Source organism: Phyllostomus discolor, chromosome 3 (genome assembly GCF_004126475.2).
Source record: "Phyllostomus discolor isolate MPI-MPIP mPhyDis1 chromosome 3, mPhyDis1.pri.v3, whole genome shotgun sequence".
NCBI lineage: Eukaryota > Metazoa > Chordata > Mammalia > Chiroptera > Phyllostomidae > Phyllostomus > Phyllostomus discolor.
Window position 1 is genome coordinate 56972424 of NC_040905.2, and position 144179 is coordinate 57116602.

At 35.7% G+C, this 144179-nt stretch overlaps 1 pseudogene; it reads right to left on the reverse strand.

Moving 5' to 3' along the window:
* Nucleotides 1-40807: 40807 nt before the first annotated feature.
* LOC114493778 lies at nt 40808-41810 on the reverse strand (annotated as a pseudogene).
* Nucleotides 41811-144179: the final 102369 nt, after the last annotated feature.

Below are 144179 nucleotides of genomic sequence, written 5' to 3' on the forward strand. Positions count from 1 at the left end.
AGAAATTCCCACTTTGAAACTCTTCCAGGGTAGAAGAGAATCATTTGATTGGGATAAGACAAACAATTTACTTTAAGAAAACAAAAAGCTGTTTCCTTTACTTGCTTTCTGTATCAAGAATAAGAAATTATGATTTTTAAAAAAACAGCAAGAGCTTGTTCTTATTGCATTTTATGCTATTTCTGAGTTTGTGAGCTCTCAGCAGCCTTCCATGGTGTCAACCCATTATATACTTAAAAAAAAAACTGCTTCCATTAAACTTTAAGCTGTCAAGGATTACAACGAAAAGATGCAATTTTTTTCACTGCAGGAAAGGTCTGATTTAGTAACAAGCTATAAGCTAACAGAGCAGCAGAATCCACATATAGTGTTTCACTGAAAGGGAAAAAAAACATGCTGCTTTTTTGTATGCTCCAATCTTGTTTTTTTCTCTTTTTATTATTTTAAAAAATGTATAGTCCACTTAGCTTTCACATACAATAAAGAATAGGAAGCATGTTCCTCTTACATTTGCAGCTACAAATCTTGGTGTTCAAGCACATACTGAGATGTGTTTGGTTTATGCACCTTTTATAGTTGAAGGGGCACCATTGAAGAAAAAAAATAAAACAAAAAAAAAAAACCTTAGTCTGGATTGCCATTTAGCTTACACGTTTAATATTGATTTAATTAGTTGTTGAATTCCAAGTACCCTTATTACCTATACTTTGAAAAGGCTATTTGCTTTTACCACAATGCATACATTAAAAGAAGTGACCGAGTAGAAAGCCTGGTTTTGTGGCCTGGTGCTTTCTTAGTGCAGAAATGATCTCCTCCTCCCCCACTTTCACTAGAGCATCACAATGTCAAATGCTGCACACATATTCCCCAAGGAATCTGCAAGGCTAATTAGGGTGAGCTTCACCATAAAGAATAGAGTTGTTAAAACAGCTTCTGTATGCACTAGAGGAATGAGCATTCTTTACACACGCTGTGATTTGTTACTGCAATTTACAGTCATATATCTCTTAGGAAATAGCTCATGTGTTATTATTTATTGCATGTATGATTATTAATGATATATTAACAACTGTTGAAAGCAACTTGTTTCACCTAAATTATTCATGTATTTAGCTCAATGTTTAAAGATCTAAGAAGACATCAATTTTTCCAGAGAAACAATACCATTTTGAAAATGTTTTCTGATTTTCTCCAAAATAGTAAAGAAAATGTCTAAAGTTGAATAAATAAAAGAAACATTATTTCACTTTCTTTAAGAAAGATTTTTATCATGCTTATAGGAGAGTATGTTTTTAAGTCTGAATTATTTACAAATTTTTTGAATTTTTCAATAATTCAGACCACTCTACAAACCAATGTCTGGTATCAAAAATAAAATGTAAATATGTGCCAATTTTTATTAGTAACTGAATAGTGATAATATCATGTACATAGTTATTTTTTTTAAATTAACTTTACTAGAAGAAATATGTTGCTGCTCATTCAAAATCTAAATATAGTTACCTAAATACTTCACAATGCTGTGTTGGTGGTTTATCTTGCATTAAATATACAGGGGGGTTAAGCTACTGACAAATATTATGTGTGAGACATCACACCATTGATGAAAACTGAGCTCCTTACTGCTTCACCTTCAGCACTGACAGATTTTACCAATTAACTAATACTCAAATGTCTTCTGATAATTGGAACATAGAAGAAGAATGCTTTTGTTTCAGAAATTAGAAATACAGTATCAGATCTAAACTTTCATGACTTTTCGAGCCACTTCATGGGATGATTTCAGGGTTTCAAGACCCATTTTGGCTTACCTGAAATCCTGGGTGCTGTGTGCTCGCATTCCAGCAGACAGCTATTCTAAAGATATCAATTGCATTACAAGGGTGGCACATTTCCAGAGAAACAAAAGATTCTGCCTTTTGAAATATTCAGAGATCTGAAGAAAGCACTGCACTATACTCGGGTTCATTACCAAGCACTCAGATAATGTTGTAGATCTACATGATATTAGAGACAAATAAATGATTAATTCAGCTTTGGTGATCAGAAAGGACGACTGTTGACACAAAGTAATGCCATGTGATGAGACAGCACCATAGGTTACTAATTACTTAAGTTTATAAAATAATTTCTAACAAGTGTTCATTTTATGAAGATTTTCAAGTCTCATGAAACAGTTTTGCAATGAATGTTGTCACAGCTATTACAAGCTGATATTAAATACTACCTTCTTTGAAGTACTACCCATTGCACAGCATGTGCAAGTGTGTGTGTATTTTTAAATGGATTGCATTAAAAAGTCAATCGAGGGCATTTGGTTCTTAAGAGCATGAAGCTAGAGGTCTGAGGGAGAAAGCAGTATAATAATAAATAAGCAAACAAATCAACAAGAAATGAGAGTGGGTCTTTATAACAATTTTTCTAGCAAGATTGAAGGGACAGGACTTGAAGAAAAGCAAGACATCTGCATATCTAAGGAGAATTATAACAACATCAGATGAAACAAGTGAATATCAGGATTGAAAAGGCTGCAGGAGTTTGCAAGCAGATGTCACAAAGCATACAAGAAAATGTCAAAAAAAGTATAACAAGCAGCTAAAACTGGTTGCAGAGATTAGGGTGCTAAATATATGCATGATGAGAACACTACTCTATGGCTTACAGACCCAAGAGCTGCTTCACAAACAAGAAGGGGAAAAGAGCTTCATAAATAATTTCTTAAAATAAAACTGGGGTCAGAATGTAAACAAAGGTAAAATGCAAGTAAAGCTCTGCCTAGAATTTGTTTTCAGAGTCTCTTTGCCATGCTACTTTACCAGATAATGAGAGAATGACTTTCATTAAATAGAAATCATAAAATGCCATAAGTCTAGAAGGGAAACAGAGAGAGAGATCCAGAGATGATTATTATAATCTCTACCTTTCAGAAGCCAGCTTTGTGAAATATTACAAATTGGAATTAGAATCACAGAATTGCAGATGTCTTCATTGCAAAACCTTACAGTAGAATTAAGTTTCCTGAGCCCAACTTAAGGGATTCTTGTTTAATGTAATTTTTGACATGACTCAGTTCTAATTCCAAAAAGATTCACAAATTTACTCTAATCAGGTATGAATAATTTAGAGCTGACAAGTTACCTGATCTACTATGCAAAATCAATAAACTTTATAGGCAAACTGCCATGGAGACATTAGCTTAATTTTTAACTTAAACTTTTACCCTTCTGTGATAGCACAAAATCTCCCCTCTTTAAAACATGACTAAGAGTTCATTATTCCCCAAGATTAAGCATTACTATACCAAGATGTCTGACCAAACTCAGTGAGAGTAGGAAACAATACCTATTTAAAAAAAGAAGAAACCTTACAAAGTGATGACACAACCAACTCTTGGTTTCTCTTTCAAGGACAAACTACATCTGAAGAAACCAGAAACTCTTAACAAAATAGTCTTAAAGATTTTATATCTGTTATGCAAGTTTCTCTTAAAGACATGTCAGTCTTGCTCACCAAAACTAGAACAAAATTAATTCTGAATAAATATTTGTTAACTTAAATTTGTTCTGTATTCAAACCTTTTGAGCCTTTCCTGGTGGTATAGTTACTCTTGGTCTTATCAGTTTCATAGATAGTTAATAAATGTGGTCCTTAATCAAGCACATCTAAACAATTCCTATTCTCAGTTGCTTTTATGTGTTTTGAAAGATATAGCATCTTCTCATCATGGAAGTATCACTTATGTGGTCACGACCAGGGCAGTGATTACCTGCCCATCTCATTTCTTCTGAATCTAGCTTATCCACAACATTGCCTTTTGTATTTTCTGTATGCAGACCAGAACCACATGAGAAATTCAATTTTTTAAGGCTGAAAACAGACTTTCTAGGAATTAGTAAGTCCTATAATTTAAATAATTCAACTGCATTAGAAAATTATAAAGCTTTATTAGTAACAATATGATAGGTGATAGATAATGAGAAAGAGGTAGCATATCATATGACATTTTATCAGTTAAAAAAATTGAGCCATTATGTTACATTGCATCCCATAGGACTGCTCTGAACTGCCATCCCATGCTTAAGTCAACTCCAATACTACCCATCTCTCAGAGCTCGATTATAGACATTCCTATCCACCTTCCTGCAAGGACACTTCAACTATGAAGTTATTTTCAAAACTCCTACAGAATTGATCATTGGTACAATTAGTTTTGACACGTGTCAGCATTAACATTTGCCTACTAAAAACCTAGTTTCCTCATTCTATAATAACAGATACTAATTTTATTCCAAGAGGAAATATGCCCAGCTAAAGAATTATGTTTCCTAGCCTCCTTGCATGTGGTGGCAACCAATGAAAAATAGGAGTAAAGAATGGAGTGAGACTTTCGGGGAAAACTTTTAAAGCTGCTGAATCAGGTGGGCATTGCTTTGTTTCACCCTCTCTTCACTTTTTCTTTTGCCTAGAATGCAGACAAGATGGCTGGAAATCCAACAATCATCATGGATCATGAACGACTTTAAGCATGAAAACCATTGAGGGTAAAACTGAAGGTTCTAGAACCATTGTGGGGCTACCATACCAACTCTTGCTGAATACCTATGCAATTCTTTTACATGAAAGGAAAGAAAACACTCATTAATCTAATCCACCTGAGTTTTCTTGGTGGTGGGAAAAAGAAAAAGTCCTTACTCTTACCCACATGTAATTCCTAACAGATTTAGCACTATTTAGCTTTGAATACAGTCATTAACAAAATATTTGTTGTGCACTGGACATTTGTTATGTGCCAGAGATTTTGCTCTGTATTGGTGACACAAAGACAAATGAGAAATGGTTTTTGCCTTCCAAGAGCTCCCAAAAGCAGTAGGAAATTAAAAAAAAAAAAACAATTAGTACAATGTAATAGCCTAAAGCACTACAGTAGAGAGAACTCCTAGGTGTTGAAAGAACGTGAAGGAAGAACCAGAAAAAAGTGATACCTGAGCCATGTCCTAGAAGCATTCTGAGCTACCTGCGAAAGGAGTGAAAAGGAGAGTTGAGATAAGGGGCTGGGTAGCTGGAGATCGGGCAGGTTATACAAGGCTCTTTATGCCATGCTCTGGAATTTGGGGTTTTGTCTGTAGGTGATTAGAAGAAATTGAAAGATTTTCGAAAGGGTGGACAAAAATCAGACATATTTTGGATTCATTTATCCATCTGGGAATTATTTAGAGAGAAATTTGAAAAAAGGAAGATGAGCTACAGTGTTGTCTGTTAGAAAAATCAGGGGTTCTGATAAAGTAAGAGATTCTGATCAAGAAAAAATAATTCAATTAAAAATTATTTGGGATTTATTACTGAGATTACTTCATGAGTAGTCATTATAGGGAATGACAGGGTAATAGGTAGAGTCAGGTATGATTAGAGAGGGAAGACAGGAAGAGGAGCAAATATTTTTAAAGCAGTGGAAAATTATAAATTTAATGTAGACATGATGATCTTGAAGTGGTATAAAATAGCCAAGTGGATATTTATTGTAGGTAGTTATACAGGGTGGGGCAAAAGTAGGTTTACAGCTGTGAGTACATCAAACACAGTGTCTATTCTTATATTATTATTTATTAACTTTTATATTGCTTCCTATACAAACAACTGTAAACAAGCACCTGAGTTTAGGGTAGAGGTATATGCTGGATTTCAGAATCATCCATGTCTATGTAATGATAAACCTGTGTACACAGGTGAAATCATCCAGAGGATAAAGACTTACAAGAATAGACTTTTGGAGAGCATCACCTTTTAACAGACCAGCAAAGGACAAAAAGGCCTTTGAGAAGATTGAGGATGTCCAGACAAATAAAGGAAATCAAGAGAGAATGGTAAATGGGATGCTAGGAAAGTTTCAGATGAGTGAATGTTGCTGATCAGTTAAATGTTAAAACAAAACTGGAAGTTTTAAAGGGAACTTTTTTTTAATGTCATGTTTTCTTTTTTAATCATTTTTTAATTTTTTAATTAGAGTTTACATGCAATATTATATTAGTTTCAGGTGTACAGCTAAGTGATTAGACATTATATACCATATTTTTCAGACTATAAGATGCACTTTTTTCCCCAAATTTGAGAAAAAAAGGGGGATGCGGTTCATAGTTCGAATGTAGCTTTACATTTACATTGGTGAAATATTATGTTATTTATGTTATTAAGTATTTTACCACATTTTTTGCTTCAACTCTTTTTCTATTTTCCTCCTCTAAAACCTGGGTGCATCTTATGTGGTAACTTACTAAGTGATCATTCCCATAAATTTCATATCCATCTGAAGTCATACATAGTTATAAGAATATCATTGACTATATTCCCTATGCAATATTTTACATCCCCATGAATATTCTTTAATAACCAATTTGTACTTCTCAATCCCTTCAGCTTTTTTAGCTCCCCAGCCCCTTCTGATCTGGCAACTGTCAAAATCTTCTATCTGTGAGTCCATTTCTAGTATGTTGTTTGTTTTTTAGATTCAACTGTTGATATGTATTTGCTGACATTTTATTGTTTGTATTTTAAATCTTTTTTTCTTAAAGAAGACCCTTTGACATTTCATGTAATAGTGGTTTGGTGGTGATGAACTCCTCTACCTTTTTCTTATCTGGGAAGTTCTTTCTGTGTCCTTTGATTCTAAATGATAGCATTTCTGGGTAAAGTAGTCTTGGCTGAAGGTCCTTTCTTTTCATCACTGAATATTTCTTGCCAATTCCTTCTGGCCTGCAAAGTTTCTATTTGTTGAAAAATTAGCTGACAATCTATGAAAGCTCCTTTGTAACTGATTTTCTCCTATAGCTTTAAGATTCTCTCTGTCTTTAATCTTTGACATTTACATATGGTGTGTCTTGTGGTGGGCCTCTTCAGGTTTATGTTGTTTGGGACTCTGCTTCCTTGACTTGCATGTCTATTTTCTTCAGGTTAGGAAAATTTCTGTCATTATTTTTTCAAATGGATTTTCAATTCCTTGCTCTCTCTCTTCTCCTTAGGCCTCCCCTGCCCGATGATGCAAATACTGGTACACTTGAAGTTGTTCCAGGCTCCTCATACTGCCCTCATTTTGGGGATTCTTTTTTCTTTTTCCTCTTCTGATTGGGTGTTTTCTGTTTCCTTATCTTCCAAATTACTGATTTGATTCTCTGCTTTATCTATTCCACTTTTGATTCCCTGTAATGTATTCTTCATTTCAATTAATGTATGCCTCATTTGTGACTGGCTCTTTTTTACTTTCTACGTCCATTTTTATGCTTCTTATCTCTTTGTTCTCACTAAGTTCATCTACTCTGACCCTGAGTTCACTGAGTATCCTTATAACCAGTGTTTTGAACTATGCATCTAATAGATTGTTTGTCTCTGTTTTGTTTAGTTTCTTTTCTGAAGCTTTGTTCTGTTCTTTTATTTGGGATATGTTTCTTTGTATCCTCATTTTGGCAGCTTCCTTGCATTTGTTTCTATGTATTAGGTAGAGCTGCTACATCTCCTGGGCTTGGCAGAGTGGCTTTATGTAGTAGGTGTCCTGTACAGATTCAATAGCACAGCCTCCTGGACCCTCCAGGTGCCCCTCTCATATGAGCTGTGCACAAGCTCTTGTTGTAGTTGAGCCTTGCTGTTGGCATATCAGTGGGAGGTATTTACTTCCAGGCCAATTGGCTGTAAAGACTGGCTATAACCACCTTGGAGGATCAGCTGTGCAAAGAGGTCCACCCTACATGCATGGAGCAGGACTTACTTCAGCAAGACTCACTTCAGTAGGACTCTGGTGACCACTGAGTCTTCCCCTTGAATGTATCACTTGCAGAAGTGGTTGGGTAGTACTTCAACTTGATCTAAAGTTGTCCACTGGATGCACTGGCTCTGGGGCCTTCCAAGAGGTGCTGGCCAAGTTCAGCGTCCACTGTGTTCTGCTTGGTGGCACCTAGCATGAGCTACAAAGCAATCTAAAGATGGCTGCTACTTGTGCTGGGCTTGGAGGTGCTCAGGAGAGGCCAAGCTACAGACCAAGGCTGACTGCCACTTGCTCTGGGTCTGGGACACTTAGTGAGAAGTATGGGGCAAGATGCTGCTGGTCTGAGAGATTTTAGGAAAGTCTAAAGCATAAACCAACCTAGGACACTCATATGAAAAAGCCATTGGAAACAGCTTGAATGGGCTTGAAAGTAGAGTGAGGCAGGGTTTCAGAGACATGCAAGCATGTGAACCAGATGGATGGAGACTCAGATATGGCACCCTCCTACTAGCTCTCTATAGGGAGGGCTCAGAAAGGAACAATGGTCTCTGATAGACACTTCCGTCTGGGAGAAAGCTGACTCTCCAACTCTTGTACTGATACTAGATACTTCAGTTCTTCCCCATATGTCCCTGGTGCCTTTCATGCTTCTGTCCCAGCTCTAAAGCTCAGGGAGAGTGAGTTTTAGTAGGTCAATGTGTGGACCCTTTAAAAAGAACTGCCTGGGACTCCAGAAACCATCTTTCTCCCTCAGCCAGAATTCCACTAGATTTTACAGCCAGAGGTTACGAGGACTTTTTCTTGCCACTGAAACCTTGGTCTGGGGGAATCTGGTGTGAGGTTGGGACCCCTTACTTCTCAGGGGGACTCCCCACAGCTGAGATATCCCTCTGATTTTTCTCCACCACTCTTGGGTATAAGAACAGCGTGTCCTGAATTTCTATCTCTCCTACGAGTCTTCTGGCTTCTTGTTTATATGGCTTCTTCTTTATATCCTTAGTTGTAGGACTTCCATTCAGCTAGATTTTAAAAGGTTCCAAATGATGATTGTTCTTTAGTTTAGTTGTAATTCTGATGTGGTAGTGGGAGGATGAAAGTACCACATTTGCTTATGCCATCATCACTAGAACCCTCTAAAGAGAACTTTTTAAAGTATGTACTATTTGGTTACAAATGCAGATAGAGCAGTTGCAATGACATGTTGGGGGAAGGACCTAAACTGAAATGGGTTTAATAACAAGTGAAAGATCAAAATACTACATAAGGCAATTATTCTATGTACCATATCTGGAATCTTCAACTCTAGAAAGTAGGTTTTACATTTCTTTTCTATTCTACCTGTCCCATTATATAAGTAAGTAAATAAATAAATAAGATGTATATCCATACATATATACACACGTATTCATACACATATATTTATATATGCATGTGTAAATGTGCATCCATTGTCTACATATATTTATGCATAAATGTTTGAGATATGTATAGATGTGTGTTCATTCTATATATCTAACAGTGGCACAAAAGCACCAATGACTAATGTTGACTTCATTATACAAATTAAGTCCCTGGGCCTCCAAGCCAACTTTGGCAGCAGGGACACTTTCAATCATTTTTATTATTTTTCCCCACATTTCTTAAACAATATCCAATTTGGTTATGCCATAGTCTTTTGCATAACCCAAGTATGTAGCCTGATGTTTTCTTTGCTTCCACTTATTTTCCTCTTTCATGTTTACATTTTCTTTCCTCTTCCATTCAGATCATTCAGATCATGAGCAGCCTGCTTTCAACAGCTGGCATTTATAGGGCTCTAAGTTTCCATAACTTCTCTAGGAGCTCTGCATGCATGAGCATGCCAAATCAAGCCCTTAAGCAATTCTGCAAATAATTTCTACAGTAAATTTCATTTGTAATGACCTGAAGTTGAGTTTGTATCCCTTAGGAAAAGCTGTATCTTCTCACAGAACTCACAAGCTCTCTCCATGAAATGTTAAACTCCAATTTTACTAGTATAATTAGTAGACAGATGGAATTTATAGCACAAAAAGTATAACTGATTAAAAAAACCAAACCACTTTAAAGCAGCACTAAAGCACAAATATACTTTTGTTTTGAAAACCGCCTATTTTTCTTACTGTGTCTTTGGGTTTAGAGTTCCCTCTAACCACAATATAGTATTTTGGGGGTTTCTGATATGTTTTGGCATTTCACACATGGAACACCTGCATGAGATAAGTTCCTTGACTCTACAAACAGCTTGCAGGATAAGAATTTATTTTTGAATGAGTTTTATTCATGCTGTTTAAATGAAAGGAGGAGCTTCAGTAATGGTTTCTTCACTTTAGTAACTGGAATATTTTATAGTTTATCTAACTTTTATTTTCCTCCATCTGCTTAAGTGGCTTTATTCTTCTCTAGTTGAAAATTTCGAGACTCTTTACTAATAGCATGTTAAAAGGTATTGGTGGACTTTTTTTCCCTACCACCTTTTTTTTCCCAACAATCTACTTTTGTTCTTCTCAGAAGCCTTTTATAAACCTTTCTTTTATCCCTAATATTCTCTAGTCTAAAACAGTTCCAAAAACTAAATGAAGTCACAAGCAGGAAAAAGTGTTGGAAGAATGAAAATTCAAGTGAACAGTGAGAAGCAACTACTTCCAAAGGACATGTAGTCTATATCACCTCAGCCACTGTTGTTTTACAAAAGCACTGAATCAGTAGTACTTCTGAAAGTTTAACTTTCTAAATCTGTTCCCATTGGTCTCCCACAGTACCACCAATCACCCTCGTTTCTTTCTCTGCATTGTACACTCTTCACTCTTGTGAATTACAAGCTCCTGGTACCTTGTGTTCTTAGAAAAGCAGGAAACTAAAATGAAAATCCTGGCTGTTTGTGCCTCCTTATGTGATCGATTCCAAGGAATGACGGGGAGTGCATTCTTTCTTCACCTTCCCAGAGCAGTTTTAATTCCTCCTTCCACAGTGAAAAGATGGACTCTGGGCCCATGGCAGGGTGGTTAAACCTCATATCTTGAAACTTTTCTTCCTTAGTTTTCAATCCCACTGTGTGTGTTTTGGGGTGAATGGGTTTGGGGCCAGGAGCAGGCTAGGAGAGACAGGGTGGTGAGTAGCTTGATTTGTAATATTTGACAATTTTCTTAGTGTAAATTTACACCATGGTAAACTTTAATCTAGCAACACTATGAACACCCACAATTTTTTAAAAATTTAACAACTGGCTCTCATAAACTGTTACCAGTTCGCTTCTGCATAACACTGCAAAAGGATCTCACATAAAAGTTTTGAGGAGTAACACACTCCTTTCACTTTCTATCCTACTAATTATTTGCATTACTCAAAGATCTGCCTGCATTTCTTTCTCGGGGCCACCTCTCGGCAAACTTGCCAAATTAGTGGGGTTTACCCTCAGAGCCTTTTGCTTTGCCTTTCAATTTCCCTGACTTTTCATCACTTTGCTGTTCCCGCTGCCTAGCTAGTGTCCTGAGATTTAGCAATCTGGCAGTGTGCTCTCACCTCCATTAAAATCACTTGCCCTGCTTAGCATTCTGTCACTGATCTAATAACTTAAGTGAGCCAATAAACTCACAAATGAGTTAATGGGCACTAAGTGTTAATGGAGATAACAGTTCGAGTCTGTATTCTTTCTTGTGTTATCTGCAATATTAAGAGTGATGGTCTGAAAAGAATGCCTAGCTCTGAATAGTAGCTCTGTAGCACTAGCCGCATTAGGAAAACAGGAGTTTTACTTGTGTCATGTCAGTTCACTGGTGTTCACTGGAAATTCAGTCCAAGTTTCTCCAAAGGCATCGGGGACTACTACTGGGCAGCAGAGCTTATCTTACTTGGTTTATTTTACTGGGCATTGCTCTCTGACGTATGAGAGGCCTTTCATTCACGATTCCTCCAAAAGTTTGACCAGAAGTAAGTCTTGTGCCCCCTTCCTCCTAAAACTTTCACTTTCTATACCCGTGTTTTTTCTCTATAAATCAATTCTTGACCTCCCTCACACCTAAAAGTCCCCATTCCTTTGAAACTGTGCTAAAAATTTAGGTTTTTCAGAAAGATTTTCCAAATTCTTATACTACTACAACTTACCTCCACTCTGATTTCATTAGGCCTCTCTAGACTGTCTGTCTTACTAGTTAGAGGAGCTGCAGCAAGTTACTTAACCTTCTGTGCCTCAGTTTCCTCATTTTAAAGTGAGGATGACAGTAATGGAATCAATAGAGTTATTGTGAGAATTATATGATTTAGTGTGTGAAATGCACATAATAGAGTAACTGCATATACTAGTAACTTTGAAATAAACATCAACTTTCATTAGTAGTAGTATTAGTAATATTTTATTCCTCATCAATCTCTTAGTTCTTTAAAATCTAAGAGGCGATGTCATAATCATGTCTCTGAGCCTCTTTTTTTCACTCAGCAGAGGCTCAATGCATATTATTGACGAACACAGGGTACCTGACATTTTTGTCTAGGTATATTATGAGCATATGTTTGGTCTTCCAAACTAAATTATAAATTTTTCCATGAAAGTGATATGCCCTTTATTTTTCATGTTCCTCAAGGAATTTAATGCAGTGTAAGAGAGAGAATCAGAAATAACATTAATGAATGAATCTAGTATGAAATGATGTTAACCTTGGATTACCTAAATACATTGTTCTCATACTATTTTTTTTTCTTTTCCTGTAGTATCAGTTGTAGCTTCCAGGATAGGAACTGCCAGGAAAGAAACTACACTTGATCTATGTATTTAAAAGTGTTGAGTAGGTTTTCAGCACTCAGTGAACTACAATGACGACAATAATAAAGATAATAATGCAGTAAACTGATTAGAAGGAATTATGCAGAGAGACTGGCTATTCTATTGCAGCAGGGAAACAAAGCATGGCTACTGCTTGGAGATGGAAAGTCACCTTTCCATTAAACCAAGGCTGCAAACAAATAAATATGAATCAAATATATTAAGTGAAAAATATGAAACTGAAGGTCCTCCTTATCAACTTAATTTTAAAATTAAACATGTGAACTATCTACTGCACTTAGATGGGCTATAACGAAGACAATTCTCAACATATTAAAGCTGAATGACAAGTTTGATAATATGAGATAATAATAATTTTTATATTGAATTTCAAAAGACTTCAAATTCCTATTAATCCATGCTATGTTCCTATAGATAACTGGTACCGTTAGAATATAAATAGAAAGAAAAGAAGTTATTGAAAACAGAGATGACAAAAGTAGAATAAATAAGTCAAGACCATTAAAAAGGAAACTTTGAAAAATTGCACTCAATATATTTTCTACAATAAAAAATGAGAGGGAACTTGGTACCAATGTCACATCACTTCTATCAATAAATGTATTCATTCTATAATGATTTACTAAAAATTACAGTACTGAATACTGAGGTAAATACTCACAAGTTGTAACTACCTTGAGGTACATATGATCAGGCACTATTTTAATGCTCATGAATGGATCAAGATTAAAATATATTTTGGCCTATGCCAATTAAGCTTCCCTATGAGTCAAAGTGTTATGATTAACAATAATGCTATTGGGCCCTACTATATGTTATATACTGTTCTAATGCCTTCCTAACACACTGTGAAGTAAGTATTAATATAATCTTCTTGTACACAAAGAAACAGAGGCCTAGAAAAGTTAAATAAATTGTACAACACCACACAGCTAGTAAGTGGCAGAGCTGGTGTGTGAACCCAAGCCACCTGCCCCCAGAGTCTACAGTAGTTGTCCTTATGTACATTGTGTCTCAATAACAGTGTTAGTAAAACCTGATTGAGTGATTACTCTGTCCTGAGTACTTTAAACACATTGTGTCACTGACCGTCATTACATTGCTGTGAGAGATACAAGTGAGCAGCTCAGGGAGGAAAGACTACTTATTCAATAGCACGTAGCTGTAAGTGATGAAGTGAAGGGTTTCACCTAGGAAGGCTACCAGGTTCTAACATCCATGCCTGTAACCATCACACCATGCTGCCTCCATCTGAGATTAATCATTCTCATAGGAACAGACACACTACTATTAAAATACTCTGTATTATGCACCAATAAGATTCAGGCAGATATTCTTTTCCAACACAAAACAAAACAAAAAAAACTGGCTCCCACTGTACATTTATTCCAACAATGCAGAGGTCACAGCAGAGCTTATAATAAAATGTCCAAATCAAATCAGCATATACCCTAGTTCAAAGCATCCTTCCCTTTTATTTATGCTTTGTGCTTAAAAAGTTGGACCATGGAACACTGCCCCTTCGACAGGGAATAATAATCAGAAGCAGACCGACATGGGATTAGGCATCAGTTTACCCATGCAATGGAAGAGAGCAGAGGGCCTTGAACAAATCTTCCTCTATCATGGCTTAAAGACAAAAAACTGGCTTTTGTTGTTCTGTTTGTTTGTTTGCATAATCAAAGAGGATAGAAAAAGGCACCAGAAAAAAATTAAAACTGAATCAGCAATGCTAAAAATAGAAATCAAAGTTAAAGGTAAAACCGTTGTATACATGGAAGCATATTGAAAGAAACATAAAGTAGTAGAGATGATATGGAAAACTCAGCTGGAGACAGGAAAGACCACCTTGAGTAAGTAGAAAATTATTAAATAGAAAAATTATGTTTCGACATAAAGTCGGAGCTGTATTTCTTTTAAGAAATAAAGTTCTATAAATATATGAAGGTATACATGTGCATATATGTGTATTTCATATTTCTTAAGAAAAGAACAAGTTTCTTAACACTGCAATAATACAGATCTAAATTTGTATATTATATCTTTAAAAAAATGAAAAAGAACAACTAACACCACAACATATCCAGAACCATTACTGGACTTCAAGTGTAAAGAACTATTCCTAGACAAACAAAACAAAATAAACAACCAATTAGAGAAAAACAGTAGACCATAGATTGCTGAGATAAAGAAAATATGGCCTAAAATTTTTATTGTCCAACAAACTATCTTTTAATAATTTAAGCAACAGATATTTATTTCATAGAGCTCAAACTATACAATCCTCAGGAGCACATTGAAGAACAACATGATCACAAAATCCAACCTAACGGAGATGAATCAAAATGAAAACTAAGGCTGAAAACTTCAGATAGAATATAATGATGATGAGCAATGATTCCATTTACAGAGAAGAACTAATAATAACAAAATGTGAGTTTTTTCAGTATTAATTCTCAGTTACATAATGATATAACCAACAAAACTGGGAGAAGGAGTGAGTGAAGGAAAAGTTTGGTGAAAGGAATGTACAATCATTTCCGAGGTGAGAATTCAACAGACACGAATTCTGTGAAATACATTGTACAGATAAAAGTTAAAAATAATCACAAACTCAACCAAAATTAATATAATATATATTGATAGAGTAACAAAATTGTAAGGAGCTAATTTTTTTACCTTCTGATAAAATATTCAGTGGATTTTCTGCAGTTAATAAATTAAGAAGTTTTAAGTTTAGTTAGATATATAAGAGCTTAAAAGTCAGTAGACATTCCAAGTAGCCACAAGAAAATAAAAAGCACACAAAAAGAAGAAAGCACAATAAAATATAAACTGTTTAGCAAAAAACTGAAAACAAGAAAGCATGAAGTACAAATAAGATTGTAGTACTAAGATCAATCATATTTCTCGCCTCAGTGATGGTAAATACAGTAACATTAGGAATAAAGAATTATCTAATATTATGAACAAGAAAGCTTAATTCCATAATGACTTAAACTGAACTTTTAAAATAAAGTGGCTTTAAAGTAATACAAGGAATGGATAGACAAAGGTATAGAAAAATGCTAACAAAAATAAAAGAAAATGTGTAATAATAGTATTAGAGTTGAAATCAGAAGAGAAAGAGCATTAAAGGAGTTAACATAGGTGCCTCAATGAGGATAGAAGATAAACTATAGCAGCAGAGAACTTTTTAAACTTACATATTTGAGCTCATTTTTTCAAATAGACCAAATAAATGTGTATAGATATACCTAATAAGCTATATCAATCTCCAGTGCAAAACAGCATGCAAATTAGCTTACAAGGAAAACTTAAAATTTTAGGGATTAATTTAGAGAAATTCTCTACTTACAATGCACTATAATTAATAACATAAAAAGAAAAACTAATATACCAACAGTATAAATATTCAAAAGTTCAGTAATTCATGAGTTAAAAAAAGCAAAAGTGTAGAATAGAGACTACAACAATAACAAGTAATTATGCATTAGAACCTGTGAGAACTGGCTGATTACACTCAAAAGGAATTTTATGGGCTTAAGTAATCACCTCTTTAAACAACCAAAGGTGAAATAAATTAAACTTCTACAAAAGAAATTAGAAAAGTAACAATAACATGAAACTAAGAAAAGCAAAAAGAAAGAATTATTAGTGATAGAAGCAAAATTAGGAAATTAGAAAATAGAAAAAGAGTAAAAGAGCAAATTCACTAATTGGTTGTTGTGAGTGCACATAAATATACATCATATATAAATGAATATATGCTTTGCATACTAATAAATGCATATATGTATGTGAGTACTATTGAAAAATAATATTAGTGAGAGAGCACATAATAAAAAACCTGAAGGTTAATAACTACATATTATATGTGCATAATATGTATTATACATATATATTATATATACTATATGAATACATAAAAGCAAATAACTGTGTGTGCCTGTGTGTATGTGTGTGCATATATATATGTATATGTGTGTATATATAGACTGACCTTAGAAAAATAAGATAAGGAAGAAGCACATATAAAAATAAATTAAGGAGAAAATAGAATTTGTTAGTAAATACAGATGCAGGAAAATGAATCTAATTATGAAAAAATACATAGCTCATACACTGAAGGTGCATCTGAAAGTCTGAATAAAATGAATGCTGTGTTAGAACAGAAATGACCAAACTAATCCTAAAGGACAACAAAAATCAAATCAGAAAAGGAAAATTTTCTGTCTTGAGAAAAAAAATTTTTGTAAATATTTATTTATCCCTACTCCTAAATAAACTGAACATTTTCTAAACCAGCTTCAGTGATGAATTCTAACCTAAGGAAGAGATAATTGCCCTTGGAAGGAATAGTTAATTCCCTAAGGAATAGATAATTTAGAAAGCTATGTGAAATCTTCTAGAAAGCATAGAAACATGTAACTTCCAAAGTCATTTTTTATAAAGCCAACTTAAAACTAATGTTCTAAATCTCAAAAATTATCTTTCCAAATTTAAAAAGGGAAACCATAATCCCATACTATTTTTTCTATTGGAAACAGAACAACAGAAAAAAAATACTCAGAATACTAAAAGGATAAGACACAATTAAGATTATAAAAGAAATATAAATACATACAAACATTTTCATATATAATCTATCAATGTATTTTAAAGTAGTAGTAGGTTAGGAAATAAACACAGTATTATCTTTGTAGATAGCAAAGAATTATTTAGTAAATATTAATATATAACCTTGATTTTTATAATTCTTAATGAAGTAATTGGCATTTTATATAACTTTATAATCTGTTGATATGTACATCTGAAAGCAAATTCCATGATAATAGTGTAATATTAGAAACATCATCATAAATTCAGTAGCAACAAACCAGGATGCTTATTATTATCAATATTATTTAAAATTAATATTGGTCTAGAAGTACCAGATATTTTTAAATATTTTTAGAAACTTAAAGTAGTTTCTAATAGAGATAAAATACTGAAAAGAATAAATCATTTTTCATATGATTCTACAACTGGAAACGGAAATAATTAAAATTAAAAACAATATAAATATTTACTTAGGGTGCCAAATACAAATGACAAATATATAAAAATTCATTGTTTTACTGTAAATAAACATTCCCAGCTATAAAATATAGAGAAACAAAATCTAATCTTTAAAATAAGAGGAATAAATATCTAGGCATGAAGTTAATTACAAATATGAAAGGTCTCTATGAAGATAAACTTTTAAATTCTACCAAAGGATATTTGTATTTTTTAAAGGCTTCCAAAGCGAAAAAGATTAAAACATTGTCAAAATGTAAGTTCAAACTAAATTAATCTACAGATTTCACATGATCCAAATAAAATAGCAACAGCCTTATTTTTGGAACTCAAGCTAGCTGATTCTAAATTTCTTATGTAAAAATAAACATGGAAAAATTGGCAGTAAGTTTTTGAAAAAAATAAAAAGTAGTAAGAGAGAAAACCTCGGCAAGATAGTAAGATATATTTTAATACTACTGTAATTGGTGCTGGTGTCGGAATAGGCAGACTGATCAGTTGGACAGAAGAAAAACCCCCCAAAACAGAAATATATATGAAAATTTATTGTGCAATAAAGTGGCATTTCACATAAATTAAAAAAATAGCTTTCTCAATAAATGATGTTGGAACAATAAGCTACCCATTTAGAAAGCAGCTGGTTAGTGCCTTAAGAGTAGATACCAATGAATTTCAGATTTATCAGAGATATAAATGTAAAAATAGAACCTTCAAAGCACCAAAAATATTATAATCATAAAAACTGTTTTGATCAGGAAATATTTTTCTAAATGAGATAAACCATCCAATAGCAGCATTAGAAAACATTGATAAACTTGACTATATAAAAATAAAAAACTGTGTGTCCCACACCTCACAATATGAAGAATTTTAAAAAATATTTTATACAGCTATTAAATAGGACAATATTCTTTACTAATAATAAATATATAATAATTTTTAACTATCATAACTGAATTGCAAGTAGGCAGATATAGAAGGAAAATTTAATTTTACATATTTAATTAAAAACTTATCTTAGCCTTTGACTGACTAATGCCACTTCTTAGCGTATATCCAGCATTTATACATGCATCCATCTGTAAGTGAAGATGTAAGAACAAGGATGTTCACTGTACATACATAGCAAGAACAAAAGTCTGCAAAATCTTTAAATGTCAAGTAGTAATAACTGATTAAATTAATTTCAGTCTACCTGTAAGTGAAATATACTGCAGCTGTGAAAAACAAGGGACAACACAGAGCTGATAATAAAAATATCACCAAAATATAATGCTAAAAAAGAGAGAAATATTTTGTGTCTCCGTGCATATTTAAAAAGTTTTGGAAACACATATACAAGACTTAAACCTGAATTGGAACTGGAGAGCAAAGATGGGAAGAAGAGTTGCTTTTCATTTTACAACTTCTTTACTGCTGGAAACATTTGCACATACATTTATTGCCTTTTAAATTAAAAAAATAAGAAAAAATAAGGTTAAAAACCTGGAAGTTGAAGTATTACTTAACCTCTTTATAAACTTCATATTTTTATGATTTGACAATGACCAGTAAATTTTACAAAAGTATTAAAAATTTGATTACAAAATTTTATGTTATAATTTCTCACCTTAGTATTACCTATTTACAAGTGAAAAATAATGCTGGGAATCGCGGAAAGGCAAAGAAATGTGCAATGATCAATGTAGTCTTTCAAAATCCTAATAATGCAACTGCAAAAGGATTCATATATTTCATAGAAGATATAGAAAATTACTAACATGTATATGATCTAAAAAAAGAATATAGAATTATATTGAGATAACCTGGGCTTGAAGCTGGCTGCATGACTTCCTTGGGTGAGTTATTTAATCCTTAAAAGCCTCAGTTTATTTAATGAAAAAAATAGAGATATAGTTAACAACTTTATAAGTGTAGTTGTGAGGATTAAGTTATGACATTAATGTTGAATAAAGATTCCAAGACTTTTAGTGTGATAAATTGGCTATACAAAAGCGATGATAGTTTTTGGTATCGTCTATGATAGCATCTTTAGGCCAGATAATGGTTAGAGGTCCCAATAGATCCAAAGCAAATTCCAAAAACTATAAAAACAGAAGAATGGAAACCACATGCTATTTAATAGAGTCTCAATTCACTAAGCAACTCCTGACCAATGTGAAAAGCTCAGAGGCATGTGGGTTATATTCAGCTGGATGGGATTTGAATGCTTTTTAAATACTCTTTAATTTGCTGTCGTTGTTGTTAATGACCTGATTGAGAATTTTTAGGGTCTATTAAAGAGCATTTTATTTGTTCCTTAGCACATCTCTTTTCTTCCAATTTCTTCTCTCCCTCTGTTTTTTTGCCTCTTCGTTCATTACATAAATAGATAAACCCGTGCCATATGTGTAATTTGCTTCCATTTCACTCTTTCTCCCCTTATAGAAAGCTGTTTTAAATGGACTATACCAACAGAGCTGGAGGTGCTAACTAGATCAAACAGTTAATTCTGAAAATTTTGAAGGCTTTCTGTAACATTTGTTTATGTTGGCTTTTTCATTTAGTTTCTAGGAAAATTTTATCGTTGTGACAGTTAATTCAAATCCCAGCAAGACCTGGTAAGCAAATAACTCTCCAAGTTTTAACTAGAAGTACTTCTTAGCCTTTACCAAAAGAAGAACCAATTTGAGGTGTATTTCTATAATGGATGAGCCTTCTGTCTGAGTATTCCATTACCTCATTCATTTTAAAGTCAATTTAGAACTTATGGACAGTGCCAAATTTACAGCCCTGAGTCCAGACTCCCTTTTTTAGTCTACAGAGAAGGCATTGCTTAAGTTGTCATGCTGTGAGTCTTCTGAGCTAGCCCCATTCCATCACAGCCTTATTCCTGAGAGGACACAATGTTTCAGACTCTTATCTATCCAGTAATGTAAGAGTACCATTAAAGATCAGCAAATGTAGCAGAAACCTCAAATCCTCATCTTATGGGACGTTATCACATCACTAACAGAATAGGTTGGCAAAAGCAACAAAGCTCTTAAACACCCAAGAGTCAAGCCATTACGTGTCTTTGTATTCACTGTACAATTACAAATTCATAATCTTTAAGTTTATAAAACACTTCATTTTTACAGAGGTTTTTAAGAGCCATCCCCTGAAAGACTTGGACCCCTAAATATGAAAAATCTAGGTTCAAGAAATGACAGATAAGACCATCTTCTCTAAGAAGAAATGATGTCATGGTTGTTTAGGAACTTAAGCCTATTTGCGTGCATACCCCATCTAAAATTAGCATTTTCTGAGGGATGGGCTGAAACATTGCTGGGATAGGATTACCTTTGCTATTTCTCAGTATCACTGCTATTGTGAGCTTGGTTACATCATTTTGTTAAATGTCTTGATGCATAAGGGAACAGAGAGCTCTGGCCCCACCAGACAGCTTGCTTTTTGTCACATATGTCCTGATCTTTGCTGTCTAAGTCTTCTCCCTATAGTTTTGTCTGCTTAAAAATGTTCAAGTTTCCTCCAGATGGCCCATGTGAACTTTGCAGGACATCAAGTGACCTCTAGGGGTCTGCACTTTGGTGTATAGGTGAAAGCTGTGTTCAAAATTAAGAAAGACATGTTTTCAAGGGTAGAGGTAAGTAACAGAAAACGAGGTCAAGAGAGGTGGAGTTTGAGAGGGCAGTGAAATCCAAGAGCTAAGAAGAAAATTTTCAAAAATGTGAAGAGTGTCCAAGGCTCATTTTTTAACAAGACAGCATAATACAAGGAAGCATCAGTCTGCTTGAAAGTATAAAGTCAGGACAGCCAACAGTGCCTTCTCTCCCTTTTCCACCTACCAAGGATGTTTTCATCCCTCGCAGTCTAATTCAAATATCATCCATCTGAAGCCTTCTGAAACTCTTTCCAGACTCTCAACAGAATGAATTATTCCCTCTTCTGCACTCTCTCAAGACTTGTTCAAATTGCCTAGTTTGGAACTTATCATCTTAATGTAGTTAGTTATAGATTTATCTTCTTGAGTTGAGGCTAGGTATGGTATTTTATTCCTCTTTATATCCCTAAAACATAACCAATTCATAAGGTAGATGCATAATTTAGATTAGATGAATTGAATTCAAATATTACTTGCATCCTCCTTGAGATCAGATTATGCTTATAATAGTTCATGAACCAGAGTTTATTTCCTACTTGATTAATTATACCACCACCATAAAAAATTGTCTCAATATACCTTTGGATTAGATGAGAAATTTGCCAACAAATTAGACATAAGAAAACAAAACAAAACAAAAATGTTACTGGAATTATGGGTATATGGATCAAGTGAGGTGAGTTTCAGAGAGAAGATAAATTTACTTTCTGCAGCTGATGTGAGGATGAGCTAGTGGGCTGTTGGGGGAAGAAATAATTCCACTGAGCCCCCTACCGTGGGAGAATATTAAATATCTACGATAATTGTGGTACCAATAAGTATTTCAAAGGCAAGAAATGATATTTATATTCCTACAGTGGCATCAGTGAAACATTTAGATATTTTAATTCAAGGTTTTAATCTTCTGATTTTCAGAGCTTTCACAGTTGCACTCTGCCCTGTCATGTTCCGAAGGAGTGCTTATTCGCAAAAAGCTGCATCTCTATTCTTTAGTCATTAGTGAAAATGGGTCATAGATCGTGTCATGTTTCTGTAACCTAGTTATAATTCTAGCAGGAGGGAAGTTTCAAAATCATGATTTCACATAGGAACCTTTAAAAACTCATTAGCTTTTGATAATTATACTAATATCTAAAGCATTAAAATCATGGAGCTAATTTCTGCAAAAGATCAGCTGTGAACGTGTTCTGGGGAAATTTTCAACTTTCTGGGAACAAAAGAAAAGGCAGTTCAGTGCTCTAATATGTCACTATTCAGATGCAGAAGAGTTAGGATTTCTCAGAAGCATCGTGAGTTAGCGGATTCTAAAATGAAAAGCAAGAATATTAGAGCAACATCTCAAAATGTGACTATGGGCACTAGAGAAACCTCTCCACTTGTGATTGATTTGCATTTCTGCCTATGTCTGAATTCATATTCTATAAGCACAGATGGAGGTGTGATAGATTTTTTTTGAGCACATCTATTTATTCAGATACCGGATTCAGTCTCTGAGTGGAGAGATGGTAAAGGCTGCTGTGAGCAGATGGCACATAGGCACTATGACTTCAGAAACAACATTCTCTAAAGATAAGTGGCACAGTAATAATAATAATACTTAGCACATATATTGCACCTTTGGTCTGCCAACATTAACTAATTAATCTTCAGTAGACCCCTGTGAGAAAAGTAAGTGCTTATAATTATCTCTATTATGCAGTCAAGTCAACTAAGAATGTATCTGCATATAGTGTGGAAGAATTGGCCCAAGTTAAAGACTGGGTGGAACCAATTTGCATGGCTCTTTAAGATTTCTGCTCTAGCAGCCGAGACTAGTATTTCCTGACATCCTGCTGTTTGAGGCACCAAGGAGGTTTGAAGCAGGATCTCACAACAAGACATATTTCATTCATAAGGTTTCTGTTGCAGGGATCCAAAATAGGGCTGCAAAAAGTTGAGTCATTTTTCTAAAGTCCAAGAGGCCTAAAGCCCAATGGCTATTCGAAGTAGGTATGCAATTAGAGTCTCTGCCCATTTCTTTTCTTTAAACCAGGCAAATAGAGTACACATATTTTTCAAGAATATTCTTTAAATTATTGAACAAAATGAAGGGTCTAAAGAAGTCTTAAGTTTCAGTATTTGTTGTACCTGAGGTTTTTCCACCATATGTTGGTTGAATGTACCCTATGCCTTTGACTAAAGATACTAGTAATCTACATCGGAGTGAAGAGTTGGTGAACTTCTTTTGACATTGAATTCATTAGATTCTGAGGTTTTTATGCTGTTGGCATGGAGGCACAAAAATGTCTGCTTCAGGGGCTTAAATTTGGGATTGTTCGAGTGGGCCATGATAGCAAGAGGTCCCAGCCTCAATTTGAAATGTGTAGCAAAAAAAATCTTTGCAAAAGCGCGAGTTTTAATACTACATAGACAAACTTATTATAAAGATTTAAGAAGGAAAATGTATGGGAAGATATCTCTCAGTACCTGCCTTATGATAGATGAACAAGTAATATTTCAATCCCAAAGCCACCTTTTATTAATGGTAAGACTTTGGAAAAGTCACAATCACCTAGACTCAGTTTGCTCATCTATGAAATAAAGACTAATTTCATCAACCATAAATAGCTATAAAGATGTTTCTATTCCTCTCAAAAGGGTCAAGGACATTGTATGGCCTCATGATTTCACATTTTAAAATCCTTTTGTTTTCTATTACAATATGTATTACTCTTTGTATGTGAAGTCACCAACTCTTGACTTGTAAACCTTGGGAGGTGATGACCTTTGATCTTTGACTTTGCTCTTGTAAATTTTAAACCTGCTCTTGTTTTATGAAAGGGGACTCAAACGCAAATGCTTTGAAAGGTAGGGGAGATAACATTAAAATGTGCAGTTGCTCAGGATAAAACAATAGCCAGTAATGATACCTAGAGACATGCTAGCAAGTGCATGCCCTGATTTCAAGCACTCGAATTGAAAGTCATTTTTAACACACATCACATCTGGACACAGGTCTATTGCTTGAGTCATGAAAAACATTTCCTTTTCTGATACCACCCATGCATGCTATGTATGCTCTTCTGTTCCCTTGGATTAGAATACTCTCTTCATTCTTCTCAGTTATCAAAGCCCTTCCCATCTTTAAAAGTTCAGATTATATCTAAGCCTTCCCATAAAGTCATTCCTGATTTTTATAGTTCATAATGACCTCTTCTTACTCAGAATTCACAAGTTTCATCTTCTGAACACAACATTTAGCATTAATGAATGGCACATGGTACCTATTTTTAATACTATACTTATTTGTATTGTCTTTTTAGGATACACACACACACACACACACACTATATCTATCTATCTATCTGTCTATCTAGCTGCAGTGTACTTTAATAATTAAATGAGCTAAAACATATTGCACTGAGTATTATGCCTGGCACATAAAAACCGTTAAAACTATAAAGTTTTACCATTATAATATCATGATTTTTCCCTTGTGGATTTTTCAACTAGATTCTTCCCTACTCTGCATGGCACAAAGAAATTATCATAAAGCTATCTTACATGGTATAACAATTTAGTTTACCAAGCAGTTGGTCAACCATTTAATTCTCAAAAAGCACTTAGAGGTAAGTAGTATTAGCTGTCTCTGATATAGGAAAAATTTAAGGGTCAGAAAAAGTTTGCAAATTAAATAAGAGAATTCAGCTAGAATGTGAACAAACAGGAGACTCCGGGCTCTTGACTCCAAGACCAGTCCAGGGGAAGAATTCATCAAGGGTGGCAAGTGTGCTGATTCGGCAGCCCTCTCTAATATAATCCCTAATTCTCCTTTGTTTTCCTTTCTGAGTCATATAATTTTCATTTCTTCTGAATTGGTCTGTAAATTATTAATGAGGTATGTGTCTTCTATTTAGATTATAATTTCCTTGAGGGCGGGTCCTGCACCAAGTATTTTTAAGTGCACCACTGCTTTGTGATAACACTTGGTATCCTTTGAATGTTGAATAAATATTTTAACAACATATGCCACTTAGGACTTTAATGTCAGTTTGACTACTGATTTTTCAAGTGATCAGTAAGAAAACCAGCAAATATTATTGCAAACAAATTATCCCTGTATATTTTAAAAAGCAATTGCCAACAAAATGATAAGCTAATATACCTAATCTCTTGGGTTTTCACTAAATCTACTTCACTTAATCAGATTGTTTTATTTAGATGAAAAATTATTAAAAATGTAAATGAAGCACATTGAATAGTAGTTTCCAGGCTTCCTGAGATAGCACAATGTTCAGAAATTGTGATGTCATTAGTGAAAGTCCACAAAATAATATTCAGTCCCATGTCATTCACCATAATTGCATATCCATGTTAGTGTGTACTGTTTGATATTTTACTTTGCCTATTAATTTTAAGTTTAAATTTTAAACTTAAAATTAAATGCTTAGCATTAAATGCTTAGCTTTAGCATTTAAAATTAAATGCTTAGAATGCAATGTAACAACCAAGAGCACTCATGTCCATTCATCAAAAGCTGGTATTTATGCAGGCACTGGTGTGTTTATATTTTAATATTCCTCCCCAACTTGTTTATTCACTTTGCTCACTAGAATATCAGTGATGCTAGACAGCAGATCTTGAAAGTATAATCATGAGATTCACACTCATATGGAGGGAAATAATAGAGGGCAATTTGGCAATTTGATTATTTCCCCAGAAATTGGAAGAAAACAACTACTGCTTGATTGTGGTAATGAAGCACAAATGTATTCCAATTTTAATGTTTAAAGTTTGAAAACTTCTGCATTAGAAATCAAGGTGAATCTTAATTGTCCCTCTAGTCTGCCCTTTACTTAAAAATAATCAGTACGCTCATTTTTTTTATTTACCTGTCATGTTTTCCTCTTTCTTTAACAGTTCAAACCATGCACATTTTACAGAAGCATATTCTTTAAGACCATCTCCTTTCCCAACAAAGGAAATATAGGTGTGGAGGTTACAATAACACTGTAGGCAGTGACAATCATGTGAAGGCCATGGCCAATTCAATTTGCCATTATAACATCCTCAATTGTTTGTAAAATTTCCATGTTTGCTTGGTGTTCAAAACAGAAATCAATATAAACCTACAGACTGAGTCCCAAGAAAATAATAATTGTGAAGTTAAGGGCTCAGATATATGAATATCTATATATATATCTATTTACCTAAAAAGAGAAGTGGAGTGAAAGGAGAATCAACAAGGACATTTTCCTTATCAGCCGTGAAATGTGTGTATGAACATTCCATTGTTATTCTGATGGTGATAGAAGGAAGATTAGAGAACTAATGCTTACCCTGAAACTAGAGGACTAAATTTGGTCTTCTTTCCTTTTAATAAATATCACTCATTCATTTTATCTATCAGTTCCAGGAAAGCTTCTTTTTCAAGACTTTGTTGCCTGCTCCATGAAACTACCTGGAGCTGAGGTGGTGCTGCCTCAGCCGGAAATAGCCTTCTTGCTGAGGGCCCACCAATTATTTGTAGTGAAACAAAAACAGAAAAATAAATATTATATGTTGATGGATGCTTGTCAGGAAAGGGAATGAGGGGCTTTCAATGGGGCTTGTCAGACACAAAAACCTTCAGCAAATCTGCATTTTCAATGGCAAAGTGGCTAGAATTCTATAGCTGCTCCACTGGTGAACCTCAAGATTTATCTCATAAATTTAAATTATAGATGACATAGCACTGGAATGGAAATAAATGACACCTTTAAAAATAAATCTAGTGCAACATTTGGGAAAAGGAATCACACATTTAAAAGGGGAAAAAAAGAAAGTTCCAATGTGCCAAAACAGAGCTTTTATTTATTGTCCTATTTACTATTCTCTGTCTAAAATTAGCATCTCTCTTACTTTTCCTTTTAGTTCTCTTTATAATACATGCTGTGGAAGAGCTCTGGGGTTTTGTGCAACTCAAGTAGTAAGCCTGGTTGCAGCTCTAACAAAAGCTTGCCAAGGTTGAGAGCCAAACTGGCAAGGTTTTCTGTTGTGTCAGCGTTTAAGTATTATTGCAATGTTATCATATTGCTGAAGAAAAGGGAGCATGGAAACAGCAGAGCTCAATGGTAAGGAACGTTTGAAGGAAAGTGTGCACCTAGCTTCAACAGAGAGTTTGACTGTATTGAACAGGGCTTAACTTTTATAGAAACCAGTCAACTCAACTTTAATTCAATCATATAAAACTGTGCTTTTAAAATTTAGTCCAGGAGACCTTGATTCCAGCAGTCTTTCTGAATCGGATAGTGGTGAAGGGTAATGAAGAGTGCAGGTCTAAAAGCCTGCAACATCAGATGAAGACTTACTTGCATTATAAGGAGATTTCCACTGGCCAGCACTGGGAGAATAATTTTTTTCTCAAAGGGAAATTTGAGAGCAAAAACAATCTGAGAGATTTTTTTCCCCTTTCTTGTATTTGTTCACATGTCCAGATAAAAGTCAATGAAAATTTGGACATTTGTCTTGAGAAACCACAATAGAATTCACAATTTGAGCGAAGTTACTACCAATATCAGAAGAGTCAATTGAGGAAAACTCAAAAAATAAAAGCAAGAGCTAGAAGCAAAATAAGTTAAACCAAAGCCATAGCTTATCAACATTAAAATGTCTTCTGAAGGGGGAAACATATAGTATCATTTATGCAAGCTATTATGATAGTTGGATGGCTACATTGGAAACTTCTTTTTTGAGGGGGTGGGAACTAAGGAAAAACCAGAGCAGACAGAGCACAGAGAGAAACAGGAGTTCTTCCAGAGGGAAATTTCCCCCCACGTATTGGTGGTTTCTGTCCTCAGGCCAGTCATGAAAGTATACGTATATTATTTAGAGGATTTAAAGATTGAAGTTGTGAGATTAAGAGCTTTACCCTCATTCACTATTTGCCTCATTTGCTTTCCAATTCCCTGTAGTTACATAGAGTCAAATATATTCTCACCCTGTGATCAGTGTTGGTTTTCAACTGACACTCTGCATGTGGAGCTCAGGAAAACCAAACACCTACAGGAATGTGTTGAAGAAACCAGATAGCAAGGCCGCCAAGTGACTCAGTCTCTGCTTCCATTCCCTGGGGTTTATCAACTTTGTTAATGGGCATATGTGCTGAGAATTATGTAACATTAAACATGGGAAACATTCCTGTAAAAATGTTTCATTCTTTCTCAAAGTCAATGCATTGGTAGGTCTAGTGTCCAGGTAAAACACCACCCTCTAGTGTACATCTCTAAATAATGCTGTTATGACTCCTTTGATGGTAACAGTTAATGACAGTGGAGAATATTAAAATAAGTATTACAATAATGGTCATTTCCTATTAGTATCCATAGGGTAATACACGCAAGGAATAAATATACTGTGGGTGACATATACATCACTGATGTGGTCAAAGCACTGTTGATTTTCATTGAACATGAAGCAAATGGTTGGCTAGATGAAAAGAATCCAAAAAACCCATTAATTTAGCAACTATTAGTGAGTATTTATTACAGAATAGATGTTGTTCTATGACACAACAAGGATCATAAACATAAACTATAAAATGAAAGAAAATTATTCCAATAGGTGAATATTAGCTGAGAAGTACCCTTGATGCCAGCTTTTCAGAAAAATAACATAAATTGCTAAGATTAGGGTGGCATTCAATTACCTAAAGAAAGCTGAAAATGTATTAACATAAACACAAAAATGTTTCTCAGAAATGCTCAAAACAATTGAAGAATAAAATGCAAATTATGCAAATACATAAGGAAAAAACTATAAAAGTCTAGATTAGAAGCTCTCTTGATGTTATACAGCCTAATTCCATGTGAATAGAAAGAAGGAGTAGATGGGGCAATTAAAAGTATTCTGCAATCCTCTGGCATAAAAGATAGAAAATCTGTGAAAACATTTCACATCACTTTCTTCTCTCTCATACAGGGCTCAAAGAAACTGAACTCTTGTTGAAAATGTCTGTATATCCTTTCTACACTGGTGACTACCTTAGAAGACTTTTTGTCTTAATTAAATCTAGTCCAAACTGTTGAAAGTGGATTTGGCCTGGTGCATGAAAGCATGATGACTTGAGAGTGTTAAAAATTCTTCCCTCAAGACATAGGAGGCATCAAGTTCATATACATTTTCCCAGATAGTATCTTCAAAATGCCCTATTAAAATTCCCTCAGTGGTATTTTCTAATGGAATCAGGAAACATCTAGTAGTTCCATCTAACAGAAACATCATTGCTCAGCAATATTCTCTCCAGCTACAAGCAAAATATTTAGAGTTTTGCTACTAGCAAATCTTTTCTCACATATCCCTGGTCACTTAACTGCCTCGAAACATTTTGGAAGTAGTTGGAACTTAATAAAAGACCTGCATATGTACACATGTGTACATTCTGCCCAAGTTTTCAAGTATGTGTACAGTGAGCATCAGCTGAACACAATGTGCTCAGGTAGAAAATGTCCCCTTATAAGAAGAGAGTGAATTTGCCCTAGAATTTGTCTTCTTCTGTTGCTAAGGAAGAAACACAACTAGCCAGCACTCTAGGAGCCAGAGGATTCAAATCCTTACCCAGGCTCTAATCCTAACCAGGTATATGAGTTGAGAAAAATATCTTTCTTAAAACTTTATTTTTATTGTCAACACTATTACAGATGTCCCCCCACCTTTGCCCACCTCCACCCAGCCCCCACCTTTCCATCTGGCCATCACCACATTGTTGTCTGTGTCTATGAGTTATGCATATATGTTCTTTGGCTAATCCATTCACCTTCTTTTTCCAGTTCTCCCTCCCCTTTTCTCTCATATAGCTATAAGTCTGTTCCATGTATCCATGACTCGGTTTCTATTTTGTTCATCAAGTCACTCTGTTCATTAGATTCTGCACACAAATAAGATCATATGGTACCTTTCATTGACTGGCTTATTTCCCTTAGCATAATAATCTCTAGGTCCATCCATGCTGTTGCAAAGGGTAAGATTTCCTTCTTTTTTATGGCCAAGTAGTAGTCCACTTTGTAAATATATCACACCTTTTTTATCCACTCATTTACTGATGGGCACTTAGACTGTTTCCACATCTTGTCTATTATAAATAATGCAGCCATGAAAATAGGGGTGCATATATTCTTTTGAATTGGTATTTCACTATTCTTAGGATATATTTCCAGAAGTGGGATCACTGGGTCAAAAGGCAGTTCCATTTTTAATTTTTTGAGAAAACCCCATTGTGTTTTCCACAGTGGTTGTACCAGTCTGCGTTCCCACCAACAGTGCACTAGGGTTCCCTTTACCACACATCCTCACCAGCACTTGTTGTTTATTCATTTATTTATGGCAGCCATTCTGGGAGGTGTAAGGTGATATCACACTGTGGTTTTAATTTGCATCTCTCTGATGACTAGTGACATTGAGTATTTTTTATTAGGTATATTAGCCATCTATACGCCCTCTCTGGAAAAGTGTCTATTCAGGTCCTTTGCCCATTTTATATTGGATTGTATGTCTTCCTTGTGTTGAGTTGTGTAAGTTCTTTATACATTTTGGAAATTAGCCCGTATCAGATGTATCATTGGCAAATATGTTCTCCCATAATTGTAGCGATGTTTTTTTTGCCAATATATCTCCTGGGGCAAAGGGAAAAAAGTGAACAAACAGGACTGCATCAAAATAAAAAGCTTCTGCACAGCAAAAGAAACCATCAACAAAATCAAAAGGGACTTGAGAAAAATAACTTTCTTCTCATAGCTCAGATTCTCAATTTATATCAGGTGTGGATAAGACTGAATGATTGCAAAAGACACTTCACATGGTTATAGTCTGTGACTTATAAGGTTAGTAGTTTGGCTCTCTAATTGACATTAAAATTTAAGGTTATGCTATAGGGTGGGACAAAAAAGTAGGTTTACAGTGTGAGTACTTAAAACATAGGGCTTATTCTTGTATCATTATTTGCTAAGTATTATATTGTTTTCTATACAAACAAATGTAAACCTACTTTTACCTAACCTTGTACTTTGGAAATTTTTAGATTAATATAAACTATAATCAATACCAAATACTGTGAAACATCTAAAATAACCTTTAAATAGATAATCCAATCTAGTGTTGATGACCCCTTTTGTTGGACTAATGCTGTGCAGCATGTCAGGTAGCAGTACACGACGTGGACAGAGGCTGCCTGCGTTGGCACTCCAGCTCTACCACCACCAGCTGCATAACCTTAGTAACCTCTCTGGGCCTTAGGTTTCTTATCAGAAATGTGGATATAAAACAGTACCTCTTTGACTTTGTAGGGTTGTTTTAAGGATGAAATAAAATGAAGCATATAAGTTTTAGCACAGAGTTTGCACAGATCAAAAACCCAACAATATTTTATTATTACTACTATGCTACTGAAGAATAGAGAAGACAATAAAAGAGAAATATACTCCAATTCTTATTTTTAACAGAATATCATTTTATTTGGGGGAAAACTGATTTTTGTAACCCTTGTCAAATGGTTCATCATCTTTAATTATGCCTCCACAATTGACTTCATCAATAGTTAGAAATACAGGTAGCATTTGTCCAATACTCTAATTCGTACTATGGAAGTAATGATGTTTAAACTCATGAGGTAGCTTCAGAGAGACATGGCTAAGCTTTCAAGAATAGATAATGGATAATAAATTAAGTATGAGAACATTTATTACAAAGGTACCTTTCACATTGCATTCTCAACAGCATCTCAGTAAGAATAATTCTGAACCAATAGCAGCTACACGCGCATCTGCCACCACACACACCATATGAAAGTGGGAAGGGAGGCACATTATAACCATGGCAAACAGCACTCTAACACAGGAAAACTATGTTATCTAGTTAATTCAACAATATAGTTCGACAGGTTCTTTAAAAATAAATAAAACAGTGCATTCTGAAACTTATCAAGTGATGTTTTTCAAATAAATATCCATGCTGTGCTTCAATGTTCTTTAACCTTGACATTTATGTTGAATTATACACTTGCTATGAAAATGGAAACTTGGATCCCTACAAAAGAAAGCCTTTTGGAGTTGAGAAAGAACTCCCACTGCAGTTTCATAGAGTCTCTCCAAACTTCAAATCCAAGTGTCAGAGCTAGAGAGTATGATGACTGAAAAAAGTAGAAGTTTTGTTGATGTTTTCTGTCCTATTACTGTTCTTATAAAGGTTTTTGTTCCAACCGAATACAACACATCATATGGTCTCTAGTTAACACTGGCAAGGCAAAAAAAAAAGAATTTGCAGAGTTCAGAGAGACTAAATAGATAAAGATAATATGGCCTGAGGATATCAGCTTCTGTACATCTATTTCTCATATTTAGTAGTGTGCATAAAAACTAAGTAGGCTTCGAGTACAGAGCATTATCTTAAAAAAGTGCAAAAACACCCTGAAACTAAATCCATATTTTGAGAACTCTGACAGAAATAAGGAACTGAGGCCAAACTGACACTACTTAGCAATCAACAAAGCTGTCCGTGTATTCATCAGCTCTACTGGGCACATTTAGCACAATTGATCAGGCTAACTTTGAGAAGGATCATAAGGATATAAAGACTCCTTCCAAGCAGTGGGAAAATGAATAGCTGAATGGAGAAAATTGTGCCACACATCTTCTTGTCCTATTACTGTTAACGCCAGCAGTCACAATCAGTAGTTTATTGTATAGGGCAATCTTGTTGATTAGAAACTGGATTCAAGTTCATCAAAATGGAATGGCATGTAACTCATCCCTTCTATTCCTACAGAAATAACTTATGCATCTTTATAGGCATTTTTATTTGTAGCACTATGTCATAAGAAATGGCTTTGAAAATGTATATAGTGCCATGTCAATCACTTCTGCCATTCACTTCTTAAAAGAGCTAAAAAACAAGTCAGCAAAAAAAAAATGTTTCACTGTGGCAAAAGAGACATTTCTATGCTATTTTTATTTAAAAGTTTCAAAATAATTGTCTCAAAGTCCAATGGCTTTGTCTTGTTATTTGGACTATCCTTATATCTGGATGTAGGTGCTTAGCTAAAGACCCCTATATGTAATTATTAATTTTATGATCTAAAAGAACAATTCTAAAGAAGTGGAATAGTATGCTCAGAATTACCCAGGAGGTCACTAAATGGGAAAACAAGACAAGACCAAGAAGTTATAAAGTTCGCCCTCAGTCACTAACTTATTTCTGTGACTTGTAACATCAGCTCATTACCCCCAGTCTTGACCCAAACAGGAGAGCGTAAACAACTTTAGTTGCTTAGCAACAGGACTACTGGGCAAAGCAGTAGAATTTGCTTTAATGTTGCTTCTTGGGCTAATTATTTCAAGGTCCTTGCCGATTATGCAACTTCTAAAACCAGCAACCCTGAATAGAAAACCTTTTCAATTGTAACATTATAATAATTATAACATTGTTATTTAATCAAGATTTATTGATGTATGACTATGTTTGATACTACTGTTTTAAGTGTTTTGCATATGTTAACTTGTAGAAAATAGAGAAAAATATATATTGTACATATATTGAATATATATTCAAGAGAGATGGAATATGTGTGTGTGTGTGTGTGTGTGTGTGTATTCCAGATGAAAAAACATACATTAAAAATAGAAAATGGTTATTAGGTTAATCCATAAGGCAAAGAATATGAAGGATATCAGTAAGTATATACCTCTTTGTTTTAAAATATATATGAACACTTTACATATGGATTCCTTTCCAAGATTTTAAAACACAATTTCAATTTCTCTCTCAAGTTCTTGAAAGTTAAATATAGTACATGTTTTCCCTTGTTTAAAAAACTGTTAAAAGGGGAAAGCTTAAAGATTATTGTCTCTTCTTAAAGCACAAAGATCAACCATATAATTAGCTCATAAACTTCAGTTTAATGTTCTTTTCAATTTCTTGCACTTATAAACCAGATGTTGGGTGTGTGCGTGTATATGTGAAATTTCAGCATAGCAACTCAGCTAGTACAAAGGAAATATTGCATAGACAAACAAAATTGTATTAAAGTAAATTTACTAAATAGTTACCCTTACCAATACGGTTAATTTACAGCCATCTATTATTCGGGGCTCACTCTAAGGGTGTTGATGGCTAAGTTTCCCAGAAAAAAGGAAAAGGAACACAGCACCTTCATTTTTCTTAATCATAGAGGCACAATGTAGCAATAGTACATTTACGATATCCCAAGAAAAATGATTGATTGCAGATCTATATCAAAATTTAACATTTTCTATGTGCAATTTCAGTACAAACTTACTTGTTGTGAAACATGAAACGATGCCATGGTTGACAAGAGGACTACACACTCCATTTCTAACTTCTTTAAGTCTAGTTGATTGTGACAGTAAAGGAAATGTACCCTGTGGTCTTTCAGACCCTGTAGATTTACTTTGGGGAAATAAAAAGAGTTCACAGTGAGAACAATAGTTCCAGACACCACAGATGGAAATTTAAATGTGGTGTGATACCACACATCAGGAGCCAGCTAAGGTAACCGTATTGCATGCAGTCTGTGAGCTACTCTTGTGAAAAGATCCCTTGGCATTTTCTTAACAAGAACAAAGTGTTGGTGCCAATGTTTTGGCTTTCTTTCACTTTCCAATGTATGAGCTCCAACCACCAATTCTCTTTCTACTTTTAACATCTTCAATAATTTTAGGGATATACAATTCATGTTAATATTTTGGGGAAACATAAACTTCAGTGATGGCAATGCAACCCTACTAGGTGTTTATGAGGCTCTTCAGGAAAAGTTGTGTTTTGCTCTTGAGCTATAGTAACAGCAGTCTTACGTCTTTTTCCAACAAGGTCCTGATTACATTTTCTCACATTACCCAGTGCTTAATCAAGTTAAATACTTTAACAAAATTGAACCAACTTCAAGACAGGCACAAATAAATGCAAAACAGAGGGGACTAGAAGAGAGAATACACATAAATACACACATCTACACACAGAAACCACACACATAAGCCATATCTGGCAGTATGTTAGAATAAGAAAAATTCTATTTAAAATGTTTTTGAATAAGTAAATTAAATGTATTTTGTAAAATATAAATGTGTATCTTAAAATATAATTTATTTTGTCATCTTATCAACACCTTCAATACTGTAATTGAATGAAGGCTTAACAAATCATTGACACGGTGACTTCTTTAAATATCATTAATTTCAAAGATAAAATGTTTTGAAGAGTGAATCTGAAAAATGATATTTTAAAATTTCATTTTAATACCTGTAATAAAATATCTGAAGTAATTAATTGTCAAATTTGATATAAGGCTTCCAGTTGCCAAAATGGCACATGAGAAACTTGGAAGTTACCACTCCACCCTAACGAGTAAAAAGTTGAACAAATAAAAATCAGCAGCTTTTCCTAGATCTGTAAAAAAGAAGTGAAGACATGGAGAAAACTGCTGCCCTGAAAGCTGGACACAGGCAAAAACAGACTCATGCTTCACAGGAGCAGAGCCTGTGAGCAGAAATGTCTGCAGAGGAGAGGAATGGAGCAGGCAGAGAGGTAAGGAGAATCTGAACTGTAATTGATAAACTAAGGCAAGCTCAGTGTGTTCGACTGAGAATTATATTTCCAGGACACCCCAGTCACAGGGGTGACCCCACACCTTTGTGAGTTTTACCTCTAGGAGTTCAACCTGGTTCTCCCAGTGAATATTTCAGAAACATCCCCTCTTGCTTCCAACAAGAGGAGGAAAAAAGGAACCATTCTGAAATACACTAGAACATTCTACTCTTCTTAACAAATTCTGCTTTCAGGAGAAACAGCTCAACTGGAATCTAACCTGCTGTGGCTCTATCAGAAATCAACTTACCTGAGTGACAGGAAACACCTAACTCCAGCCAGCTGCAGTGGGGTTTCTAAGCAGTGTAAGTGCTTTGCATGAGACTGTACTGGTAGATACATGCTTTTACACATCTGCCCAAACCCATGGGTTTATACAACCCTGAGTGAATCCTAATGTGAACTATGGACTCAGGGCGATTATGATGCATGAATGCAAGTTCATTGACTGTAATAAATATACCACTCTTCTGGGGGTTGTTGACAATGGGGGAGCTATGCATGCATTGGGGTGGAAGGCTCTATGCGAAGTCTATGTTCCTTTCCCTAGTTTTGCTGTGAACCTAAAACTGTCCTAAAGTAAAATTTGTTTTTTTTAAAAGCCGATATAGCCTCAAACTTACTTTTTAATCTTTCATTTTTATCCAATCATTTCTATAAGTATATTATTCACTTACTTTCTTTTCAAAGTTCAATTGTTTCATTCTCCCTGCATTCTATTGCTCTTATTTATTTATTGAATGCTCACTTGGCGTTGGGTACCTAATGCACAAAATTCCCTTTAACAATTCACATCCATATTTTGAAATAGAAATTATCATTGCCATTTTATAAGTAAAGAATCTTAAAATTTAAAATATTAGTAAACTTGTTTAAATCACATAGCTACAAGACAACAAAGTCCTTTTTAGAACATAATGTTGTCTGTTAAGTTATAGTGTGAACTATCATACAGTTATTAGCAATTATACTCTCTTAATCTCATCAGCATCTTCTGTTTTTTGTTAAAATAATTCTTACAACCTGTCTGTTATGCCTTTCCTCAGATTTCTGAGTAAAATTAATAACTACTTCTGTATCTGAGCATTAGTTGATTCCAGTGTTTCAAAAGCTGGGTAAAAGTTGTTCCTTTCCATTCTATTTGTTTTCATTGATTATTTTCTGCCAATATTCTAAGACAATTAGGGGTTTTATTTAAGGGAATAGGTTATCTACACTGCTGGTTATGAGGCAAATATTCTGGAAGAAATAGAAGATGTCATTAATTTTTAGTTAGGGACAAAAAGTTAGCCAAATATACATTATCACTGCTAGGGGACATAGTGAAATTGAAAAAAGCAGATCAAGACAAAGCTTAAGGACATGGAGATTATACATAATTTGAAGATGGACAGATAGTCTAGTCCTCTGGAGTAAAGAATCATTGACATTTTCATATATGAATGATATATTTCTATTTCTCTTGTAAGGAAAAATATTGGATAGCTTTTGGAAGACTCTATGCCATTTTTACAAGTATTAATGTATGAAAATGTCGATTCAGCCTTTTCTACAAAATGCTAGATTTGTGAAATCATGTTATGATTGTGAAAACCAAACCAGCACTAAAGATTATAGGAAGTTTTAAGTTCAAACTAACAAATGACTAGCATTGATAACTTGAGTGTTATCAAATCATATTTTGTTTTGTTTCTAATTTACTGTCCTTGCTAACCACATGGCCATGGCCCTTAGCTAAGAGATAAGTTACACATGAGCATAATGAAGCAGACAGAGTAGATACAATAAACATTTGGATTTAAAAAGAAGCAGGGAGAAAGCAGGGAGGAAGATGGGAATTTAGGTAGCTAGAAAATAATCCGATTTAGGATGACTTCAATTTGGCCAGTGTTTTCATTTTTCAGACACAAAAGAAGGGGAAGAGATTAGCCACAGAATATGTGCATAACTCATAGACACAGAACACCATGAGGTGATGGTCAAAGGGGAGGGGATGCAGGGCTGGGTGGAGGTACACAGAGTGGGGGAAATGGGGACATCTGTAATAGCTTCAATGATAAAAATAAATAATAAATAAGTGAATAAAATATACTGCAAACTGGATGGCATATTTATGAAAATATAAAAGCATTGTTTTACATCACAAAGAAATGGAGTAGGATAAGTTTAAGCTGCAAAATAATCATACTTTAAAGCCACAGTATCCTGAGTTTATTCCTTATTAATGGACTGAACTTTTTCTAGAAAAAAAAGGGGGGGATATAAACAGGAAATCTAAAATAGGCATTTTCATAATATTACTATGAAGAGAGAGATTGCTATAATTTAACCACTGAGCTGAAAACTGAAATCCTTAAAGTGCACTTTTAGGCTGCTGATCCTGACCTCCTACAGACCAATTAGAGTTGAATAATTGTTGTTGGTATGACAACCTCAGAGAGAAACAAAAGACTTCAATTTCGTTAAGTAAAGCCACAAAGTTGTTCTTTGGAACAGAAAATACAGAGGGGCGGCCGTAAATCATGGTGGCTTATGAGATCACGTTGGATAATAACATTTTTCTTCTAATAATGTTATTAAGACCACAGTGGGTCATGAAGGACTAACCCATACATATCATTAATTTGTACATTTCAGCTGTCTTTAATCTAAGATTGATTATCAAAGCCAAATTGATTATTTTACTTATATGAATAGTCAGTAAGACATTTAAGCACAATTCCAAATCCATGTATTTCTTAGATATAGCTTCAGGTTTATGTCTCAGTAGAAAATGTGTTAAATGGTCTAATATTCAAAGCCCGTGTACATTTCATTTTTAAGAAAAAGCAAAAAAAAAAAACTACTTGCAAATGGTCAGTTTTGATGTATGTAAAAGCTGCTATTACTGACGATACATGAATGAAGGTATCTGCAGTCTTCCTTCATTACAAATATGCTACGCTTGATTTTAGAGTATTCTTGAGGTATGATCAAAGTACAAGAAACTAAGCACATTGATGTAGAATTTTATGAGTTTTAACATGTATCCACTTATTAAACCATCATGACAATAGAGGTAATGAACGTGTACATTACTGACCCCAATTTTTTCTAGTGTGCCCCAGTGTAGTGTAGCCCTTCATTCCTCTCTACCACCTGCCATCTCCAGCAAACCACTAACTTGTCTTCTGTCACTTTACATTAGTTTGCATTGTCTAGAATTTTATATAAATGGAATCACAGAATAAATTCTCTTTTTTTTGTCTGGCTTCTTTCACTCAGCATAATGCCTGATGTACTTCACAAATTAGGATATTAGAACATGTGCATGCCATTCTCTATCTTCTATAATATATCAATATTATAATGACAACTTTTAATGTCCTTTTTAAATATTCTTGAGTTTTGGATTAAGATGCAAATTACTCACAATAGAATACTACTCGGTGGTAAAAAAGAAGAAAATGTTACCTTTTGCAACAGCATGGATGAACCAGGAGAACACTATGCTAAGCAAAACAAGCCAGTCAGAGAAAGACAAATACCATATGATTTCATGTATATATGGGATCTAATGAACAAATTGAACTAACGAAATAGAGGCAGACTCATAGATAGAGAGCAGGATGACACCTATTGGTGGCAGGGAGGTTAGAGGGTAGAAGGATTGAGCAGAAAGAAGAAAGGACTCATGGACATGGACAACACTGTGGTGATTGCAGGGGTGAAGCACGTATAAGTGGGTTAAATGGTAATGAAAAAATACAATGAACGTTTAAAAAAGTAATTGTATCCTTTCAAAGTTTGCTTTTAAGCTTCATTAGATAGTTCAGTTTCCGGGCAATGTTTAGGAGAAAAATTTTCCCGCTTCCCTTCTAAGGAGTTGAGCATTCTGCTATATGCCTTGTGTATTATGAGGTCTTTCCTTCTCCCTATTGTAAGAACACAAACTATTAATATTATCATCTCTCATGATCACCAGGGGTTGTTGTGACTATTGTCTTCCAGAGGTTCTTTCTTTTTTTTTTTAATTTTTAAAAAATATTTTGTTTATTTATTTTTAGAGAGAGAAGGGAGGGAGATAGAGAGAGAGAGAGAAACATCAATGTATGGTTGCTGGGGGTTATGGCCTGCAACCCAGGCATGTACCCTGGCTGGGAATCGAACCTGCGACACTTTGGTTCACAGCCCGCACTCAATCCACTGAGCTACGCCAGCCAGGGCCAGAGGTTCTTTCTTTAGCTTTGAGTAGTTCTCTCAAATTCATGCACTCATTATGTACACAACTAAAGATCTGAGGAGAACACTGTGCAGAGTTCCAGTTATCTGTCTTTGTAACCCTCTCTCAGTACAACTCTCCTTTCTGGCATTCTGCTCTACAGATTCTAGCCATTTGGCTTCCCCTGTCTATTCCACTCAGGGAGAGGCACTGGGCTCTCATTGGTTCCCAGCTTCCCTGCATAAGGCCTGACAATGACTAGAACAATCACACTCAGTAGACAGCCACAGAGCATAGCTCACTCATTTCCCTTTTCTTAGATCACGGTCCCATACTAACCTTTGTCCAATGCCCAGTGTTTCATATATTTTGTCTGTTTTTTTAAGTTGTATAAGGAGGAAGGATAAATTAGTTTTTTTTAAATTAGTGAGAGTGGTAGAGAAAAATTTTATTATAAGACAGTATGCTAAAATAGGTAATAATAGCACATGTAAATCTGCATTGTCCTTAACAAGATTTGTTTTCTTATTTCATGGACATCTGATATCTGTATTAGTTGGGGGAGTACATAAATAAGACTTGGGACAATCCTCATGTTACTATTGATAGTGAAGTGGTAGAACAAAATAGTGTACCAAAATATGTAGGCTGCCTCAAGAGTTCCTTAAAATCATTAAAGGGATGTTTTCAATTGATTAAAAATTTATATTTATGTATAAAATTTATTGATCCTTTTATTTATTTTTATTAATTCAATATTTATTGAGTGCCTATTATGTGCTAGATACTGTTCCAGGTACTTGGGACACAGCAGAGAACAACACAAAGGTTCCTGCCCTCATGGGGCTTACATTAATGACCCCTTCACCTGTGCTCTCTGTGATCCTGGGCAAACCATGGCACCTCTCCTTGGCAGTCCAATGAGGGAAGAAGCAGGCCTGGCCCAGCAGTGGGAAATGTGTCTGGTGCACTATAGATGCCAAACAAAAACCACTCCCAACCCACCACCCAGACAGGATATCAGGCTAGAAGTTGACTTTTAGTAATAGAATACAAAGAGGGAGGACAGAGGGAGGGCGGCCAGGTGCTGCAGCCCCAGGATCTGGGCTGGCTACACAGACTGCTGCTGCTGCTTAGTGGCTGCCTTCCTGGCAAGGTCCTCAGCCTTCTTGGTAGCTGCCAGTGCCTTCCCCTTGGCTTCCTTGGCTATCTCAACAAGGGTCTTGGAAGAGGGCTCCCCTTGCAGCTTGGCCAAGATGTATTCAGAGCCCTTCATGGTCTTGGTCACATTTTTTTGAACTGGGCAAGGCCAAATTCCCGGACAGCTCTGGGGATGCCAAATAAGCTAAAGGAGACCCAAACTTTCCAGTTGAATTTGGGCCAGCCACTTTTATCAGAGTTCACACAGTAAACACGTCGTTCCTCCACCAGCATTGGCCCAGCACAGTTGATGTTCCAGGTGAAGGTGTTCATGGTCTGGTTCAGTGGGTCCACAATGGAATCCTCCAGCATGGACACCAAGTGAGCAACATTGCCAGAAAAGAGTTGCTCGCTCTAATAGGACATCCTCTTGGTCTTCATCAGGACTCTCCAGGACAGAAGCTTCTGGTCAGGAGTCACCTCCTGGTGCACTGCCTTCTGTCAAGACATGTTTGTTATAGGGATTTGGGTACCACTGCCAGAAGGCAGCAAACACTTGGTCCCAGGAACTCCAGAGCATGCTCTGGTCCAGGAACTACTTCACCATCCTTGTGGCCAGGGCAGGATCAGCACCTGCACAGCATCAGGGGTGCAGAGCCCAGGGGACACATGGAGACCAGGCCGGAACTCCACAAATGCCCACCAGGCACGCAGCTCATTCACCATCATGCTGCACTCCACCAGCTGCCACCACTGTGAGGAATTGTAGACTGATTCTTTTAAATTAAATTATTAATAATATTCAACAGTGTTTTTAGCCTAAAACTTAAAGGACCAAATTTTCTAATGTCACATATTCCACATGCCAGAATGGTACCCAAGTATTGAATTTCTGCTAGGCAGGAAAATAGAACTCTGTACCTGCCTTTTACTCCTCATGGCTTAAAAAGAAAAAGTGACTTGCATTAAACTTTATGGTAGTCAAGTCATAAGGCCTGTTAAGGAATTTTTTCATTTCTCTTCCTTCAAGACAAAGGTAGGAGTATTAATCTAGCATGTGTGGGGTTAGTTGATATCATGTGTCTTGCTTTGGCTGAAGACATGTGATAGAAAATGATGCATGTCACTTCCAGATAGAAGCTTTAAGAGTCATGAAGTAACTCACCTTTTCTTGCCTCAATAGTTTATCAAAGTATGTATTGAGATAAAGCCTCCATCGACTGGGTTTTAGAAAAACTAAGCTACACATAGTTTCCAACTAAACTCAAGATGGTTGCTTCACCCTGTTGATCATGTAGTGTGAGAAAAAAGTTCTTGTTTTATTTAAGCCACTGAGATTTGGCAATTCAGGGGAATTGTCATCATAGCACTACCTGGATGATCATTGTGCACACCACAGCCTCATACATATCCCCAAAAGGACATCCACAAAATGAAATGGGGAGACTGTATCAAAACCAAAGATTCTAACAGCAGGTTAAATTGAAAACTGAAAAAAAAAAATTCTGGTTTCATAAATAATGAAAAAGTATTTCATAAATAGTACATTTATCTACCTTTAAAAACAATCCTTAATCTTTTAGGTAACGGTGTTTTTTCTTTAATTGTTTCATTATTTGTGAATCCCTGGTACTTAAAACTTTATTTGCTTACCAGTGACCTTGAATGCAGGAAACTATCTACTTCGTAAGTCTAATTCTGGGTTATTTACATTTAGCTTAAACAAAGAATCAGGCTTAGAAGCAAGTACTACATTAAATAAATATGCACAGTGCAAAAGACTGTAAAATACTAGGCAGGAAGTCTCTCTATAACAACTCCTCACATATTGGCTACTGACCTATCTTACGTCTTTGACAATGCCAAAATAACAACACTCTGGCAGAGTCTCCTCCACCAGCTGTGGAAAGTACACATTAGTTCAGTCAAAGGGTGATGGGTGTTAGCACTGCTCAGCACTAATGAACAATCAGTTCCTTATACCCTCCAAATCGAGGCCATTTCTTAGACTTCTGGAATAGAAGACTTAAACATTTTAACAATATGAGTTTTGAATTATTACAGCCAATTTTATAATCTACTTAGATACTTTGTTAGATAACAACATTTAAAAACACTGTTAGAATAATAAACAAAGAGCAAGAAATCTTTAAAGCAAAGACATCAAATGCCTTTGGCCACATAGTCTTCAGAATATACATGAGCCCTACTACCTATTTGAGTTGTGGGACAAAGGCAGCAAACTTTTTCATAGGCATTGATGAGAACTCATTGTTAGTGGAGTATTGCAGGTAAATTCTAATAACATATAGATGGTTTTCTTTTTTATTTTTGTTAATTGTTGTTCAAGTGCAGTTTTCTACCTTTTACTCCCATCCCAGCCCTCCCCACCTCCCTCCGTTTTCCATCCCACCTTGTTTTTGTCCATGTGCCCTCTATACTTGTTCCTGCAAAACCTTCCCCTTTTCCCCTAAAATTCCATCCCCTCTCCACTCTGGTCACTGTCAGCCTGTCCTCTATTTCAGTGTCTTTGGTTATATTTTGCTTGTTTGTTTGTTTTGTTGATTAGGTTCCTGTTAAAGGTGAGATCATATGGCATTTCTTTCACCACCTGGCTCATTTTGCTTAGCATAATGCTTTCCAGTTCCATCCATGCTATTGCAAAGGATAGGAGTTCCTTCTTTCTTTCTGCTTCATAGAATTCCATTGTGTAAATGTACCACAGTTTTTTGATCCATTCATTTACTGATGGGCACCTAGGTTGCTTCCAGCACTTGGCTATTGAAAATTTTGCTGCTATGAACGTTGGGGTGCATAGGTTGTTTTGGATTGGTGTTTCAGGGTTCTTAGGATATAATCCTAGCAGTGGAAATTCTGGATCAAAAGGCAGATCCATTTTTAGTTTTCTGAGATCCAGAGATGCATGAAAGGATATTCAATATCGCTACCTATCAGAGAGATGCAAATTAAAACCACAATGAGATACCACTTCACACTGGTCAGAATGGCCATCATAAACAAAGCAACAAACAACAAGTGTTAGAATATGGAGAAAAGGGGACCCTAGCACACTGTTGGTGGGATTGCAGACTGGTGCAACCACTATGGAAAACAGTATGGAATTTTCTCAGGAAACTAGTAACATATAGATGGTTTTCAAATGAAACTTTCATCCACTGTGCTCTCTTATCTGATTTGTGCATCTTCAAAGGCCACCAGGTGGATGGCAGTCCATTCCATCCCTTACGTATGACAGACCTTAAACCTCCCTCCACCCATGCTAGTGAGGGCATAATGATTTTGATAACTGAGTGAACCCAAGTAATGTTTTAAATTAACCATAACTTTCCTTTCAATCAAAGAGAGGATTGTTGCAAATCTTTCTTCTCTATACTTACAATTTAAACTAGAATAAATAAAAGTTCTTTTATTGTTCTTGTCATGTGTCATATAGTCAGTGAATTTAATTGGCAGCAACATTAAACCATTGAAGGAGGTGACATAAGTGAGAGTGCGTCCAAAAAGTTTTTCAGGATGTGCATTAATATCTACCATGTCCTAGAAAACAAAGCCCTGATTCTATAGGTAATTTATCCCTGTACTATGCTGAACTCTGAAGAGAATGTTACTTTTAATGAAATGCAAAAAATCATGATATAGAATATAGTTATAAAATTCTGAGAGCTCAAAGTCTTATTTGTAAATCAAGGGTTGAAGATGATTATCATATCTTTGCCAAATATTCTAGATTTGGTAAAAAGCCCTATCTTATTATAATTTCTTTTAATGTGATTTCTAATAATTTAAACAGTGTAACATCATACATAATACATGTCAATATACTGTGCCAATATAGGATGTGATATAGCTGCACTCCTCTTTTATATTTAAGATGTATGAACTCAATACATCCTGTTATCCAATGCAGCCAGGAAGACATTTGTGAAGAAAGTTAACTCGTCCTTATTCTCTCCAAAAAAAACTTTCTTCCTTTGAGTTTTGAGAATGTTACCAAACTAATTAAATTACTTTCAACAAAACCTCCTAATTGAAAGAAAAATATGATTTCATAATAATAAATGTTAAAGGCCAATGCAGGAATCAAATGAAGGAAAGAGTACATAGCAAAAATCAAAAAGTCCTCTATAAAAACAAATTTGTAGACATCTTGTTCACTTTTAAATAAAATAATAATGATGATATTAATATAATAATATTGATGGTAATAGTAGAAGCTTCTAGTCTTTTAGAAACGTATGGTGCCTCAATGAGAAAACCCTAAAACCTTGTAATAAAAATTTTAATGAGGCTTCAGATCTTCAAGATTCTGTTCAAGGAGCTGCTCCCTTTCCTCATTTCTTAAAAAAGGAATTGAGAAATGTGAATGCTTAGAAAAAAAAAACAAAATATAGGCTGGCAGGAAGAAATTCCATCTTGTTGGGTCTCTGAAACAGCGGAGGACTGAACACTTGTAAACACGGTACCTTGAGCAATAGTTGCCTTATGGCTTGCAGTTTGAGGCCAAGAATAGCATGATAAACTTAGAATGTGTTTATCTCTTGGCAGCTTCATTTTACTTGCAAGCTGGGAGGGACAAAGACCAACAATTTTCCACCTACAAAGTGCATCTAAGCTGGCAGGCAGTTCAGTGAGTAAGTCAACTTGAACCTCCAGATCACAACTATTCTCAAAGACAGATGGACAATTTTGGAAAGGGAGATGATTCAACCAATATCTCCAGGCATTTGTGGTTATAACGCCTGTAGTCGGAGAGTATGTGTGGAGAAGCATTAATTTGGAGACTTCACATACGTTAGTGCTATTTTAAGAAACAAATGGTATGTGTGTAAATTTTTATAATTCCATGTTCTTTGTTAGTTGAAAACAGGTAGAAAGGTGGCAGTATTTTAAGAACCTGTGTTTTCTTTCCAAGATCCAGAAAGCTAAACAAGTTTTTCAACTACTGATTTTAACCAGTTATTTTTTAAATTTTTTATAACATAGTGTTGCCTCTCATTCAGAGGTTTAATGTCCATTGTTTAATGATTGATTCCGTATCCGGGTAGACATTTATATTTTATTTTCAAATTGCTTAATTGAGAATTAAAGCTAATTATATGAAATAGGTTTCAGAAAAGAGGAGTTAAGATGCTATATTTTGAAGACTGAGTAAAGGAACTTCTTGTTACAAGGTTTGGTACAGCTGCCTAAGTTGTGTTATTTGTCTAGTGAGGATGTTATACTTCAAATTATGTAGAAATTTTCAGACCATAAAACAAAACTCTTTTTTTAACCTACTGGATGCATAGGGTTTGCTTCCAAACAATCCTCTTCTGCTTCAACGCATAGCTCATTATCCAGGATTATTTTCAACACTTTGGGAAGGGCAGGTAAATAAAATCCTTTGGAAAGAGCTCACTTTATGGGTACAATATGGATCTGATTTTATAATGAACTGGAAAAAAATCATTTATGTTATCAGAAGGAATGAAGCATGATTCTGTCCTTTTTCATAAAATATTCAATGATCAAACAGAAAATAGAAAATAATATCATAATAGAAATGAAATGTAATTAGCTATTTACTCAACTTGAGAATTTCTATTAGAAATTTGTTTCATATGAAATATATAATGATTTTCTTACTCTTTTTTACAAACATTGAAAAGTACATTTATAAAGAGAAAAGTCAATGGCCAAAGCAATACATACTTAGAAATGTTATAAGTAGATTCTAAGTAGTTCTGTGAATGACTCATCATGATTTCTTCCAGACAGTGGCAAATTAACATATTTTACACCCAAGGCAAAATTAATGCAGTTAAGCCTGCCAAATTCCAACTCCTTTGCCTCACCACATGTCCAAAATAATTGTTTGTTTCCCCCAAGAGAAGGGTTGCCTGTGGACCTCCATCACAGTTCATGCTGTAGTGTAAGTCCTCACAAGGATAGTTTTCTTTCCACCTTGCACCTTTCAACCCTTAATTTGTTGAAGAGATCCAGCCCAATGCAGACCAGTATTGCTATATTTTGCCTTTTATCATGCAACCTGAGCATTTCACTTGTTCTGCTTGAATAACACCACTTCATGGAAAACTAACTTATTAAATATTTTCTGATGGTCGATGTCTGGCTTTTCCAAACCTGTCATTGGAGAAATGGTATTTTAAGAAACTAATATTTTTCTCTTCAGAACAACTTAATATATCCATTATTTACAGTTTACATGTTTTCTAAAGCTTCAGTTTGTATTAATACATGATCACATGATTGGACACATAACATCTTGCCTAGTCCCCTACATCTGTGTATTGGAATTGACATCGAAGCATCCTTGCTGTTCAAGGTCAATCAGCCTTACTCAGAAAGCAACTATGTGGAACTGAAATTTGTCATATCACTGTCAAATCATCACTTTTTAAATATCAGTGTCTGAAGTACCATCATATATATTTCATGGAATCAGAATTGCATCCTTGATGAAAAGAATTCATAAGCAAATGTACTTCTGTCTTATTTTATTTCCATTAACACTCTGTCTTCTTTTCTTTCTTACCTCCCCATCCAAATATTGGAGAAGCTGTATTATCATTATAAACAATGTTATACCTCCAAAGGAGAAAAGATGTTCAAAATACATCAGGACCCAAAGGAAAAAAATAAGACACAATAATTATAAAAAGAATTCTCAAAATATTTGTCAACAACAAAAAAATGCCAGAACTGGAAGAAGAGAGTTATTAATTCACCTCCCACCATACGGATGTTCTAGATGCCTGAATGTATCCTCATAAAGGAAGGAATGTTGGTGATTATTCTCATGACCACACAGTCCATGGGAACATATATTCTAAGGGAGAGAAAGAAAGATTCAGGAATTAGTAAAGAGAAGCAAAGAGAATGAGAATAAAAATTAAGTGCTTCTCTTCTTTGAAAAAGGAGTGGGAATATATGGACGCTGTTGTGGCCACTACACATGGAAAGGAAGGAGAAAATGCTGCCTATGTTATGAGAACAAGCAGTTCTATCCTGGGAGAGAACATAAGGTAAAAAACGAGAAAATGTATTTTCAAGGTAATAATTCCAAAGGACCCTGACCTCTTAGCTTGTCTACCAAAACACTAGAGTAACTTGTTGTTTCTAGTTTTTATTGTCATAACCTGGTATAAACACAGGAGCTTTGAAAATTCTAAAAACATAGAAAGAAAAGCTTCTTCTCTGTGCCAGAGGAGATATTCTGCCAACTACCTCTTAACTTAAAAGGGAGAATTCAGTCCAATGAGACTAAGTGAGATGACTGGAATGTAAAATATTACTGTCCAGTACAAACAGCCAGAGAACACTTTCCATTTAAAAACTTCTTGCTGCTGAACAAACATAGCTAACTCCCTTGAAGATTATTTTAGCCCTGATTGCCTTTTCACAGAGATTCCTCATGTTACTTTGATACCGTTTTTTTTATGCCATTGAGAACCAGTCATCTCCATTTGAGTGTGATGAGACACCTAAGCCACTGAGGCAGAATGAAAGTTTGGCGCTGGACCATGCCATTGGAAGGATGTTCAAATGTTTACTGATGCTTTTCCTTGGCTGCACAGTATCTGCACCTGTGTTTTATGCTAAGAAAATACTTCTGTCCCCAAGAATATTAAAACTGCTTAAATTCAAAACACAGAACACCAGTCTAACTCGGGGCTAAGGACCTGATTGTTCTACCTTTGTAGAGAATTCCAAACCAATTTTAGTTTCTGCCTACCCACTATTTTCCACATTCTTTTTCTACCTGCTCCCCTACCTATATTTTGGTTAATCCCGTGCTTATTAGGATTTCCACAGGAGTAGCCAATGGAAAAAGAAATAAAGAAATCTAAGCATTTCATATAGAAATATATTCCTTTTCACATTATATATAATGAATAAAAATTAAAAGCAATCTCAATTTTAATTCTTACAACTTTTGATCCTAATGTTAATTATGTTTGATAGTTTTCTCTGGACTTAAAGTTATTCAGGTCAATCTCTAAAAGTCTACTCACTACAAGCAAATACACTAAAAATTAATTTTTTGAAGACTAAACTTTTATTTATTAAACTTTAAAAAAATTACAACGGTCCATATTGAATAGGATAGTTTCACCATCTTTTAAAGTTTTCTTTAAAGTTTTAGTTGACAGTATTTCAATTTTTTATAACAACATCTTAAAGAATACATGATTTCTCTTTACCCCAATAGAAAAATATATCATAAAAATATATGAAATGTGCCCTGGCTGGTATGGTTCAGTGGATTGAGTGATGGACTGTGAACAGAAGGGTCACCAGTTCGGTTCCCAGTCAGAGCACATGACTGGGTTGTGGGCCAGGCCCCCAGTAGGCGGCGTGAGGGAGACAACCACACATTGATGTTTCTCTCCTTTCTCTCTCCTTCCCCTCTGTCTAAAAATAAATAAATAAAATATTTTACAAATATGTATGAAATGTTTTCATGAGGAATACATTTAAATATTCATAAAGAACATAGATTTGAATAATTATTTGAATATATTATTAAAATATATTTTAGCCCTGGCTGGTGTGGCTCAGTGGTTGCGTGCCAGCCTGAGAACCATAAAGTTGCTGGTTCAATTCCCAGTCTAGGGCACATGCCTGGGTTGCAGGTTAGGTCCTCAGTTGGAGGCTTGTGAGAGGCAACCACACACGTTTCTCTCCCTCTTTCTCCTCCTTTCCCCCCTCTAAAAAATAAATAAATAAAATCTTTTTTAAAAAGTATATTTTAAATACAATTTCATGAATAAATAAATTCATATGTCCCTTAGCTTTTCCCTTTCTCTGCTCTGCCTCCATTATTACGTCTTCTATCTCAGTCTCCTTTTCCAGTGCACATCAGTCTCCCCTTCTGTCACTCACCCCTAAAGCCCCCTTCAGTGTGTTCTTAGGTAAGGTGACCAGACATCCTTACCCAGAACATTCCTGGTTTTTCACCTGTGGTAGATAACATAATGTGTGTTAAATATGTTAGTGTCCCTTTTGCCTCTCAAATGATTCTGACTTGAACAATATCTTGTGTGGTCCTTCGCCTCTCCTGAGTCTTCAGTCTCTGGCATCTCCATTCTGCCATCTATTCTGTAATGGCAGTTCTAGCTGCCAAAAGGTGGCCTCTACATTTTATCTCAGTTGCCTCCAATTGTAGCAACAAGTAGTCAAGGAAAGACAATTAAAATTATTGAAAACAGTGTGAGGAAAACAAAATTGTTAAATAAAACTTTGCAGGAAACTCAAATGGTTGGTAAAACTACTCCATGTAGTAAGATTTATTGTAAATGTGTTCAAAATAGTTAAAAGAAGATAATTGGATTTTTATCAAGTTGACCTTTGGAAGTTGTCTTTCAGGAAATGAACCAGGAAGTAGGACAGGAAGAAGGGGTAGTTTGCACAAACCTGTAGGATGACCGACTGTGTTATGCCCCTCTCAGAAAGTAACAGCAGCATCCAACTTAACAGTCATTGTTTTAAAAGTCTGTGAACTTAATTTGTGCAAGGGGTATAACATAAACTCATGCACTCAATTATACCACCATTTATTAAACATTTGCTCTGTTCCTGGAAATATACTAAGCAGTGATATAATTTAATCTTCAAAATAACCCTCCAGATTAGGTATTATTATGTGAAGAAATTAATGTTCAAAGAAGTTTTGTAACTTGTACAAGGTGGCACATTTGGTATGTGATGAAGGTAAGAAAGAAACCAGGATAGCTGAATTACATAGTTGATACTGCTGAACATTGTGAAAAGAAAATCTGGGGGCATATGATGCAATATAATATAGCTATAAAAAACAGTATGTATATCCCTGACCAGTGTAGCTCAGTTGGTTGGGCATTGTCTCACAAAACAAAAGGTCACTCGTTTAATTACTGGTCAAGACACGTGCCTGGTTTGTGGTTCAGTCCCCAGTCAGGGCACATATGAGAGGAAACCGATTGACGTTTCTGTCTCTTTCTCCTTCCCTTCCCCTCTCCCTAAGAATAATTAAATGAAATCTTTAAAAAACTATATATATGTGTGTGTATATATATGTATGATAAATATGGTATGTAAGCTTTAGCATTCATTTAATGATTATAGAAATGTTGAAAGAGAGATGAATAGGTTTAAAACCACCAAGGGCATTAAAAGCAAGCAAAACAAAACTTCAAATTAGATAATAATATTTGAAGGTTTAATTTTGAAACTTATTGGGGACTTACTTAAAAAACTATTAAGTTTTGTCATGTAATATGTATAAAACTAGAAAACAGTAAAATATTTTGAAAAGAACCTTTAAAAATATTGTACATATTTGCATACAATTTTCCTTGTTTTAAATTTTATTTATTTTTAGAGAGGGCAAGGGAGGGAGAAAGAGGGAAACATCAATATGTGCTTGCCTCTTGAGCACCCCCCGATGGGGAACCTGGTCCGCAACCCAGGCATGTGCTCTGACTGGGAATCGAACTGGGGACCCTTTGGTTCTCAGGCCGCACTCAATCCACTGAGTCACACCAGCCAGGGCTACATAAAGTTGTTAAAAAGCAGAAATATGATGAAATTTCTATTCATGTTTTTTATTACTAAAGACTCCTAACTTTACCAACCAGAGAAATACATTTATCCTCTTTTAAGTAAGTGTAAATATTTTCTAACAACCTAAAATTGTCATTGTTGAATGTTAAAAATAATTTTAAACCTTTCATAACATTTTGATTTTCTTACCATTAGTATAATAAAATTGCCTCTTTTTAAAACTCTAAAATTTCTTTTTAGACATCAAATAGCTCTTAAATCAATATTTTGATAATTTAACTTAAATAAATCAAACATATGGAATAGCTTTCATTGAATGACATGTAGTATTAAAAATTAAGGCAAAATGTTCTTGGAACACCGCAGTTCAGTTTAAGCTCATAAAAAAACGTTTGAGCCCTGGCTGGTGTGACTCAGTGGATTGAGTGCCGGTGTTTGAATCAGAGTTGCCAGTTTGATTCCCAGTCAGGGCACATGCCTGTGTTGCAGGCCAGGTCCTCAGTGAGGATGTTGTGTGAATTGATGTTCCTCTCCCTGTCTTTCTTTCTTCCTTCCCCTCTAAAAATAAATAAGTAAAATTTTTAAAATTTTTGAAAAATACTGATTCTGGATCATCTCATATTATAAAATATAACTGGATTTGTCCCAAATTGTGAACAAATATTTTTTCTAAATTTTTAACTCTCAGGAGCAATCTCAAAATTTAAATTCTACAAACATATTTTGCATTCAATATTTCTTTTACATCTGTAAGTTGCAACATTTTCCCATTAACTAAATTTATTTTATTTTGACTTGTTTAATAATTACTTTAAGCATATTATTTACCTAATAGATAGCATTTATTGATTTTCTCCCAAGAGGTTTATAGGAATAACTATGTATTTGTTGTAGAAAACTTTAAAAAGCACAGAAGTGTTCAAAGAAATATAAAACAATAGCAATACTCATCATTTAGGTGAAGATAGCCATTGTTATCATGTAATTATGTAAACATTTTCATGTTTACAGCAAATATATGTTTTCCAGACAAATATACAAATGCAAATAGTGTGGAGTCAGATGAGAATGCCTTAATTTACAGAAATACCACTCTAAGAGCTTGGCAGAAAATGAAAGTTATCAGAAATAATCAGAAGGAATGGCTGGTGAAGAAAATAAGAAAAAGATAAAAGGAAGGGAAGAAAGAAGCAAGGAAAGGAGGGAGGGACAAAAGTAGCGGTTTGTCAAATTGACGTAATTCACCTGCCATTCCCCAGCAAGAGCATGTAATCTGGAGCAAGCATGATGGCAGGAGCAAATCCATAGTCCTAGATTCTGATTCCCACTCTGGAAAGCTGTTGTTTATGTTTTGTGTTGTCTATTTGTTGTTAAGGACTTGCCTGGAACAATTCTGCAAAGTGTGTCTCCCCCATGGTCTTCCAAGATTCCAAGATTCTCAAGATTCCAAGATCTTTAGAATCTTCAGGGTTTTTAAGTTATTATTTTCATTTATTTCTAGTTTGGCATCATCCTTGAATTCATTCCTATCAGCATATTTTAGCAGTCAGACAATTATTGTTTAGGGTTTTTTTTTTGCAATTACCTTAAGCCTATAAGCATTTCACAATTTGCTATTAATCTGTACTTTCTAATTTTGTTTTTTTCTAAAGCCAATATATCATGTTTATTTACATAAAATTCTAAACAAAATATTAACAAATGGAATGTAGCTTTATATATAAAACATGTTTGTCTTACATATATACAAATCTTTCTGCCTATCTATTGTCTATCTATCTATCATCCCTTGATCAAATTAGTCTTATTCCAGGAATGTGAGATTAGCTTGACATTCAAATATAGATCAGTGCAATTAACCAACTTAATAAAATATAAGAGAAAACAGTCATGTTATCATTTGTATAGATGCACAGAATTATTTGATAAAATTTATTCTTACAAGAATAAAGTGGGGCAGAAATAGGTTTCAAGTTGTTTGTATGGAAAATAATACAGCAATAAATAATAATACAAGAATAAACAGTGTTCCACATACAACTGTAAACCTAGTTTTTGCGCTATCCTTGTAATATTGAGCAAAATAAGCCAGACATTGAAAAATGCAGGCTACATTATTCTATTCATATAAAGTTTAAAAATAGATGAATTTCAACGATGATGTTTACATATAAAAATTCACTTGCTAAAGCTACAAAGAAAGCAATTAGCAAAAAATATTAAGTTAGGATTTACTTTTGTGAGAGAGAGAGAGAGAGAGAGAGAGCAGGTGGTGATCTGTGGGATGTAGAGCACTCTTTTGGACTGACCATGCTCTGTTTCTTGACCAGAGCGGTGGCCATGAATGTTCACTGTGTGATAGATCATTGATCTTTACAATTTTTTCTGTGTTCTGTATGTGTATTTAGTTTACAATAAAAGAGTTATATTTCTTATCTTGATTTCAGTAATGGTTTTATTAATATATATGGGAAAACATCATTATATACTTGATATATATGCAGTTTAATGCATATCAATTATAAGTAATGAAATGTCAATTATAAATCTGTAAAAAGAGTTAAAGATGTATTGTTTTATAAAACAAAAATCCAGTACTATATGTTGGGTGATAACCGTAAGATTATTTAACATTAAGAAATAAACCTCCAGGCCTCAAATCAGACATCACCTCTGTATCTGGTACCTGCTTTATTTTGTAGGTAGAAAGAACACTTGAACTGCACCTGGAAAGGCTGGGGTATGCAATATATTTTTAAAGACTTGATTAACACCTGCTTAAATATTTTCTTCCAATCTTTAATTAAACAGTTAAGGTAAGACTCCATTTCTAGATATACAATTAGACCAAGTCTGAATAATACTCTACAGCTGCTAATTTCCTTTTCCAAAGAAAGAGTTGAACATCAAAGCATTCTTCACTTTGTAAAAGCAGCAAAAATCTCAGAATAGAAAAAATATATATAAGTAAAGAAAACAATTTCAACAATATTTTAAATGCTGAAAATTAGAAGTACATATTTTTCTCTCATTCTAGAAGGGTTGTTTAAAGACTGTAAAGTAAATTTTAGGTCAATAAAATGATAAAATGAGCAGATTTTTCTCCAAATATCAAATATGATTACTGCTTTAGAATATATATATTTTAAACATTAAAGACAATAACATTAAAAAATTAATTTGTAAATTTCTAGTCTAGCCATCAGTATGATAAGGACTTTGCCATATAATTTGTGAGTTCCCTTCAGCATCACTCAGGTTCTACAAAGCAAAGTGAAAAGCTACACGGAGAGCATTTATACTTCACATATTTAAAATTTAAGTTGATATTTATAAAAAAGTTAAAACTATACTGTTTTCATAAGCATTTTACCAAACTTTTTATCCCACTTTCTGATTTGCAGAATTTGCAGATTTTTTTATCCTTTGATCCATTAATTTTTTTTAAATAGTGTAGTATCTGGTAAAGAAAGAGGAAGAAAAAGAAACAGAAAAAAGAAAGATAGAGGAAGGAGAGAAAGATAGAAGAGGGTGAGAAAGATAGAGGAGGGGGGAAAAGTAGAGGAAGGGGGAAAGATAGAGGAGGGAGGGAAAGAATAAGAGCACCCAGGTGATGTTATCATAGGAGCATCATGGCAGTTTTAAGGCTAATGATCATGGTTCTGTTAATGGGACAGTGCTTTGCTGGTAATTTCAAATGCACACAAGAGTGAACAAGAGCAATACTATCTAATCCTTGTGTATATGTAAATTGTCTTGGGAAGGGAGAGTAAGTTTACTCATGAGAATGCTTTTGTGAGTGAGGTGGCTAAGCACTCAATTCTGAAGCCAGACTGTGTATTTGAATTGTGGCTCTATCTCATATTTGCTATGTGAAATAAGGCAAGTCACTTAATCACTCTGTGCATGCATTTTGTCATGTGTAAAATAAGGATATTAATCACATATACTTCCCAGGGTTGTCATGAGGATTAAATATGTTCATATATCGAAAAGGTTCAGAACATTACTTGGCATATGTTGTATATAAATGTTTAGTATTATTAGTTTTTTACTATTATTGTCCCAATGCACTTATTTTCATTGCTTAATAAAATAAGAATTTTTGTTAAAAGCCACATTTTTATTTTGCGTGTCCATTTCCTTAACTTTAGAATGTCATCTATCTCACCCATGACAGTTAAATACCTATAGAGTCCAGAAGCTACATCACCACATACAATTTATAAAGGAGTTATTCCAAGAAATGGTCATTTATTCCATGTAATACCTACACTAAATACATGCATTAATCCACATCCAATATGCATTGACATTATAGCATACAACTTGAAATTTCCAGTGAAAGGCTTCTATAACCTTTAACATTAAAGCAACTTTATGAAATCCTAAAAGAATTCATAAACTTATCAAATCTTTCCTCAAAAACTCTTTTGAATATTTTCTAAAATAACAAATTAATTATTTACTAAAACTTATATAAATACCCTCCACTAAAGTATTAATTTGTTATTCCAAATTACATAATAGTAGATGAATTCCAGGTGACATAATAGTAAATGTTTTCATGTATTATCAGTTAATCACCTGGTCAAATTTTGGGTTACCAATATAATGTTTCATTGAAGAGTAAAGAAAAACACTGGATCAGATGGAACTCTCTGGTCATTGTCCCTTTAAACAAATGTTTGTGCTACCCTCTATTAATCTATGAAAACAAAGCTTAAGAAAGACTAATAATTTTTAAGTATAAAATATTAACAAAAGTTAGAATATTAAGTAAAGTCATAATAGATGATTAAAGTTGTTAATCATACCAAAATGAGTCTAATCACTTCAATGAAGAGTGTATACAACTGCAGTGGATACCATTGGTATCCCACTGAGGTCCATTACAGCCATCCCTAACTGCTGTAATGTTGGCTACTGATGTTTCAGGGCTGTTGTCTTCTGGATAACTGACCTCAGCTACTGAGAGATACCTCACCAGGGAGATGTCTTCCCCACCCTCACATCTGCCGCATCAAAACCGGGTACATGTTGAATCCTACCTATTCTTAGTCTCTGCTTCTAGAGACCCCAACTTAAGAGACCAATCATTTTAATTTCTTCCTCAAAATCAATCAAAAGAAAATATATCTAGAATTTAAGTAAGCTACTAGAGCATTATTTAAATGATTATTCATTCATACTAAAGTACCTAGCCAATTTTTTCATATCATTCTTAATTTAACGGGAATAAATAGATGTTTTGCAGTGCTGGAACACATGCATGACCAATATGGTCTATGTATGGAGGTTGAAGTATGTGCATGTGTGTTCCTGTCTGTGTGTGTGTATCTGTGTATTTGCATGTATAAATAGTATGATTTCTGAATCACATGGCATATAGCACACACAGCATTTTGCTATGTGGTCAAATGACTGGAATCAATACATTTAAATGTGAAAATTTAGTAGAAAATGTACTAAGAAAGTGTGTCAGCATTATTTCAAACTCTTTCAAAGAGTAATTTTTCTATGATCGCTATTCTTGATGGATCTAAAAATTATATAAATTGGATAGAATAAATAGACAGATCACTTTGTCATCCAACAAATATACTTGAATTAATGTGGGCCTACTTCCCAGGAATTACAACATATTCACAGATAACTTATAGAGGTCAAGTCAGTTCTCCACAGAGTTAAACTGAAAATTGCAGTTTCTTTTCAGAATTTAAATTTTAAGAGTATATTAAATAGATGTCTCTTCTTTTTACCACATTATCTGCTGAACTGTTAGAAATAGAGATATTCTTAATATGCAAAACATAATTCTGAAGCAGTTTAATAGTCGACATTTTCTAAAATCTATGATTATCTAGTAGGTAAATTCTGTATTCTATATTGATCACTGTATAAATTAACTCTCCCCCAGGTACTAAGAGAAGGATGATAGAATAGATATTAAGACAAGTAAATGCTGGTCATGTTTCTGTGATTTGCCTGTCTATTGACTCATCAAATGATAAGAAATTGCTGTGCTTTCATGAATGTAACCCTTGCCTACCTGCACTTATCTCAGCCCCCAAAGGATTTCACTGAACATAGCATGTGTCCTGTTGGTATACATTCTGTCAGTGGGTAAGATGGTTACTACTAATAGTAGATTCCTTAAGTCAATTAAGGACTGTAGGGCATGAAAACAAAAAATAAGCACAATGACTGAGGCTGTTTTCCATTTGACTGAAACAGCACTCACTCTGGTCTCTTTACTCTCAACTCATTATGAATGGAATGCTATTGTGCATGTGTGAACAAGGAAGAAGGGATTACTGGATATTCAAAGTGTTCTAATTTCACTTAGTTTTTGTCCAACCTGCAAATGAAAGATGTCTAGACATTTTCAAACTGAGGATGTAGTGTCTAGGAAAGGTCTGCGTAAGCTGAAATAAGAATCCACTCTTTGATTCTAAAATGGGGTTAGAAACACAAAGATGGACTGGGGAAGCTGGCACAGAGATGGAGAAAGAGTCATGAAAGGAAGACAAGAGAAGGAAATCCAAGGTGATGGGAAATGTAGACAAAAAATCTAAACTTTGTCTAAAATTATTTAGATAATTTTTAATAAAAATTATTGAGTATCACCCATATTCATGTGTAAAGTTAAGAGAAATGTGACTGGATTTCTGGAAGGCCCCAAAAAAAGAGTCAAAAGGGGATGGAAGTTGAATAAAGAAATAGCAAATTTCAAAAATTCAGAAAAAAAAGAAAATAAATCTAATGTGGAAGTGATATCATATTTGACAAAAAAAGAGGAATGAAGTATTTTTTCAAATATAAAATTTTCCCTTCTTCTAATTCCTTCATTTTGGTGACATTTTAAAGGTAAAAAAAATCATTTAAATTCATTACTTTAAAGGTCCTGTTTAAAAGAGTATAATATCACATAATGCAGCTTGTCCAGACTCTCAGAGATATTAAAACTTACCTATAAAAATAATTTTTAAACTAAAAAATTTTTAAAGATTACAATAACAAAATGAAGCCCTGTAGTCAATCTATTAGCAAATTCCTTAGGAAATCTCCATTAAAAACAAGATGGCCAGAGAAGATTTATAAATAAGACCAGTGAACCATGTACATTTAGCTGCTGAGAACAGTGAATTTCTCAATTGAAGTAAGTTTAGAAAACTTTTCTTTCCAAACATATTCTTGTTATTAATTTTAACATCCAAGAGAATAATAACCTGAAAAGTAGGATCAATTTTTCTACTAGAAAACATCTCTCCTGAAAAAGTTAGAATACCCCTCTCAAAGTATCCTTCATGTACTTCCATTTAGTGGCTACACTCCAAAAATACAATTAGCATGAAGACAACGGACACTGAATGTGATTTTGACAATTTGAAAGGCATAAACCTAGTGAGAGCCCAGGCAGAAATTTCTGCGGAAAATTTAGCCTATTTTGCAGGCCCAGAATATATGAGAACAATGCAGTGAAGGTAGGAGAAGAGTCTTCATTCACTCCAACAGAGCCAAAACAAAAGAGAGCTTGCTGGTCACCTGGATGGTCTGGTTACTGACAAAGTCCCTTACAACTACAGAACTGAAGAGGCATTCAGTCAGTATCCAAGTGCCTAGCAGGTGAAATCAGGGCAATAGAATATTTGTAAATATTAGATCTGAAAAAGATATATTACACACTAAAATGAGTGAATGAATGAATGGATAGGTAAATAGAAGATAAATAGATACTAATAATGTACTTAAGATTATCAAATTTCAGAAAGAATCATGATATTAGAAGTCATACTTATAAAACTTATCTATTAAAGAAACAGGATATTTAAAAGAAAAAACAACTAATCAATAACCACAAAAGAATATAAGAAGATACTGCTACAAGTAAACCATATGCTAATACTTAGAAAAACAATTTTTTTTTCAGAAACAGAAAAGCTGTACAGTAGGATTTGTTTTACTTTTCATTAGCTTTAATTTTATTCTTTATATTATTAAAAAATTTGAAAGATTGAAAAGAAAACAAAAAATTGAAATTATATCAAGCATCTTCTCAGACCACAAGGGCCTGAAACTAGAAACCAACCTCAAGGAAAAAACTCAAAAGCACTCAAGTTCATGGAGATTGAATAGAATGCTATTAAATAATGAGTGGGTTAAGAATGAGATTGAGGAAGAAATCAAAAAGTTTCTGGAAACAAATTAAAATAAACTTATGACACTCTAAAACTTATGAGACACAGCAAAAGCAGTCCTAAGAGGGAAGTTCACAGCACTACAAGCTTACCTAAAAAAGAAAGAAACATTTAAAATAAGCAACCTAATCCTGCATTTATAAGAACTGGAGGAACAACAACAAACAAAGTCCAGAGCGAGTAGAAGGAAGGAAATAACCAAGATCAGAACAGAATTAAACAATGTAGAGACTAAAAGAACAATTCTGAGAATCAATTAAATCCAGGAGCTGGTTCTTTGAAAAGATAAACAAAATTAACAAGACTTTAAGCAGACTCATCAAGAAAAAAGAGAGAGGACCCAAATAAACAAGATCAGAAATGAAAGAGAAGAGATTATAACTGATATCACAGAAATACAAGGGATTATAAAAAATTATTATGAAGATCTATATGGCCCTGGCTGGCGTAGCTCAGTTGATTGAGTGCGGACTCTGAACCAAAGTGTCGCAGGTTCTCTTCCCAGTCAGGGTACATGCCTGGGTTACAGGCCATGACCCCCAGCAACCGCACATTGATGTTTCTCTCTCTCTCTCTCCCTCCCTCCCTCCCTTCCCTCTCTAAAAATAAATAAATAAAATCTTTTTAAAAATCTATATGTAAAGAAATTTTAAAACCTAGGTGAAATGGATGAATTTCTAGAAAAAGATAATCTTCCAAAACTGAATGAAGAAGTAGAAAGACTGAACAGACTGATAACAGCTGACAAAATTGAAGCAGTAATCAAAAAACTCCTGGCACACAAAAGTCCTAGAGAAGACAGTTTCAAAGGAGAATTTTACAAAACATTTCAGGAAGAGCTTACCCCTATCCTTCACAGATTATTAAAAAAAAAAAAAATCCAAGAGGAAAGACTCCTGAACTCTTTTTATGATGCTAGCATCATCCTAATCCCAAAGCCAGATAAGGACACAACAAAGAGAAAACTACAGGCCAATATCGCTGATGAACATAGACACTAAAATCCTCAACAAGATATTGGCAAACCACATCCAGCAATACATTAAAAAGATCATACACTACCCTAGCTGGTGTGGCTTAATGGATTGAACACTGGCCTGTGAACCAAAGGGTCATTGGTTCATCAATTCCCAGTCAGGGCACATGCCCAGTTTACAGGCCAGGTCCCCAGTTGGGGGTACATGAGAGGCAACCACACACTGAGGTTTCTCTACCTCTCTTTCTTCCCCACTCCCCCTCAGTCTAAGAATAAATAAATAAAATCTTTTTAAAAAAAAAGATCATACACCACGATCAAGTGGGATTCATCCCAGGGATGCAAGGATGGTACAATATTTGCAAATCAATAAATTTAATGCATCACATAAACAAAAAGAAAGACAAAAATCACATGATCATATCAATAGATGTGGAAAAAGCATTTGATAAGGTATAACACTCATTTATGATAAAAACACCCAGCAAAGTGGGAGGAGAAGGGGCATACCTCAACACAATAAAGGCCATATATGAGAAAACTACAGTCAACATCATAGTCAATGGGCAAAAACTAAAAGCTTTCCCACTAAGATCAGTAACAAGACCAGAATGTCTGATTTCGTTGTTTCTATTCAACATAGTATTGGAAGTCCTAGCCATAGCAATCAGACAAGAAAAAGAAATAAAAGGCATCCAAATTGGAAAGGAGGAGGCAAAACTGTCATTGTTTGTAGATGACATGGCAGTATACATGGAAAGTCCTATAGACTCCTACAAAAAACTACTTGACCTAATAAGCGAATTTGGCAAAACAGCAGAATAGAAAGTCAATATTCAGAAATCAAAGGCATTTTTGTACAGCAACAATGAAATATCAGAAAGAGAAATCAGGAAAAAAATCCCATTTGCTATAGCAACAAGAAAAATAAAGTACCTAGGAATAAACCTCACCAAGGAGGTAAAACACCTGTACTCAGAAAACTACACAACACTGAAAAAAGAAATTAAGGAAGACACAAACAGATGGAAACATACTGTGTTCATGGATCGTAAGAATTAACATGATCAAAATGTCCATACTATCCAAAGCAATTTATAGATTCAACACAATCCCTATTAAAATACCAATGACATATTTCACAGATTTAGAACAAACATTTCAAAAATATATATGGAACCATAAATGACCCCAAATAGCTGCAGGAATTTTGAGAAAGGAGAACAAAGTAGGAGGGATCACAATACCTGATATCAAACTATATTACAGGGTCACAGTAATCAAAAGAACCTGGTACTGGTATAAAAACAGACACATAGATCAATGGAATGGAATAGGGAGCCCAGAAATAAACCCAAGTCTCTATGGTTAATTAACACTCTACAAAGGGGGCAGAAGCATAAAATGGAGTAAAAATAGCCTCTTCGACAAATGGTGCTGGGAGATCTGGACAGCTATGTTGGAAACCGCCCTGCCTGATTTCAGGAGCTGTAACCTCCTGTGGCTAAGGCTGAGTGGGAGACCTCCAGACCAGGAGACACTAAGGAGACAAGCTTATCTCCCTGGCAGAAGAGCTGCCTGCTCCTTGCCTGGCCCCATTTCTTGGTCGGTTAGCCAATGATGGGTAACATTCCTCAGAGGAGGATGAATCTAAGCTAGGCACGATCACATGGGAAGACCCTCGGGGAAGACTCAGGGAGCTGTGGAAAAGAGGGGGTGATCAACCCCCACGCCCTGGCTTTGACAAAGCCTGAGTCCTCATTCTGCCTGTGAGACATCCAAATCTCCTGGCTGCCTTTGTCTCCTCGGACCTACTCAAGCCTGTAACAATAACGAGGGGTGGTACAATCCACACCGGGGACTTCAGGCTTCCTGGGATGATCCAACTTGAAAAAGGAAGCAAAATCCTGTGAAGCCTGCTGTGCTGAGGATGGTCTTAATCAGATTATGAAGGCCCAGGCAGGAAATGAATTTAGCCTCTTAAATTCTGTAGTTTTTTAGGCGATAAGACCCCAACTCAGTGGGAACCCTTTTTAGTCCTTTGAACGTTATCCATCTGTTTGATCCTTACTGTAGGACAATGGTTAATAAGCTGTATCCATGTTCCTACCCAATACTACCTAATAAAAAGCCTACTCAGGCAGCAGCTCAGGGTGCTTTCCTTTGAGAGAGTGGTCAGGCCACTCCGAGGCACCCTCCCCTTGAGAGGGTAGCCGTGCCATCCCTATTCTTCCACAGGACTCAGTAGTCTGTGTGTATTTCTCTTGTATCTCGAGCATTCACAGCGGCCATGGATATTGCTGGCTGGTATCTGCCACACAGCTACATGCAAAAAAAGAAAGAAAGAAAGAAACTTGACCACTAACTCACACCATACACAAAAATAAACTCAACATGAATAAAAGACTTTAATATAAGTCACAACACCATAAAAGTCCTAGAGGAGAACATAGCCAGGAAAATCTCAGATAATCCACACAACAATATTTTCAATAAATAAACAAATGGGACTTCATCAAAATAAAAAGCTTCTGCATGGCTAATGAAAATATCAGAAAAATGAAAAGGGAACCAATGATATGGGAAAATATATTTGCAAATGATACCTCAGACAAGGGACTCATAACAAAAATATATAAAGAACTCACATGACTCCACTCCAGGAAGACAAACAATCCAATTAATGGGCAAAGGACCTGAACTGACACTTCTCCAATGAGGACATATGGAGGGCCAATAGACATATGATAGACATATGAAGGGGTGCTCAGCATCAGAGAGATGCAAATTAAAACCACAATGAGATACCACAATGGCTATCATTAAAAAATCAACAAACAATGGTTGGTAAGGTTGTGGAGAAAAGAAAACCCTAGCATACTGTTGGTGGGAATGCAGACTGGTGCAGCCACTATGGAAAACAGTATGGAATTTCCTCAGAAAACTAAAACTGGAACTGCCTTTTGACCTGGCATTTCCATTGCTGGGACTATATCCTAAGAATCCTAAACCACCAATTCAGAAGAACTTATGCACCCCAATGTTCATAGCAGCATAATTTACAATAGCCAAGTGCTGGAAGCAACTTAAGTGCCCATCAGTAAATGAGTGGATCAAAAAACTGTGGTACATTTACACAATGGAATACTATGCAGCAGAAAGAAAGAAGGAGCTCCTACCCTTTTGTGACAGCATGGTTAGAACTAGAGAGCATTATGCTAAGTGAAATAAGCCAGGTAGTAAAAGACAAATACGATATGATCTCACTTTTAAATGGAACCTAATCAGCAAAACAAGCAAGCAAGGTATAACCGGACACATTGAAATTAGGAACAAACTAACAATAACCAGAGGGGGTTTGGGAGGGTATAATGGAGGAAAAGAGGAAAGGGTTGTCAGGAACATGTTTAAAGGACACATGGATAAAGCCAAAAGGGGAGTAAGATCAAGGGTGGGATGTGGGGATGGTAGGTTGGGGGGACTGGTGGGGGGAAAATGGAGACAACTGTACTTGAACAACAATAAAAAAAATAAAAGTAAATAAATAAGTAAAAAATATAAATTTTTAGGGATGATGCAAGTATTAAAAATTAAATTATTGATGTAATATAAGCAAATTGCCTTGTCCATAATACATACTGAATAAACACTAGCATCCTTTCCTCACCTGTAAATGAGTTAACTATTCAGTTGAAAAGATAAATTAAAACTCAATGAGATACAAAAAAAGAGAAAGATTGAAAAGAAAAAAGATAAGCATAAAATAATGTTTCTTTAAAATCCTTTGATAGGTTTTTAATATAAGAAAAAATGTTACTGAAATCAAATTGGCAATGCAAAGGCCAGCTGTGAAAGTTTCCCAAAAGCAGTGGGAAGAAACAAAAAATGATGAAGTCAAAGAGCAAGCAAGAGAAATCCTACCTAAAACCAAAGGTACCCTGAAAAAGAAACTAGAACTGGAAGAGAAACAACAAGGATGTATGAAGTAGAGAACAGAGCTTTCCTGAGTTGGAGGAAAAAAAAGTGCCCAAACAACTGCTGGTAATTTTTTGGAACATTTAATTGTGTTTCTGCTAACACGAGTAATACAGGTTTAGTGAAAACTTTGGTAAAGTGATAGAGTGAGAGAGACAGAGAGACAGAAACAACGAGATAGAGACAAAGTTTGAGAGAGAAAGTAAGGAAGACATGGGAAACAATTTTGAATCAGGTCTCAGTGATACCTCTTGTATGGTCTTCTCTCCCATATGTCTACTTTTTAAAAATTCTCAAATTCTATTTTATTGCCCTAAATTTCTTGTGACATTATGCATCCTTTCCCACTCAGCATTTTTTTAAAAAAGTAATCATTTGAATGGATATTTGAATGAGAAAAAGGAGGGAAAAGAAAAGGAGGTAGGATTAAGAATAATTCAAAGCCAGTTAAAAATATTTGAACTAAAAAAAAACAGATAAAATATAAGCTGACTTAAAACTTTTCACTAACTCTAAATACAAGAAAGGACTGAAGCACTATGGTGCAGTATAAGCACAGGCTCTACTAGCAAAGACTCAAAACCAGGTTCTACCAATTACTAGCTTTATGACCTTGGGCAAGCTATGTATTCTAAGTGGCGTTTCTATAAATAGGGCAGTAATACCAGTCTCCTAGGGTGATGACAAAGCTTAAATGACACTGCATATAAACTATTTTGCAAAGTACCTCATAAATACCATATGTTATTAAATATAAGAATGCAAGGATTTTAAAGCATACTATTATTTTATCTATTAAGTAAAGGAGCAAAAGACTGTCAATTAAACTGTGACATAATGCCTTAATGATAATCCCAACTGACAATCCATCACACCAGACTCTTGTTTGCTTTGAAATGACCTTCAGCTACTCCACAGTTCTTAGCAGTTTCCAGTGGCCCTGTGGCCCTTTGAGTGTAATAGACAATGTTTGTGCACACAAATCTGTCATAGGCAAATAATTAGTAGAGTTCAGTCTTCTACTTTAGGGTCTTGTACTTTCTTTGAAAACAAAGCATATTGTTTTGTCTTCCCAAAAAAATCAATTATAATCATTCTTTCAACAATTAATATTTCTACATTAACATCAAATTTATATTGTCCTTCTCTGACCTGTAATTTTCTTTATAGTCAATAACTTTATATTTACCTGAATTAGTGTATACATCCTTTTTTGCATTTCAGTTAAAATTTTCTTTTTGTTAAATATTTTATTGTTTAACCCATTATAGTTGCCCCAATTTTTACCCCTTTGCTCCTCTCCACCTAGCCTGTTCCCTCCAACTCCATAGTCAGTCCCCACAGCGTTGTTCATACCCATGGGTCCTTCATGTATGTTCTGTGTCTAATCCCTGCACCTTCTTTCAATGAGCCCCCACCTTCCCCTCCCCTGTTATAGTTGTCATTCTGTTGGTCCACGTTTCTATGCCTCTGGTTCTATTTTGCTCATTAATTTATTTTGTTCATTAGATTCCACTTACAAGTGAAATCATACAGTATTTGTCTTTCACTGACTGGCTTATTTCACTTAGCTTAACAGTGTCCAGTTCCACCCATGCTGTCACAAAAGGTAAAACAACCCTCTTTTTTACTGCTGTGTAGTATTCCATTGTATAAATGTATCACCATTTTTTATAGTGTATATGTCTTTTGAAGAGATTTGATATGGTGTTGAAAATCAATATGTGCAGTAACACCAATGAATACGCTGAAATGAAGTGATGACAAAGAAAGAATTGCAACCAAATTTGTGCATGCCTAACAAAATTGTCATTGCCATGCCAAAGTGGCATTCCAAACTGTCACCCCAAAGTGATTGTATTTATTATGTTTTATCACAATTTCAAAAATGCTAGAATATAAAAAATACACATTTTACAATTGATGAAATATACTCAGTAAATGTTGTCAATTTACACTATTAACGTACACTATTACGTTTTCATTGAGAGAAAATTTATGATCGTAAGAATCCTATTCAAATTTTTATTTTTTTAGGCATCAGAAAAATGTGCTTAGTTGAGCAAACACTCAAAACATGTACCTACTGCATACTGTTTTTTATAAAATAGGTTACTAAAAAATTTCAGTCTATGATAAACAAGCTTTGGTAGAGTCATACAATAAAAATATTATTCAGCAATATGAGAATAAATATTAAATCACATGAAAAGACATGATGAACCTAAAATGCATATTGCTAACTAAGCAGAGAACAGTTTTCAGAGCACTCTGAAGCAGCAGTACACTGTATGAATCCAAGTATTTGAACTTCTGAAAAAAGCAAAAGAATAGGAACAGTAAAAAGATCAGTCATTACTGGGAGAGTGGTAAGGCATAGGGTACTTTTTAGGTCAGTAAAACTATTCTGCATGATACTGTAATGGTGGAGACATGGCATTATGAATTTTTCAAAGCCCATGTAATGCTACAGAACAAATGATGAGCAATAAAATCACTTAGAAGAACAAGGGATCCCAGAAAGGAAAGCAGATGTGACGAGAAAACCTAATTACTACACATCATTGAAGAAGGTGGGTGCAAATGTCCTGACCTAAGTAACTTTGAAAATGGGCAGAGTTTATAAAACCAAAATCAAAAGGAACTGTACATAAGTATTCTAGTCTAATTGATAATGTCTCCACTGTGGTATTGGTTAATAACTGTGGTAGTGCTATACATGTGCACTGAAGTTGAATAATTATGTAAACGTTGGGTAGACAGAGAGAACCTGGTCTCACTGTTGGACCAGAAACTTACAGAAAAGCAAGTGGTGGAGGGTCTAATGATCCATGTGGGAATGAATTAGAGTTGGAAACATCAGTATAAACATAGTTTTAGCTGAATATATATACAGATGGTTACATAAAGAAATATTTTAAATGTACGAATATGAACAGGATTGTAGATACATATATGTTTCCTTACTCTGTCATCTAAGAGAGCTAAGAAGAAATGACACTCCAGTAACAATGAGCACACATAATACTCAGATCTTGGTTTCTAATATCACCTTCTAATAAAAGGAATCAGGGTTACTTGGAGAAATGGATGATTTGAGGACAGGTTGGAAATATATAAGATGATCCCAAGGCATCTTGTTTCTTAAAATAAGAGACTTGTAAAAAAAATCTACATTTTTGAAAGTATGAGACAGGGACACAAGAACCAACTGAAAGGGCTTCCAATGGGCAACACCTGAACAATCTGAACTATGAAATAAATAAAGCAGCATTGGATTATAGCCCAAAGTACATAGTAAATATCCATGAGTCATGCTGGGAAAAGTAAATGACAAAGGGGAAGGGGTTAGACAAAACTTCTTGTGAAATTCCAAGTAATTTACACAGATAGTCTGCCCATAAAAATGGAAAGCATAAATCCCCATCCCCTAAGTGTGGGCAACAAATAATTTTTTAGAAAAATAAGCAAATATACAAACATTTTATAAACTTGACAAATACTGCCTCAAGTGACAAAGGTCAACATGAATAGTGATAAATTGTGTGGACAGGAAGCTCCTGTGATGGTCAATTTTATGGGTTATTTTGATTAGGCTCTAGTACCCAGTTATTTCATCAAATACCGATTTCTGCATTGCTGTGAAAGCATTTTGAGGGTGCAGTTTACACATGTGATCAATTGTCCTTAAGTAAAGAAGATCACACTGGATAATGTAGGTAGATCTCATTGATTAGCCAGAAAAAGAGATTCTGCCTCCAGACTGCAGCATCAAGTCCAGCCTGAGTTTCCAGCCTGGGGCCCTGCCTCCAGATTTTAGGTTTGCCAGTGTCCACAACTGTGTAAGCCAACTCCTTAAAATAATTCTCTTTATGCCACCCCTATTAATGTTGTTTCTCTGGAGAACCCTTACAGAAACCCATAACTCTATTTGAACCATTAAAAAAACATTCAAATTCCAAGGAAGAGAAATCTTACAAAATATTTATCCAATACTCCTCAAAACTGCCAAGGTCATCAAAACCAAAGGATGTCTGAGAAACTGTCACAGCCAAGAGAAGCCTGAGGACACATGACCAGTGTCGCCTGGTCTCTTGGACAGGATCAAGGAACAGGAAAAGGCATTAGGTAAAACTAAGGAAATCTGAATAAAATATGAAGTTTAATTAATAATGATGCATCAGAATAGGTCCATTAGTTTTAACAAATGTACCATACTAATATAACGTGTTAAAAACAGGGGCAGCTGGCTGTGAGGATGTGGGATTTCTCTGTTGTAGCTTCTCAATTTTTCTATAAATTTAAAACTGTCCTAAATAGTCCATTATTTAAAACAATCTAGAGTAGACTATAACCTTGTTTATGAAAGTAAAATAAGAGTAAGAATTTGAAATACCAGAAATAATATAATAGATCTCTCATTTAGAATTAAAATATATAAATTTATTATATAAATAACTACTTTAAGTAGTTTTTAAAATAGAATGCAAATATAAAAACATGGAAAAGAAAAAATGCTATGCAAAAGTGAGCAATGTAACAATTTAAAAACAAAAATTCAGTTTGACCACCCAGCTAGACATTATTAAAGTATAGAAGGAAGAATTTGGACAGCAGATTTTTGAAAAGTATCTGTTCCCAACACAGGAAAGATTCTAAAGACTTAGTTTTCCTTAAATATAAGAATTTTAGAAATATAGATTAAATAATGTGTTTTTCCTTCCAAATCACTAGATAATATAAAAAGAACATTAGCCAAAATAAAAGGACACTGTAGGCAAACATGAAAAACAGAAAAAAATAAAATAACAGCTATAAGATTTAATACTGCAGCCATGAAGAGGAACATAAAAGTTTTAAACTTAGTAAAACTTAGTAAACTTAGTAAACTTACTTCTAACCTGAGTTAGAATTTTACTTTCTGGAGAAATGAGTAAGATCAAAACCAGAAAATATTCAAGGAAAAGGAATAATCCCTATGGGATAGAGCAGAATGGCAATATTTATCTAAGACAAACTGGGAATTCATAGAGTAAAAAAATGGACTAAAAATGATTTTTATTGACACACAGAATTTCCTAATGACTACAGTCAACAACTTACACACTGTAAGTTTAAAATGATGTAACCTGCTCCAACAAATTTAATGCACAGATGTAGCCAGTTTTAATTTTGATGAAATGCTTAAGCACTTAAATACTCTATTATAAATAAATCTAAAACTTTCTTATTGAGATGCTTTCCTTCACTTCAAATGCTCTATTCTTTTCCCACAGAGGAGAATCCCTTTATCAGTTACCACTTACTTTACTTCTCATTGACACAATGTTGCTGTTTAGGACTGACTCCCCCACTCTTGGATAGCCTGTGAGACATTCATTATCTCAGTGCTTGCACTGAGACCCCAAGAAAAGAGACTTCAGACATCATTCCAGAACATACCCATTGCTCCAGAGTGACTCAACTGGGAGAAACTTCTTGTATCAGACTCACATTGTGCCAAAGAAGCCCTCAAGAAAACATTTTATGTCAGAGATTTAACTTCAGGCTTACAAAAGTCTTTGATATCTGAAAATATTTTGACAAAATGTTTTGTACTTGTCTCAGCATTATCAGTAACTAGTGTTGTGGCTGGACCAGCCCTCGTGGTTCTTATTATGACCACAAGACACCCTTTAGCAATAACCATCAGGAAACTTTGAAAAGACACAGGTTTATTACTCTCACGACCTAGATATTACACAGCACCCATGGGGCCACTTAGTGAGGTCGCAGTTACAGATAGAGAAAGAGCACCTGCCTGGGGCTCTGCTTTTATCAAGGTGGAGAGTGGGGGTCTTGGGTTCCAAGGCTCACTCTTCATTGGTGAATTTAAAACATAAGAGTGGGCATTTAAAACTCTGGTAGAGAAAGGCAAGTGGCACAAATGGACAGCTCATGAAAATCAACCAAGATCCCTAAAACAAAGTAGCCTCCATAGGGGGAGGTGGCCTGGCTCTTTACCAGAGTTGTTGTCTCTGGCTGCCAGTGTATTTATTTGAGATAACTGCTTTTGAAGTGGATGCTTTGGCAATCAGAGCTTAAGTCAGGAACTTGCATTACAAGAACAACAACAACAAAAATCTCAAGGTATACAGTGCACAAAAATATATGGAAAATACAAAAAATGGAAGTGCAGGCTATGAGATAGGCAAATGACACAAGCATCAGACCCCCAAACACACAAATGCACATGTGTGCGAACCCACATCTCTGGTAGAAAAAGTCATGAAAATTATAAGCATACACTACTTTATTTAGCAAATTGTAAAAATCTGAAAAACAACAATGGTGAGTTATGTCAAAGATCTGGCGAGATAGGCAGTCTCATATTCTGCCACGGAGAGTATGAGCAAACTGGACTATGTGCCTAAAACTTTAAAAATATTCAAACACTGTATGAAGCCAACATCTATAAATCTGTCCTATGTACATAATCAGCAACACACCGAATGACTAAAATTCAAGGATTTTATGTAGTATTTTTGAGAATAGCAAGACTACGGAAAACAGTCTGTGTCTAGTTGACTTTTACAGGCAGCAAAGTAGATCAACTGGTTATATCATTCTAGTTATTCTCAATCTATTTTTAATCCTCACTCTTCTTGATTTATTGCTTTTGTTCTTTATGAGTTAAAGGTTGAAATATATAAATATTGAGTATAATAAGTATGTTATGTTTGCAACTGTAGTCTTAAACATATGGTGATAATAGCTACAAATGAACTCAATTACAGCAGATAAACAAGGATCCTATAAAGTGATGATTAAAGGTAACATGATTTATTGGGCTGTGACATGACAGGCAACACTGCCTGTTAAATTGACTGTGTCCATCTCTATGGAACCTGCTAATGTCTTAGCGTAAATTAGTATTGGCTTAGGCTCGGGGATGCATAAAATTTTCTACTGAAATAAATGTTTATCTTTTTTGTATTGGAAAAATTTTTGTACAGTGAGTTTTTCAGAAACAAATTACCCTACAGACACAGGAAAAACAGAGTCCCGATGACTACCTGGGTCAATAATGACTAGAAGCATAACTCCCACGAAGCAAGGTAGAGGTCACCGACCCACCATAGAAACTGGGCTCACCCAGCAGAGGAATGAAAGAACATGGGTAGCACATGCATATTTTTTCATTAAAATAGTCCAAGTTCTAATTCAGATACAGCTTTGGGTTCCTTACTCAGCTTTTATTCTCTAAACAAGAACCTAGGTCGACTGATAAAAAAATAAGTCTGAAATCTGTGCCAAGCATAACGTCTACTGGATAGTACTCACTTGATAACTACTTTTTGAATGATCAATTGGTCCCCACTGAATATTAAGGAATAGAAAGTGAAGTGGGGAGAGAGAACAGTGTGTGGTTTCTCCCAAAGATCTCTGAGGACTGAGACCTAGCCTGTGATCATGACTTTTTCTTCTCTTCCCTAGTCATGCAAGTCAGTTTCTCTTAATACTTATTACAAATAAAATAGTTATTCAAATTTATTTCCTCCAGAGGATAAAGTTTACTATGTCAAACAAAAATTATGTTATATAGTGTCTATATGAAATGTTTCTATACTGTGGTAAAAAGTAGATTTTGTATTACATCCAATGAACTTCACTTGATGAAAAGAATCTCCCAGGGTCTCTAATATGTATTATAGAGAACAGTAAAAGGTTTCAGGAGCTCTACAACCAAACAGTATAGATATCAATTTATCCTGTACATTCCAAGTTTTCTACAATTAACATTGATTTCATGTATAATCATAAAGAAAATAAATATTCACTGGCAAAAGCCACTATACTTCAAGCCAAACATCAAGCACCACTTAGAATGATGATAAATATATTACAATAATTCACTAAATGTCTGCCTGGAAAAGATAGCTAACATGGAACTTTAATATGAAATAAACATAGAGTTGTGTTTGATCTGGTCCTATTAATATAAGGAATGGTTAACCTTAATATTTTAAAAGCTAAATGTTATTCTGTTTTGGCTTAGTTTCTCTCATTTTAAAGTTAACATAGTAATAAAATCAATTGTAAATTTTTCATTTTTTAATCTAAAGAGTAGGGTTGAAATAGGGAATTCAAAATTATAAAATCAAGACCAGATTTATTTTGGGAATAACAGGACTCATTTGAGAGAAGTATGATATAATTTTTAAAACGTTGGATTTACAACGGAAACATGTAAATATTAAAAACTCTTCAACTATTTACAGCTTTGAGGCCTTGGGTGTATTACTTGCTTTCTTTAACACTTTGTTTTCTTATCTCAAAACCAGAATAACAGTAACTACTCCAAAGGCTTATTGAAAGGATCAATTAAAAAAAAAAAAAAAAACTTGTTGAGTGCCTAATCAACAATATATCTCAGAAGAGGAAGAGAAAAATGCTCTAATGGCACTGAAGCAAACTGCTATGGTGTGGAGAGAGCCACATGCAAAGAACCACAGGAGACCCGGAGAAACTGAGACTGCCCCCCAGCATATAGCCAGCAAGAAATTAATAACCTGAGTTCCACAGCCATAATGAACTGAATTCTGACAGCAACCAGTGAGGTTGGACCAAGATCTAAAGTCTCGGATGCATCTGTTGCTCTTGCCAGTTCCTTGATTTCAGCCTGGTAAGCAGAGAGCCCAGCTACACATGCACAGACTTCTGGCCTTCAGATCTGTGAGGCAACATACTTGTGTTGTTTAAGTCTCTAAGTTTGTAGTAACTTGTTATGGTAGCAATAGAAAACTAGTACAGCAGTTAAGCCTACCCAGTAGATAATATATGTGCATTTATTACTGAATACTAAAGTGGGGAAAGAAAGAACAACAAAATTGTGAAATATAAGCATATACTAAAAATGATCATGTTTTTATACAAAAACAATGCAATTCTTATTTCTCTTTCTCTTCAATGGTACAGCAATGAGTACAGAGGTTATCAGCCTAGTGGGTATAATTTCAGAGAAAAAAATAATAAGAAAGTCCTACATTTCCTTAATGTTGTTATTGGTAATGGCTAGCAGTTACTAACTACCTATCATATACCAATACTCTTACACTTACTATTTTATTTAACCTTCCCATTGTTTATGCGATGTTGGTTTGTATCCCATTTTTCAGATTAGAAAGCTGAGGCTGAGGAGGTGTCGTGTTTTACTTGAAATCACACACATTATTAAAAATAGCCAAGGATCGAAACCAATTTGTCAGACTCCAAATCATTGATCTGTTTACTGTACTACATTGCCTATAATAACTTTTCTTTAAGCCTTCAATCCAAATTAAAATACAAATAGTAGTGGGAAATAGCTATATTGTTCACATTAATGCAAACTAAAAACCAGTTTGGAAGCATCAACAACTAACACCTGTATAGCACCTGGACAAAGTTTCATTGTGATTTCAGGAGAATCCTGTGAAGAAGTCAGAGCAGGCATAATTAGTTCACCTGTTTCACAGAAAAGAGAACTGAGGTTCAGAAAGTTATGCCTAAGCTGCCATTCATTAGCCATGACACTGAGTGACAGCATTATTTTTCCCTCTCATATTTCCTCCTCAGAAACGTAGCTTGTTTTCCTGATGGGACAGGTGTATGGGGCAGGGTGGACAGGGAAGGAGGATGCAGAAAGGATGCTGAAAACGGACAACAAATGTCGACTCCACCTACTTCTTAGTTCTCAAAGGATCAGCCCCAGCAATGTCTAGTCTACAAGGCTACCACACTGAAAACATTATTCTGTCTAAATACCAGAAAACGTGAAACTGCTGCTGTGTCTCTGAAGAGAAGAAGCTACATGGCCTAGTGCTTTGAAATCTGCCGTATTTGTATTTAAAATAATGAGCACATTGGACCACATATTTTTGATGATTAATCTACTTTCATTTGAAAATAATTGTCTTGGACAAAAATTCTGAGTTATGCTACAATTTTAACAGTTTAATCTTTCTCTGTCTTTTTTATGTGGACTCCATTTTTCCACGTCTGTTCCTCTGACATCATTTGTGGAAATATAAAAAGAATAATGACAACTAGAAACAATACAGGCTTCTCCATTCCACTGATTAACACTCTTTAATGGTACTGATAAGAATAATGTTCAATCATATATTATATTTTGCTAGTGAGTTATGGTTCATAACATCACAAGTACTATAATGATATTATGGAAGCAAATCCTATTTCTAATAAGTGGTAAAGCATAGTTAAATGCACTGTCAACAATGTTGTCAACTAATTGTCAATTACTAGTGCCAAGGTAAAGGCAAGCTGTTTGTTTTCCAAGTAAACTGTTCATTGAGAAGATTGTGTTAATTATAAAGCTCTCACGTCCTTCCACATTAAGTAACTTACTAGGTTGAACAGTCATTAATATCTTACATATTTGAGACTTTGCCACAATTGTTTAATATCTATTTTGCAATTATAAGCAACATACTAGTTAAACAAAATTACAGTCCACAATTATTTTTGTAATGAATTAGAAATGTAAAAATACATGTAACTCTCTGGAATTCAAAGCATGCTTAATTCTCTTTAGCTTCCATGGAGTGAAGGGTTAATTTATTAAGGAATGCAGTATGATTAAAGTAATTATTGTATATTGGCTCTTGATAAGTGAGATGTTCTTGAGTTTTAAATCCATCATGGCTATTATCTCTATGTGATTCTCTTAAGACTCTAGAGAGCACATTTTTCCTCTTATGTGCTAAAATACTATAAATATACTTACCTTTAACTAATGGACCTTTTGAAAAATTAACTACTCATAATTTATCACTAAGAAACAATAAATGCATTTTGGATTCCAAATATTAATTCTGAGGAAGGATTTTTCTTTTTTTTAACCCATCTTGTAATTATATAATTATTTTAGGCTTACTACACTACATATAACAATAAAGTGAAATCATTGTTTTTGTTAAAAATGCTATAGTTACTGTGCTTAGTTCAATGTATGGAGTACTTAATTAGTTCCATACTTGATAACAAAATGGGTGCTATCTAGATAACACAACAACAAAAATGATGTTTTTAATCTTGGGTTTTTCACACTGAATACTTGGAACATGCTGAGAAACACACAAGGCATAGACCACCCGGGCTCGGAATGGAAACTGCTACCATCTTAATTTGAAGTTCAATTTAGGAATCTAGATGCTCTCACCACAAATGTTTCTTTCTAGAGAAGCTGCCTGTGGCCTCTGATCTAAATTACTTTGCCAGTGGTGTTCAGTCATATGAACCCATGCTAGCCTAGCATCTTAAAAGCCAGTAAAATCTTCAATCACCATCAAAAAATAAACGAATGTACCTGTTAATTAGCGATGCCTTCCCTAAAATATCAACACAAAAAAATATGTCACATTAACCTCTGTATTCCCAGTGCCCTTTATGAGTTTGGTGTACAGTACATTTTAATAAATTAATGTTAGCCCTGGCTGGTGTGACTCAGTGGATTGAGTGTTGGCCTGTGAACCAGGGATTGCTGGTTTGATTCCCATTCGGGGCACATGCCTGGGTTGCAGGCCAGGTTCCTGTTTGGGGCCATGTGAGATGCAACCACACATTGATGTTTCTCTCCCTTTATTTCTTTCTCCCTCCCCTACTTTAAAAATAAATAAAATCTTTTTAAAAATAGATGTTAAATAGGTAAACTAATAGATTAACATTAAGGGTTGGTGGCCCTAGCTTTTGCCATCTCACAACAGTAGAACCTATAATGAATACTCTGTGACAGCAAGAATCAGTCCTGCTTGGAATTCTACTGATGAGATTCTGCTATGAGGAGTGTCTGAAAGCACCTGGACAAAAAGGGCAGGCACCTCACTTATTAAACACATGCCAGAGTCTGGCTGAAAAATACGGCAACATCACATGGTGAAGCTTGCTATTGGCTGAAGCAGAAGCTCAAGTCACCATAGCCTCTAAAACGGCAACCAGGGTTGCAACCTGAAGAGATGTCTTTGCATGGCAAAAAATACATTTTTTAAAATGTTGATGGTGAATCTTTCTACCTCGTTTTATCCTCACAGGAAATAGAAAATATAAAGATAAACAATAAGCGTGACTCACCTTTGAGGAAATTCTCGAGAAATAGTCCAAGGAATAATTAAAGTGGATCTAACATGTCATGTTATTCTCCATCCATGTGAACCAACAGCCCCAGATTATTTTGTAGTCTAGGCAATAGAAAATTTGCCATCAGAGGAGGTTAAGAAAACAGGGAAGTGCAGAAAAACAGACACTTGCAGAGAAGATCTAAGATGGCAAGGAGGCATCAAAGAGATTCATCACCAATGATGATCACTTCCTGCCTTGTCCATATAAGTTTACTGCCCTATGTTATCTTAAGCTGACTGCACAGTAAGTAGTTGCTAAATTATGCTGAATCTTTGCCATTTGGTTTTACAGACAAACATAGAAAGTTATTCAATATAGAAAAACCATTGGTTATGATATTACAACCATGAATCCTTCTTGAGATTTGTTTTCCTTTGCTTATTTCCATATAGCAGCTGAGAAGTATAGGTGATTAGGACCCGTTCGAACACAGCCCACCTAGATTGGATAATTAGACCAAGAGAACAAGAACTAATCCAAAATATTAATTGTGCCTTAGAGTACTTAAATATTATACAGTATTATACCACACTTTGTACCATGTAACAAGCCCAGTTCTCACTGGTTGTAATCATTTCATATGTGGAACTGTTCTCAAAATTATACTGTAGCTTGTGTGAATTAGACTTAAATGAATTGGACATAATAGGGGGCCATTGGAAATACAAATGTATTCAATGAAAGAATTTAAAGCTCCAAAATAGAATTTTATTTGTTAAAGCAAGGACAGGAATTATATATATATATATATATACAATTTCTGTGATACAGAAAACAATTAATTTTTCACTGTCAGTTGGGTACCAAAATGGACTGAAGTGAAGGAGAGAAGCGGTGGTTGAAAATGTTATGTGAAAGAATTAGAAAAGCTAGCATTTTAAAGTTTCCTTCATCAATTAGTCTGCAGTAACTCACAGATTACTAACAACTTATGCAAGTTTTACATGCCTACTCCATCTGCTCTTCATTTAAGAAAAAAAACATGTCACCATAGCAACTGCCACATGCCATGGTATTTATGCTGCATCTGATGTACAAAGCCTAGTTTGTGTAGGAAGGAGTGTGTGTATGTATATGATGTGGCAGCTGTCGTCTCTGCCATTTTGTTGCTGCTCTAAAATAAAACAAGTAGTGGTTATGAATACTCGTAAACTAGTGGTACTGGGGCTCATTTAACTAAATTCCCAACAACAACAACAACAAAAATCCTTATCTAAACATCACATTAGTCTGTTAACATGACTTAAGAAATTGTATTAATTGTTTAAAAAGAAAAACCCCACTTTTCATCAAATTTTTTAAAGTAAGCTTAATATAACTGAAATTTATTTTTCTAGAATAGCCAACGATGTTTCGAGTGTAAAATTCCAATATATATTAGCTCTACTAGATAATGGCATTTATTTCTTAATATGATCCACTGCAAAAACTGTTCAAAAGATGTCTCGGCTCCTTTGTTGCTCCACATTTCTTTAGTAGGCAAATTGCTAGAATTCATTTGGATATAAGACAGAGCTTAGAAATCATAGCAGACTCTGCTGACATGATTCTCTACCCTTTACTTTCCTAGTGACTTCTACAACAGAGGTTGGAAATGCTAAATACTGGCTTCCTATTGTCTTGTAAAGTCTAAATGCTTAGAATCCTAGATTTCCTTGCAGCTAGTGGTGGCCATGTGATAGAATACTAGCCAACTAGATCTAAGCCGAACCTCCCTGGGGTACATCAGGGGAAAGCTTTGCTCTCCTAAAACAACAAAAAAAGCGACAGACTCTACTATCTCCCTCTTCTATCTACCTGCAATTTGGGTTTATGTGGTAATTTTGAAATGGAGTGATAAGCATAGTGGAATGAAGGGATAACAGAATTAAGAGAAGTTCTTTTTGGCAGGGTGAGAAATCCATAAGCTTTTGAGTTCCTACCACCACACTTCCTTTTATTTACAACAATAAATGTCATTATTGCTTAGGCCACTGTTAGTGATATTTCCTGTTACTTGCAGGTAATGCATGTTTATCTCACATAGAATTATTTATTCTGCGCAGAATGTATTGTATCATTTGTGTTAACAAAATAGATCCTATTCTATTTTAAACATTATTTTGTCTGCTAAAAAAACTGTATGTGAGAAAGATATTCCATATATAATACTTACGCCCTGGATTCTTTCTTTGATTAAAATAAAACAAACTAATATTTCGACAAATGAGTAAATTTTCAGGTTAAAATACAAACAAAAAAACTTAGTAGCAGGAGGGAGGTGGGGAGGCCTGGGGGGTGGGCTAGGATGACGGTAAAAGCCAGAAAACTGTACTTGAAAAACAATTAAAATAAAGTAAAATACATAATAAAAAGAACTTAGTTAATCTAAAATCTCAGCCAAATTGCAAACAACATTTTTGAAATTTAAAAAATTCTATTGAAATTGAAGATGTTTCTGAGACATTCATTTGGCATTTCAGTGGAAAGTTTTTACATATCAAGATAGTTTTCAGGCTTGTAGTCCTACTAGAATTATTTCTTTCAGAAAACACACTGATAATATGTGCTTTCAATGCCTATCTCGACTGGATGAAAGTTTCAGGCCCAGCCTTCAAAATGTTACATACACGTTCTTAAGAAAGAACAGAGACCAGACTGGCTTGAATGGCCTCCAAAACATCTTAGTTGAAAATAGCTTTTCTTTTTGTTACTTCTGATAAAGATGAGCATCCTGTATTAAGGAGTATGTTACACTAATAAGAGTTAGAGTGGTTTTAATACATATTGTATATAAGTGAAAATTAATGAGCTTGCAATAAGCTGAGAGCATCCAAAACAGGAAACTAAGCACAAACTGTAGATAGTTCTCTAGCAGAGACTCTTATCTAGCCAAGACTCACCTCTGTTCTTCAAACTTTTCTCTGGTTAATGACAAGTCAGATGTACAGTCAAACAGGGATGTCCAAGAACCAAGAAATATTGCCCAATTAGAAAATTAGATTTATGGCCAAGATAAATGGAATTGAAAATATATATTACATAAATGAATACATCAAATATAAGTATTAGTCTTAACAAATTTACACACTTCATTCACTCATTTACCCATCTGTACAATTATACATTTATTCATTCAACAGAGTTACTGATCCCTATAGTAAGTAAATAATTTGAAAACTTGGAACATCTTTAAGCTCTGTTGCACATTTTAGTAAAAATAGCATTTATTTTTGCTTTTTTGAATCTTTAGCTCCAACAAGACTATAGCTAGTGAAACAGATTATTTTTCCCATTATATTTGTATACAATTTTATCATATCCTAAATTTAAATGTTAAGAGAAAAATTCAGGGGATGGTATGAAGCAAGACATAATTTGTCAAAGCATTCACCAACTTGTTATTTTATACACACACACACACACACACACACACACAGCATATACAGATATACAGCCAGATGGAGCTTCAGGTACCTGCACATCCACAGCTATTATTAAGTTATCTTTTGTGATGATGCCTCAGGTAGTCAGGACTGTTATGCAACAGGGAGTTAGGGGAATATCGTCAGTTTCTAAAGCTATTAAAATGTCTTGCAGGTGTGTTTGAGAGAGGCACAGCACAAATTCACTTGTGCACTATGAGGATTGGAGACTATGCAGCCCATCCACAAGGGGCAATTAACACAAACAGTGTGGGGGAAGAAACAACCAGAGTTGCAAAGTAAACAGAACTGGCGTCGCACTTGTATCCCCGTTATATTGCAAAGCACAGATGTTTATTGGCAGTTTTGGGCAATGATACAATCCTGTAGAGTCTTTCTTTCTAAATACCTGCTTTCTACAGATCTTATTTTTCCCTCATCCTCAAGATTGTGTTTTGCTTATTCTCTGTGATGTAAGCCTATTAAAAATAGGAAGAATTTTATTCACCTACTTGTTGCAGCCAGCAGAAGCCTCAATATGCTACATCTGGACTAGAATCTCCTCCTGCAGTTGCTTCAGTTAAAGGCTTATGGGAATGCATTAATAAAAACCTTTCTAAGGTCCATTTTTCCCCAAATCTGATATGTTAAAATGGACTAACTCTTACGCTTGCTACAAGTTAAAGTTCATTTTATTAGTTCCAACACCAATGATTCAAAGAAAAACTGCCCCCTTTTAGTGGTGCCTGAGTCTGTTTTTATAAAAAAAAATTTAAATCTTATTCTTTCCTCAGATTCCAGAATATCTCATGAGTCATTTCAGAAATAAGAACAGCATAGAGAATAGCTTTGGCTGCCATACCAACCTGTCATTTAAGAAAGCTACATTAATCAATAACACCTGAACAGTTCAATTACTGAATAAGAAAGGCAAAGAAATGGAAAAAAGATTAATAGGTCTTCCCCCAAATTAGACGCCTAAAATCAAAAAGGAGCTGCAAACTATGATGATTTGAAAAGACTATTACTGCTTGAGTTAATATATAATTATTAAACCCTTTTATTTATTTTTTCCCCATACAGCAGTCAGTTTCACTGATAGTTTTCCTGCTCAGAGAATTTTTCACCTTTGATTAATGACACTTAATACAAATTCTAGCTAGTCGCAGTGAAAGGAAAAAGAGTCACTTGAACCAATGGTGAAGTGTCTTATAGAGCCAGGCTAGGAAAGGTTAATGGCATCATTACTCAGGTCTTTGGAGTATACATATCCCTGTCTCAGAGTATGTTAGGCACGTTGGATCATGCATTAACCCCTTCCAAAGTCTAGGTCCATTTACAACTGTTCATTTTAAAAGACAATTAATATTTATAAATATACCCATTTTTTTCGTTAAAGGATTTCTGGATATTACACTGACACATAAAATCAAACAGTCAAATGAATCACATCCAAGAAAATGAATAATACAGTAAACAGAAAAAAGACTGCTTTGGAAGAACAAAACCTGAGTTCTGGGCCCACAAGACAGTGAAAGCTATTGCCTAGGGGGAAAGTTTAACTCTTCTAACCCAGCCTGCCAGAAATGTGCCCTGAGAATACTTATACTTCATATGAAGGAATGCATTTTTGCAGTGACATAAGATTTATGGATGCGTTTTTAAACCACCCTTCAATACTGACCAATTATATTGCATCGTGGTACTAGTTTATTCATTAATCAAAGTTCATTGAACACCTACTATGTGACAATTATTGTTCTAGGTGCTTGGAATACTTCATTACACAAAATACACCCATTAAAAATGCCCTTGTGAAATTTACATTGTACTGGGGAAAGTAGATCATTTTTAAAAACATAATAAGTAGGGAAAGTTCTAAGTGTGAAGGAGATAATAAAGCTAGGTAAGGGTAATGGGGAGGTGACAAGGTAGACTAAGAGGATGAGTAGGCTGCTACTTTAATGGACTGGGTAAGGTTTTCACTGTAGTGGCTAACGTTAGCCTTTTAATGCTCATGATCATTTTGATTATTTAGGAAACACTTTATTGGCTGCCTACCCATCTATCCTCTAGGATTGCCATGGTTTATTAGCCTTCGATCTTCATGGACCAGAGTCATTGAAGCTTCGTTGTTCAGTAGAACAATTACATCCATCTTGCCTCGGATAGTTAGGTGCAATGTGAGGCTGCTCTCCTTTGGCAAAGAGATGACCACTTCTGCTGGCCTGGATGATTCGAGAACATTTGGAGACTGAAGGTTTTTCAAACATCCTGGCTCTTACCCTGCCAGGGTGTAATTCCTGCTCCTTCTACATCAGGACCCTGACAAGCTTAAGCCCCCAGCTAGAAGTACATTCAGCCTCTTTCGTACCTCTGACATCCTTATAACAATTTTGGTGCCTGATTTACAATGTATTTACCCGTCTGGATGCAGCAAATAAGAATTTATTTAAATACTTCCATAGAAGCCTACTAGATTGTATAGCTGACCTAAGTCTAACTATATCCTTCAAGGCTTCTAGGTCAGTCAAAAAGCCAGCTAACTACATTGTTTATTATCACCAAGGCCCCTTTGTTGTTCAGGTGTTCGCACTATTGCAAAAAATGCCATTTTGTCCCTGCCAACCTATACTTTATCCTAGCCCACCAACTGACAGTCAAGGAAGTAATTTTCAGCTTTTTCATCTCATGGCATACATAAACTAGTTACTAAAATTCTGTGACACACCAAAAAATAGGTATAATATTTATTCATTCACACTGATGGCTGTTGTGTTGGCTTTCTCATTTTGTTACTTGAAAATCTAAGGGGAAAGAGGTCAGTGCCCCTAAGTAGTCATTTATTGCATGTTTTTAAAATTCTTGTGGCACACAGGTGTGTCTCTTCCATCACACCAGTTGAAAATTACTGGTCTAAGGAACTGTGATAGTACAACACATAACACATTTTCCACAACCTACTATCATCAGCAATTGTGTCCTTTTCATCAGATGGCCAAGAGATCCAATGCCAGAATCATGTCCTAAATGTCTGATTCCTGGAGCAAAATCTGGTGCAATTTTCTTAGGGTTTCCCTCAAAATCAGATCCAAAGGTAAAGACTTCCATGCCAGAAGTTGACTTGGGAGAAATCCCAGGAAGACTCATGAATGTGTGGGATATGAGAAACAGAGGGAGAGAATCCAATGAAAGGTGTATGAATGAGTGAGACATTGCTATTGACAACTTGAAATCAGTCCTACTGTGAATCCTCAGGAATATACCATGGGATCACCCCACTAGAAGACTGAGTGTCTGAGGCATTTCCACCAAATTCTATACCAGTTGTGGGACATCTCTGGAATGGTTAGCTTTCTACAAAAAAATGTATTGTGTCCATTCTGGTGGAATAAGTTTCAAAGAGCCATAGAATTCCTTCAGGGAGAGGAGAAGAGAGATGTAGGCACTCACGATGCTAAACTGTCAGCATGCATGCAGACAGTCTGTCACACCAACAGGCATATTCAGGAGGGCCAATGGGTTATGTATGGCTCAGGGCAACAACAGCATCTGTGACATTGCTTATGTTCCAAATTTAAAGTGCATTCTCAACTTATCAAACTTTAGTATTTTACAATACCTTTACTATTCTGCAGGACAGCTTAAAGACTTTGAAATATCTTTATCAATTCTTTCATGTGCAAATGGGTAGAAAAGCATAAAAATGAAGGAAATGTCTTTAATGAAGACTAAAAGTGTTGAGGTGGTAGATTCAGTCTTGCAAGGCATTGAAAGTAGGGAGTAAAGAAGAAAGCATGACAGATCATTTGATAACACAGGGAGAAAGCATGATAGTTTAAAATTTTTTGAGCCCTAATAATGCTGAATAACAATACCATTTACAAATATAACCAAGTCAGTTTTGGGGGGATAAAATAACGAGTAACAAATTTAGTTCTGAAAATGTTAACTTTGTAATACATCCAATGAGCAATGAATTAGGAAATGAAGATCTGCAGTTGGGATGACATGTCAGTAACATGGATATGGCAGGCATACACATATACATAGAATGTGGGAGTAATCACTGTAAGGGAAACATGTCAAGAGGAAAGAGAACAAAGAAAACACAACTAAAGATGATATAGTGGATGATGATGAGAACCTGCCCAGGTCTCCTTTACTACCTAGAGCATCTGTTTCCCCATTGCTGTGATTGTTGGCTAAAAGTTTGGGCACAAAACTCCAACCCATTTTCTCAAAGAGAAGACACAGTGGTGAAATTTGTGTTTTAGAGCATCTCATAGGACAAGACTGAATTGGTCTCCAACTGAAGCCATATTATTGCTTAGCTCTTTTTCTCCTAACCCTATCCTACTAACCTCAGTTCTCCTGAGGGAACTTCCAATAAATCACTTGACCAATAACTACCATCTCAGGCTTTGCATGTAGGGAACATGACCTAAGACAAATGTCACATGTGGGGGGATTATAATCAAGAAAAAATTGAGTCAAAAACTGTCAGACAGACAAGGTTATATCCTAGAAATGGTGTGTGAGAGAGAAAAAGTCTTGATTTAGAGGAGAATAGTCATTGGTATGAAGGGTAATTATAAAATATAAAAATTAAAGTTAATTAGAAAATTCCTATGATAATTTTAACCTTCCAGGGAACAATTTCAGTAGAGTAGTATACACAACTTTTCTCAAGAAATTTTCATGTAGAAGTATAAAAATATTTTGAAGTGATTGCTTGAGAAAATGGCAGGATCCAATCTTTCTATTTAAATCCCATATGTAAAAGAGAAAATAATAAAATGAAAAACAAGAACAAAAAATACAACCACTGTGGCTGGAGGACCAGTAGAGCAGCCCACGATGTGTGTGCCTGCTGCATTCTCTCCCCCTCTTCTGTCACACTGTGGGAGCCCTGCAGCACCCCACAGTGCTGGACAGAGCGTGGATTGGAATCCACTGATTTACACAGAGGTGGGTATAAGATTAGAATATAAAGAAAGAGGTGAGAAAATCCTGAGGGGATTTATTTGGGGTAATTACAAAGTGATCTGAGCCTCACCTAGTTTACTAAAACTGCTTAGTAAATGCCCAGGGGATACCTATAGTTCTGCCTAAATTACCCCATTAAGTTGGGACGTGAGGCTTACTTTAAATTGGTCTTCATGACGGTGAAATCTGGAAACCTAGTAGAATTAGTGAACCCCATCTTCTGAAATAAAAGCAAATGAACATAGTCAACTATATCTTTCAGTTGTCATCTCAGATGATAGTCAGAAACTATTTAAGTTCTTTGTACCTTTCTGATTTCTTTTTTGTTATAACCAATCTACAACCGCTCAGCCCAAAGAAAAGGACTGATGTGCTTATGATGAAGAGGCTTCAAAAAAGAGCTGCTGAACAGCACAGCTGGAGGTGAGGTAAAGAATGACTATGATATGCACATACTGACAACTGGGGAAGGGAAGTGTGGCAGGATGGTAGGGCCAGGGACCCCACTGCCCGCTGTGAAGGAAAAGATTGTGTGTCACCAGTCTAAGCTGAAGGTGGAGTCCTGGGCTGAAGCTCTTGAAAGTTTGTCAGGAGACTAATTTGTTAGTCTCCTTGTTACAGCACATAGGAGGCTCTGAGGGTGTACCCTTAAATGGTAGTAGGGAAATGAAGAGAGAAGCGATGCCACAGCTATTGGGCTTGGCACCCATCTACACCAGAAGGCAGATACGGAGCAAGGAGAGCAGTGAGGGTGAAAACCTCCACACCCTCGTGTAAGAAAAATGTTAACTTAACTGTGGCTTGACAATGAGTTTGTTTGTTTTGAGGGCACAATATCATAAACTTTTCATAGCTAATTTTCCCATGAGTTGTATCTAGCTATTATTCTAGTGTTTACATTTCCTGGGGGTTTTGTGGCTGTATCTTTCTATAGGAATTGAGAAAATGTGAAGAAAGAATTGCAAAGGTAAGAAGCTGAGTCTTAAACTTCTTTATTGGAAATTCTCTGAGTGAAAAGGGATCACCCTAAGAAGCTATATGCATGACCCCTAGACCCAGACACCAGCGTGTGATGGCCTGAGGGAAGGGGTGTCGGGGCCAGGTGGAGGCGGACCAAAGTGGGGGGGATAAGGATATCTGTAATAGCATAACCAATAAAAATAAAGTTCACAAAATTGGAACTACTGTCTTTGTTGCTTGGTCACACAGCAAATCTGCTTAAAACCACTCGGACTTGGTCTGCAATGTATACAGCCATCCCTCATGCTACAAAACCAGCAAGAATTTGTCAGCAGAACTGTAGAATCATCAACTGATCTGAATGCTGAGGAGCACCAAGGCCCTCACAGTTCATGCAGAGTTGCATGTCCCTTATATTGATTTTCCTCTTTCTTAGAGAAAAAGATTTTTGAAAATGATAAAAACATGATTGGCTACATTGTATTTTTTATACAATAGATGTTATCTTCTGAGGACTCGGAGGACAGGAGTTAGCCCTGTTCTCCTCTTCTTTACCACATCACCATTAGCCACTCCGAGACTGCCCTGGGTAATGCAAAAAGGGGTCAGGGCCAGAGGCTTCTGAATGTGTCATTAATTGGTTCATACTTCTCCCTCCAGGGCAGACTGTCCAACACAAGGAATCACTACCGCCATGACTCCCCCCTATGACCCAGGCTCTTCGAGACTTAGTCCTGCTGCAAAAGCTGCAAGAGGGTGAACCAACATTAGACTCATTCTCTTCCCCAGAGCAAAGATGCAGATCTGGGACAAGGATGAAAAGGCCTGAAGCCCAACTGACCATAATGCCTAGTCAGCCATTACAAGGCATTACTAGTAACAATACTAGTGATGAGAGAAAACAATACTAAAATGAACAAGCATAAATCGACCCCTTCCCCAAAAATCCCCACAACTTTCATTATTAAATCCTACAACGAAATTATATTTGTAACTAATAAATACATTATTTAATATTTGAAGTAATTGAGTTCACATTTTATCTATCAAAAGAATATCACTCTCTCTCCTAAAGGCCTCTCAGTGATAAATTTTTAAATAACCATTGTTCCTAGTTTGGTCTAAGGGATCCATTATATTGGTTCCTGCCATACTACTGATTCTAGAATTCAGACTTCATACCCTGAAGAAGCAAGAATCCTCAATTGATACTAGAGATGTGTTTCTGCCATCTTTGGCCACCACTGAAACTAAACTTTCTTTGGAGAGGTCTCTATATTTTCCCACAGCCCACACTAGAGCTGAAGGACAAGACTGTTCTTTGTCATACCTCAGAAGCAGCTTCTGGTACTGTCACTGGCTGTGTTGTGTCTTTCATAAAAGAGGGAGGGATGGAACACAGAAGCCTTGTGTCACCACTGGCTCAGCCTTGACCCCATGAGAAGAGATAACTCCCAGTTTCAGAATGACTCCTGGACTCCCCATGTACCTCTGACTCACCCACTCCTGATTAAGGGAAAGACCCCCACCTCCTCTCAGTTCATGTTCCTGTTGTTGACTCCCTGATGATGGTGTGCATTGGGCATACCCACAGTCTATGGTCCTGGGGACATGGTGACAATGTCAACTATGAAATTCCCTGCTGCTGATACTTTCCCAGGTGCAACGCTGTGCAATTTTTGCCATGGTAAACTTGTTGAATACTTTCTTTAAAGTTGTCTCTGAAATGCTGCTTTCAGGCTACATTTTACTTTCTAATATAGGATTTTTTTTTCACAAAATTAAAGACCTAGCGAAGCCAGTTTATTTCTCTTGAAAAATCTTTCTAGTTGAGACTGAGAAATACAAAGCATTGGAAAATATTCGTGCAGGCTTTAAATTCTTTGAATACTTAACTAACGAGAACCAAGGATTTTGATTTTGAACTACAGTTATTTTTATATTATAAAGATTTTGGAATTTAACTTATTTAGGACTCTGTTTAAATTTTAACTTCTCCTTGGGCAGCTGATAATAAGAAAGGTTTATAATTCAATATAAATAGTTCAATTGTATTGTTAGCATGTTATTATTGCATTATTTCTAAGAATCAGTTTGATTGTATCATACTATTTCTAACAGTTTTCTTGGAAAGTATGGCTGCACATAATTTGGGATACATAGAAAGATAGGAGTAAAGTTTTAGGCTGGGGTACCAAGTAAACTTGGAGTTGATTTTATAGTTGTATGATCCTGACCTATTTCAAAGCCTTCTGAAGTAAATTTTTAACTGTATACCAAAAGAATCATTAAAGCAATAGTGGCTGGTCCTAAGAGAGCAAGCCATGGCTGTGAGAGTAAGAACTTCCTGATGAGATTGCTGCTGCTTTTCCACCCTGATGTCCAAAAGTTCCTACCGCATTGCTCAAATAGAAGTTTGTTTAGATTAATGGACACCATCTTTTTGTCTTTAAACATACATTGAAGGAGAAAGCTCATGGATCCTTTACAATGTGAGCTTACTTACTTTAATTAAATAAGTAGATTTACACTCTTCTAATTGAGATAAACATACTGGATTAACAACTTTAAGTAGCAAGAGAAATACTTTTTTAAATAGAAAATGAGCAGCCAAATTGTCCTGGGAATCAGGGAGAGGATCATCATGAGAGGGGGTGGGGAAGATAATCAAAATGGGAAGCAGACAACCTGGCATGTCTTAATGGTGTCCCAGTTATCTTAGCTTCCCATTCAAAGCTCCCAGCTTCCTAAAAATCATCTTCTCTAAGAACTTTCTACCACTGACACAGCATGAACTAAAGAAAAATTAATCAACAGGCTTCTAAACTAGCTGGCACCCTGAGTAAGACACATCCAATACCACCCATGTTAGAATACCAAGTCACCGCTCTCCCCCATGCTGATACAACTTCTATGGCCAACGCTCAGAACCCGATAAACAATCCAGGAAAGAGGCTACCTGGAAACCTCAGAATGACCTCAGGGAGTGAAGGGATCCAACGGCCAGTTTCCTAGCTCAGCTTGTGCTTTCCTCCAAGAACTGTTGATCTGCAGCACTAGAGAAACAGTGTGAACGAACAACCACACATTTATTCTAACAGTTGGTGGGAGAAGGAACAATTCCACATTCACCAGAAACTCTCATGTCAGAGATTCAAACACTTGTACTCCTAGGTCCTACTTACTCACTCTGTCATCAGTGCTTTCAGTAAGAGTCTTGACAAACTAGAGGAAGTCACAACTTGAAATACTTTTGAACTCACTTACTCTGAATGCTCTCTTCATGATGCTATTACTGTAGAGCTGGGTCCTGTTGATAAATTCACCTGGAATAGAGCTCTGCGTAGCTCTGACCAAACATTCAAGATGACATGATCATGTGTTTTTCATTAGAAGGATAAAACCCCTTCCACACATCTGACAATGTTCTTGTTTTCTCTTTTTCTCCACAAAACTCTCTCCTTCAGGTTTGGTAAATCTGCAGTTTGTACTGATAACAAACTGAATCTCACGGTGCCTCTCTATCCTTCTTTACTAATCATATATTGCCTTTCTGTTTGTTTCTTTTAATTAAATTGGTTACATAAAATATAACAAGTCAAACTATTGGTATAATGGGGTAGGTCAGAGCAGAAATCATTGGAAAGCAAGGGACTCCAATTCAGGCAGAGGGCCCCCAAATCCAGCACAGAGACTGTCCCCCTTCTTTCCAGGAAAGTCAGTGGGCAGGAAGAATGCTGAGGTGGCAGAGTAAAGCAGCCCAGTCTTCTTCAAAAGGAGGTGTTGCCTGAAAACAAAACGGCTGGAGGCATGAGGCTAGTATAAACACAATGCAGTTAACAGGAGGGGCAGAGAGCTTCTGGGATTGAAACCAGAGCTGGGGCTTAAAAACTCATAGCCTTGGGGCTACCAGCCTTTGACACAGGCTACTCAGCCCTTGCACGAGCTGTGGGTGCTAGATGTCCCACCCAGGGTGACTGGAGACTTCTGCCCATGCCTGGAAAAGGGGCAAAGACGCACATGACCATTGGCTAAGAAGCTGGACGCTTCCACTGGCTTCCAGAGCACATGGGATTCCAGAAGAGAGGACTTTTTAAAACAGAAGGCAGGGAGAAGCCCTCTCTGGCCTTTAGCACTGGGTGCAGCTATTGGCTGTCTCTTGGCTCTTGGAAGTTTGGCTTGGTATTTTTGGTCACAGGTGCACTTGGATGCTCTAGGTCTCTGGTCCTTGCTCCTGGCAAGAACAAGAATACTCATGGGACTGGCAGATGCCAAGCCCACCAGAGTCTTAGGCCCTGCAAGGTTGGAAGCCCACTCCTGGAGGGAGGGTCCCATGTTAGGACATGTGACTCTCTGGCTTCCAGCCTCTGGGACACTAGGATTCAGCACAGTACAGTGCTTGGGTCCTGGGCCCCTGCATGGGGACTGAGAGCAGTGTGCCCCAGACCCTGTGGACGATGGTGACTCTGAAACCCACAAGCACACGTTCCAGAGAGGATGGAGATCTGTTTGAGTGGCCGGCCTAAGTTCCAACAGGGCAGATAAGGAAACAGGAAGCTTCTAGATGTGGTTTTGGCTTGTAATTTGGGGGGAAGCAACAGAAGTTCTGGGTATTGTGGGGGAGAGGGCCTCAGAGCAGGAGTGCTCTCATCCTTCCCATAATTGGAACCCTGGTAATAAAAACCTGTTTCCTTCAACACAAATCTTTGGGTCATGTATCAAAGTGACAAGCAGCTAAACCCCATGCTGTGTGTTTAAATTGATATGCATAAAAATTATTTACCTCAAATAGTGCTTTTTTTTTAAAGATTTTATTTATTTATTTTTAGGGAGGGAAGGAGGGAGAGAGAGAGAGAGAGAGAGAGAGAGAGAGAGAGAAACATCAATGTGCAGTTGCTGGGGGTTATGGCCTGCAACCCAGGAATGTACCCTGGCTGGGAATCGAACCTGGGACACTTTGGTTCCCAGCCTGCGCTCCATCCACTGAGCTACGCCAGCCAGGTTCAAATAGTGCTTTTATGAAAATTGTTTCTTCTCTGGTTATCAACTTCAAAAATATGGTGCCAAAATGAGTCAAACAAACAAGCAAAAGTCTCTCTCCTCTTCAAAATGAGGCTCAATTCTGTTAGAGTAAGCTGCATGTTATGAAAGTACACGATCTAATGTTAACATCTACCTTACAAGACCAAGTACTTTCCAACCAGTCAAATGGGTGTTTCTACATCAATCACAGTTCCCTTCTAGAATGTGCTCAGAAGGGGCCCATCCTTTTTGGTTTTGGAGATACACCACAGATGCCTGTATCCCCAAATCATCATGGTGCTTTCCCAGGTTTTTGTGACTATTAGTGATGACTTCAGTGCAAAGACAAGGGCACTGCTGGTGTAGAGAAGGCAGACACCCTGCAGCCAGGAGTGCCTAGAGGCTACAAGGCTCTGTCAGGGCTGCTTGCCATGATTTGATTGGGGATGCACTGAGGACATCAAGGGCCTCATTTAGCCACTTTGAGAACCTCTTCCAATCTCATCGCTCTATAAGAGGGTTAAAACTGATTTCAGGAAGCTAAGGAGATAGCAGGACAAGCTAGACATTTCCAGGAAAAAAAGTCAGGTCAGGTTACTTTTGTATTAATTTTCTGTTGCTGTATAATAAATTGCCTCAAATTTAATGAAATAATTTATTATCTAACAGTCTCTGTGGATCAGGAGTCTGGCAATTGTTGCTGGATCCTTTACAGATGGACTTTTCAAGGTTTAAATCAAGATGTGGGCTGCCAATGTACTTATCTGGAGAATCAGTTAGGGAAAGATCTGCTCCTTCAGGTTGTTGGCAGAATTTGTTTCTTTGTTATTAGATTTTATCCTCACCAGAAGTCTTTAGAGAGAGGGGGAAGGAGAGAGAGGGAGAGAGATGAAGAGAAACACTGATGTGAGAGAGAAACATCAATCAGTTGCCCCTTATACACGTACCCTGCCCCACACCCCGCAACCTAGGCATGTGCCCTGACCAGGAATCAAACCCAAGACCTTTCAGTTTATGGGACAATGCTCCAACTAACTGAGCCACACCAACCAGGGCCAGAAGTTGTTTCTAACTAAGTTTTCTATTTTATGGTTCGATGCCAGCCAGGAACCACTGTGAGCAATTAGAAGCCAGTCTCAGTCCCTTGCCATGTGGCTGGCTCCTTTGGCTATTCACCACCTGGCTATTTGTTCCCTTAAAGCCAGGAGGAAAATGACTCTGACTTCTATCTAAGACCTATAAACTCTTAAAATTGCTCCTGATTAAGTTAGGCACAACCAAAATAATCTCCCTTGTGATTAACTCAAACTCAACTGACAAGGAACCCTAATTACAATGGTGACATCTCTTCGACCCATGCCATAAAATGTAGCTTAACTATGGAAGTGGTATTTTATTCATACACAAATGATGTTTTCATTTATATACCAACTGGAAGAAAATCCAAGGCATGTACATGGCAGGCTTAAAAACCTAGGGCCCATGTTAGAGCCCTGCCTGTCACATCTGTAAACAATTAGGCTACTACCATTTCAGGACTTGTGAAAAATAACAAAAATTATATGTCTACATCAGTTATCTACAGATATGACTCAGTGGTGGGCTGAATAGATAAGTTCCATAAGTTAAGAGGTTTGGGAAAACAGCTATCACTTCTTCTTATGGCTTCCTAACCAATGTGAGAAGAAACAGACAAGAACTAAGCAGGGATCAAAATATAGTAAAATTATTAGCAGTGAAGCTAGTTGGAGGACATAGTATGTTCTCCTATCCCCTTTTTTGATTATACTTTTGTACTTCCAACCTGTCACAGGGAGAAAAGTTGAAAGAGGGTCAACCTACTAAAGCAAGTCTCTGTTTGTCTCTTACCCACATGGAAGAAGCTCACAGAAAGGTAGTGGAGACAGGAAAGAGATGGGCCTGGCTCTGCCGTATTTGAATTTCAGTGCAGTAGCTCAATTCTCCAGTTAACAAGACCCATCAGTCATCATGGGCTAGGTTATGATGCAGTAATAAGCAATCCCCAAATCCCAGTGGCTAACACACCAACATGTATTTCTTGCTCATGTTCCAAGTCTAAAACTGGTAAGCAGGAGTTCTCTATCTATCGCAGTCACTCAGGGACCCAGGCTAATAGAGGCCTCCGCTCAACCTGTGCTTCTTCAATCACTGCAGCGTCAAGAGGAGAAAAGTGGTAAATCATGCACTGGCTTCTCACATTTGCAGTGCAAAGTAATTCATCACTTCTCCTCAATTTTTACTGACTAAAGCAAGTTACCTGGCCACAGAAGGAGGCAGGAAATGCAATCCTACCATGTATTTTAAAATGGGGAGAACCAAAAATATATGGTGGATGGCACTAACAGCAACCACACAGGGCTTAGTGAGTGTCACTCCTCTCCATGAAGGATGCAGGAATTAAGGAAGGCCCCAAAGGTATTTACTCCCATGCTGTTTCCTCCAAAACAGCAGAATATGCAATAACTAGTGAAAATGGGAGAAGACATATGTACCAGTTTCCTCTTAAAAGCAAGTATAGGCAACAGAAAACATCTGAGGAGCAGCCCAGTATTGCCAAGCCTCACCTTATGGAGATTTCTTCAATCAGTAACTAACGCACGCTGCTTTCCCAGGACAGCATTGAGGGCAGCTGACAGAGGTCCCAGCCCCACACAATGGGCTCCCACTTGGAAGAGAAAGACAGTGCCTGCCACATTTTGGAAGGCCACCTTTAAACTCGGGCTGCATGTCTGGAGTTACTGTGCCGAACAGGATCTGAGAGCTGGCTCCGAGCTGGGTGAGAAGTATACAGCCCGGTGCCAGAACACAAGCGCACATCAAAACCCTGGCGCGGGCGCTCTTCAGAAACGGACAGAAGACCAACTGTAACAAACTGCTCATTCTTCTCACGTCATAAATGGAAAGGCTTTAATCACTGGGAGGCAGCCCAGAAATTAAAGTTCATCTACTGGTTACAGGGTGTCAAAAGGCAAATGTGGAGTGTTTTAAATTTGTTTAGTTTTCCTCCGATGTAAAATGCAGGTTTCAAATGCTGGCTTTATCATCAAAACAGGCTCTTGGCCCTGCCAAAGCTAACATAAAGAGAGAACCCAGAACTCCACACAGGTTTCTCATTTATACCATAACTTCCTCCAAAGACAACTATTTTAAAATGTAGATTAACCCTTAATGTCTGAATTTTCCAAACTGAGACTTTGAAACAATGCTGTCCCATCTTCCAACACCGAAAAGCCGCGTGGCAAAGGAGTCGCGACCAGCTTTCCGCAGTTGAGGCCAGAGCACTCTGCCTGGCCTGCCGACTGCTCTCACAACAGGGAGCAATGCCACACTTGACCTCTGGGCAGTCCTCTGATTGAGAAGTAGCCATTGCAATCTCAGGCTGTGAATTATAATCATCTGATAAAAGAAGAAGGAATGTATGAGCTATTTTTCTTCTCCAAGGAAGTACTAAAGCATGTGTGTATCATTACCGCTTAAATGAAGCAATTCAACCAAACCAGTAACTCCTTAAGTGATCATCACACACTCATCAGACTGGATTTCAGGGGGTAAACATGAATACACACAAAGCAATTACTTCACATTCATTTCCAAAATGGAATAATATATTTCTTTTTGAATCTTTATTTTTTATTGTATTTCTTTTTTTATTTTATTTTTATCTGTAATTGAATTTAATGGGGTGACATTGCTTAATAAAATTATATAGGTCTCGGGGCACATTCTGTAATACATCACCTGCATATTGTATTGTGTATTCACCACCCCAAGTGAAGTCTCCTTCCGTCGCCATTTGTCCCCTCTTTAACCTCTTCTACCTCCCCCCACACACCCTCCCCCCCCAGTAATCACTATGCTGCTTTCTGTGTCTATGAGTTGTTTTGTTTTGTTTTCTTAATCTTCTTGATCTATCTTTTATATCTAAAAACTTATTTACAACAGAAAAAAGTGGTAATTTAAAGGGCTGCAAACAGGTGACTTCTGCATGTGTGTGTTTGTGTGTGTATATTCCTGCACAATGGCATTACACATTAAGTCTGAATGACATCCTGTAGGGCACACACTCTCAGTTTTCCGAAAACCTCACCAGTCTTCATCACCTTAAAGTCTGATTTACTTATTTTTATTATCTACTCTACTAATAGTAGACATTTGAGTTTGTTCTACTTTAAAAGACCTTAAAAACATGCCCTAAAACTATGTCTACTTATAAGATAGAGATGATATCCCAGGTGCAAAAATGCAAATGACAAATTGTTACATTCTGATTTGGGCCATGCCATAACATGAAATTTCATCCGTGAAATGGAATAATACTATTTTGAAATTTAGTACAACAGATATAAAGAATCTTAACCCAGTGTCTGGCACATAGTAGGTACTCAATCAATGTCAGCAATGATGATGGTGATGATGATGATGATGATGATGCTGCCGCTCAAGCTGCAAAGTTAGGTTTTTTGGGGGGGGGGGTTAAGATTTTTTATTTATTTATTTTTAGAGAGGGAAAGGAGGGAGAAAGAGAGAGAGAGGGAAACATCAATGTGCGGTTGCTGGGGGTCATGGCCTGCAACCCAGGCATGTACCCTGATTGGGAATCAAACCTGAGACACTTTGGTTCACAGCCCGCGCTCAATCCACTGAGCTCTGCCAGCCAGGGTGCAAAGTTAGTTTTGGTAAAAAAAGTGATTAAGACTTTATGCTTTAGTGTCAGTAGTCTTGGGTTCAAATCCCAGCTTCACCACTTACCAATTATGAAGGGATTTCATGGGATTGAGAAGAAACAAGAGCACAGAGTAGCAGCCATCTCTAAGGTTGAAGATCTAGACAAATGGAATTATCAGAAGTCCAGGATACATAAAGGATTTTTTTATAAAAAGAAGGGATGTTAAAATGGTGAAATTCTTTTGCATAATAAATATGATTTTAGGCAGCAGGACCATGGAAGCTGGAATGGAAGGACTTTAAATCTCAACCCTTTGTTGACACCTCTTCCTGAGCGTCTAACTGACGGGGCTGGTGAAGTAACCCGGAAGCAGCACAGGGTCTCATGAATTCTACGTGGGGCTCAGGCCTTGGAGATTTTGGCCTTAGGGAGCAGAAGTAGAACTGGATGTCCTAGCACAGGAACCCCAAAGCCTACACTCTCCTGAATTGTGTTTGCAGAATCAGGCCTCTAGAGAGAAATCATTTTCACCAGGCACAGAATATAACAAAAAGCTTTGAACTGTTAGATAAATAACCAGATAATTGCTGAAGGACGCCTTCTTTCCCTTAGCACTGAGTATTTGTAGGACAAACAAACAAAAAAAATTAAATAGAACATTTTAATATAATCACTAATGAAATGTAAATATTAAACAAGCTAAACATCTGCCATAAAAATCATCCTTATTTATTCCCTATGCTTGAGAACTTATTCCTGCCCTTTATTTCTCTTCCAAATATTCCTTTTACTATTTTTTAACTATCACTGGATTGAATTTAAGCTTTTAAAGAATAGATGCTGCTGTCACATACCTTTCTTTATGCACAGCCTCTAGTGAATTCAATTTTCTGACCCTATTTGGGTTTCCAATGCAGTGAGAAGTAACTTATTTTAAATAAAGGGAGGAAGTCAACTTACTCTTAAATTCAGAGGTTAATCTCCGTGTAGGCTATTTCTGGCATATTTAATTGGTGTGGGAAATTTTGCTAGGATAACTTTTGCAGGGGACTCATAGAATACTCTTCATAAAGACCTCTTGGATCTCATGAAATCTCCATACTTCTTGCCCAAAATAACATCTCTAAGCAAAGGGTTATGTTCATGTGCTGTGAGTACGGGGCTCTCAGGGGTTACTATAGAAATGCACACATTTCAGGAGAAGATTTTAGTTCTAGGATAGCACCACTTCTTACATCAAAATAAATAGGTTCCAAGTAACAATTTCATCTAACTCTTTATTTGACAAATACTTACTGAGCACTTGCCATGAGTACGATAAGTATTATAAGGATGTTAGATATTAATAACATTATATCTTTAGGTAGAAGAAATTAACATTGAAGGTTGACTAGGTGCTCTACACTTGGGCTAAGTAGGTATCTGCAAACAAAAAAAAAATACAGACAAGGCTGCATGTACCTTTCACACGGACTCTGGCTCGTGCATGGTAAGAGTTCAAAGGATTGGAAGGTATTTGTATCTGATCATAGAGGGCTTCACGGAGGAGACGCTGTTTCCACTTAGAAAATCTAAGATCTTAATTGATGCAATTTGAAGTTACACAAGGAGACAGAGATGGTATAAGCAGTCACTTAACTGTGAAAATCTAAGTACACTTAGGAAAGCAGGATAGACTAAGTTCCCCAGAAAAAAAATCTAGGAGGTTATTAGAGAGGTGAGGTTGAAAGCCTATAGTGAGGCCTTTAATGCAAGGGAAAGGCTTTTTATCAATTTGGTAAAGAGGTGGAGGCTATAAAAGTTTGATAACTGCATGTTTTAGAAAGATCAATCTGTCAGAGATGCATATGAGAGGATGGACTAAGAAAAGTTGGGGGATAGTGTGTCCTGTTTCATCACTAGTAACTGTAAATAATGTAAGTACAAAAGGTTACGGCTTTCAATAAGATAGTATTTGTTTTAAGCTTCAGTATCAGTAGTACAGAAGAAAAACTAAAAAAAATAAATTATCTAAAAAATGTTAGAAGGGCAGGGGGGGGTTAGTTTTAGGTATGTTGAGTTGGAGGGGGGCGGGGGTCAGTGTATGCCAGAGAAGGATGCCTTGCAAAGACAAATGCTGAACACAGGTAAAACGAGGCAAGCTCTCTCCCTTCATCTGCCACAAAGAACAGCATTACACATTTTCATAACTGCCACACACAGCAACACTGATTAGTTCTTCAGACACATTCTTTCCTCAGACTCAACTGTGAAACAGAAAACAAGTCCAACTTCGGTAACACTTGTGATAAAATTACGAATATTTGCTACCACCAGGAAAGTAGCAGTTAGTTTCATACTTTTTAGAAATGCTAAAAAATGAAATAAATAGAAAAACACAAGCTTTTCAGGTCTGTTGATTTACTATTGTTCAGAGGGGGAAAAGTTGTAATTATTTCATCTAAGTAAAAGAAAGGAAATAGTCCAGGGCTATACTAAATAAACCCAAAACAAACTGTCCAAACAAAAGGAAATACAATGTTGTAAGTTAAAAATGTTGTACCTTTCAGACAAAAAACTGTTTTAAAAGCTCCTTATCCTTGTAGTTTCAGAAAATGCCCAGATGTGCAGTGCAAAAGTGCCTTTTCATCCCAGGCTTCTCATCCTCCCCACACCCACATCACCTTCACTTTGCCTCCCACTCCCTCTTGTATGAGTAGCACAAAATGAAGAGTGTTACTCTTGAAAAGTCCAAAGTTATGCTGACCACTTTTAGGAGACCTGCGTTTTTCTTTTCCCTGGGATTGCATACAATATTTTCCCTTTGTTCCCACAGTTATGAAATTCTGTGATAGTATGCTTTGGTATGAGGCTGCATTCCACCTGCGAAATCACTGAAATCTGAAGAAAAATTTCTTGATTTATTCTAAGAAATAATTAATCTTTTACTTCTTTGTTTTTTTTCTATTTTCTATAGAATCCCTATTCTTCAGACACTGGACCTACTGGACTGGTCCTGTACAATTTTTCTCCCATTTATCCCTTTTATACTCTCTTCACCTCCATCCACCTCCTCCCACTCACAATTACTACAATGTTGTCTGTGTCCATGAGTGCTTTCCCTTTTTATCTTCTTTTTTCTGTTTTGATCAAACCCCTCACTCCCCCAACCCATACACCCCAGGAACTGACATTTTGGTTTTACTTCCTGGGAGGTAAAACCAGGAAGTTTCATCTCAGTTTCATCTTTCAACTCTATTAATATGTTTTTTTCTCTCATCAAATTTTTAATTTGTAGCTGCTCCTTTGTGTTCTCAGTATGTGCATTTTTGAAGTACCCCGTTCTTCTTTCATGGTTAATGCATTTCTTTTCTTTTTTTTACATTTTCTTATTCCTCCTCTGGTTCCTCTACCTTTTTCTAATTGTTTTGTTATGACTAGTACTTGACATCAAAGTCTAACATGCTAATCCCCAGTTATCTGCCCATATTTTTAGGAAATTATATCATTTCTGTTGCTCACATCTTAATTCCACTTTGACATGAGAAGTATAATGAATGTTTCTGATATTTAAAATTCATTTTAAATATGAAGAGGAAAAGAAAAATATAGTGCATTTAGCTTTACATTGATCAATTTTTTGAGAGTTAAGTTGAAAAAAATCAGAGAATTCAATAAATATAAGCATTTTTAATAATTAAAAATTGTGTTTTGCTGCAATATTTAGGGAAACTTTCTACTCTAAAGGAGAAAGGCCCTAAATTTTCTAGCCATCAAATAGTTTGTCAGGTAAAGATTTATGGAGTGTTTGTTTTCAGACCAAATGAGATTTCTACTTCTCTCCAAATTTTTCTGTAAACAGATTAAAGTTAAAAAGATAAAAACCCATCTATGATTGAATAATTTTTATTAAAGAGTCTATTAACAACTAACTTTTTAGATTCATTAGGATATAAGTAGGTAGGCAAGATAGATAGATCCAGAGTTTTATTCCTAAAGGCAATTTATCACAGGTATTCATCACAGGTGTCTAGCATATTAGCCAACTAAGAGAGGAAAATAAGAGCAGAACTAAAGATTAGTCATATTAGAACTATAGTTAATTATTTTATGAATACCTTCACATAAAGAGTGAGTTCTCAAATATAACAAAGTTTAAACTGCTAAAAATAATTGTTTTATTTTAATAAAGTGATTTAAGTTTATGCAAGTAAACTTTTGGAATTCTATCCATAAAACATTTGGTTGGAAACACCCATCTTAAAAATTATTAGAGAGTAAGAGAATTAACAATTGTTCTCACATATGCAAAGTACAGTAACAACAGAAATCAAAATTGAACTGAGTTATCAAATATCAAATAAATCACAAAGCAATACAGAAGCAGTAAATCATTCTGAGGAAACAAAGTTAACATGGCATGTATTATTCACTAACACAAAGTTATTCTTATAGCTTGTTCCTTATCCGATTTCTTTAAGTCATAAGCATAGCAGATATGAAAAGACTGACAAGTACACTTTAGTAAATCCCAAAGAGTTTGCAGGTATTGGCTAGAGTTTTTAAACTTTGAAGTAATGTTTATAACAGGAATTAAATAATATATTTTGGATTCGTTCAGTTGAACTTAAATTTATTTCCAAAATGTTCAACAAAAGTGATGAAAATGAAAATATGTTAAAGCCATTTACTACCTCCAATTTGGAGAAGTACAAAAAGCTTTACTAAACACATTTACATTAAACACTATAACAAAAAACGTGGTTCTGAAATAAGCAATTTTTTTTAATTTTTTAAGATTTTATTTATTTTTATAAGCAAAGGCAAAGGGAGAGAGAAAAAGAGAGAAAGAAACATCAATGTGTGGTTGCCTCTGACACGAGGTTGTGTGGGGGCCAGCCCACAACCCAGGCATGTGCCCTGACTGGGAGTCACACCAGCAACCCTTTGGTTCACAGGCTTGCACTCAGTCCACTGAGCCACACCAGCCAGAATCGAGACAGATAATTCTCAATATTCTCTATACATGTATCAGATATATAAGTACTATATTTTTAAATGTATACCCTGCCAGTTCTCTCCTCTTTAGCTTTCCCAGCCAACTCTAATTCAAAACTTGGTGACTTAGAATAAAGGCATTGCTAAGAGGACAAAAGATCCCAGAAAAGTCTGGGCCAGTTACAAGGAGGTTTTCTCAAGGCTGGCAAGAGCTGCCTCAAGCTCACAGAGTCATCAAGCTGTGTCTTCAATGCCATAGTCAAGGCTGTTTTGCTTCAAAGATAATTCGGAATGACATGAAAAGATGGCCATGCTGGACAGCAGATAGAACCAAACCTAAGGCACTCCCCTGAGAAGAACTATGTTTCCAACAAAATATATTTACTTCATTTGATTGAAGGCTAGGCAGCTCCATGGAAACAGGTTAGAAAGTGAGAGAATTGAATTCTGTTCATATCTTAGTCACAAATTCTTGGACTAAAACATTAAACTTGTCTGTGTGCCAGTTTTCTCATTGTAATGGGTTATGTTACATGGTGAAATCACATTGGAAAGTTGAATGAATTATAGAAGAAACCCATATTAAACAAGAAAAAAATTTCAATAGCACACTTCATTGTCCAAAATGTCATTACCAGACAGAGTAACACTAAAAGAGACATAGCAATGAAAAAAAGTTAAGTGAGGGGATGAGAATAAAGAGGAGAGGCGGGGGACATATTTCACAGCCAATTTACCTCATTTATAGAGTGTGGAAGGGTGGAGATTATTTCTCAGTCCAGCCATTTCTATTGTTAGCCATCTGACTATTAGGCAGAATGTTGTGGTTTCATTCCCAAGACTATTAAGGTGAAGCTATCAATTAATCAACTGTCTCTGATTTAGGTATCTATGTAAATATAATTTATTTATTAAAAGATTTCTTTCTCAAACTATATGGAATGCTGTCCCTGAAGGAGAAACTTGCAGTTGGAATATTTCAAACTAAATTATGAAGTAAAAAATATTTTTACTATGGTTTTTTGCCTTTGCCGACCCTGTTAGTCTTCAACTTTGCAGAAAATTCAAAGTCATGAATTTGTATCATTTAAATTGAGGGTGTCCAGTGTATTTTAATTGATCAGGAAGGAGACTAGAAGCTATTAAAATGTAACTTTGAAAGAGATAAAAATAGATTCACCCAAAGATATACAATAATTTTTCCCACAGAGTATTCATAATGCAATATAAACAAAAATGTATTTTTATTGTGATAACTGCATAAAAGTACAAAGTTTTCACACTAGAATTATTACAATTCTAGTGTGATAATTCTCGTGTGAGAATTATCACAATTCTAGTCATGAGAGGGATTCTAAGCTATGCCTTCTGTAAATAGCACAATATTTTTTTTGCTTATTTGTTTTGCAGTGATACTGGCTATGTGCCTGCCACTTTTATAAGTAATATTTGAATAATTTAGTTTCATTATATGATTTTTTACAGGAACAACAATAATATTCATTTAAAACAGCATTTAATACTACATGAAGTCTCTAGTTCTTTCCCCTTTTCCTTGACCACCAATGAAGACATCGTTGTCAAATTTGAGGCATTAATAAATGTAGTAGATGCTTGTTTTCTCTTTCTCTAAGGTTAACTAACGTTTTTCCAACGCAGCATTTGTTAGGTTCTTCAGTTCCAAGATTAATTTTTTGCGTTGCACTAATGTAATGTTGCATATTCATTTGCAAAACAAAGACACATGGGCAAAAACTCCTGCAATATTGTCTGTCTGGGGACAGCTCTGAGAATCACAATATGCTCAGCTCTCCATTTTTTGAAACAACTTAGGGATGCAATCGTTAGTTGAATTTCAAGATGGATTCTAATTTTTACATAAATTCTGGCAAAAAAATTCTTGGTACCTTAAGAAACTAAAATAAAAAGAACAAGGCATGAATTCTTGAAATCCCCCCTCTGTCTAAATGAAAATGAGCATAGAAAAACATACTGTGATAATCCAAAACATTCAGTATGAAAATCATGTAAGATTTGAAAATCTCTGTGCAAGCTGCATTTGATTACAAACTTCTCTTGGGACTATGCCTAGGTATTCTTGGGCTTGTGACCAGACTACATTGCTTAACCTACCAACCACCACTGAACATGCTTTAATGTCACTTAACTCCACGAGACCTACACTGTGGAAAAGTCCACATTTGACACACTTTCCAAACACCCTGATTTTCTTACAAATATTCGTATTAAACTTTGGAGCGATGTTAAAAATGTTCTGTTACATTGCTGCTCTTTTTAGTTTTCTGAAAGCAATTCCCTTTCCTCCATCAGCACTCCATTGATATTAAATCTCTCTGTGCTCTGGGTCCAACTACGGATATCTGATGGCAATGCCAGCTCTATTCATGCTGCAGAAGGAAACACCCTCACTCGCAAGTCAGTAAGAACAGTAAAGGATTGGCCTAGATTGAGGAGGGGGCTGCAGATGGGAAGATACAGGCAAAGGGAAGAAGCAGGGTCATAAAGAACAGTTATTTGAATTCTGCTATATTGAATTCTGTAACCATGTATCTTAATCAGCAATACTGCATATTCAAAAAATATCTAGGTTAAGATATTTTTCCTCAGTCATAGATAGGATAATTTGGGGCAGGCAACTTAGAAGGGCACCTGGTAGTAAAAGAAAGTTGTAAAGAGGCCCCTATATTCCTGTGGCAGGGGATAACAAAAGAGGGATTTTAGATTAATATTTCTATTTAAAAAACCACTTGTATAAAGAACCCATGGACAAAGATGAGGGGGGAGGATTGAATGTGGAAGGTGGGGAGTGGGTAGGGCAGGGGAGAGTGATGGGGGAAATAGAAACAACTGTAACTGAGCAATAAAAAAATTAAAATAAAAATATAAACCCTAAAAATGAAATATAAAACCACTTACATATAATTTACCATCTCTGTTTCAAACTTTAGCTCCTCTTTAATTCTTAGAGGGCAATGAAAAACTCTTCACTTTAGCATTCAAGATCCTCCCCAGCTTGATTCCAAACTGCTTTTCCAGTTTTACCTCTACTCTTCAGGACATCTGGACAGGTCTACCAATTTCCTCTAAACATCCTTTTTGTCTCTTCATCTTTCCTTTATATGTCCTCCCCTGTCTTCTTTACTTATTCAAACCTCACCAATCTTTCAGGATTCAGTTCAAGTTTTTCTTTGATGCCTTTTCTACCTACCTAAACTACATCTACGAAGTATAACAAGCCTCTCTTTGGTAACCTCACCTTATTCTGACATCCCAGAAAACCTGGATACTGTGGTTTATTCATTCAAAAAATTGTTTATTCATGTCCTTCTGGTATAAAAGTACATACTTGCACAACATCAAAAATACAGACACCCCAAGATTATGAGCTAGAATAATAGACAAATTCATATACCAATATAAATCAGAATATAAATGGCACAGGTAAAATGTAAACAGGGTACTATAAAACATCAGAGAAGAAAACTACATTTAGATGGAAGCAATGGATATTTTAGCAAAAATATCTAAAGTATTTTTTTAGCTCACTGTGCCGTGAGGAACTTTTAATATAGGGCACCATGTACATTTTATTTTCACATTGCTTACACTCCGCCTCTGCTTGTAAATTCTATTTGGACTTGAAGACTTTCTCAGTTAGTTTACCTCTGGCTGCAAGTAACAGGAAATCCTGACTCAACCAGCTTAAACAATAAGAACATTTATTTAACAAATTCAGGAAACACAGGCACAGTATAGAGTCAAGGTTATGAGAGAGCACTAAAATCAGATACAAAGCAAGAATTTTGCCTCTCAATATATCTTTCAACATCATACTGGAAGTTCAAGTGAATTCAAGAATATAGAAAGGGAAATAAAGTGTATACGTATTGGGAAGAAAAACATAAAACTGTTTTTGTTGATTGATGACATGATCATCTATGTAGAAAATCTGAAAGAATCAACAAAAACTCCAGGAAGTTATTAAGAATTATATCAATACCTTTAGGTAAAAATACAAATATAAAAAAATCTATCATTTTCTTATATATCAGCAATGAAAAGTGGAATTTGAAATTGAAAACACAATACCATTTTCCTCTGCACCCCCCAAAATAAAACATTAGGTATAAATTTAAGAAAATATGGATAAGATTTACACGAGGAAAACCACAAAACTTTGATGAACGTATTAAAGAACAATAAATAAACAAATCAAGACATATTCCATATTCATGGATAGGAAGATTCAGTATTCTCAAGATGTTACTTCTTTTTAGTTTGATCCATAGATTCAGTGTAACCCCTGTCAAATCCCAGTAAGTTATCTTGTGGATATCTTAAGATATCTTTAGTATCAACAAAATGATACTAAAATTTACATAGAAAGGCAAAAAACCCATAAAAGCAACACATTACTGAAGAAGAAGAACAAAGTTGGAGAACAGACACTGTCTGACTTCAAGGTTTACTTTAAGACTACAGTTATCAAGACAATATGATATTGGTGAGAGAATAGACAGATAGATCAATGGAACAGAAAAGAAAGCCCAGAAATAGACCCATATAAATATAGTCAATCGAATTTTGAAAGAGGAGTTAAATAATGCAATGAAAAGAAAAATAGCCTTTCAACAGATAATGCTGAAAAAATTGGACATCTACATGCCAAAAAAATGAATATAAACGCAGATTTTGCACCCTTCACAAAAATTAACTCAAAATTGACCACAGACCTAAGTGTAAAACACAAAATTCTCAAACTTCTAGAAGATAACATAGAGAATATCCAGATAATCTTGGGTTTGGTGATAGCTTTTTAGCTGTAACTTCAAAGGCACAATCCATGAAATAAAAAGTTGATAATCTGGACTTTATTAAAAGTTAAAACTACTGCTCTAGAAAGACAGTGTCAAGAGAATGATAGGATAAGCCACAGAAGGGGAGAAAATATTTGCAAATGACACGCCTGGTAAAGAACTGTTATCCAAAATACACAAATAACTTCCAAAACTAAACAATAAGAAAATAAGCAATCTGATTAAAAAATAACCCAAAGACTTTAACATTCACCTCACCCACTAAAGAAGATAGCAAATGACAAATAAGCATGCATATGAGAAGATGTTCACATTGTATGTCATCAGGAAAATGGAAACTAAAACTAAAAGCTGGTGAGGATGTGCTACATCAGAAACTCTCATTCATTGTCAATGGCAATGCAAATGGTACAGGCCCTTTGCAAGACAAAACTAAATATACTCAACATATGATCTAATGATCATGCTCCTTGATATTTGCCCAAAGGAATTGAAAACTGATGCCCACACAAGAGCCTGCAAATGAATGTTAATAGCATATTTACTTATAATTACTGAAACTTAGAAGCAACCAAGATGTCCTTCCTGAAGTGAATGAATACAGAGTGGTGCATTCAGATAACGGAAGATCTTTGGCACTTAAAAGAAGTGAGCTCTCATAAATGACATGAAAAGACATGAAGGAATCTTTAATGCATATTACTTCCTGAATATTTCCAATCATATGACCTTCTGGAAAAGTAACCTTATAGAGAATAAAATGGTCAGTGGTTGCTAGAGGTTAAGGAGGTAGGAGGGATGAATAGGCAGAACACAGAGTATTATTAGGAGAGTGAAAATACTCTGTATGATACTATAAGAGATGAATACATGTCATTATACTTTTGTCCAAACCTGTACAATGTGCAAAACAAAGAGTGAACTTGAATATTAATATAGATATTGGATGCTTATGATGTGTCAATGTAGGTTTAACAATTATAAAAGTGCCACTCAGGTGGGAAATGTTGATGTTGGAGGAGACTATGCATGTTGGGGGCTGGGGTGTATGAAAAATCTCTGTGCCTTCTGCTCAGTATGCTTGTGAATCTAAAACTGGTCTAAAAATAAGGTCACATTTGTTAAAAAGTCATTCACAGATTTTTTATATTAGTATCCAATTTTTGCAAGAATGCTATGATATGGATTATTTTGTACGTTCTTTTACATGTTATTCAAACCCTTCAAGGGATTTCCACTGCATTTAAAATAAACTCAAACTCATTAATGTGGCCTAAAATGAAATGTTGACCATTTCTAACATCTTTTATATCATTTCATAACACAATAGCTTTTAGCACAACCCACCAGCCACACTAGCTTCTTTCTTTTCCCAGTCTGTACTAATTCATACCCTATGTTGGTTCTTTACTCTTGACTTTCTCTTGATTTGGAAATCTCTAGCCTAGGCATCACATAGTCAGCTTCTAGAAAGTATTCAGTGTTCATATCACCTTAGTCTTTACATATCGCATCACCTGGAATCTCCACACACTATCACTTTTAACAATTTTTTGCTAATTCTTCTGTATATTTTTCTTATCTTTGTTTATTCCATTCCCCCAGAACATAAATTCCATAAAAGCAGGAATCTGGCTTACTTTATTTACTGGCAAATAAATCGCACCTAAAGCGGTAGATAGCAGAGTAGACACTCAACAAGTTTGTATTGCATACATGAATACGTACTCTATTGTTTTCTCTAAAACTCTGTTTAGATGAGGATGGCAAATGTCAAGTTGAAATTATTGTGTAGGGAGACAGAAGATATGAATTTTCTTCCAAGATTTTTTATAATCAATATTGTATTTCCAAAATCTTTTCTCATGATCTCTGTCAAAAAGAACAGGAAACATTTTAAAGTGAGCATATCTTTAAAAATAATTCTGGAACACTGATTTGGTTTGAGTAGTATTTTTGCCCTTCACATTTGGGAAAGATCTCATCTACAAAAGAAAAAAGAAAAAAATCCTTATGAACTTTACGTGTGCTGCTTTTTCCATTTCCATGCATTTCCACCCTCCCATAGAGCATTAAATTTGAGAAAGTCATGGAAAAAACTACAGGAGGTACAGGTAACTAGTTAAAGCATGTGACCTGCATAATTTTCACTATTTTATATTCTACTCTGCACAATTCTTCAGACCATGAATAATTGTAAGTGTTCATAAATACTGTCTAAATGAACCAATGTCTTAGTCTGAGTTCCCCGGATCAGAGGCTGAAACAAAACTTCATATATTATATTGTACTAGAGAATGCAAGCCCACAGAAGCATGAGTGTGAGAGAGTAAAATTAAACAGGAAAGAATAGAAGAGCTAATAATTGGATTTTATTGAGATAGTATTCAAGTTCAATTGGTTATTGAATCTTGGAAGGTCCTAAGCATTTGCTCTTGAAATAAAAAGTCTGTCTAGGTCAGGGAAAGGTGGAGAATTCATCTTCTAGTTCCATTCTCCTTTGGTCAAAGATTTGTTTCGCAGAGTAGAAATTTCCAGGCCCTAGTTCTCTGTTCCTCCTCTCCACTCATCTGTACTTCTCAATTGTACTTATGTAAATACCAATTGGTTCTTTTGGAATGTTATGCCTCAGTATCAAGAAGAAAGTCCCAGGGGAGGAGAAGAAATCCTCAATGTGATCTCAAGTGATGCTTCCAATTTATTTGGGTCCAAGCAGAACTGGTCCCTTTGGCCGTGACTGAGACATGATAAGTGGCCCAAAAAATAGACACAGAAAAGAACTATAGATCTCAAGTCTGGTACAACTGCTTTTCCAGTCTTTAATCCTGACTAACAACAATCTTACTGTAAATTGAGGAAAAGCCCTATCTGTGAAAGTGAGATTTAAAACAATAGAATAGGGAATATCTGCCTTTAGGGGAAAAGGATCTCCATTTATTGACTGCCAGCCCTTGACAAGTAGGAGCTGAGCAATCATTTAAATACTTCCTATGTTTACTTTAGGGCAGGAGACAGCACACCCCTGCTCTAGAGACCTGGTTCTGCCTCGGAGTGCTGAGCACAGCTTCAAATCTTCTAAGAATCAAGAAAGCTTCGGACTTTAGAGTGCAGAGAAAACAATGAAAAATTAGGGAACAGTAAACAGAACGAAAGTGGGCAGAAGGAAGAGTATTTCAGGCATTTGTGATGCTGATATTCAAGCTTTGACCTTTAAAAGAGGACCTATACAAGAGAGGACAATGATAATCATTTAGGAGACCAGGACAATTCAAATCAGCTATTGGATTCCAACAAGGCAACACAAGTAAACCTTAATTAAAATAATTTTGAAAGCATGATTAAATTAAAATCAAATACCATACAAAAATCACGAATAAAATATAAACCATTATATTAAAGGCCTGAATGCCATGCATAACCAACTCAAGATGGCACAATACTGGATCACTATCTTGATGCTTTGGAATACAACTGTAGCACTGAAAGAAACTTTGTTGATCATGGAACCCCAATTCCAGAAATACCCAAGATGGAACTGTAAACTTGACAAAGTGAGTGACTTGTCCAAAGTTAAATAGGATGCTAATGGCCACCAAAAAAAGACGCAGGCACAAACTTCCAGTCTCAATGTTAATACCTTTTCCATAGCCTCAGGTAATTTAACTTTCCTAGGGAAAACACCAAGTAAACATGCCCCTCTAGCTTAAGAAAAAACTAAACTAATGAACAGGGTGAAAATAGGACTTTCAATTATTTTTATGTCATTTATATATAGTATTAATGATGTTTTAGGCAAAAGTACTCTTGCAAAGAAATGCATATTGGTTTTTGATATATGAGCACAAATATTTCTAATACTAACAAAGATTCATTGACTTGATATAAAATTACTAACTAAAATCAAACCCAGGAAGAACTGTCGGCTACTCAGTGCTTTGTTTCATCCTATTCAAAGGCTCCCATAAATGCTAAATCTATATCTATTCATAGAACAATGAACTGCCAGCTTCTGCTCTAATGTACCACATTATCTACATTGACCAGATCGTTACACAATCTTGGCAAGGATTCCTTCTGTTAGGAAACTAATTCATTGCAATCAGACACATATTTATCCTTTATTTATGTCGATTGGACAAAAGATTATTAAACAGAATGGATGTTAAGATTACATTAAAAGGTCTGACAGAAGGCAGAACTTCAGACTGAACACTTTGTCAGCCCTTTACCTCAACCCATCACAGCCTGCGAGTTCAGCAATCCTGTTGTTTATTGGGCAGGAGCTGAGGGTTAAAGACTTACAGAAAAATCCTGACCTCCTTTTAAACAGGATAACAAACAACCTTATTTTGTTTGTTTCAACACATTGATAGTGTTTCTGCTGTTCTAAAAGCTGCCTGTGCCTCGAGGGTCCTGGAGGTAACCTCCTGCTGTCGAGGCAACTGGCCTGATTTGCATCGACTCCCAGTGACCTCCCTGCAGGCAAAGCCCTGAGGACACCCTCCTGGAAGTACAGCTAGAATTTCAAACACAGGTCCTATTCGTAAGATAGTTTTAAATTGGCAGAGTTAGGGGAAAGTAAAGCAAAAATTATTACTAACATGATTCATTTTCTCCCAAAGCACTTCAAGGGTCTCTCAAAGCACCTCAAGGGTAGAAATTTTTCGCAACACTCCCACTGCATTTGTATTATTTAGATTTATTTAACTTGGAATAAAGTCATTTCTTTCCAACCCACATTTCCGAGGCATTCTCATTATCCTCAGAGCAGTCACATGACAGATGGTAATGGCTGCTTCTGTGCTGAAGAATGTCAGTTATCACACTGCAGGGAGATTGTACATTGTGGTCAAAACCTGACTAAAGAATGGTATCAGTCTTTTAAACATGGCAGAAGGTCTTGATCCTCAGCCTACTATTTCATCTAAAAATCCACTACTCACAATTAAGAATAATGTAGAAGGATGTGACTGTGTCTGAGATATTGGGGAAAATCAGACAATTTTCTTCTGATATTTGTGTGATTTATGAAAGAGCAGTGTGTATGGGGAGAAGTATTATTTTGTAGTTGTGTTACTGAACCAAAGTGTGGTTCAGCTGCCTGTCACCACCAATGGGAAGCTGAAATTCTAGAGACAGAGACTGATGAGAAAAGAAAGAGGTTTTTATTTAAATGCTGTATGATCTGGGAGAATGGCAGGTTCTTGTCTCAAAGCCCATCCCCTCTGGGAAACCCAGAGGAAAATCTAGCCATCCTCAGCCAAACCAAAACCAAAGGCAGTGTCCAGAATTCCTTCTCCCACGTAAAGTACCTTTGGGAACCACAGGCAATTGCTGAGTGGCCATCCAGGCAGCTTAGCTTTTCTTCCAGCCACTGCAGCTTCTGGCTCCCTCCTGGAGCTCAAGTGTGGGCTGGCACTGCCATTGGTCATGTGGCTTCCAGGACCAAAAAGTCCCACAAATGCACCATGTAGTACATTTGCAAGGTGGATAAGCAAACATCCCTTCTTTTCCCTGGGTTTGTATTAATTTCTCATGTGGAAATGGATGAGGTGCTTTCTCAGCCCAGACTTCCATGCACTCTAGGATGGTCTGTTCCCAAACTAATCCTTTCTTTTCCCCAGGCTAGACTGACAGTTTTCTCCAGTTCTGCACCTCCCCCTGCCACCATTTTGACCTCTATGGTGCATGTGCCTGCCTTCTCTTGGTCCCATCTCCAGTCCAATACCAGAAGCAAGTAGGAGGGCTTTTCCACCACCAAATTATCTTACCAGCCTTGCGTGTGCTTACTGCAATACTTCCTCCTGCTCTATCTTGTCCAAGGTTGGGGGATCTATTGTTAGGAGCAAGATGCTCTGCATGAGGTAGAGCATTCACAAGGCACCAGTTTAGTTACCTAGACAACACAGTCTTACCCACTGCCTCCAGCAGTTTGCAGTCTCCTCCTGCAGTCCACTCTGTTCCCCATGGTATCAGTTGTGGTTGATATTGTGTTTATATGTTTGATTGGGCAGTTGTCTGGGTTTTTTCTCCCTGAATTATATGCAAAATTATGCCTGTCCATAATACAAAATATTTTAGATGAGGGCTATTTTAACAAAACACATACAGGAACTTCTCTTTTTTCCTATCAAATATCAAATCTCTAATAAGAACCCCAACAAATACCTCTGGGATTGAACAGGACAAGACTTGTAGCTCTTATTTTATAGATAGTCGAGACATACGAACTGTAATCACTAAATGAATGATTGCTGGAATCCTCTGAGACAAATCTAAACTATGAGATTCACTTGACATAAATAGAAACAAAGAAATACTTCCAATGGCTTTGGGTAAATATAAGATATCAACTTAGTTATCCCTTAGTCTAAATATAAATTCAATCATTCACTTGCCTACTTTAAAAACTCAGTTAATTCTGCAAGTATATTCTGCTTAAATCAGAATATTCCTGATTTAAGTTGAATAATTTAGTCTGATGAAAATTTCTTGAGCATCTAGTGAGCAGTAATGATACAAAGATAAAATCAAAATGGGTATGTAACTCACTTTAACATAAATCAAGTGCCATTTAAAGGTACAAGCAAAATGTTTTAGGATCAAATGATTTAATGGTCACAAAAGCTTCATATAGAAAACAAGATTTTAGCTGCATCTTAAAAAGTAAATGTAGCTTCAAACTGTGTATGGGAGTTTTCAACTTTTTTACAAATGTTATTGCTGAGATATGGGTATGAAATGGTTCAAAACTGGTATTCCTTCCATTACTAATAATTAAGTATATTCACTTACGTTTATTGCTCATTCAGAATGTCCCTTATGTGAATTGTCTGTGCACTTTCTTTGCCAGTTTTTATTCTGTTTGGTTGCTGGATTTGGTTTTTAATTTTTAAAAGCTGTTCATTATACATTCAATATACTGCTTTTTTGCTGATTATATATGTTGCAAATATCTTCTCCCAGTGTTTTGCTTATCTTTACCACTAATTCCTGGTGTCTTTTTATATAGTTTTAATTTCTAATGTAGCAGTCCCCAACCTTTTTTGCACCAGAGGCTATTTTGTGGAAGACAATGTCTTCACACACCAGGGTATGGGGTGGGGGTGGATGATTTTGGGATGATTCCAGCACATTACATTTATTGTGCACTTTATTTTTATGAATATTACACTGTAATATATAATAAAATCATTATACAACTCACCATAATGCAGAATCACAGGGAGTCCTGCAACTAGATGGTCCCATATGGGGGTGATGGGAGACACAGTGATACCCAAAGTATGTTGCTTATGTCCAATATATATAATCTTGTTTTAGTTGCTGTTGCTGCAGAAAACCTTGCTTCATGAAGATGGGATGTTGGAAATGGAAGCAGGTTTTTATTTTGCCTTGGCTTTAATCCAGAATATACAGAAATTGGAAGTTGTCTCAAACATACTTTTAATGCCACCATCACTTGTGATCTCAAGTAGTTGATACTCTTCTAGCATGGACAGGGTCGATTCACCTGGCTTATTCACAGATGGGTCACAGATGCATTTCTTTCCAGTTTGGGGGTCTTTTGTGTTTGGGAAGTAATGCTCAAACTCTTTGAAGCTGAGATAAGTGATGCAGCAGCTGGGAGAAAGAAGGCCTTGGCTCAGTCTTCCAAAATCTCTGCTAATGTTTGAAACATGTCAAAAATCCCATTGTTCACTCATCACCCCCACAATTCCTGTTTGGCTTTGAATGCAGCCACCTAATCTGCCAACTTGAACACAATTGTCATTCTCCCCTGAGGTAACAGATTGAGTTCGTTGAGCAGGTTGAATATGTCACACAAGTGAGCAAGTTTTGCAACCAATTCTGTGTCACTGAAATGTGCTGCCAGTGGTGACTGGTTTTCTGAAAGAACTCTCTGGAATGGCTCTCATAACTCAGGAACTCTGGTTAGTGATCCGTCTGTAGAAAGCCATCTCACTTCTGTGTATAAGAGAAGACGTGTGTGTCCTACATCCAACTTCTCACAGAGTTGCATGAACAGATGTGAGATAAGGGCATGTACTTTAATGTGGTTGATAATTTTAATCACATCCTGAAAAACATTGTTAATTTCAGGTGACATTTTTTGCCTAGCCATTATTTCCCTATGGATGACACAGTGCATAGACTCAAATTCAGAAGCAACCTCTTTGACCTGAGTAGTGACACCAGAAAGTTGTCCCATCATGGTAGCTGCTCCATCCATGCATATACTAACACAAAATGATCAATTCAGTTTTTCTGATAGGCAATCATTCAAAGACTTGAATAGTTCTGCAGCTGTGGTGTTGGTTGGCAACAAAAGTACACATAACATATTATCATGCAAACCAGTGAAATACATATCGCACAAAAACAAGTATTGTTGCCTTGTTGTCAACAATGGTAGACTCGTCAACCTGGACTGCATATCATCGTGACTCATTAATCCTAACAATTGTGACTCAATATCTTCTGCTATTTCAATTCATCTAGTTATGGTGCTAGCCAAAGGGGGAACACATGCCACCTTTTGAACTGCAGCCTCTCCTAAAAGTTCACGACAAACCTCCTTAGCAGCAGACAGGATCAACTCTTCACCTACAGAAAGGGCTTCCTAGCTTTAGCAATGTGGTTATGCAATAAGAATGATGCTCTCAGTGGAGACACATTTGATGAAGTGCTGGCCTTCAATAATTACTTATGTTCTTCATGTTCACGTTATTTTCTTTTGAAAAACTCCAAAGGCTTGTGTTTTGATGCCGGGTGGTTGGTTTCCATGTGACAAAGCAGTTTTGAAGGTTTCATGGCTTCATTGGATAGCTGGTCACCACATACTATACAAAGTAGGCTTGGAGAATATGAATCATCCATTGCAGCGAACCTGTAATTTATGAAAGACTCTTGGTATCTTCTTTTAAATGCAACTTTCTTTTTGTTGACTATCTTACAGTCTTCTGCTGTCTCATCACTGGGCCTTTCCACCTTTTCAAAGAAGCTCTCCAGTATGTTTGCCTTTTACTCATTCTGGCCAGTGTTAGCTGTGGGCTTACCAAAACTGACTGAGACAAGTGTGCAATGGGGGAAAGAGGCATGGACAGAAGTGGTAAATAAAATAATGGGCAAGCCACACATGGACTAAAATAAGTGTCAGATTCTGACTTAAAGCCTGCCACCAAATGCAGCTTAATTGTCACCTGCCACTCACTAATAGGGTTTTGCTATGAGTCTGCAAAGAATTGATTTATTATGGTCTCTGTGCAGTCAAACCTCTCTGCTAATAATAATCTGTATTTGCAACCACTCCCCAGCACTAGCATCACCACCTCTGCTCCACCTCAGATCATCAGGTGTTAGATTCTCATAAGAAGTGAGCAACCTAGACCCCTGACATGCACAATTCACAGTAGGGTTCGAGCTCCTATGAAAATGTAATGCTGCCACTGATCTGACAGGAGGTGGAGCACAGGCGGTAGTGTGAGCAACAGGGAGCAGCTGTAAATACAGATGAAACTTTGTTCACATGCTCACCTGCTGCTGTGTAGCCCATTTCCTAACAGTCCATGGACTAGTACTGGTCCATAACCTAGGAATTAGGGAAGCCTGGTCTAATGAAGTCAAATTTCTTTCTCTCTTCATATTTTGTATGTTTGTGTATTTTAAAACAAATCCTGCTTTATATGAAGTCATACAGAAATTATCCTAAATTTTTAAAAAAGGTAAATGTGGGTTTACTAGGTGGAGGTGGTAAACATGGAAGATTATTTTAAGTAGTGGTAAGAAACATGGAGGTTTGAAAATGTATGGCATATTTGAAAATATTTAGAAAAGGCGAGTAATACCTAACATGATGTAAGAGATATGATGCAAATGAGAAGCCAGAACATTAGTCTAGCAATTGTGAGGAGTTTTAATTTCATTCTATAAGCAGGAAGAAGCTATAAAAGATTTTTGCTGTGTATCCACAGATTATTTTTTATGTAAGTAAAGGTGTTACATAATCTAACTCATATTGATACTGAAAGAATAATCATGGTTGTCTTGAAAAAGATAACTTTGAAGGAAGAGACAGGAGGTTGGAACAACTAGTGACAAGACTTTTACAATATTGTAGAACAGGAAGGGCCTGGACTAGAGTTGTTGCATAAACAAAGAGAACGATAACATTGGAAAAGTAAAATAGAGAAACTTGAAATTAATTAGATGTGGAATTTGAGTGCAAAGAATCAGACATTTTTAAAAAGGTTTATAACATGGGCAACTATATGTAGCAAGAAAATTAACCAAAAGCATTAATATAGAAATAAAGAAGTTAATGTGTTCGGTCTTGGGTATCTGAATTTGACAGAGCTGAGGCAGAAAACTTGTGAAAATTTTAACTACATATTGGTTTTGTCCCTGTGAGAGTATTCAGAGTCAGAGATTTAGATTTGGGGGTCATAAACTTAAACGATAATGAAGGCACAAGAGCAGATGAGGTCCTCAGGGGGAGGTGAAATAAGTCAACACCCACAGGCTGGGCTGAGGAGAGGCTGGTTCCTAACCACCACATCAGGTCAATACCCCCTCGCAGGCCTTGGCATGCTGTGTCTCCTCAGGCCACTCCTGACTTCTCATCCCATTTCTTAGTCCAGCCCCCGCAGACTATGTGACATGCAGTCTCAAGTGAGAACATCAGTTCCTAATGAAGTTCACATCAATAAACTGAGAATAAAAATGGAAAGTACACTATCCACTTTAGCAAGTTGGTTCAATTTTATCCCTAAAAATGATGTTTATATATGCTCTGAGTGTTATCATGGAAATAAGCATGTAAAAACCTTTGCCTTTTATGAACTTTGATCATTAAATTATAAATATTTTTATTGCAAATAAAAGCATTTCAGATTTTTTAAATGATAATGATATCTTAAGGCTAATATTTACTAGATTGTTCTTACTCCAACATACACTACAGATAGTCATAGAATCTGATGAGAAACCTGTCTACATAATTAATTCTTTGGCATCATTTTCCTGTGCTCGCTGTCAGAATATTTTCAGAATTAGATCACCACTTTGATTTAGCACAGTGGTTTTCAACATTTCTCATCTCGTGGCACACAAACTAATTACTAAAATTCTGTGGCACACCAAAAAATATATATATTTCTTGCTGAACTGGCAAAAAATAGGTAAAATTTTGATTCATTCACACCAGACAACTATTATTGTATAGGCTGTTGTCATTTTTTTTTATTTAAGGGAAAAGAGGTCTGTGCCTCTGATGAAACAATCATATACTGAATGTTTTAAAATTTTTTCAGCACACCAGTGTGCCTGCCACAACAAATTGGTTGAAAACCACTGGTTTAGTACATTACCTACTAAAGAAGCTCAACTGTATTTGATTATATTTCTTCTTGGTTTAGGAAATATTCAGTCATCAATATTAATGTCAATACTTCCTTTCTCAGGTATCCAGGTGAAAATTTAGGGTGGAAATCAGTATTTAAAAATTAAGCAATATTTAATATGTCTATGTAATTTAATTTAGTATATAAGTATTCATTACTCATATCTAACTGTCCCTTGTCCCTTGCAGTAGTTCTAAATATTGTAGACAGAAGGCTAAATACTATCTTACCTTTGTGAGGGAATAAGTAAGGAAATTTCTACAATTTGTGATATATGCTATAAAAAAGACAGTAAAGCTTCCTAAAGCTTTTCTTTTAATGAGAAAGTTATGGTTCAGAATAAGGGATAGCATGAATTAAGTCAGAAAGGCAAGAGACAGTATGAGAGAGCGCATAGTTTCTTGTTGCAGAAACAGGAAATGAATTTCTAAAATCCAGGGTAAGGTTTTCTTAAAATGTGTCCACCTGCGTGCTGGTAGACACATGACAAAATGTTTCCTAGGCTCATTAGCTTATGGAACTCTTGATTTAAACATTTTTACTTACACTGGCATTCTCAAGGTACTTAATATGCTCCTATGTAGCAAAATCTCTAAGAGGGTAAGGGAAACCTCTCAGCCTTTCTCACAATGACAGAAGGGAAAGTACTGGGAATAGCAAACACTGTTGGTGATCCACCCAGATCCCACGTTTATCTTTGAAGAACTGACCTCAAGTTATTAAAACTGCTTTGCCTGCAAAGATGGAGAGGAGAAGTTCCTGAGAATGTTCATCCCCTTCCTTGCCATGTCCCCACCCCCATGACCAATTTGTGCCAGAGCAAGAGAACCCGCTCCCTTGTTGATAGAAGCATCAACTGCTTTGCCTGCCTGACAGTGTACCCTCGATTGGATTCCTCCCCTTCTCTGTCTTGCTCATCTTCTCCCTTACTGGATTTCTTCCTTAACACATTCCACGCACAAATCCTCGTTTCAAGCAGTTCTGGGAATAAGGCTGAAAAGATATCCGGGATCATACCATGGTGGGTACTGCATGCCAGACTAAGTTTTCTAACTAAAATTTCTTGTTTTCTTCCAGGTATCGGCATAGTTCAGACATTGTCCTTTTCGACAGGTTAGACTCTAAACAGAAGTGGGCATGCTCCTATATCATTCATGGGGCTTGAGGCAAGACTATTAGACCATAAAAGAAGCTAACATCTTTTAAGTGTAGTACATTTATTCTTCTGTCTTTTCAATAGTTATCCAATACCTCAAAGTTGTCCATTTTTGCTAATTTATGGTACCTCTAGAATCACAGATTGAAACAAATAGAAACAAGAAATGAATAATTGACACTAGAAACACAACTTTGTTATGTAAGATTATTTTCATATCTTAGATAACCCCCGCTCAACTCTCTTTACATTCTGAATCTCAGGCAGCAATACCACAGATAGCCCTTCATATCATTTTCACAATTACCTTTTATTTCAAAAAAGAGAAAGAGGGCAGAAATGTGGAGAAGTATTTCCTCAGGCCCTGAATTACACTCATCCTGAAAGTAGATGTTGAGCAGCATCTCAACATCTGTGCAGGTCCTAAGCACCCAACCCTTAGTAGCTGATGGGCCTGTGTTCCTGAAAAAAAGTATCAATGTGTTTGTGTGTATAACCTGTGAGGCATCCTGAAATACAGGGCTAGGGCCTCACTCTCCTAAGTCTTAGGTCTATACTCAAAGGAAAAGTGCTATATCAACCTTGTTTTATAAGCACCATGTCAACAGAACACTATGCTGAAATAATTGTTTGATGATTTAAAGAGTAAAAGCAGAATCTCTAAATAAAAACATAAAAACTAAATAGTGTTTTAAAATAAATATAAATCAACATACATGATTTTGTAATTTAAAATGTATTTTACTGACTTTATCTCTTTCACATGAAAAATACATTGAAATACATTTCATAATATATAGGCCACACAATTTCAATTAAACTATATTTACACACTGCAAACAATATAAGAATAGACATATTTTCCTCTTGTCTTCTATGAATTCATTACAGTAGACATCATATATTGCTAGTACACCATTGTTTACGTAGTGGCATTTAAAAGCAGAATTTCAAGAATATTCTTCAAGTAGTAATTATAATGAACAGTAGTCCAATTCAGTAAAATACATTCAAGTGAAGCTAGTGCATCTTGTTTTTTTCTAGTAAGGAACATCATTTCGAGTAACATATAATATAATTTACATGTTCTAATACAAAAATGTAAGCTCTGTGACACAGTGGATAAAAACACAGCAAGGAGTTTGGGGTCACAAGCTATTTCCCCAAGAAAGTCAATAAAGCATTTAACTCTGACACTAACCCAGACAACCTCTCCTCTTTGGCAGGACAACCATGCATATGCATGTATTGGTGTTAGTTGATAGCAAACCTCTAAATACTTGTTTGATGAATAAATGAATAAATGAATTGATCAAATCCGTCTATTTGGACCTTTGTGGTCTTGAACTGTATGTAGAATGAGCAGGCTTACACTACTACTGGAGGGGCTGCTATGTTTGTATATATTTGGTTCAGGTTTCAGAATAATTCAGTAACAGTCAGAACTCATACTACCCATTCTAACACTTTGAGATGTTTTGTATCTCTTTCAGTTTTCTAAACCAGCAAGTGTCTAGACCCTAAATAAACCACCTGCAGTGCTATAGTTAATGGTAACTTGAGTAGGATGTGATAACAAAATTCTAGGTAATTAATCTGTATTTCCTTTTCTATTTCTCAAAGTTTTCTTACACTGCAATGCATTTACACTCCTGATTCAGAACTTCTAGTTCAACTTCTACTGTGAAGAAAAAAAAAGTGCATAAACTATCTTGGGATTTTCAAAATGCTCTGTATCTTGGGCTTGCATCTCATGAAACTTGCATGGAAAAGCATAAGTAAATCCTTCTCTGAAGTTTTAAAGAAACTTTAACAGGCATATGCTGGAGAAGAAATGAGCCACAAATTTCAGAACTTCCCAGGGTACAGTCTTGCCCAGTCTTGGCTCTCAATTCCTTCTAAACCCTTTGCTTTTCTGGTATAAATGCCATGTGCTGGTTTCATTAATGGCCAAGCAAAGGTTTCCCACAACTTTACAATAGTTTGCATTGGCTTCAAACAAGACCGCCTTTGTCAGACTAGAGTTTTAAAACAATGTTTTGTTGATCTGACTCAAGCCTGGGCACCATTTATCATTTTCCTTTCATTGAGTTTTTTTAAACTCATGGCAAAGTTCTGCCTAAAAGTCGGAAACATATTTGACAATAACTTGGAATTTTCTCTAACCTAATATATCAAGTTTAAAATGAATTATGGAGCCATTTCAATAGCAGGTAGATGACCTGGGAACTCCATCACAATTGCTTACATATGGCCTGTCTTACACCACAAGACAGAAAAGCCTATGGCTGGCAGAATAATTGGTGATTATGGTTTTTACGGAATGTATCCTTGCCATTCAGTTGAAAGATGGAAATTTAAAAGAGTAAATTTTAGACAGTCCTTTAAAAAAATAGAGTAGTAAAACTCAATATAGAACTTACACATTAACAAATGTAAATTTTGGGAGTTTTTTTTAGGATTTGATTTATTTATTATTTTTAGACAGAGGGGAAGGGAGGGAAAAAGAGAAGGAGAGAAACATCAATGTGTGGTTACCTCTCACACCACCCCCCGACCAGGGACCTTGTCCACAACCCAGGCATGTGCCCTTACTGGGAATGGAACCGGCAACACTTTGGTTTATAGGCCTGAACTCAATCCACTGAGCCATACCATATGTAAAATATTTGTAAAGTCTTGATTTTACCTCATGAAAAAAGTGTGTTTGTGCATTTTTGTTTACTTGCTTACACATTCTTTTAGTTTAAATACACTACCTCAATATTTCAATAAATTTGCAACTTTAGTAACAGTTCAAATTTAACACATGCCTACCACTGTAGAATATATTGAGAAGGCAAAGTCATTTTAATGTCCTTTAATATCTCAAAATGTGATTAGAAAGACAAGACAGACAAAAATAAAACTATTAAGGGATAAACACAGGCCATATGTAACTGTTTCTGATGCTAGAACAACTACTACAACTTTAGTAGTTGTAGTTCTCTGAGACCTTGTGATAATTTGTGAAAAGGTAGAGACCTTTCTCATACGTGCTTGATGAGCATCAAAGTGGTATAACCACTGACAGGTAATGTTTTCGAAAATTAAACATTTACAACCAATGGCCCAGCAATTCTTTTTGATGATCCAGCAATTCTACCTCTAGTTGTGTACCCTAAAGATATGTGCACATAATGACATGTACAAAATATTCAAAGCAGGTCTATTTGTAATAGCCCCTCCAATTGGATCTATATATATCCATTTACCTAACCTTCAAACCCAGGCAAAACTAATTGATGATGTTAACAATAAGAACACTAATTAACTCTGAGGGTATTGTGATTTCAAGGGGATATGAGAGAAGAGTGTAGGGCACTAGTCAGTGCTAGTCAGGGCCTGGGCTACAAAGATATATCCAATTTATAAAAATTCATCATTAGAGCTTTCTAAAAATTTGATCATATAATTTATGTATTAATTTGTGTATATGTTATACTAAGAATCTAGGTATATGTTATACTATAAAGAGAGGGATAGTATTATCTCTCTAAAAAAGGTGACACAAAAGTACTATCTAGCTCAATATATGCTTCAAAAACCTCTTTCTTTCAAGCTATCATTGCATGTTGCTCTTTAGATGGCAGCCCTTTCATGACAGGACTTGGCCAATGCTCCCACTCCATGACCGAGAAGTACAGAGGGGAGAAGAGCATGGTGAGTCATCTTGCCACCACACTCAGCTACCTTTATCCTGGGAGTGGCTTTTATTTTCTCCTAGGGAACTTTGCCATCTGGTAACAATCCACCCCTGAGCACTGAAAGATCCAATTCTTTCTAGAGTAAACTTGTATCCTTGGTTTCATCTAGTATGACCAGATGAATTTTAAATTATACCTTGCTAATTAACAACTAAGGAAAGGAAACACACCTTCTAAGATGGCAAGAGGTTATTACTGGGTCACTTAATAATTGGCAAGGAAATTCAGTTCTCGTGCTTGAATGGAACTTTGATATAGAAGTGGGGACCCCAAAACACTCCTCTAACTCTGCTCGCAACTATCTTGAGTACAAACTAATACACATGGGCAGGGCAACTGATAAGGAATATGTACAGAGGATGTTCAAAGGAAAAGAAAAATTAAAGTGCAGTCTTTCAAAGACTGTGGAAAAGAAAATTCTTAGAACTGATCTTTAAAAATGTATAGCAAATTGTCCAAATGATATTTAACTTATGTAACAAGTATTTATCATACACCTACTATGTATTAGTAAAAGACAATAATATGAATAAAACTGGTGTGTGAATGAGAAAAAGTGAGACTAGCAAGAAACCTACTTAGATGTGATGAATTCAGGAAGGCCTCTAATGTCAAGAAGGACTGGCTACATAATTTGTACAGCCCAGTACAAAATGAAAATGTGGAGCCCCTTGTTCAAAATTATTAAGAATTTCCAGACTGCATTGGCCAGAGCATTAAACCAAACACGGGTCCTTCTCAGTGCAGGTCCTGTGCAGTTGCACAGGCCACGTGGCCATAAACCTGACCCTGGTGCTAAGTCTGTGGTTCACATTAAAACTTCTGTGCATGTTCAAGTGGTAGAGTAACTTGATAAAAGTAACATCTTGGCAAAATAAATCCACAATAGTGTGCAGATGATAAACTATCAATAGATCCAAAAGAGGTGAGGCTGAGGAGAACGGAAAAGAGCAAGTTGGTGCTCCAGGGATAATTACAGAATTCTTATCAGGAAGGACAGAGACCCTGAAGTAGGCTATTGTGAGAATGGAAAGGGAGAGGCACATTTGGAAGAATGGAGCATGGAATGCATATAAGTTTGAGAAAACAGACATCCTGATAAACACTTTGATGAGAACTGTATCAGTGTGGCTGTGTGTACCTCGGAGGATGGGGTGTGGTGAGCTAGGATTTTCCAAAGAAAAGAAGATGCACAAATGAGCACTGTTTCCAAAGGGCAAGTGGAGAGAGTCTTGTATCTGGAGCAGGTTGTAAACAGATTTAAGAAAAGGAGGATTGAAGAGGGTTCCTGAAGGAGTGAACAAAGAAAAAAGGTTTTCGAAGTGGGTATGAATGAAAGACAGGGGAGATAACTGTACAAGTGGGGTTTTAGGGAAACTGCTTATATTAAACTCCTGTAAAGGAAGGTTATTATACTTTAACAAAAACTTTACCGTACATCATACCGCAGCATCCATTGGACTCAACTTAGTTTTTGAGTTTCCTCTTTAGGACAGGATCAATATTATGTGACTCATTAATTTTCACAATGAGCAAAGGTAAACTTTACTTATTTAAAAAACATAGAGAGATTAAAACTTATTGCATAATTTGGCCATTTTAGAAGATATATTTTGAGATCTTAGTGGTTTTATTTTTCTATACTTTAAAACATTTGCTAGCTTAAGATCCTAGTAATTATTTCATTATTCTCATCAGTTATTCTCAACTATGCTTAAGAAAAGACTAAAATAAAAACACATTAGAATGACAGAATCAATTAGAAACCTAACGCAACAGAGAAATCAATCATAATTTTAGTTTTCTTTCAGTGTTACACAAAATATGAGACATAGCACTATCTTTCAAAAAGGTATGAAGAAAACTAGAGACATCCACTTTTGTGATATGTTTTAGCTTTCCTTGAACAAAGTTAAAAATTCAGAATTTTTCATGTTCTGTCCATGGTAAGAAGAACATTTATAGAGGAAGACATATCACAGTTATTAAATGAATCAGCAGATGAATGCCTAGATAAATAGCACTCTGGACTTTAATGACAATGGTGAAATCTCAAAATATGAGAACCTTAAATGATAACATTCTCAATGAAAAAAATGTATTTCTAAAGACCAAAAGGAAATAATGTTATTCTCATCCAGCAGAAAGGCCTCCACCACGTCACACTTGCAACAAAAACCTGGGTTATCTGATTTAGCCAAGAAGACACATGACGCTTCCACCAGCTCTGATGTGTGAATGCCACACTCACTTGATAAAAGGGTTTCATTCTATTTAAATTCTTATTAAAATTCATAATGTTTTTACTATTCCTCTATTCTTATTTCAGTAAATTTTTTAATAAAATGACATAAATAAGAAGGGTCAATTGGACATAGATTGAAAATTATGATGACTCTTTTTCCTCCTGATATATTGTAGGTTAAGGGCATTTATATTAAAAATATACATAATCACTGAAGGTTAAGAAGAGGCTTGTGTTTCCTTTAAAGTGACAACAGGTTTTGTTTGTTTTTGTAAAACTGAGCAAGTTGCAATTTTAATATGATTACATTTTGTAAAGCCGAGTATTCTGGAATGGGAAGAAAGATGATAAAATTAAATATATTTTGGTGCAAAATTAAAAAGAGAACTAGTATTGGGTGAGTGGGGGAATTCAAAAAGGTGGAAATAGTAAATCTGGTCTTCTATTAGACACATTAATTGTAACAGGACTATAATGAATTCTCTGAGATTTTGTTATTTTAAGTGGATATAGAGAAGATACTAGAACTCTATCTAGTTTACAAGACCATCTATAGATACAAGGACTCATCATGAAAGACATGCTTGAAGTTGAGAGTAATGGCTCTAAAAAGATTGGGCAGTGTTAGAGCGGCCTAGAGCTGGATTGGGTACATTTGTGAGAGCAGTTGTTAAATTTTCAGAAACTTTGTAGCTGGTTGTTAAATAGCCATTATTAAAAAGTTAAATTATGTAAATGAATTACTTTATAAACAAAGGTAACAAACACTCAAAATGCATCACTTTCTAATTATTTTACACTTTTCTGTAACTATGCCCTTGAAGTTATTTATGTCTAGTGTATGTGGTGCAACTGACAATTATCCTGCTCTTCCCAATTCCCTCTTCAGTGACGTCAAGTTGGCCATCTGAAAGATTATTTTTATGATAGAATGTTGGTATAATTTCAGTTATTTGAGAGAGTAATCCCAAATTAGAATAAAATCTTTATAGGGAAAGAGAATCCATGCTACAATTAAACTGTTTTGTGATAGTTCCTGGTTAGACTTAATGGTGAAAAGTGGAGCCTCCTATAAATGGTGATTGGAAATAAATGGCGATGTGCATTTCATTCAATTACTATTAAAGAGCCAATAGGCTGGTTTCCTTTCATTAAGGGAGGTAATGTTCCTGGGGAATTAATGAGTTTCTTCATCAGTTCCTGGGGTACTGGTAAAGTTTCTTTGAAACAGCTCAGCAAATGGTCTTTTCTACCCAGTCTGGAACACGTATGCCAAACCCTGCAGCAATGATCCCCTCCCCTTTTCCAGTTTGCCCAAGAGCAGGCCCAGTTGAATCCAGAATGGATTCAGATTTTCAACTAAGCTTCAAAATTAAGATTCTTCTTAAGAGTAATCAGGAAAGGTCCCTTTAGGAAAAGATATTTTTAAAGTTGTAACACTGCATTGTTACGAATCTTGTTAGAAAGGACTTCTCTTAATGTGGTAAGTGAATTCAGACAGATGACAGAGCCCTCAGTTAGTTCTTGAGTCCCATAAGAGCCCAGTGCCACGTGAGAGTCACTCCACTATGGAATAGACCCAAGGTAATGGGAAGATATTGCAATTATCAGCTCCAGCACATTCCAGAACATTCCATTCTATTTGCTCAAAGTCCATTCCTGAAAGACAAAAGAATCTCTCTCCAAACCTGATGGCATGGACTTTTAGAAACATATATGTGAGAATTAATTCAAGAGTAAGACAGGTAAATTATGACACAGAGAATTGAAGACAATAAAAAATCTTGTTTTCTTACCTCAAGATAAAGCCTCAGTTATTTTGGACAGGAAATCATAAAATTTAAGATAAAAAGAAAATCAAGAATGTATTAGATCATCCAAGTTCTCTTGAAAGAGCCAACATGTACCAATAGGAAAAAAAAATAAACATGAGAAATCCTTCCAAACTCCAGAGACCTATTAAGTCAGGAGATGATTTTTCAAATGTTGTACTAATTTCTTGTGTATTTACTCTTACCTGTAGAATTGAAGAAAGACTTAAGGCTTATATAGCTTATTATGGTACATAGACCTGTTTACAATAAAATCATTATTTTCAGCAATATTTGTCTTGATAGTAAGTGTTTCTATCCACTGTGTAACTCTGATGTGGAAATTGTAAGTATTTTTGTTTATCTTGGGGGGAAAAGTGCTTGCAGCCCAATTTTTTTTATATCTCACAGTCCTGACTCATTTGCTTGAGGTTAAGGGCTTTATAGTAATAACTTATCTCCAGTCAACTCCAAACACTTATTAAATTCTTCTTTAACCAAGCAGCACAATCTTTCTCTAATCAAATCAAATCAACCAGAGTACAGAAAGAAGAGACAATAATTCCCCCCTTCAGAGACTTAAAAAAATGCATAGTATATAGAGCAAAAGAAATAATAATAAGGAACAAATAAAATACATTTGGATAAAGGAGAAAAGGTAGTATTACCTTAATAAAAAATGTTAAAGCTTTTGGAGTTCAATGTATTCTTTACAAACTCTAGCTATTTCAGCATGTGTAATGATCAAAGAATAAATTGTGGCTAGGTATGAAGAGTTTCAAACAAAAGCTCTTATGTGAAGATTGGTAAAGAAAGCACTGACTCCAGCACCCCACTGGCTTATTCAGGAATTGCTTGTATGCCTGAAAGAGCTTGATTTAAAACATGGGCATGGGCACACACACACATTCTTCATCCCAGGAAGGTGGGTTTCAGGACCTCTGTGACTTCTACAGCATTGCCCCCACACCTCAGTGCCTCCTCTCCCTCCGCTTCCTACCACCCCTCAACTTGTACCATACCAAAACAAAAGCAAAATAAAAACAAAAACAAAAAGCAAGTCACACCTGAGTAACTAAATTCCTGTGATGGAATTTTTAGTATTTTACCAAAAGAGAAAGTTGGTCATTTTGAAAGTATATAGAGTGTAACTTTATTTAGAGCAACGGTGAAAATCAACCATTGTGCTCAACACGAAGTTTGCAACATTTGACAAATTGTAATTCTGTTCTTTGCAAACTTCTAAACACTTCTTGCTAAGTGACAACAAGCTTCAGCAAGATTCCACAAACCTTCTGCAGCTTCTTCATCTCACTATAAAGAACAGATGCCGTTTAGGGGCTGCTGTGAGCTCTTCTGTTCTCTGTACAATATGTACACGTAAAAAAGGAATTCACATTTGATGAAAACATGATAGCCGAGGCCTCCAGAAAGCTTTAGTTGCAAGTGCACAGCACTCCAACAGCTGGCCTAAATGAAGGGCTCTTTGTCAATCACAGAGAAATGTGACAGACTTGTGAGTTTGTGGCAAAAGTGACAAAATTTACAGTTTGAGAGAATCATGTCAATAACAAAATAATTTGTGTTGTTAAAATATACAAAGATGCTTCAAATTGTTTTCTAACAAGTTTAATGAAAATGAATGTATATTTTCATACTTAATATTTGAAAAACTGAAAAAGTAGTCAAATAAATATAATTCTAGTCATTTTTATGTAAATCATTAGACCAAAACATACATATCTGTTACTATGTATATTTCTTCCATGGGGATTAATGTCAATAAATTTAAGATATCATAATCAAGAACTTACATTCTTGTGTTCTTGATTGTCAAGTTTATTTTTTACTGAAATCACTCCTTCAAAATATGAATCTACTTACACAGTTCAAAAGTAAGTATGTGCCAGTACAATAACTTTTTTATTGTGCAATTTAAAATTTTATTCAATATCTTCATAAACTAGGTTTCTTTCAGACTTTGTATTCTATTCAATATTATAAAAGTCATTCCTAGTGTAAAACAGTGCTTCCCAGACATTCACGTTCTTAAGATCTTGATCCTAAATTCATCTGTGGTACTTTCAAAAATAGCAATTACTAGGCTTTTTCCCTAGAAAGTCAAAGCAGCAGATCTGGATTGCAGCTCCCAGGCAGTAAGTAGAATTAGATAAGTTTGTCACACAGTGCTCTAAAAAAAAAGTGGGAAAACATTTTTCTAAGACATTTATCTGTATTCAGTTATAATAATCTTTAGCATTTTTACTTGAGGACAACTAAGACAAAGTAGATATATGACAAAACAGAAAATAAATAAAATTGTAGCTTTATAGTAACTGAAATATTTTCATACTTATTTTTTTAATCAAGAAATAAAGAAAAAATGAAGAATTTGTAAAGCAACTAAAAATATAGGGAAAAAGAGTCTTTATTAAATATTCAAATTGCTTGTTTTATTAGGTAAATTTGATATAAAATGTCATATTCATGTATATTATATATGTATATACATCTTGAACCAAAATTACTGTAATAATTTATTTATATATACAAATATACTGTTTTAATAATAAAATTAAATTAGAATTTACTAATAACATAAAAATTATATACATAATTTATATAGTGTGTGTGTGTATATATATACACTATATGTATATATTCTAAAATCTAGTTTTATCATCCAAACTGTATGATTTGGAGTCACAGAGTCAATATTAAAAATGGTATCTTTCAGGAAACATTAAATGTGTGGTATCATACGTTTTCTTGTACTAGTCTTTTTAGGATTTTACCTACACTGAGTTTTTATAATTGCCATCATCTACTTTGCAGTTTTGGTTACAATCACTAATCACAGGTATTATTTGAGTTCCAAAACTTTGATAAAATTTTGATTTGGTATTTCCATTTATGTTATTTTTGTTCATTTTAATTAATCAATTCACTTACCAAAACAAATATGAAAGGGGAAAAACTGTAGTGTTCTATCAATTATTTGCTCAGTGATTTTTGGCAAGTTTCTATGTGTCTGAAATTCATTCTTCTCATCTATAAACTGGGGTAAATAATAGTGCTTGATTCATAGGGTTGTTATAAGGGCAAAGTAAATTAAAATATTTAAAACGCTCACCATAGGATCTAGCACACAGTAAGTGCTTGATAAATATTAATTATTAGTAGTATAAGCAGGATGTTGTGTCTTCTCATATAACATGATCCCTACAATGACCGTATAATTTATCATCCAAACCAGAAAACTTCTGAGAATATCCATGGCACAATTAATAATTTCATGGGGACAAAGGTGAAAGCCTGAACAGTCCCAGGAAAACAGGGATACATAATCACCTTCCTTGACACTTAAATCTCATTAGGTATATATTTGAATTATTCAAGAAAATAGACTAAGTGAAATAGAACTCTATAGCTAAAAGAGACTTTATAATCATGTAGCCTCATTTCATTATTTCACAGATAGGAAATTTGAGGCCCCGAAAGCTGAAAGGATTTAATCAAGTTTTAATGATAAATCAGTTTCTAAACCCGGTAAGTGGATTGGCCAGAGTGACTGGGTTTGGTAGTTCGGTCACAAATGATCTTCACAAAATAATTCAGTGTGACATTTTTGTTTTACTTTGTTTTGCTTTTTATGACAAAGAGTTAACAAAAACTAAGCAAGAAACTAAGTTTCCAGGTAAGCATCCTAAATTTTATTGTTGTGGGTCCGTTCCAGAGAGCAGATGGGTAATGGAGAGAGAAACATAGAAAGGAGATGGTGTTAGTTCAAGTCCGGGTTCAATCAGACTCCTAGGGTTCAGTCAGACTCTCCTGGGAGGAGGGGTTAGGTACATTTTTAATGCCCTTACCTGAATATCATGTGCACGCTGAAGAGTAGCTTGAAGGGATTCTTTCGCCTTTTTTAAGGCAATTATGTGCTATTTTTTTTTGTAAGAACCATTCCTCTCTCCCCCTACCTCCTTGCTATCATAAAACCAATTCTCCCCTCCAGATGTAAAGACAGAGCTGGTGGTTTAGGATAAGTCAGTCTCGATGCAGGGAATCCTTTGTCTATAGCAGGTGTGGCAGGGTGGACACAGGACTCTGGTCAAGCCAATTGGAGCCCAAGAGGTTTAATACTAGGACTTGGATTTCAGCTCTCAGGAGCATCTCTTTTACTGGACTAGAGCATTGATGATGATCCTAAGAATGTGCCACCCTAGAGGAAGTGAAGCCCAGAAATGAACTCATGTGGCATGGTGTGAACTGCAATTTAAGCTACATTTGATATTAGAAAGTTTTCAAGATCCAACACATACTATTTTATTTAAGCCAGTATGAGCCAGATTTCCTATCACTTGTAACTAACTCATCGGTAAACACACCAAGTCACCTTGCTGAACACTGATGCTGAGACCCTTGACTGCACTGTGGTTGGCACAGAACTGGAACAGGAGTGTATCTGCAGAAAGAACTCACCAACTGACAGCAAAGGAGAAGGAAAAAAAGGGCAGGGCTTAAATACAACCAGAGCAACAGTTCTCAGCCTGACTACATGTTCTTATATTCACCTACTGACTTTTAAAAACACCTCAGAAGAGTCTGGGGCTGAGAACCATGGCCTAGAGTTCAAATCAGTTCTGAGAATTTCTCACTTCCTGCTGACTAAGTATGGAGTCCTGTAGCACAGTGATAAAGAGTGTGGACCATGGCCTCATGTGGGCCCAAGTTCAAATCTTGCAGATTCTCTTACTGCTAAGTTTGCACAAAACTCTTAAGCTCTCAAAGTAAAAAGCTGGTTTTGTTTTTGTTTTTTTTTTAATGTACATAATGGGGATTACACCCTCACACTACTCTGATGGTTCAATGAAATAAAGTATGTAAAGCTGTTAACGCCACCCTTGACACATAGTAAGCAGTTAAACGACAGCTGTGATGGTGGAGAGAGAAATGGGACTAATGCAGGCTGTGGTGTTGAAGAATTCTCTACTGAACACATACTCATTGTGTGACTTTGAACTAATAATTTTCCTTTTCAGAGCTTCAGTTTTCTAAGCTATTTAATAATATAGTAAAATGAACTATTCAAACATGAACTTCTATCTCTAGTTGCTTATGTTCATCAGATATCATATGTGAAAGCGGTAGCACACAGTAGTAACTTCAATCTTAGTTTACAGTCTTTGTTTTTTTTAAGTCATAAATATAAGGAAATCACAGCTTTACCCATTACAGGAATACAAAGTTAAAGTTAAGGGATTTTGTGGGAGGTTTCACATAAACATGAGAAGCTCGTGCTAGAAAATTGATTCCCATTGGTGAAGTGTATATTCATAGCTTCTGAGATAATTAACAGCAATCACAAATTGTCAGTGACAGAAGGTACCAAAAACAACAACATTATCAAAGATATCTAGTACATGAGAAGGGCAACTGACCTTTCTAAAATAGCAGGGTCAAGATAAAGGGTAAAAAGTACATAAAAGGAACACTGTTGGCAAATGAATAAGAAAAAAAGGTGTTATTTCTCAATCAAGCTTTGGTCACCTGTCCAATTGAGAAAATACAACTTGGGCTCATCCAGACATTGCCATCCCTTCCCCTATCTCTGCTGGGTACAAGGGATGGATGAATAAATTTATTGACTTATGAACAATAAATACATACATGAAAAAGGACATATATACATTCAGGGGAATAAGTAAAATAAAATTAATAATGAAGGTCAACTCTAAATAGAAACATTAATTGATATATTTCTCCATAGGGTCATACACACTCTTAAGACTGAAACATTGAGTTGCTGCAGTTCTGTGTCCTTGAAGGATATTTTTGAGAAGTTTACCTAACCTAAGAGCAGAACTGGCACCGCCTGCCCTGTTAGAGCATTAGATGCCCTGTATGATTAGCAGAAAACTGTAAAAGTAAATCCCAGGTTAGGCAGTGAAAGTAGAAACTTGCAAATTGAGTTAAAAAATAGGCAAATAATTCATTACATATTTCTTGATCCTCTAATGTGAAATAAGACCAGGCACTGAACAGTACAGACATAATCAGGACAAACAGTCTGCGATGAGTATGGTAGAAGGGGAGCTTACTCTCGGAGGAAGCAGGGTGTCAGCTCCAGGGTGAAGGGTAGTGACTTCTCTGCAGCACTCACAGGAGCTCTGGATGTGTCAGCCAGGCCTGCATACTCTTTGCACTCAACCTCAAATCTCAGTTTTTAAATGTGTGAGAAACACCAAATTAGACAATGTCATGTGAGACTATGAACATTTTCCCTTCTTGTCTTTTTCAGAAATTGTATTGACTTGTATAAATGATGTCTATTGCATTGCTTATGAAGCTGAGCTCTAATACTAACTCCTTTTATCGTTAATAAAGAAAAGAGTGTTTCCTTCTGTAATTCAGTGTGACAAAAATGTCAACTATGAAAAACATAACATTTTTATCCCTGGAAAACAATGAACAATTTTTTCTGTTGTGTATTTTTTTCACTGCAGCACCATATGACCCACAACCATATGATCTTGATTTCTGCTTTAGTTCATTCCTCTGAAAATTTAAAGAATTATGCATATTCTTGTTCCTTCTTAATTACCTTGTTCATTTCAAAATTAAGCATCTTTTTAATAGTCAATTTTCATTCCAATTCTGAATTCTTTCATGGCAGTAAGCCAAGAATAAACAAGAACAAATATATATATATTTGTTCTTGTTCATTATAACCAAATATATATATTTGGTTATAATGAACTATAAGTGAAGCTAGGGAAGCCTGATTTATTTTTGACCATTCTCCCTTATTTGTTCTGCAAGAGGGATTTTTCTTAATTCCTTCTCTGCTGTTGGTTCATCTTTCTTCCTTTCTATAAACTTTAGGTAAGGCAGCTAAAAATCTTGAGATTCTGCGTTTTCTAAATCAGCAAAACTTTGAGTCTGTGCTATGGAGGGTGTGATTCTGTTTAATCACAGTGTTATATAACTCTGCAGATTCTCTAAGGTGTAATGATATTTAGAGGTGACAGTAAAAGCATTACAATCCCACCAAGTGTTATACAGAGAAGTCATGCACAGAGAAGGCTGAACTTTTTCAAACAGCTAAAAGGAACATAATGAATTCTTTTTTTTCTTTGCACCATTTTGATAAAGCAAAAATAACTAGTTGAGACTTTGGTCACAATCTTGAGATGCTGTTGTAATATGCCTATTAAAATGACAAATAAATCCTGAATGCTCTATAAATTTTCAGTATTTTCATGGAATATACATTAAGTAGTAATGAAAAAAATTCAGATAGACTAGTGTGCAATAAGTATTTTTAGCTCTTATTTGAATGAAAAATATATTGACACACTTAGGAATTCAGCAAAATTTCTTGCATTATTTTTCTTTTAAAGTGTTTATAAAACTCAATTTATCATGACATTAGTAATAGTTGTAGGTGCTAGTAGCAGTAGCAATGGTATTTAGATAGTTTTTCTAAAAATAAACATTTATCATAATAATCTTAAGAAATGTTATAACTCAGAAATCTGTGACACAGGCAAAATGATGTCATAGTAAAAATTTAAAGGCGAAGATAACATTTTATAAAGTTTGACTTTATACAGTTTCACCAGAAACTTGGAAATCTTATAATAGTCAAATATACAAGCAGATCTCAAGACTTAAAATACAATAAATAAAGAAGTGCTTTGTGGATACAGTGATAGACAATCAGACTATTGGAACAGATTAAAGAGTCTAGAGGTAGACTCACAAATGCAAGCACACAATGTATGACAAAAATGGCAATGCAGCTGTGTGGGGAAAGAATAGCATTATTAATAAGTAGTGCTGTTCCAATTGTATATGTATGTCATAAAAAGCAATTATTCATCCCTATCTTAGTCCATGAACAAAATCACTTTCAGATCATGGATCTAAATGTAAAAGGAAAAAAAAGATCTAGAACATAATATAAGAATATCTTCACCTTCACTTTGAACAAAGATTCCTTGAAAAGGGCTAAAAAAATCTTAACCATAAAAAATTACATAGGAATTGGACTACATTAAAATTAAGAACTGCTTTGTCCAAATACAGAATTAAGAATGAAGAAAGCAAGCAGGTAAAATATTTGCAATGCATATAAATGACAAAGAACTTGAATACAGAATACATAAAATTTTCTACAAATTAATGCAAAAATATAAACAACTCAATTTAAAAATGGGAAGTATACACTTCCCAAAAGATGATAACCAAATAGGAATGTATGTTCATTTTTATCAATCTTTGGGAAAAGGAAATTTAACCCACAGACAACTAAAGTTAAAAGAATGGATAATTGCCATTGTTAGTAAGAATGTGGAGCAACTTTGGAATTGTAAGTTGGCACAACCATTATCTATAGCTATATCTATATCTAGATTGATATATCTATATCTATATCTAGGTATATCTACTAGAATTAAAAACATACATATACTATATGACACACTGACTCCACTCTTAAGTATATCCTAACTGAATGTATACTTTGGTGAGCTGAAAGACATGTTTAAGAATATTTATAGCAGCATTATTAACAATAGCCCAAACTGTAAAGAACTCAAATACTCAATTGTAAAATGGATACATAAGCTAGAATATTCATAAATGGAAATTTATAGAGCAATGTAAAGAATAAACTAGTATTATACGTGATGGCATAGGTGAATTTCAGAAACATAATATTGTTCAAAAGTTGCCAGACATATACATTTGAAACAGGCAAATCTATGATATTTGAAGTCAGATAGCTGGCTAACTTGAGAAGAGACTACTGACTAGGAGGGACCAATAAGATGCTGGTAACAATATTTCTTGGCTTGTGTGGTGTTCCCTGGGTGCACCCACTTAGTATAAATTCATCAATTTGTATACTTTTTTTTTAAAGATTTTATTTATTTATTTTTAGAGAGGGAAGGGAGGGAAAGGGAGAAGGAGAGAGAGAGAGAGAGAGAGAGAGAGAGAGAGAGAAACATCAATGTGCGGTTGCTGGGGGTTATGGCCTGCAACCCAGGAATGTACCCTGGCTGGGAATCGAACCTGGGACACTTTGGTTCCCAGCCTGTGCTCAATCCACTGAGCTACGCCAGCCAGGGCTAATTTGTATACTTTTGATTTCTGGACTTTGCCATTGCATTTCAATAGAAAAGTTTATTAAATACAAATATGCAGATGAGATATAAGTGAATAATCTAAAACTAAAATATTGGATAAATCATGCCTGGTATAATTCAACCTCCTTTCAAGGAAAGTGGAAATTATAAAGTAACAGAAACCAAACATGCAGTGAAAATGAAATATCAACAGAATCATTGGTACCTGGGATTCTTCTACCAAGAACTGATGCCTGGAGTTACCAGAGTAACATGACACACATCTGCTTGTGAATTTTATTAGCCCTTATTAATGATATCATAAAGTATCACTTCCAGCAAACCCCCGGGAGAGACTGATGCAGACCAAACAGTTCTCTTTCATTTGAAAATCTCCCTCTTAGAACATATCCAAAAATGCATTCTACTTTCTCTTGTTCATATTGCTGTTGTTACTTTAGCATTCTATTTGTTTGGGATTTCAATACCCATAAACTACTACAGCTGACTTTAGTTTAATAAGTTAGATCAATAACACCTTTAGGCAACCAAACCTTCCTGGTCTGCCTCATGTAAAATATATAGTTTGTTGTGACGATGATGTTGTGGTTGTTGTTGTTGATTTTCACTGTTATTTTGCTAGGTTACCACTTTAAAGCAAGTTTTCCAAGTTGAAAAATCTTTCAAGATATTTTACCACAAATGACAAAAGCTGAATATATTCCCCAGGATAAGCTGCTCTTTCACTATGAAGATGCACAATGCACATAGCATGTGACAGTCAGAATCTCATCTATGTTTCTGAATGAAAAACAGTGAAAGATAAATCTTCAAGAATATATTCAGATAGTATTCATCAGCCTCTGTGAAATTAGCATAAAATACATCCTTTGGCCAGGTAGTTGCTCACAAAAGTCTACATAAGAAATATCTGAGTACTCATATTCATTCATGCTTAATGATATGAAAAATATTGAAGATGTATTGGTGCCAGGAGGAAACCCTTGTTTTATGAAAAGAAACAGATAAAAAGCACTCTGATCCTTTGTGCTGAATGGTCAGTTAGCGGAATTCTGTGAATTTTGAATGTTTTATGATACTTGTTCTAGAAATAAAAACATCTCAGTTTAACAAGCTAAAAATTAATTCTTAATGCCTTTCTTTGAATCAAACTGGTATCTCAGAATAGGGACATATGTTTACAAATACGTACGCTCAAAATCCATTTATGTTTTCTTGAAATTCTCATAAGAGTTCTGTTGCATACCCTAAATGGCTTAGGTTAAAGGCTATGACTTGTTAAGGAAACAATTCAGAAAACAAAATTATAGAAACCTTTTCTCCCTTAAAAGTGCGTCTGGACCTGGCATCACTGATGGAACCATACACAAGCGGAAGGACTTCTCCTGGACTCTGGGAATAGCAGCCTCCCTACAAAACTTTTAGGTCCTATCTTAGGAGCAACATTTTAATTTCCTGTTCATGTTGACATCCAACCTATCCATTTGCCAGTGGCAAAATGACCCATCAAAGCTTCCTTTACATTCAAATGTAAAATACACCTACTCAACATTCTACAGTTATGTTTGAAGAAACTGGTACATACCCTCTCTGTGAAGATTATGAAGGGGCACACATCCCCTCCAACAATGTATATGATCTTACTTAGAGCTGGTTATGACAGGATACTATAGTAGGAGGCCAGACAGGGATTGAGAGGCAAAAGGGACCCCTATGACATCTTTCTATAAGACAAAATGTGGCACTTCAAATAGGCTCTGCTTGAGCATTCCTTGCTATTTATTCCTCACAAAATTCCTTTTAGGTATTATTTATGTGACAGTAAATGATCACAAAATCTTTGGGTTTTCCAACAACAAGTATCTGTTCCTCATTCATGACTTGTGTTCACTGTGGGTCTGTTATACCTCTGCTCCAGGCTCAGAGAGCATTCTCCTTGGACTCAGGCTGATGGAGCAGCCTTTGTGGGAAGCAGTGCCCACCTTTGTGGCAGAGGGAAAAAAGAACAGGCACTGGCTCTGAACCTTCTGGTAGGAAGTGATTCAGCACTTGACTTATGTTTCATTTGCTAATGCTGTTCCTGTCGGCATTTAACTAATTAATTATTAATAAGAAAAATGGAACAAAGGGAACTAGATGTTGAATATAATAAACTGGGGATAATAAACCCATTTGCTACACCAGAGGGGATCACAGCATTGCTCCACCAAGGGTATTAACAACTGTTCCTTCCTCTGGTACTGGATTGTTGGGGTTACAGAGAGAAGTGCTGGACCACAGATGCCTCTCAGTCTAACTAGAGGGTGGACCTATCAAAAACCCACAAAAACTTGGGAAGCTGATTTATCATTTTGAAAAAGCTTCTCGTGTTTTCCAAGCCCAAGATACGTAATCCCAAGGGAACAAAGAAACTCCTTCTTTTTCTTTCTCTTCCTGGTGACATGCACTGATCTCATACACTCACACATCCTCTTTCCATAGCCATGTTGTGGCCTTAGCAGCCACATGGCCCAGGAGAAGCCTGAACACCACAGCATAGAAGTGAACTGCAGCTGGAAACACACACTAAGATAGCCAGATGCTGAACTAGACTGTACTTAAATATGGAGCAGAAACTCTGGGCAGTGGCCTTTACACAACTGTACTGATGACAAGATTGGACCTTTTCCATGACAATACAGATGGATGTGGGACACTGGGAAGTTAGGAGGAGAACACCTTTAATTTTACATCATCAATAAAGTTTAACATGAAACCCCATCTTCCCCATGCGGGTCTTGGGAAATTCTTTTCCTAGTGACACAGCAAAAACTCATTTTCACTGATAACAATGCTTGTCACATTCAATGCCCAAGTTGCACAGTGCAGGGCTGTGTAGGCCTCCTCCAGGGAGGGATCCACAGGGTGAAGCACTGAATACTGTGCAAAGTGTTCCGATCTTTCCCATTAAATCAAGGTGATCTCCACTCTTGTATCGCAAGAAGTAGTGGGAGGCCAGGAATTCTTTTAGCCAATTTATTACATTGCTCATGAAAGAAAGGAGTGATAGCTACTGAGCACCCACCAGGCTAAGCGCTTTACATAATTAATCCATAAAATCATCTCAACACATCTCCACAGTCTGATTTTACAGAAGAAGAAATAACCACACCAAAAACTAATAATATTATGACAAAAGCCTTACCATATTGGATGTCATGTAAATTCAATCTTTTAAACCAGGTATAAACCAAGTATATAGAGAGCCATCCTCATCATGAAAAGCATTTATTAAGAATTCATATATATGTGATAGGAACCACATAAACATAGCTCATTTAGAGTTGACAATCTTAGAAACACACAGCAGAATAAAACATGAATGTAATACCTGAGTCAATGAGAAAATATTTATTCTACATAAAACAAGTTAATCATTTATGAAATTTATGCATAGAGAATAAGAAAAATAGGAGAAAATACATTTAGCTATCATTATCTTAAAGTCCTATACCATTAGAGGACAAAGATAGGTAGAATGTCTATAAAAACTAAACAATTTCTTAATATTTTTACTAACTCAATAAAAAGGAAAGGAGTAACATTTATGTACCCAACTTTACTTGTTCTGAGAATCCTAAAACCAAAATGTATTTTTATAATCATGTGCAGGTGCATTCCCCACACTGATTTGGTAATTAATAATTAGGCATGTACATCTCTACTTTTACAGCAGAGTCAATGCATTTATATTTTTAAAACTATGGGAATTATCTCTTGGTAATACTGATCACAGACAAATACTTTTATCTTTATTCTGTATGGTTTCCCCATTTCCAGCTCTTTGTGTACCTAACTCAATCCATTCACCTAGGCTTTGCTTATCCACAAAGAGCCACAAGATTTCTGGAATCTTGTTCATTCCTTACACATTTTGACTATCACATCCACAACATGTTTAACTACAGCCTGAGTCATCTGACTCTTATCTACTAGAACAGTGGTTTTTATACTTTAGTGTAACAAGCATCACCTAAAACACTTGAAAGAAGAAAGAAGTAAAAATAAACATTTACTCTAGTGTCCTTTCCAATTCTGATTCAATATAGTTAATATAGAGAGGGACCTAAGAATCAGAGTCTAAACCAAGTCCCCTGCCCCCACGTCATATGTGCATGTGCGCACACACACATACACACACCGGGAGAATCTAATGTCCCTCTAAGCCAAAGGAAGAAAGTTGTATATTGCCCCTTCATTATAATGGAATATTTTACAGATGTTTTCAAAGATATTCTTTATCAGATTTTTTTTATCTCTGGCTATAATTTATTTTCATTCCAAACTGTAGGAGTGAATCACTGAACCATCTTCTAAATTATGCATATTTTAGGTTATTTTGACCCCCAAGTCTGTGAGAACATCCATATTCAAAGTAAGTTTTCAGACTCACTAATGAAAGAAAAAAATAATTTTTCCTGCTGATTATATAAAAAAAATCAGCTGATGTAAAAGCAGTAAAACTAGTCATAGAAACTCAGGACAGTGCCAAAGAAATTCATATTGCAATTAACATTTTTATTTATTCAATATAAAATGACAAAAGTTATTACCTTATAATATATTTTTATTCAGAAAAGAAAAACTGTTGTAATGATCCTGATATATATATTTTCAAGACAACAAATTGACCTATACCATTGACATCTCAATAAGGGAACGAAGAACTTCCCACCACGTCTCTCCTTACGCTCTACCTCAAGCTGAGCTTGGCACCTCAGTCCCTTGAGCGTGCCCTGGTTCCATATACTTTCTTCCTTTCTCGCTTCTTGTTTTCTCACCTTAGTATGGTTGAATCATGACTACACTTTGAGACCCAGTTTCACCGCTGTCTACTCCATTTTATTTTCTATATCCCTTCAGCAGAAAACAACCAATCCCTCCAACTTCCTTCTGGTATTTTCTGTCTGCTCTGACATGAATAATTAACTCTATCTGTAACTATAATTGTCTTAATTCACAGATACTAATTTTTAATAATAAAGTGACCAATGCTCATTCATCTGTCTATTATCTAGGGTGCTTAGTAGAGGCAAATATTCCAATGTTTGTAGAAAAATGAATCAGTGAACAAAGAAAGGATATTAAAATACTTCAATAACCTGTAGCTTCTCTAACTGGATATAAGATGAGGCATAAAAATATTCTTAAAAACATCTTAATACAAACATATATTTGAATTGTTTTAAAAAAATTATCTCAAGCTCAACACTATTGACCTTTGGGGCAAATAATTCTTTGTTGAGGGGGACATCCTCTGCATTTTGAGGTGTTTAACAAGTGCTTAAGCCCTTCATTCACTACATGCCAGTCACACCCCTGCTCTCATTTGTGACAACAAAAATGTCTTCAGGCCTTGTCCAGTGACCCTTGGAGGGACAAAAGCAACCTTGGTTGAGAACAACTATTTTAACATGAAACTATTTTATTGGGCCATACAAGAAAGAGCCGTGTTTTTACCTGCTGCTCAAAGAGGATGAAGAAAAAGGCCAAGATATAATAGAAAGACTCTAATGGGAAGAATAACATCTGTGACATAGAAAGAAATTCAGCACAGTCTCACAGTTTCAGGGAGGATAGGAAAGATGGCATAAAACTTGAAGTGAACAAATGTACTGATTTTCAATAGGGAAAAAAAAAGGTAGCTACTAAAAATCTGTGCCCAAACATCTTGTGTCTGAACAAGTTTTTAAATATTTGCTCAAGTTTTCAGAATTTAGTGAGAAACAGGTGATCACTAGGATTAAACATGAGCCTACTAAGATCAAATTGTGCCATACTAACTTCATACCCTTTATTATTCATATAAAATAAATTGGAAAATTCTGAATTTACATTGCAAGAAATTAGATAAAATCTAGCACAATACCCTTTTAAAGGTGGTGGAGCAGAAACTGGATAGTCATCCACCTGTAAGTCTTTCTCTAGGAAAAATTATGCAACCAAAAATCTATGAAACCTTCCATCTCTAAGACTGTGTAAATGAAAGGACTGCTCAGGTCAGGCTTTCTTTTCTCATTGATGAAACTCATAGGGAAGTGTTCTTGGAAGAGCAGTCTGAGGATCCTAGAGAAATGGAAACCCACTCAGCAAATGCACAGACCACAGGAAGCTAAAACCAAGGATACAGATCCACTACTTGACTGAAAGCTTCAAGAGGACAGAAATAGCACCCATTTAGCTCATTATTTTTCTGGCACAGAGTAGCTCAATAATTATTACTGAATAAATAAATTTCACAGATCTAATTTAATTCTACTTATTTGTGAAGGCAAGACTGTGACCTTCAATCAGAGGAGCAAGGAAGCTAAACTATACTTTTACTCCTTGTAAGTTTGAAACCTATTAGACAAGTTGGGAAGGGGCTTCCTGGCTTCTGATGCTATTTAGGTTACTCATATATGAGCCACAGTTATTCTCCAAAGATGCTAGCCTGGTGCTCTCCTAACAAATGAGTGTACACTACACATGCTGTGCTCCTTCCACACATGCTACCAGCTCACTGTGGAAAAGAGGGCTGATTATCTTTTCTTCTTTGACACAGAAGAGAGAAAGACTCAAGAACAGACATCCATGACTGTGTAGAATAGCCTGTTAGACCTCTCTGAGGATCATGCTTATGTATCCTCACATTTTCAGGGCAGAGGAAGGGGGTGGGAAGCCTAGCATGACAATATCAAAATCACAGCTCCACGATAAGAAATGCTGTCAATGTGGTAATGACTTGTTTAAACATTTATTAAATCAATTCACAACAAACAGTAACACATGAAGTGCTATCCTCACATTTCACAGCAACATCCCACTAAAGCAGAAAAAAATGCTAGCCAAAATGTTTAAAAATCTTCATCAAGATATTATTTAGTTAATATTAAGTAGTTTAATTATTCTTGTTTGTGTACAAGCAACCTTTTTACAAATAAATTTGGAAACCAAATACAAGCATATAGGTATTATTTTTGCTGAGAAGATCAATATCTAAAGCCAGGAAATTCTGTATCACCATACCTATAATACAATAATTTTCACCATCTCTATGTACTTTTCATGCCTCTATTTCAGTTTGATTTTCAGCGATTGTGGATTATAACAAAATTTTAATTAATAACATAACCACAATTTAGGATTTGTAGAATTATGTGGATTTCATGTTCAATTAGATGTTTCAGTTTTCTTCATTTTTTCAATTTTTACTCCAAAGAAGAGTAATGAAAAGGAATGACTATATTAAAAATACGCTCTTACCGATCATCTCTAAAATGCTCATTATTCTCCAGATAGCTAGCTAGATAGCTAGATAGATAGATAGATAGATAGATAGATAGTTTTCACATAGAATATTGCTGAATGGGTTTAGTCATCTGTTTAGAATAAGTCAAAGCAAATTTCTGATAATATAATATTTTATGTCTATTTATTACCCAAGCTTTATCTTTGTATTAATGGGGAATATACAGTAGGCTATAATGTTCAATGGTTTAAGAAATAAAAAGGCCATAATATTCAATAGTTTAAGAAAAACATCAAAATCTGAATAGGTAATTCAAGGTTAATGTGGCACCTCCACATAAGCAGAGACCCCAAATCCTTCTTTAATGTCACTAATGTCACTTCACCACCCCCAGAGTGTAGTTGAAGATAATGGCTCACCCACTGTGTCCTCTTTTCAGTATGGCAAAGTTGGGGGCATGTAAAACAGAACATGCCCATTGTTAAAGGCACAATAAGAAGTTGTTACTGTGACATACCTTTATCCAGACCTTGCTCACTGAGCCACTACAAACTATAAAAGAGATTGGAAAATGTTTCCTTGATTTAGACTAGTCACATACCAATCTATAATTTGTAGGTTCTATCACTAAAGAAAAAGGAGAAATAGATGTTAGGAACATCTACAAGTCTCTGCAAGACTTAGAATAATTTTTAGTATTTAAATCAAGTTCAGTCTTGCTGTTACTGGAAAAAGCATAAAATGCTTTGTCTTTTATTAGCCTAACACCTGATCCCAATGTGAAGGAGAAGTCCATCCTGGGACATGTTAAGTAGGCTTTTGTTTTAATTATCTGACAAATTATTATTTCCAGAGCAGCACATCCCCATCTTAAGTTCAGGAAGGTCTGACTGAAAAGAATCTTGGTGTCATGGAAGCCTGAAATCTATCTGTGCCCACAATTCATGATGCAGAGAAATGAGAACAAGCTACAGAAGGAGACATGATTTCACACTGAAGATAATTGAGGAGGGGAGAGCTTCCCCTCCTTCGCCTGCAACCTGAACCAATAAAAGTATAATGAGAATGCCCAGATTATACTGATAACCCAAACAATCCCGTGGGAGGAGGAGAAAGGAACATGACAATCTAGTAACCAGTCAAGATGTTTCATCACAAGAAAGGCTGAACTTTTCTGCAATATACAATCTGTGAGGACAGGATTGTTCCATTTTGTCTACTGCTATCCTGTCATATATTAGACACTAAAAATATCTGTGGAGTTAATAAACAAATTAGTCTCATAAAACCACCAGTCTCTACCTGAAGCTCAAACTCTGCAAATTCTGTTCTTAAACTGGCTATCCATGGAGCAGCTTTCTCTGGAACCAGAGGCAGCAGTGTGCAAGGGCCTCAGTCCTTGAGCATGGCCTCCCAGTCGGCCCCAGTAGCAAGGGGGCAGCT